The sequence below is a fragment of the Culex pipiens genome, chromosome 3 (assembly GCF_016801865.2).
Source record: "Culex pipiens pallens isolate TS chromosome 3, TS_CPP_V2, whole genome shotgun sequence".
NCBI classification, from domain to species: Eukaryota; Metazoa; Arthropoda; class Insecta; order Diptera; family Culicidae; genus Culex; species Culex pipiens.
In genome coordinates this window covers 133,823,785-133,967,963 of record NC_068939.1, presented here as the reverse complement: position 1 = coordinate 133,967,963, position 144,179 = coordinate 133,823,785, and the positions used below count along the sequence as shown (strand labels likewise).

The following is a 144,179-nucleotide window of genomic DNA, read 5'->3' as shown; positions in this document are numbered from 1 at the left end:
CAAAATGCTAATTAAAATACCAAAAATAAAACAAGAAAAACATAAAACAAGAGAAATAAAGTTTTTCGTAGAACTAAAGTTGCTCAAAATGCCCTCCTGAACACGGGAAAATTAAAAAAAATCCAAAAAATTGGCAATAGAGGGTTAAACAAGTATTCCGCAATGATTAAAAAAAAGTTTATCACCGATTATTAACTCTTAAACGGTCTGGAAAGATAAAACAAAATTTGGGGATAGATCTAAATTTTAGACTGAAATTTGTAAGAAACACAGTCACTGTAAAAGTCACCCCGGTTAAAAAATGAACAATTTTCAACGAAACTATTTTCGCAGCACTATGGTCATAAACTATTTTTTAAATCGTACATGGAATTTGAACGTGCACACAGACAAATAAGACATATTTGAATCAACAAAACGTTTTGTTGATTTGAAAATCATGATTTTTGTTGAATCAACGCTAAACGTCAAAGCAGCTTTTTTCAAAACAACAAAAGTTTTTGTGGAATGGAGAAAATCAAAATTTGTTGATTAAAACCTCGTGATTCTACAAAACATTTGTCTCCTTGTGGTCTTGCGACAAGTCTTACCGTTCGAATAATATTCGAGGCATGAACTGCAATCCTCTCACTGGTTACCCCGGTTTACGGTATGTTCGACGTAATATATATATCTAGATAATCGTACTGAAATCTGGACAGGATTGTTTGTATGGGACTAATCTCCTAGAAAGATGAAAGTGGTTTGGTTTTTTTTTTTAGATATTTTATGATTCTTATGTAAAATTGTCCGGGGAACACGATAGTGATCAAATAAATAAATATAAAACTATAAAAAATTAAGACGAGATTTGTCTAATCACGCCTTCCGTCGGATGGGGAAGTAAATGTTGGCCCCGGTCTAACCTAGAGGTCAGCTCAGTCCAGGTGTAGCAGTCGTCTCCCTGAGTCCTGTCTCGGTAGAGTCACTTTCCAAAGGTCGTCAGTTCGAATCCCGGGGTGGATGGAAGCTTAGGTGTTAAAAAGAGTCTCTGGACACCTAGTTTCGAGTGGGAATCTCGCAATCGAGAACGCCAAGGCAATGCTGCATAGAGCGAATAATTTAGATTTTAGAAAACTATGAAATGAGTCAAAATCCCGTTTTATAACGTTTGGTTTATAAGTTTGGTCCAAACCTGTGAAGGTCTAGTCCAAAATTGTACTGAGCTTACTTGGAATGACCCATATCCATTTTCGCACATCGCTTTTTGGCGATGCGAGAAAAACGCGTTTTGATGTTTTTGAATAAACAAAAAAAAGCCAACAATATAAACAACAACAAACACTTTTTGTTTGGCTGATCGTCCTGAGCATTGTCCAGAAATTCGATTGAATTTGGATGCCGATGTGACGAGTTATAATTACAAATGTTTACGGCAGTCGGACTTGTACTTGTGGCAAACGCGTTCTGACCTGAAATCCCTGTAGACAGTTGAGCAGTTCTCTAGGATTTCGGTCATTCGATTTTTTTTTTATTTTTTAATCCGACTGAAACTTTTTTGGTGCCTTCGGTATGCCCAAAGAAGCCATTTTGCATCATTAGTTTGTCCATATAATTTTCCATACAAATTTGACAGCTGTCCATACAAAAATGATGTTTGAAAATTCAAAAATCTGTATCTTTTGAAGGAATTTTTTGATCGATTTGGTGTCTTCGGCAAAGTTGTAGGTATGGATATGCACTACACTGAAAAAAAATGATACACGGTAAAAAAATTTCTTGGTTTAAATTTTTTGAAAATATTGTTTTCGAAAAGATCGAAAAATTTCACAAATGTTTCATATATTAACATTGAAAATCGGACCATTAGTTGCTGAGATATCGACATTAGAAAATGGTGGGTTATTTGGGTGAGACTTAGAAAACATCAATTTTCCTGTTTTAAACCTTTGCAACCTTTGATCGTATCAACAAAGTCCGAAGAAGCAAAATATAGAGAATTTTCTCAGCATTTCAAAAATATTTTTTCCAAAAGTGTGCAAACATGTGCACTAATTTAAAAAAATGAAAAACTGCGACTATTTTCAAAAAAGTCACCTAAATATGGATTTAACTTGAAAACGGTGCACTTTATCAAAATTTCAGTAAAGTACTTTTTGATTGCAAATTTGATTTTACATCGAAAAATGAAGTTGAAAAATTTTTGCAACCAATATTTCGATTTTTTGAAAAAATCAGTATTGATTGTAAAATTCATAACTCGCTCAAAGATTTTTTACACAACCTGGAAATTTCTGAAAAGTTGGCATTTTATGTCCTCTAAAACAGCGATTCTCAACGGGGGTACCGGGCCTACTTGATTTACATGGTAGGGGGTACCGGCCTAGAAGAAGGTTGAGAATCGCTGCTCTAAAACATATCAAAAAATAAAAAAAAAAATAAAAAAAGTGTTTTTTGCAAATGCAAAAGTTTTGGTGATAAAAAGTTAAATAAAAAAATCACTTAATTTTTTTTCCGTGTATCATTTTTTTTCAGTGTAGTCCATATCCATACCTACAACTTTGCCCAAGACACCAAATCGATCAAAAAATTCCTTCAAAAGATACAGATTTTTGAATTTTCAAACATCATTTTTGTATGGCCAGCTGTCAAATTTGTATGGAAAATTATATGGACAAACTAATGATGCAAAATGGCTTCTTTGGGCATACCGAAGGCACCAAAAAAGTTTCAGTCGGATTAAAAAATACAAAAATTAAAATTGAAGAAAAAAGACCGATTTCGTAGAGAATTACTCAGTTGTCGGCACTTGCAGCAATTTTCATCGTGTGTCAAGATAGCACAATTAGATTGGCAATGCACGGAGTTTTTTTTCGGTGATTATCGAATATCTCAGGATTGAAATAAAATTTTGGAGATCTATGAAAGTCAAAAGTTAACGTTTTTAGCTCAAAACTCACGTGCGACAAGATAGCACGGCAGCGACGATATGCTGACAATCATCTTAACCCTGAAATCAAATCAGATTATTCTAAAATAAAAAGAATTTTTTTAAATTTGTAAATTACTCATTCACAAAGCTGGTATGAGTAGGAACACAATTTTGAGGATGATTTAAAGACTTTAATTCAATACTAAAGATGGTCATCTGTCTAACGCAGAGCTGCATGCATATCTGGAGTTTTTTTTTTAAAAGGTCCAATAAACCAAATTTTCAGTTTTTGCTTTTTGGGTGTTTTTTGAAGGCGGTTTCAAAAACACCCAAAAAGCAAAATCTGGAAATTTGGTTTATTGGTCCTTTTAAAAAAAACTCCAGATATATCGAGAAATTAAAAGTGCAACATGGAGTTAAACTTTCTGTCAAGCTGCTGTGAAGGATTCCATGACAGCTGGGAAAGATTCACTCCATGTTACCGGCTCACATCTCTCTTTTTAATTTCTCGATATATTTCTTCATGATTTCCATCAATGCTGAAGCTCTGTTTATCACGTGCAGTAATTGAATGTTTCGAACCATGATAACAAACTGCGAAGACAAAAAACCTTTTTTATGGAAGTCATCTTCAGTGGATCCAACTTGAGTTGAACAGTTGCTACGTTTGAATAATTGAAGATGATATAAACAAACAGAATGAGTGTGAAGTTTTTAAATGACAATGCTTTTATTTCTCATTTGTCTGGAACAAGCTCCCGGGCCGATTGAAGTGAGAATATCCGTTTATGTCGAAGGAAGTTCTTCTTCTTGCGGAACTCGCTGTTCGTGCCGTGCAAATTATCGAGCCATCCAAATAGTCCAAAACACTGGTTGAACCTGAAAAAGACGAGCAAGTTTATGATTATCTCTTTGCTACGCCAACCCAAATCGGAGTTCGTACATTTGATGGTGATAGTCGTGCATCTCGGAGCTTCCCAACACCGGAAGATGATACCCGGAGTGGTCCACCAGGGTGTCCATCATGACGAACGCAAACCAGAGTGCGGTGGTGAACACGTGACACTTGAGCATCGCTGGTCCCAGATAAACCGGCCACAGATCGCTGATCACGAACTCAACCGGATGGGCGTACATGGCCGCCACGGCGATCGGGGCCGTCCACTCGTGGTGCTTCTTGTGGATGTGCTTGTACAGGAAGCCCGCGTGCAGCGTCCGATGGCTGTAGTAGAACGCAAACTCCCACGCAAAGATACAGATCACCATGTCTCGCAGGACGACGTCGACCGAGGGAAGGTCCCGAGGGTTCGGAAATTCGCCGAAAAGCCACTTCCAGCCGTTGTAGGAAAAGTACGCCGTCGGTAGCCCGTACACCAGCTGGTTGTACACGACGGTCTTGACTACGTGCTTCAGCTTGGACCACTCGAGGGGTTCATTCTTGCCCGGTTGGTTTTTGTATTTGCGCATAAAGCCGGGCTTGTTGGTGTAGTCCATTAGCACAAACAGTCCCCCCACGATCCAGAAGAAGGCATGTGTCCAAATGTACAGTCCCCAGACGTACAGGAAGCTGTTGTCGTCACCTGGAATGGGAGAAGTAATTGGCATTAGTACTCTAAACAAAATTTCGATTTCATTTAAGCTACACATCACTTCGGCCATTTTGTGTAGTTTCTTATCAACTTTTAAAAGTAGAAAAAAAGTAAACTTTTGAAGAGTATCGGCGCCACACAAAATATCACAAAAAAAAACATTTATGTCATCTGAGTTTCCAGTTTTTGGGATGTTTAGTTGTTTATTCAAAATGAAAATAATGAAATCGAACACTAACGAATGAGCGAGTGAGCCCGAAGCTGTGCTCGCACATTCATGAGCATGAGGACTTGACAGGTAGCTCGTGCTCGCTCATGCTTATCGCTCATGCTTATGCGCTCACGCTCAATGAGCGCTCATCTGCAAAGTAGGTAGAAATTTGTTGTATGGTTGAAGAACCTAGCACAGGAAAATAGGATTGCCAAATTTGAAGCTCATTTCAATTAGGGGAGTGTGGGGTAATTTGGACACCCTAAGGAAATCGCTCTGTCACGGGCTGTATGGATATTTTAAAGGAATGTGGATGACACCAGAGGATAATAGAGACCATATTTGACGGAAAAATATCATTCATTTCGATAAATTTTGATGAAAAACACATTTTTATCGTAAAAATTAAAAGGTGTCCAAATTACCCCCACATTTTTGTGTGGGGGTAATATGAACACCCCTATGGGGTAATTTGGACATGCCTTGTGGGGTAATTTGGACATGTCTTGTGGGGTAATATGAACACCTTTTGTGGGGTAATTTGGACACTCGTTGAAGAATAAGTTTATCATTTGATTTTTTGAGCATGTTTTTTATCCTTCAATCTGGTTTTGTAATTGCTTTATATTTTGAAGTGTTGTTTTGCTCACAATATTTCATCAAAGGTTTAAATAATGATTTTGTGATCGAACTATAATTCAATAGGAAGATAACAAATAGTTCAGTGTAGTATACATAATTTAATCATTAATACTGAAATGATTTAAACATTGATTCTGGATTAGGCACAAGTATAGTTTTTAGTGAATAAGGTATCGTTTATGTTTATATAAATCAATCTTTATATAGAATTTATAAGTCTGAAAATATATTTTTTTTTAATTTTACATTCTGTAGCCCAGGGGTGCCCAACCTTTTGGCCCTGCGGGCCATATCTGATTTTTCTGAAGCAGTGGCGGGCCGGAACTAATATTTGATAAAAGTTGAAAAAAGTAAAAAGTATATCTTGATTTTAAGAATAAAACACAAAGATAACTTTCAAAAATGTGTTTATCTGACATATTTTAATTTTTGTTTGTTTAAAATTGTATAGTTATTATTTTTGGCGATTATAATCAAATACCTCGATATAATTTAAAAAGAACATTCAAATTTTAATGGTCGTTGCATTTTTTAAGTTTAATTTCCTCAACACTCAAAATCAATGAGACATGATAAAATTTATTCAAACGAAACTTGGATTCGAATATCTTTTACAAAAAAAAACCTTGTTGTACATCTTTATTACAATATTTTGAAAATTTTCAATTCGTTACTCTTCGAAATTAAAATTTTATGGAAAAATGTATTTTTGCTCCCTAATTTCTTGACTCATTTTGAGACATTTCTCAATATTTGCAGCGATCAGTACGAATAATTTGCTTTTTTAGGCGTTTTTTCATAAAAAAAAAACTTTATTACAGAAAATTTGTCGTAGAAACATACATTAGGTTTTGCTTAGTTATTTAAAAAAATGAAAATAGAAAAAAAAATCGTTGTGATGTACACACAGTTAAAACTAAAATAAATTTAGTGTCATTTTGTACATTTTTTGGCAATCCAAGTTAAATTTCACAATTTTACGAAATGGATAATTTTGTTTTCTAGCATCATTTTTCAGTTTGAAAATATCAATATAGAAATTATAAGAATTAAATTTAAACATGAAAAATGTTGTTATAATATGGGTAATTCTCCGCCAACTCACACAGCAGTTGCCCCAACCCCTCTTCGATTTGCGTGAAACTTTGTCCTAAGGGGTAACTTTTGTCCCTGATCACGAATCCGAGGTCCGTTTTTTGATATCTCGTGACGGAGGGGCGGTACGACCCCTTCCATTTTTGATTATGTGAAAAAAGAGGTGTTTTTCAATAATTTGCAGCCTGAAACGGTGATGAGATAGAAATTGGTGTCAAAGTGACTTTTGTGTAAAATTAGACGCCCGATTTGATGGCGTACTCAGAATCCCGAATAAACGTATTTTTCATCTAAAAAAACACTAAAAAAGTTTTAAAAATTCTCCCATTTTCCGTTACTCGACTGTAAAAATTTTTGGAACATGTCATTTTATGGGAAATTTAATGTACTTTTCGAATCTACATTGTCCCAGAAGGGTCATTTTTTCATTTAGAACAAAATTTTTCATTTTAAAATTTCGTGTTTTTTCTAACTTTGCTGGATTATTTTTTAGAGTGTAACAATGTTCTACAAAGTTGTAGAGCAGACAATTACAAAAATTTTGATATATAGACATAAGGGGTTTGCTTATAAACATCATGAGTTATCGCGATTTTACGAAAAAAAGTTTTGAAAAAGTTGGTCGTCATCGATCATGGCCATTCATGGTCACCCGCGACAGACATGGACGACGAAACAAAGAGAAACGCAAATAGTAAATTTTTCAAAACTTTTTTTCGTAAAATCGCGATAACTCATGATGTTTATAAGCAAACCCCTTATGTCTATATATCAAAATTTTTGTAATTGTCTGCTCTACAACTTTGTAGAACATTGTTACACTCTAAAAAGTAACCCTGCAAAGTTAGAAAAAAACACGAAATTTTAAAATGAAAAATTTTGTTCTAAATGAAAAAATGACCCTTCTGGGACAATGTAGATTTGAAAAGTGCATTAAATTTCCCATAAAATGACATGTTCCAAAATTTTTTACAGTCAAGTAACGGAAAATGGGAGAATTTTTAAAACTTTTTTAGTGTTTTTTTCGATGAAAAATACGTTTATTCGGAATTCTGAGTACGCCATCAAATCGGGCGTCTAATTTTACATAAAAGTCTTTTTGACACCAAATTTCTATCTCATCACCGTTTCAGGCTGCAAATTATTGAAAAACACCTCTTTTTTCGCATGTTCAAAAATGGAAGGGGTCGTACCGCCCCTCCGTCACGAGATATCAAAAAACGGACCTCGGATTCGTGATCAGGGACAAAAGTTACCCCTTAGGACAAAGTTTCACGCAAATCGAAGAGGGGTCGGGGCAACTTTTCCCGATTTCGTGTGAGTTGGTAGAGAATTACCCATATGTTAAAATTTGATCTCAAGCTATTTTTTAGCTCGAACAATCATGTTTTTAATATTTCATGAACAGCCTTCAGGGCCGGTCATAGAACTATTTTGAAAAGCCGTCGCGGGTCGGATGAAACAACTTCACGGGCCGGATCCGGCCCGCGGGCCGGACGTTGGGCAGGCCTGCTGTAGCCCTTCAAATTTAAATATTATTGTAAACCAGCATAGAAATTAGAAATGTCAAAGAAATTAATTAAAAGCAATCAACATTAGAGTCTTGTTGAACGCCAAACGTACAGTAATCAGATTTTCATTAATTTGAATATTGGAATAAATTTATCTAAATTAAAAAAAAAAATAGGGGTTTCGTGAAAGTTCTCATTGCTCACATTCCTTTTTGATTGTTTTGATATATTAAATCCCTCTAAATTTATCTAAATCCCTTTAAAAACTCATCCAACCATGAAAGTTACTTTTTTTGTCTGACAGGTAGACTTTCAGGTATGTCCAAATTACCCCACAAGCCATGTCCAAATTACCCCCACAGCATGTTCTATCATTAATTGCAATTTTTTGATGATAAAAATGGATAAAATGCACAATTTTAATACGTACATATCTCAGGCATAGTCCAAGCAACCCCCTTAAACAAAAAATGTCCACTTTTTTGCCATATAACCCTTGCAAAACCTTATTTCCTAACCTTCAAATATTAGAATTTAAGGCCGTGCCAACCGGCCTTTGGAAACTTTTACATATTATACCAAAACTACTTAACCTATTCCATTTTTTTTGGTTTGTCCATACTCCTAGGCCATTACTAGTACTAGCCTTATCACTTAAATTGCCGTTTTCACTTTATATCCGAAGAAAATGTGATTTTTAAAGGGGTGTCCAAATTACCCCCACTGTCCATATTACCCCAAACTCCCCTACCTGAGATAATGTTATTACGAGTGGGCTTGTATTCATTAAATGTTGTCAGCTTAGCACATTTTTTCTGAGTTTGAGAATCAAAAAGACTGCTAGTAGTTTTTTAACTAAAACAAAACCTTCAATATTTTATAGTATTTATAGGTCTTGAATAAGCTGTAAAAGGAAGGCAATCAATATTTTTATATTTAAAAGATTTTGGTTGTACAAGAATATCAAAACATGACGTAATATATTACCAAAAAACATTTTTGTGTTGCTTGAAAATCATATGTACTTGGAAGTCTAAACTCCGACTCCAATACAGGCTTCAATACAAAATTTATAAAAATATCTTCATCCATCAGTATTAAGATTAGTCTACTCAAGCCACCATTTTTTACAAAATACAACCTCAAAAAAAATCTGGAAAAAGTCGGATAAAAATTACCTCTCATTTTGCTCAATGAGCAAAACATGAGCGCGAGCGCGAGCGATGAGTATTTTCGCTTATAAAATATATAAGCAAACATGAGCACGAGCAAACGTGAGCCTGCTCGCGTAGTGCTCCTCCTCACGAATGAGCGAATAATGCTCGCTCATGAGCGCATGAGCGCTCAAAATCGTAACACTGATTAGAAGAAACCATTTTGATGATAATGAAGCAAGCCACTGCGCTCTATCTTCTCGTCTCAACCTGGTAGAGTTATCCTCACGGGCTTCAATTGTAGGTGTAATGCAAACATTGTCCGGTCTGTCGTGAGCAGTATGTTCTGTTTGTTTACACTTCGTCTTTGACCCATTTAAATTAATGTGCGCGATTTCCTGCCAAACGTGACAAACGCTACGTTGTTGGATCCCCAAACCTGCAGTATTGTTGGCATACACTAAAATAAACCAATAAATTATGAATGTTCAATATTTATTTTGAGATCTGTTTCTGTTTGCTTTCGCACCAAAAGTGACAGATTGATTAAGTTTTAGTAGAGAGAAACACTCTTGATTTTTTTGTATTATTTGTAAATAAACAGCTTTGAAGTCACGCCCCATTACAAAAAACCTAAAGAAAAAAGTGTATTTTAGTCTCAATAAAAGCGAAAGTGATCTCATCATTTTTTCAAGAGTCATAATAATAAAATTGTACCCTTTTTATATATAAAAAACAACATCCAATAAATTACCAAATTGTTCAATTATATCCACAGCTTTTTCACTCTTCATGGGTGATGTCTCGTGGCGCAGGGGTAGCGGCTTCGGCTGCCGATCCCGATGATGCTATGAGACGCGGGTTCGATTCCCGCCTTATCCACTGAGCTTCTATCGGATGGTGAAGTAAAACGTCGGTCCCGGTTTCTCCTGTCTCGTCAGAGGCGCTGGAGCAGAAATCCCACGTTAGAGGAAGGCCATGCCCCGGGGGGCGTAGTGCCAATAGTTTCGTTTTTTTTTTTTCGGGTGATGTGCAATAAGACCGTTAAAATGGTCTCGTGTTTTTTGCCTGATTCACTGAATAAAAAACTATCTACAGCAGATAAAAAATGCAACGAAACTAACAAAGTACCTAATAATAGCTATTACGATGCAGTTTACTTTTTGTCATCGATAGTGACAACTGTCATTTTCTTTACAAAAGGTTTAACTCGTTTGATGGTGTTTCTTGAGGTAGGTTTCACAAATAGGGAAAAATGTTTTTGCAACATAGCATCTTTCGATTTGATTCAATCCTGATAGTGAAAAATTTCTGAGATAAATATTATTTTTTTAAGATTATGATAATCAGTAAATTGGATGGAAGAAAATCATAACCTGACAAACAAAGAAGCTTCTCTTTATGAATATCTGGACGTGCTTTTTGGTAAAAACATCATCAGCAATTAGCGCGTTTCACAAATTGATCAATTCGTAATGGGCATAGCTCCAATCAGTTTATTTGCGTTTTTGCCACTGTTCATACATAATTGCAAGCTAGAGATTCTAAAAATAGAAGAAAAAAATATTACCTAGAAGGTCAAAGGAAAGTGATTTCCTTAACCCGGCTTAACCCAAAGCTGGTAGCAGTTGAACAAATGCTCGCAATTATCTTGTCGATTTGCTTTGGAAATTTCAATGCTAGTTATTGTTCTGATAGGTGTAGGTATTTTGAATTCTGGAAGATTCTCTCTTTTTTTCGGCCAGTCATTGCGCAAAACATGCGCAGTAAACGCGCAGCTTTTCGGCTTTTGGCTACCGCAGGCCGCCGGGGGGTGTTTTTCTGAACAGAAGCACTTCTGTATCGCCCATCATCGCTGGTAAAAGCTCTAATTATCAACTGGCGTGAGGAAGATGTGAAACAGTTGAAAACATGTTTTGGAAACAACACGTATTTTTTTGTTGTTGAACGAATCGTCTGTCCTGTTGAAACACTTACAACATTTCAAACACTTTTTTCCACTGATTTTTTGTTTAACTCCTATTCTGCCGCTCCAATCTAGTCCGTCCCATATGTAAAAAGTGGATGCTGAGATAACGACGTGAGAAGGCCAAAAAATGTTGCACCATTTTTCACATTTCCAATCATTTTTTTTTGCTAAATTTTTATACAGTTATTTCAATATTAGTTCAACAAATATTTCTAACATGAATTTGTTTCATAAAACTTAAAATTTAGAGATAAATTTGTGTTATTTTCATACTAGAACTGACTTGTCTTTGTTATTCTATAAATAAAGGCAAGTCAGTCAATGATATCAAGGTAGGCTTGAACATTTTCACCAGAAGTTAAACTGTCATTTCAAGGTTTGTTTGGGTAATTTCCAAGTAATTTTCACAAATAGTATAAAATTAAGCTATTTTATGTTTATTTCAGATTCATTCATTTATAGTAAAGTTTATAACTATGAAAAAGTAATCATAAACGAGACTGAAATACTACAGAGGCAAGAGATATTTGAAAGCGTGTCTCAACGTCTGGACCGTTGAAATTTAGTGATCCACAATCTACGTTTACCGGAAGTAGAACCTCTTCCAGAACTAGGACCAGGGCAATTCATTCAAGATTGAACAGAACTTATTTTATGGAATTATTACTCATAATGGTATGTAGTTTGTTTACTCGTGGTTGTCCCTTGCATGAAAAAAAACACAAATGGTTTGCAATATTACGCATCAAAATTTATAAATATTCTTGCAAATATGAACTACTTATAATCATTACTCAAGTTCTGCGGGTTCATAGAAACTTAATCCTTGATATTTAAATGGTTCCACGTTCATTCAATCAATTCATGAGACATTTCTTTAGAAGGAACTGACTTGCCTTTATTTTGCATATGGGACAGCACGAAAGTGATTTTTATTTTGGAATTTTCAGAACAAACATCACTTTTTTATTAAATTGGCTCAAAGTACATGTAAAAACAATACTTTTGCTATGTTTATCTCAAAAATGCCCAAAATACATATGGGACGGACTAGATTAGAGCGGCAGTATTTTACTATTCGCTGTCCATTACAGTACTGAAATGTATGACAGTTCAAGCTTCCCCTGAGTTGAGCCTGCGCAGAAATTTTCATGGGCGGTAAAATTATTTTGAGCAACTTTCGTTCTGAGCAATTCTCTCCGAAATCAACCGATTTCGAACTTTTTTATTATTTGATATTTTTTGATTTGGTTCAAACTTTGTGTCATTGGTTCACCCATACAAATCACCACACAATTTTGGCAGCTGTCCATACAAAAATGGTACTTGAACAATCGAAAATCTGTAACTTTTCAAGAAATTTTTTGATTGATTGACACCAAATCTTCGGAAAAGTTGTAGGAAGACTATGAAAAAATGGGTACACGGAAAAATGGTGAAAAAAAACGTTTTTTTTATTTTTAGTTTTTTTTTTAAATTTAGGGAACAAGACATTCAGAAGTCCAAAATGTTGCCGTCGAGTTAACATTTTTAATGTAAAATCGAATTTGGAATCGAAATGTACTTTACATTTTTTTTGATTAGGCGCACCGTTTTCAAAAAATAGCCAATCAAAGTTAAAATTTGTCCAAAAATTCCGTTTTTTTTACTTTTTACAATAGTGTTTATGGTTTTTCATGCCTGAAAATATTTTTTCAAATAGTTTAGAAAATTTGCTATAAAATTGTCTAAGAACCATTGAAGATTAGACCACTGGTTGCTGAGATACAGCGGCTTAAATAAAAGAAACAGGAAAATTTAAGTTTCCTAAGTCTCTCCCAAACAACCCACAATGTTAAAATTTCATTTTATTCGTGATATTTCCCGACCTTATCGAAAACAATATTAAGATTTTTAAAATCAAGACTAACATTTCAAAAGGGCGTAATATTGAATGATTGGCCCTTTTGAAATGTTATTCTTAAAAAAAAAACAAAATATTGTTTTCGAAAGATCGGAAAATTTCACGTTTTATTTCATTCAGAAATAAATGGCTTAAAAGATGTCGGGTTTTGTTTCCTAAAAAATATAACAAAATTTAAAAAATTTCAAATATGGATTTTGAGAAATTGATTTTTTGTGAAAAAAAGTTAATTAAAAACTGCAGTAAGTTATGTACAACTATACTAAAGGAAACTATGTATGAAAACCCAGCCCAATTGATTAATCTTGAGGCTGATTCCAGTGACTGTAAAAATGCAGGGATCAAGTCTCCCTAAACGATTGATTGTAAAAATAGTATGACGATAAATTTAACATGAAATGCGTAAGGGTTTTGGAGTTGATTAGTTTATCAAACAATTCATATATGAGCAATTCCAGCCCAAAACAGGAATTTTTCAGGTACTTTTTTCTCGACCCTCTCCGATTTCAATGAAACTTTGTAGACATGTTATCCTACGCTTATATAAGCCATTTTTGTGTATATGGAGCCAGTTCCACACGATAATGACATTTGGTAAGGGCGTAAGTGTTTTAAATATTTTTGTAATTCGGAATTTAAATATTTCTGTATCTCGAAGCCGTTGCATCGTATCAAAAAGTGGTCAAAGACAAACTTGTAGGAAATTTGACGGGCTTTTCGATAAAAATACACTGAAAGAAAAAAACACCCAACTTTTATGAGATTTTTTGATTTTTAAGTTTAAAAGTCAAATTTGAGGGGGAGCCCACGATTTTTTTTCGTTCAAAATTTTTGTGAAGATAGCCTAAGATGTTACAAAAAGACTCACGAAAAATGCAGGATGGAGCAACTCACCTAAAAAAATACAAAAATCATTTACTGAAACTGTTTTTTTGAAAAGTGCTCTAAACGTCAAAATTTTCAAAAACCGAATACGGGAATCGATTCTCCAGACAATTTTACATAAAAGTCTCCATATTGACCATTGTCCTAAGTCCAATCCTTGTGAAGTTACAGCGGTTTTAAAAATAAAAATGTAGAAAAAATAGGTTTTTTGATGGTTTTTGGCAATTTCTATATGACAGACTTGATTTTTTAGTCTCGTAAATATTTTTACCGGAAAGCTCGTCCAATTTCCCATAAGTTTGTCTTTGACAACATTTAAATTGAATGTATGAGCTTGCAGATATAAGCTAATTACATTGCTCATAATTGAAAACATCATATTTTTTCAGTGTAGTATAGTAACCTGGATAGTAAATTAGCTTATATCTGTAAGCCCATACATCCAATTGAAATGTGGTCAAAGACAAACTTATGGGAAATTGGACGAGCTTTCCGGTAAAAATATTTACGAGACTGAAAAATCAAGTCTGTCATATAGAAATTGCCAAAAACCATCAAAAAACCTATTTTTTCTACATTTTTATTTTTAAAACCGCTGTAACTTCACAAGGATTGGACTTAGGACAATGGTCAATATGGAGACTTTTATGTAAAATTGTCTGGAGAATCGATTCCCGTATTCGGTTTTTGAAAATTTTGACGTTTAGAGCACTTTTCAAAAAAACAGTTTCAGTAAATGATTTTTGTATTTTTTTAGGTGAGTTGCTCCATCCTGCATTTTTCGTGAGTCTTTTTGTAACATCTTAGGCTATCTTCACAAAAATTTTGAACGAAAAAAAATCGTGGGCTCCCCCTCAAATTTGACTTTTAAACTTAAAAATCAAAAAATCTCATAAAAGTTGGGTGTTTTTTTCTTTCAGTGTATTTTTATCGAAAAGCCCGTCAAATTTCCTACAAGTTTGTTTTTGACCACTTTTTGGTACGATGCAACGGCTTCGAAATACAGAAATATTTAAATTCCGAATTACAAAAATATTTAAAACACTTACACCCTTCTCAAATGTCATTATCGAGTGGAACTGGCTCCATATACACAAAAATGGCTTATATAAGCGAAGGATAACATGTTTACAAAGTTTCATTGAAATCGGAGAGGGGCGGGTACAACCGATTCCCTATTTGGCATGGAATTGCTCATATAAAAATATTTTTTTGAATAATTTTTAAGTGTTTTCTATGCATATCAAAAAAAGAAAATAAGATCTCTTTTAAGTTTTTTGCAGCTCGTTTTAGAAAAATGTGTGTAACTCAATCTAAACATTTTTTAATTTTTTTCTTTGTTTTCTACAATGAGTTTTAGTTAATTTCGGACAACTTTCTAGAACAAAGCTAATTGTTTTACCCACACCCAGAACTGGGCATCGGCATACGAGAGGATAAGGAGCACGATTCGGTAGTAAAATGGTACTGTGTGCGGACGGAGAGGATAAATCCCAAAATTACCGAGAGTACTTTACTCATGGTTCATTTTCCAAAAAAGTTCATCTATCAAAAAAAAAAAGTACCGGTACCGAGACTCGAACCCAAGACCTTCGGCATATTGAACCATGCCTTTGCCGTATGGGCCACCGTGGTTCGTTGACAAAGTGGCGGTCATGTGTCCATATAAGCCACTCAATAGGATGAACTGTTCCAATGAACGAATGAACACGCGAGAGGACTATACTCTCGCAATATAGCACTTTCCTCACGTTTCTTTTCGTGAGGACTATCCCCTCGTTCTTTAACTTTGGGTGCACATGCTGATGAGATACAGGCTTGGGATCAAGTGTCCCCGGGGATCAAGTCTCCCCACTCTCCCCGAAGTTTGGCTTCGACAGCTTTTTAATTTGACTTGTTTTAATATTTACGTAAGCTTTTTTTCAATCCAGTTTTCTACCACACTGAAAAAATATACTATTTTCAGTTATGAGCAATGTAATTAAGGTCATAACGTCATGATTCGAATTCCCGGACGTTTCGAAACCCAGACACTTCATCTTGTTTTATCAATTATATGGATAAAAGAATGGCAAAACTGTTTTATTTTATGAATTTCAACATTAACTTCCATTTAAAGTTTGTTTGAACGCTGTAGTTAATTCCAAAACAATTTAATACGTTAAAAGTTTACCAAAAATGCGAAACATTTCACTTAAAATATTTCATAGGCATTCTAAGCACCGGGAAGGCAAAGTAGAAATTTATGGTTTCGATTTCCTTAAGTTCTAGCAAATTTTTATATAAACTATCGATTGTTTTATGTTAACAGCTTATTTGAGACCTAAAGAATGCCATTCACTAACATTTCAGTCCAAATTTGTGCGATTCATAAGTAAAATTGAGTGTCCGTAATTCGAAGCTAAAGTGTCCGGATTTCGAATCAGCTTTTATCAGTGTCCGGGATTCGAAGCACAACAAGTCATTATAATTTTGAAATTCCGATGAAAAATTGTTAGAAATAACATATTTTGCATGCATTTTCTTGAAACTGACTGTTTATACTACATCCTGATGATGTTTCTACATTTCCAACTTATTACATGATTTTTTGCCAGCTATAACAAAAATGATATGTTACTAAGTGTCCGGATTTCGAATTATGACGTTATCTGTAAGCCCAAACATCTAACTCTAATGCTGTTGTTGTGTTTTTTAAGGACCATAGATTAAAACATAACGTAAAAGTTTTGAAAAAAAAAATTTTTTTTCTTAATTTCTTTGATATTGTGCTAATTTTGATAGTAGCATAACTATTATTCATTTTCTAGATAGTTTTTTGCCACGCCATTTCAAGCAGATTGTCAAAGACGTAACAATATTGGCTTACAATCTACGTCTCTTTCGACCACATATATCCAAAGCATCACAAAAAATCTCTCAGAAATTGTGTTTTCCAAACATTTTAATCATTTGCCAAAAAAAAAAAAAAAAAAATAAATATTGTTCCTGTAAAAGTGTTCAGCATTTTTTTCTATAAAAATATTTGAAAATTAATCTCAATCCAACTATTTCAAAATGTTATGCTTTATTTTGGTTTGCAATGGTTTCAAGCGTTTTTACTTAATTTTTGTCTTTTAATTTATTTGTACGGCAATGATTGCCAAAATTGTACAAACTTTTAAATAACAAAAACTTTGAACTGTTTGCTAAACTTTTGAGTTTGCTCCTTCCAAGATGTAAACGCATCAAGATTTTTTAATTATGAAAAACCTTAAAATTATTGTAGGTTTTGAAATATATTTGTTAAATATTTTCCCTAATTCCAAATGTATTTCGAAAAGGTCAAGACAGAGATGAAATTTCGTGGCATCTGATTTTTAAACCTGTAACATTCAATTGCTCATATTCAAGCTAGTGTTTTTTCAACAGTGAGCAATTTCAAATTAAAGGCAGTTGGTTATTTTTGTGCTTAATTTTGGGTTTATCCAAGATGCGTTCTCCACTTTTTGTTACGATTCACTTGTTTTCTTCTCCAGATTTTTGCACCTTTGACCAAATTTTAAGGCCAATTAACACAAATCTCTTCACAGCGTCTTCCAATGTCTTCTCTAAGGTTTCACTTTATCACACCAATTAGTGTCCCACCCCATGGTCTTTTTCTTCACCACCTTGGAATCACGAATTTTCACACTTTCAATTTCCCGTCCCTTTGCTTCGCGCCCAAAATTACCGATGACATCCAGCAGGGAGTTCCACCAGACACTGACCACCGAGTGGTTGCCATAATCTTGCCACGTGACGCCGCCGCCGCCACCACCGCCAAAGCTTGTCAGGTTCAAATTCACGTCGTCGCGCATTTTCACACGTTTTTTTCCCCCGAGCTGCGACGACGACTTCGATTGCAACCGTTTGCAACAACGCACAAATGTCCAGAAGTGTTATCCAGAAGCTTAAGGTGCTAACACTACACCGCGGGATGAAGAAGACACATGCGCCCTGGCGTGCGGTTCGCCGTCAACTGGCAGATTCGGGGTGGATTCGAGAATACAACACAACTCAGTCTGTAATCCTAGCCCGCGCCCGTCAGAGACTACGCGCTGGCCGGCAATGAGGATGATGAGCCTCGAATACTTGGACGGCTTAGACGGAAGAGGCATTTCGGTAAATTATCGATTACTTATACAGCGCTGGATGCTGGGTTGAAGTCATCTTCCTCATCTGCGCCGATAGCACTCTCGAGATGGCAGCAGCAGTGTGCGAAGTTCACCATTGGGCAGGGATGGGAATGATCATAATTTAACCCCTTCCCGACCAGAGCAAAATCGAGATTTTTTACGTTTTTCTACACTACTCGTAAGTGGTTTAACCAATTAGATGAAATTCTAATGTTTATAAGTTAATATTCTATAAAAACTAATGCAGGTTGAAAGAAATGCATGGTTGCATTGAAAAATATGTGTTTTTTTTTTTAAAAAAACGATACTATCTGGTTTGTATCTTTATTTAAAAAAAATCTCCACATTAAAGCTGTCCTAGAGCTACAAAAAGCTCATGAAAAGATGATTTCTATAAAAAGTTATATAACAAATACTTTTACGAAAATAAAAAAGGTGCAAAAAAGTTTGCACACCTTTCGAAAAATTTACATAAATAATGTTATTTGTTGACAAATCACCATATATCCAGTCTCCCAACTCCACATAGGCATCCTTGACTGATGAAAAAAATAATTTGGATTGAATATAAAGTTTACTAACTACTTAGTATAAAAGTTTATATAACTCTGGAAATTCTATATAAAACTTATCTAAACTTAATTTTGCAAACTTTTAATTTAAATAAATGTCAATATATTACCAAAGAATTGCTAAATAAACATTTTGGAGTGGGTATAACACCGTTTTGGGGGTATTTGTATCGATAGAATAGATTTTTCGTTGGAATTTTGTACCAACCCGGAATTACGTCGTCGGAAAATCCGCCGGCATCTGAACCGGTCCACAAGTCAATCTATGTGGCATCAGAAAGGGCATAAAATTTCCGATCTTTTGATACCCATACATCCAGGTTTTCTATAAAACCTACGTTTTTAAATACCTAAGCAAAAACGTTGTTATGGTTGCTTGAGCAAAAATGTATGGAATTTCGTAATTTTTGTTCTCGTGGATCAAACTTACTTTTTGCCCAGGTATTTAAAAACGTAGGTTTTAAAGAAAACCTAGATGATTGGGCATCAAAAGATCGGAAATTTTATGCCCTTTCCGATGCCACATAGGTTGACTTGTGAATCGTGGACCGGTTCGGATGCCGGCGGATTTTCCGACGAAGTAATTCCGGGTTGGTACGAAATTCCAACGAAAAATCTATTCTATCGATACAAATACCCCCAAAACGGTGTTATACCCACTTCAAAATGATTATTTAGCAATTCTATGGTAATATATTGACATTTAGTTGAATTAAATGTTTGCAAATTAAGTTTAGATAAGTTTTATATAGAATTTCCAGAGTTATATAAACTTTTATACTAAGTAGTTATTAAACTTTATATTCAATCCAAATTATTTTTTTAATCAGTCAAGGATGCCTATTTGGAGTTGGGAGACTGGATATATGGTGATTTGTCAACAAATAACATTATTTATGTAAATTTTTCGAAAGGTGTGCAAACTTTTTTGCACCTTTTTTTTATTTTCTTAAAAGTATTTGTTATATAACTTTTTATAGAAATCATCTTTTCATGAGCTTTTTCCTGTCAAACGTTAAATTTTTTACATGTTTTATCACAAAATGTGCATAGTGCCCAAGGGGTGTAAATACTTTTTTTTACATACTGTATGAGTTTGACATTGCGGTTAAGTAGGGTTTCCATACTGATGGGCTACATATTTTAGGGTGTATTTTTGCATAAAATTTCATAAAATAATGCAATATTTATTTTAAATCCAGTTTCTTCATACGCAGCTGGATAACTACTTTTTTAATGTGGATACTTCAACAAAAAAGGTAGATAGAGAAAACATTCAAAAACTATTTTGTTTGATTTATTCCAATCTTGGATTTGATAAAACAATATTATCAGTCAGGCAACTATGCCAAAAAAGTACCCGTAGACTACTAAGCCCCGTTTTAGCGTTACATGGATTTTCAACAAGCTGTAACTTGGTGAAAATTACATGAAATATCAACTTCATATATACCATTGGATTCGAAAATTAATCAACTTTAATATAAAAATATTTAATATGGTCGTTTAGGGGGGCGGGGCCCCAGGGGGAGGGGCCAAAGGAAAAAAAAACAGCGTTACATGGAATTCAAGGGCCCAGAGCACATCGTAAAATAACCCAAAATACCAACTTATATAGGTTTTTGGAAAGGGGAGAACCTCTACTTTAAGGGAAAAATATTTAAAACATGTTAAAAATATTTAAACAATTTTTAAAAAATAGTTATCGTAACTATTTTTACAATAGCAGTATTTATTTGAACTATAAAGCCAAATTATGAAGAAATATGGTCATGCGACATATCAAAATTCATGAAATTATTCCAGGAATCGATATATGAGCAATTCAACCTGATTCGGTTGAACCGGTAAAATTACCGGTACCGGTTGAACCGGTTCCGGGGTTGTATCACTAACCATGTCATGCGACGTGTCAAAACTCTTCAAATTAGCTCAACAATCTTTTCGTGATAAATTTGAACCGATTCATTTGAACCGGTTCTATAACCGGTACCGGTTTGAACCGATTCAGTGTTTTTACTGCAAATCATGCCATGCGACGTGTCAAAATTCTTCAAATCATCTCAACAAACTATTCGTGATAAATTTGAACCGATTCAGTTGAACCGGTTCAAATAACCGGTACCGGTTTGCACCAATTCAGTGTTTTTACTGCAAATCATGCCATGCGACGTGTCAAAACTCTTCAAATTAGCTCAACAATCTTTTCGTGATAAATTTGAACCGATTCATTTGAACCGGTTCAATAACCGGTACCGGTTTGAACCGATTCAGTGTTTTTACTGCAAATCATGCCATGCGACGTGTCAAAATTCTTCAAATCATCTCAACAAACTATTCGTGATAAATTTGAACCGATTCAGTTGAACCGGTTCCGGTACCGGTACCGGTTTGAACCAATTCAGTGTTTTTTACTGCAAATCATGCCATGCGACGTGTCAAAATTCTTCAAATAATCTCAACAAACTATTCGTAATAAATTTGAACCGATTCAGTTGCACCGGTTCAATAACCGGTACCGGTTTGAACCGATTCAGTGTTTTTACTGCAAATCATGCCATGCGACGTGTCAAAATTCTTCAAATAATCTCAACAAACTATTCGTGATAAATTTGAACCGATTCAGTTGAACCGGTTCAAATAACCGGAACCGGTTTGAACCGATTCAGTGTTTTTACTGCAAATCATGCCATGCGACGTGTCAATATTCTTCAAATAATCTCAACAAACTATTCGTGATAAATTTGAACCGATTCAGCTGAACCGGATCAAATAACCGGTACCGTTTGCACCGATTCCTTGTTTTTACAGCAAACCATGTAGTGCGACGTGTTGTACATTTTCAAATAATCTCAACAATATATTGGTAATGAAATTGAACCAATATGGTTGAACCAGATAAATTCATAAATTCATAAATTCATAAATTCATAAATTCATAAATTCATAAATTCATAAATTCATAAATTCATAAATTCATAAATTCATAAATTCATAAATTCATAAATTCATAAATTCATAAATTCATAAATTCATAAATTCATAAATTCATAAATTCATAAATTGATAAATTCATTATAAATTACTTATGATAAATTGATAAATTGATAAATTGATAAATTGATCAATTGATAAATTGATAAATTGATAAATTGATAAATTGATAACTTGATAAATTGATAAATTGATAAATTGATAAATTGATAAATTGATAAATTGATAAATTGATAAATTGATAAATTGATAAATTGATAAATTGATAAATTGATAAATTGATAAATTGATAAATTGATAAATTGATAAATTGATAAATTGATAAATTGATAAATTGATAAATTGATAAATTGATAAATTGATAAATTGATAAATTGATAAATTGATAAATTGATAAATTGATAAATTGATAAATTGATAAATTGATAAATTGATAAATTGATAAATTGATAAATTGATAAATTGATAAATTGATAAATTGATAAATTGATAAATTGATAAATTGATAAATTGATAAATTGATAAATTGATAAATTGATAAATTGATAAATTGATAAATTGATTGGGTCTCGTGGCGCAGGGGTAGCGGCTTCGGCTGCCGATCCCGATGATGCTATGAGACGCGGGTTCGATTCCCGCCTTATCCACTGAGCTTCTATCGGATGGTGAAGTAAAACGTCGGTCCCGGTTTCTCCTGTCTCGTCAGAGGCGCTGGAGCAGAAATCCCACGTTAGAGGAAGGCCATGCCCCGGGGGGCGTAGTGCCAAGTTTCGTTTCGTTCGTTCGTTTCGTCGATAAATTGATAAAGTGATAAATTGATAAATTGATAAATTGATAAATTGATAAATTGATAAATTGATAAATTGATAAATTGATAAATTGATAAATTGATAAATTGATAAATTGATAAATTGATAAATTGATAAATTGATAAATTGATAAATTGATAAATTGATAAATTGATAAATTGATAAATTGATACATTGATATTGATAAATTGATAAATGGATAAATTGATAAATTGATAAATTGAATTATGCCAATTATTACCATTTTATCAATTTATCAATTTATCAATTTATCAATTTATCAATTTATCAATTTATCAATTTATCAATTTATCAATTTATCAATTTATCAATTTATCAATTTATCAATTTATCAATTTATCAATTTATCAATTTATCAATTTATCAATTTATCAATTTATCAATTTATCAATTTATCAATTTATCAATTTATCAATTTATCAATTTATCAATTTATCAATTTATCAATTTATCAATTTAACAATTTATCAATTTATCAATTTATCAATTTATCAATTTATCAATTTATCAATTTATCAATTTATCAATTTATCAATTTATCAATTTATCAATTTATCAATTTATCAATTTATCAATTTATCAATTTATCAATTTATCAATTTATCAATTTATCAATTTTCAATTTATCAATTTATCAATTTATCAATTTATCAATTTATCAATTTATCAATTTATCAATTTATCAATTTATCAATTTATCAATTTATCATAAGTAATTTATAATGAATTTATCAATTTATCAATTTATCAATTTATCAATTTATCAATTTATCAATTTATCAATTTATGAATTTATCAATTTATCAATTTATCAATTTATCAATTTATCAATTTTCAATTTATCAATTTATCAATTTATCAATTCATCAATTTATCAATTTATCAATTTATCAATTTATCAATTTATCAATTTATCAATTTATCAATTTATCAATTTATCAATTTATCAATTTATCAATTTATCAATTTATCAATTTATCAATTTATCAATTTATCAATTTATCAATTTATCAATTGATCAATTTATCAATTTATCATAAGTAATTTATAATGAATTTATCAATTTATGAATTTATGAATTTTTGAGATTATGAATTTATGAATTTATGAATTAATGAATTTATGAATTTATCAATTTATGAATTAATGAATTTATCAATTTATGAATTTATCAATTTATCAATTTATCAATTTTCAATTTATCAATTTATCAATTTATCAATTCATCAATTTATCAATTTATCAATTTATCAATTTATCAATTTATCAATTTATCAATTTATCAATTTATCAATTTATCAATTTATCAATTTATCAATTTAACAATTTATCAATTTATCAATTTATCAATTTATCAATTTATCAATTTATCAATTTATCAATTTATCAATTTATCAATTTATCAATTTATCAATTTATCAATTTATGAATTTATCAATTTATCAATTTATCAATTTATCAATTTATCAATTTTCAATTTATCAATTTATCAATTTATCAATTCATCAATTTATCAATTTATCAATTTATCAATTTATCAATTTATCAATTTATCAATTTATCAATTTATCAATTTATCAATTTATCAATTTATCAATTTATCAATTTATCAATTTATCAATTTATCAATTTATCAATTTATCAATTTATCAATTTATCAATTGATCAATTTATCAATTTATCATAAGTAATTTATAATGAATTTATCAATTTATGAATTTATGAATTTTTGAGATTATGAATTTATGAATTTATGAATTAATGAATTTATGAATTTATCAATTTATGAATTAATGAATTTATCAATTTATGAATTTATGAATTTTTGAGATTATGAATTTATGAATTTATGAATTAATGAATTTATGAATTTATGAATTTATGAATTTATGAATTTATGAATTTATGAATTTATGAATTTATGAATTTATGAATTTATGAATTAATGATTTTATGAATTAATGAATTTATGAATTTATGAATTTATGAATTTATGAATTTATGAATTTATGAATTTATGAATTTATGAATTTATGAATTTATGAATTTATGAATTTATGAATTTATGAATTTATGAATTTATGAATTTATGAATTTATGAATTTATGAATTTATGAATTTATGAATTTATGAATTTATGAATTTATGAATTTATGAATTTATGAATTTATGAATTTATGAATTTATGAATTTATGAATTTATGAATTTATGAATTTATGAATTTATGAATTTATGAATTTATGAATTTATGAATTTATGAATTTATGAATTTATGATTTAATGAATTAATGAATTTATGAATTTATGAATTTATGAATTTATCAATTTATGAATTTATGAATTTATGAATTTATCAATTTATGAATTTATGAATTTATGAATTTATGAATTTATGAATTTATGAATTTATGAATTTATGAATTTATGAATTTATGAATTTATGAATTTATGAATTTATGAATTTATGAATTTTTGAATTTATGAATTTATGAATTTATGAATTTATCAATTTATCAATTTATCAATTTATGAATTTATGAATTTATGAATTTATTAATTTATGAATTTATGAATTTATGAATTTATGAATTTATGAATTTATGAATTTATGAATTTATGAATTTATGAATTTATGAATTTATGAATTTATGAATTTATGAATTTATGAATTTATGAATTTATGAATTTATGAATTTATGAATTTATGAATTTATGAATTTATGAATTTATGAATTTATGAATTTATGAATTTATGAATTTATGAATTTATGAATTTATGAATTTATGAATTTATGAATTTATGAATTTATGAATTTATGAATTTATGAATTTATGAATTTATGAATTTATGAATTTATGATTTAATGAATTAATGAATTTATGAATTTATGAATTTATGAATTTATGAATTTATGAATTTATGAATTTATGAATTTATCAATTTATGAATTTATGAATTTATGAATTTATGAATTTATGAATTTATGAATTTATGAATTTATGAATTTATGAATTTATGAATTTATGAATTTATGAATTTATGAATTTTTGAATTTATGAATTTATGAATTTATGAATTTATCAATTTATCAATTTATCAATTTATGAATTTATGAATTTATGAATTTATTAATTTATGAATTTATGAATTTATGAATTTATGAATTTATGAATTTATGAATTTATGAATTTATGAATTTATGAATTTATGAATTTATGAATTTATGAATTTATGAATTTATGAATTTATGAATTTATGAATTTATGAATTAATGATTTTATGAATTAATGAATTTATGAATTTATGAATTTATGAATTTATGAATTTATGAATTTATGAATTTATGAATTTATGAATTTATGAATTTATGAATTTATGAATTTATGAATTTATGAATTTATGAATTTATGAATTTATGAATTTATGAATTTATGAATTTATGAATTTATGAATTTATGAATTTATGAATTTATGAATTTATGAATTTATGAATTTATGAATTTATGAATTTATGAATTTATGAATTTATGAATTTATGAATTTATGAATTTATGAATTTATGAATTTATGAATTTATGAATTTATGATTTAATGAATTAATGAATTTATGAATTTATGAATTTATGAATTTATGAATTTATGAATTTATGAATTTATGAATTTATCAATTTATGAATTTATGAATTTATGAATTTATGAATTTATGAATTTATGAATTTATGAATTTATGAATTTATGAATTTATGAATTTATGAATTTATGAATTTATGAATTTTTGAATTTATGAATTTATGAATTTATGAATTTATCAATTTATCAATTTATCAATTTATGAATTTATGAATTTATGAATTTATTAATTTATGAATTTATGAATTTATGAATTTATGAATTTATGAATTTATGAATTTATGAATTTATGAATTTATGAATTTATGAATTTATGAATTTATGAATTTATGAATTTATGAATTTATGAATTTATGAATTTATGAATTTATGAATTTATGAATTTATGAATTTATGAATTTATGAATTTATGATTTAATGAATTAATGAATTTATGAATTTATGAATTTATGAATTTATGAATTTATGAATTTATGAATTTATGAATTTATCAATTTATGAATTTATGAATTTATGAATTTATGAATTTATGAATTTATGAATTTATGAATTTATGAATTTATGAATTTATGAATTTATGAATTTATGAATTTATGAATTTATGAATTTATGAATTTATGAATTTATGAATTTATGAATTTATGAATTTATGAATTTATGAATTTATGAATTTATGAATTTATGAATTTATGAATTTATGAATTTATGAATTTATGAATTTATGAATTTATGAATTTATGAATTTATGAATTTATGAATTTATGAATTTATGAATTTATGAATTTATGAATTTATGAATTTATGAATTTATGAATTTTTGAATTTATGAATTTATGAATTTATGAATTTATCAATTTATCAATTTATCAATTTATGAATTTATGAATTTATGAATTTATTAATTTATGAATTTATGAATTTATGAATTTATGAATTTATGAATTTATGAATTTATGAATTTATGAATTTATGAATTTATGAATTTATGAATTTATGAATTTATGAATTTATGAATTTATGAATTTATGAATTTATGAATTTATCAATTTATGAATTTATGAATTTATGAATTTATGAATTTATGAATTTATGAATTTATGAATTTATGAATTTATGAATTTATGAATTTATGAATTTATGAATTTATCAATTTATGAATTTATGAATTTATGAATTTATGAATTTATGAATTTATGAATTTATGAATTTATGAATTTATGAATTTATGAATTTATGAATTTATGAATTTATGAATTTATGAATTTATGAATTTATGAATTTATGAATTTATGAATTTATGAATTTTTGAATTTATGAATTTATGAATTTATGAATTTATCAATTTATCAATTTATCAATTTATGAATTTATGAATTTATGAATTTATTAATTTATGAATTTATGAATTTATGAATTTATGAATTTATGAATTTATGAATTTTTGAATTTATGAATTTATGAATTTATGAATTTATCAATTTATCAATTTATGAATTTATGAATTTATGAATTTATGAATTTATTAATTTATGAATTTATGAATTTATGAATTTATGAATTTATGAATTTATGAATTTATGAATTTATGAATTTATGAATTTATGAATTTATGAATTTATGAATTTATGAATTTATGAATTTATGAATTTATGAATTTATGAATTTATCAATTTATGAATTTATGAATTTATGAATTTATGAATTTATGAATTTATGAATTTATGAATTTATGAATTTATGAATTTATGAATTTATCAATTTATGAATTTATGAATTTATGAATTTATGAATTTATGAATTTATGAATTTATGAATTTATGAATTTATGAATTTATGAATTTATGAATTTATGAATTTATGAATTTATGAATTTATGAATTTATGAATTTATGAATTTATGAATTTATGAATTTATGAATTTATGAATTTATGAATTTATGAATTTATGAATTTATGAATTTATGAATTTATGAATTTATGAATTTATGAATTTATGAATTTATGAATTTATGAATTTATGAATTTATGAATTTATGAATTTATGAATTTATGAATTTATGAATTTATGAATTTATGAATTTATGAATTTATGAATTTATGAATTTATGAATTTATGAATTTATGAATTTATGAATTTATGAATTTATGAATTTATGAATTTATGAATTTATGAATTTATCTGGTTCAACCATATTGGTTCAATTTCATTACCAATATATTGTTGAGATTATTTGAAAATGTCCAACACGTCGCACTACATGGTTTGCTGTAAAAACAAGGAATCGGTGCAAACGGTACCGGTTCAGCTGAATCGGTTCAAATTTATCACGAATAGTTTGTTGAGATTATTTGAAGAATTTTGACACGTCGCATGGCATGATTTGCAGTAAAAACACTGAATCGGTTCAAACCAGTACCGGTTATTGGACCAGTTCAACTGAATCGGTTCAAATTTATAACGAATAGTTTGTTGAGATTATTTGAAGAATTTTGACACGTCGCATGGCATGATTTGCAGTAAAAACACTGAATCGGTTCAAACCGGTACCGGTTATTGAACCAGTTCAACTGAATCGGTTCAAATTTATAACGAATAGTTTGTTGAGATTATTTGAAGAATTTTGACACGTCGCATGGCATGATTTGCAGTAAAAACACTGAATTGGTTCAAACCGGTTCCGGTTATTTGAACCGGTTCAACTGAATCGGTTCAAATTTATCACGAATAGTTTGTTGAGATTATTTGAAGAATTTTGACACGTCGCATGGCATGATTTGCAGTAAAAACACTGAATCGGTTCAAACCGGTACCGGTTATTGAACCGGTGCAACTGAATCGGTTCAAATTTATTACGAATAGTTTGTTGAGATTATTTGAAGAATTTTGACACGTCGCATGGCATGATTTGCAGTAAAAACACTGAATTGGTGCAAACCGGTACCGGTTATTTGAACCGGTTCAACTGAATCGGTTCAAATTTATCACGAATAGTTTGTTGAGATGATTTGAAGAATTTTGACACGTCGCATGGCATGATTTGCAGTAAAAACACTGAATCGGTTCAAACCGGTACCGGTTATAGAACCGGTTCAAATGAATCGGTTCAAATTTATCACGAAAAGATTGTTGAGCTAATTTGAAGAGTTTTGACACGTCGCATGACATGGTTAGTGATACAACCCCGGAACCGGTTCAACCGGTACCGGTAATTTTACCGGTTCAACCGAATCAGGTTGAATTGCTCATATATCGATTCCTGGAATAATTTCATGAATTTTGATATGTCGCATGACCATATTTCTTCATAATTTGGCTTTATAGTTCAAATAAATACTGCTATTGTAAAAATAGTTACGATAACTATTTTTTAAAAATTGTTTAAATATTTTTAACATGTTTTAAATATTTTTCCCTTAAAGTAGAGGTTCTCCCCTTTCCAAAAACCTATATAAGTTGGTATTTTGGGTTATTTTACGATGTGCTCTGGGCCCTTGAATTCCATGTAACGCTGTTTTTTTTCCTTTGGCCCCTCCCCCTGGGGCCCCGCCCCCCTAAACGACCATATTAAATATTTTTATATTAAAGTTGATTAATTTTCGAATCCAATGGTATATATGAAGTTGATATTTCATGTAATTTTCACCAAGTTACAGCTTGTTGAAAATCCATGTAACGCTAAAACGGGGCTTAGTAACTTGACTGTTATTAATGTAATTGTCAGTTGCAAAAAAATCCTGTTATAACTCACTTTTAAAACAATATTAAAAAAAATCTTAAGTTGCTTCAATAGTTGTTTATGCAACAAGTTGCAAAAAGGAGATTTTGTCATCACGAGTCGTACATTTATCCAAAGAGGTTTAACGAGTTGGTTAAATACGACGAGTGCTGATATAAACAAGTTTTGCAACAAAAAAAAAAAAAAAAACGCCTTTCGAATGGAATTTTATGCCAAACATCCATGTGCTAAGTGAATTCACCGATCAAAACAAAAACAAAAAATATTAAAAAATGTTACTTTTCGATACTAGTGTCGAAAACTTCAACTTTTTAGCAAAATCTAATAATCTTATATGTTCTTATTGACAAAAGTGCAAACTATTGATCAGCAGTGTTTTACAGACGAATTGCTTTCGAATAGTCAATCGAAAATAAGGGAAACAGTATCTAACTCCATCGTGCCTCTAATGTTGACATATCAGCACATTGTCGTCCAATTATAGCTTATAAAAAGCATTTACAACTAACTTTACTGCACTTGTACCGAAAAGTAAAACCTCTCTAAAAAAATCAGTTTTTGAGTTAAGCGGTATACGCACTTCGGAAGGACCCGGTCAAGAAAAAAATCAAATGGGCAGCAGCGGTAGCGAAAGCAAGCCAAAGAGGGTAAAGAAAAGCCCCAAGAAATCGCTCCCTCTCCTTTGTTCTGCTGTTCGTAAAGCTGTTTCTTGACCCCTTTCCTTCCGATCTGCATACCAGCCTTCAACCAAGACACGGACGCCAAAATAAATGTACGAATCGTGCTGAAAAAAGTAATATTTTGCAACTTGTTGCATCAATTGCTCTTGATAAAAAAACAATGTTTAATTTAAAAACTTAAGTTGCATTCTTTTTCATCTCAAAATAGCATAGCATACCATTGATGTCTACCCGGAGATGCTTCTTCGTTATTGACCAGGACCCCCAAAAATTGCTCCGTGGACCACAGTTGAAAAGTAGGGACCAATCATCACCCCTTCGCAATTTTCAAAGGTCCCTATCATGCTGATCAATACCGACGCCGGCCACGACCAGTGGTAAGACATGGGGAAGTGGATGGGAATGTTAGCCGATACTTGAGCAGGGTGGCCACTCAAGTCGGGAAATCGGGAAAGTCGGGAAAAAGTCGGGAATTCGCCAAAATCCGCCAAAAATCGGGAAAAAGTCAGGAATTTATTATTTTTTGTCTAAAAGTCGGGAAAAGTCGGGAATTCTAAGCATACTTGTTTGAAAATTATTTTTTAACTCTTGAATAATTTTGTAATATTTTGTGTAATTTTCAAATTGAATTCGTTCAATTCTGCTTTAGTAACTAACTTTAAATTTAAGGTTCTTTTCACTATTTCATTATATTTGAGTATGGAAAAGCTGTTTAAGACCTTCAAAATCTTAAATAATATTGGAGTCTTTGACACAGATCTTCATAATATTTTTCATGAACCATATGATCTCTATTAATTTTTGTTTATCAAACAAGAGGTTAAGTTAATGAAAAACTAATAAAAAATAGAGCCTAATAGCCAGCATAGAGTTATGATTCTATTTAATTTTGTCACAAAGATTTAATATTTGATAACAGATTCCAACTTGAGTTTGGCAATGGGTTTTTTTTGGTAAATATTTTGAATTCTTTAACTAAATTCATTAAGTAATTATAAATATTTTTTTTCAGGTGTTGCCTTTAAACTTTTTTTTGAGTCTATGGGTAAATTACCTATTATACATAAAGCTTGATTTTCAGTTTTCGGAAAACTTTAATATCGAATAAAATCCAAAATTGAAAAACATTTTTTACGTTTTGAAAACATAAAGAAAATTTTGAAATTTCAAAAAAAAAATCCAAAAAGTTTAGAGTTATTGCAAAACTGTTGAAATTTTTTGTCTATTAAAACATTTTGCTCAAAATAAGTGGTAAAACATTAAAATTGAAAAAAAAAAAACAGTTAAATACTGACCACTAGATAAATGAACATTGATTAAAAAAAACAATATCAAAAATTACAAAATTAAAAAGGGAACTTGGCAATTTTTTTTTTATAAAATCCTTGACATTTTTCTAAATCCTTTGAATGAATAATAAGAGCAATTATGTTTTAATCATTCTTCGATTTAAAATGATGATGAAGATTAAAAAAAAAAACAGGAACGAAATTTTAAGTTCAGTTACCTTTGATTTTTTGTCATTTCCAGATGAAACGAAGTATCAAAAACTATACTTTTACCAATTTAAAAAATAACATGGAAGTTATAAGTATTGTTGAACTTTCGATAATTTTTTCAAAGACTAATTGTTTGTGTTTCTACTCTGAATCATAATAATTAAATTCCATCTTTGAAGTTTTTTTTTTGTTTGTTGTTTAGTTTCTGTATTTACAAAAATGCCTATATTTGGATTATTTTTAAATTCATTTATTTTTTTTTCGGTGGTTAATATTGACTTTTCTTATAAAAAGTTTTTTGTTTGAAATCATACTTTAGATAAGAAATGCGTATTTTTTTAGCATTCTGGAAAAGTCTGGAAAAAAGTCGGGAAAAAGTCGGGAATTAGAAAATGGGATTTGAGTGGTCACCCTGAGTGGGGGTAATATCTAGAGTTTTTTTTTTTAAAGTCCTATAAGCTAATGCATTTCATATATATTCATGTATAAGACCATATATAATTATATAATGAATGTCTCAGACCTTCAAACAGATTCTCATGGGAAAGCTCTGAATTCCCAAAGCTATTAAAAATCATGCTCTCCCAACCCTGCAATTTCGCGAAATTTGCGCGCACACACGCGCTTCCTGAACCTGTTTACCAATCTCACCGGCGATGATGTTCAAATAAAATGTGCTAACCAAACACCACGACGACGAGGAGGCTGGCATGTTCACCCCCGGGTGGAGATTGGGAAAATTTTGCCCAAATCTGCCATTGATAGTAATATTTGGCGAAATTATTACAACCAAGTCGAGGCGGATGTTTGATGGTGGGAGGTGTGCAAAAAATAAAAGAGGTGTGTGCAGTATTTTTTTCTCACGATTTTTGGTGCCATACAGTACACATTTCGCCATATTTGACAATAGTTTTTAACGGGGCATTGTTGGTTAGTTGACAAAAGTTATTGGTCCATTGCAGTTTGGTTTACGTATTGAAAGCTTTTTTTGTTAGTAGGTTGTTAAAGTTTACACATGATTCAAATTTAATGTAGTTGAATTTATGTTTTGAGATTTTTGACGCCATGAAAATTAGCGAGAGGCGGTGGTACTTTCAATCAACATCATCTGAACTTCTTAGTCTGTAATGTATTTCAAGGTGGACGTGTTCTACCTTAAAATTTGTGATTCTAAACTTTTTTTCAACAAGCTGTGTTAGAACAAGTACCACAGGGCAAAAGGCTTCAATTGTCCAATTAGCTTTTGCCTATGTTGTTGATTTGGCGAAACGTAGAAAAAAATAAACAGCGTGAAGATAACCCACAGAGGTTGAATAATTACATATGATGAATTCATGCCACCTGTTAAGGGTTGAAATCATTAATCATTCCTAGTGTGGACGAGTCTGCTGGTGAGTTGTAACATGCGTTTGCACGGAGGGTTGCTTGTCCAGATCTAACGGTACTTGATACTACATAAATTACATACATGTTCGTATTGTTCGTGAGGGGTGCTGATAGATCAGGACAAGCGAAACTCCACACTTGATCTTACCACTTTGATCTTCCCCACCTTGGCTGGACAACTCAGAGGCTTGATGTGCAAACAATCCGAAAAAATCATGAGTTCGAATCCCGGATAAGGATGAGTTCGAATCCCGGATCAACATTCATGAAACTAAGTGCAAAGAATTGTTTTGCTTAGAATATTTATTTACAGAAGTAAGTTCTTTTTTTAACAGTTAATTTTACGAAGTCAACCAAACCATTACTAAAGACAAAAATGCTCACACCTTTTCCAGCTTGTTGAAATTTCCCTGAATTGAAGAGTTTGAGTTTGTTGTTCTGCTCATTATTCAAGTAATTATCTTGAAAGCATCTTTCCAGAACCGGTTCTGGTGTCACCAGAGTGTTCTTTCTTCGAAATAGACGACACCCCAACTAATAATGGCTGATTATCGATGTGCTAAAAGCGCAGTGAATGACGCTGAATGAGGCGGAAATCAATTTCATTTCATTATTTAATTTTAAACAGTTCCATACTGCTGGGTTGGAAGCTCACTTTATCAGGTCTAGTAAAACAATTTAAATGGGCCAATGTCGAAGTGTTTTTTTTCGAATTCTGTCAATTTTACCGATTTTTTAACTGCTGAACAGTTCGGTAAACTGAAAACTACGAATTTGGTAAAATCATACCGAAATTCGGTAATGAAGTTTATTATTGTTCATTGTACTGCCCACCATTGAAAAAACGGCTAATATCCAGTTTTGTCAAAAACGAGTTATTAGCACCAGGTGGTAGAAGATGTTCCAACGCATATTCTGAAACTTGAATTTCACTAAAATATTGTTTAGATTAGGCTGCCGATGCGAAAAACCAAACGGCTAATATGCCACTTTTATGGGAAATTGCCTTGACGGAGATTTAGTGATAAACATTAAAATGCGTTTTTCTCGGAACACTTGATTTGGCATAATAGCCGAATTTTCAATTATGGGCAGCGTATTACCGATTTTCGGTAAAATTTTGTTCATTTTGACAGATGGTTTACCGATTTAAGCTGTGATTTACCGACGTGAAACTTAGAGCCTTTTAAGTCATTTCAAAGGTATTTAGCATAGAATTCTTAAGATTTAACTTATCCAAAACGAATTCCCTCAGAACAAGCTACAAGTTTATTTAACTATAGACGGGGTTTCTAGATCTTTGACACTTTCCTGGAACTGTAATGGCCAACAACATAGCACAATCAATACACTAATTTTTCGAGTCATCAATGAGGCAATTCTTCAAGCAATAATACTCAACAGGGTTGTAAAAATGAGGCATTGATTGTAATTTCAAATATTTTTTTTTGCAACAAAAAATTACTTTTCTAAAACTTTAATTTTAACGTGCATAATTTTAGTCATCAAATTCGCCTAACAAATTGATTCAATCATGCAACCAAAAGAGCCGTGACGTGCAAGTCTAAAATCCCACAGGCCGCCTGATAAATTACCGAAATTTAGAAACCAGAAAATAGCATTCATCATTTTCCTTAACGATCGAAAATGTTTATTCCGTCGCCGATTCTGCAGATTGTCAGTGCGTCACAAACGCAGATAAACACGCTCTTCTCCCTTCCTCGCCTGCTAGTGTTTATACGCGACAAGTGGGCACTGTATGATAATGATGTAAATATTGGCTGCAGAAACGTCATCCGCGAAATGAATCTCGTCAGCTTACGGACGCGTCTCAGAATGTAACCAATGCTGAAAGTTTGCAACTCGAGAGTGTTGATATTGGTCTTTTTTTCGCGCTGGAATCGCACTTTATTAAGTGTAAATAAACAGGATAGTTCTACTGATGGAATTGTTGGCATTCTGGAGAAATGTGACACTTGTAATTGTCATCAGGGCAATGACGTCATAAAATATTTGTAAATTGTGATTATCTTTTGAAGTTTTGAAGCATCAATGACTAAGAATTTGATTTATTGAAAATATTTTTGTGTATTCTTTGAGTATATCTTTTTTGTGACGCCATTAGTACTTAATAAAAAAACTTAGCTGAATAACTAATATTTAAATGACGTCATGGAGAATTGTTGAATATTGAAATAACTACAGCATACTTACCTATATTGTTGGGTTCTTTGTAGGAACGGCCTAGGAATATTTCTCTAAAAATTTGTCTAAGGCTGGAAAGTCGTACAATTTAAATAAAAAAGGTCTGCTCTGAAGCAAATTGAATAAAATGTTGCACAGTGTTAGGTTGTTTAGGTTGAAGCATAGCTTGCTAACTTATTCACCAAAAAAGAAAAAAAACATGTGATGGCATTTGCAGTGCCGCAAAATAGCGTGACGACAAATACGTTTGGCCACTTCAACACGAAAAATTCGCTAGTAAATTTATTCAAACACCTTGCTCAGCTGTTTGCGGATTATTGTCTGGACAAGTAAAAAATCTAATACAAAAAAGATAATAATAAATAATACAAAAAATCACAGATGCAATATCAAGAGACCCGAGCAGGGGTAAATAACACGGGAATACCAAATTTTGGTATTACTTGAGCAAATAACAGCGACCAAAATGTGCCCTTGGTTGCCCAGTAATAGATGGTAAAATACCATGAAATCATACCAAAATCTTGTATGTGGAAGGGCACAACAATACCAAACCATGTTATTCCAAGGGTAAAATAATACCTCAACATAAAACCATTTCCATACCAAGTTGAGGTCTTCTGGATTTTTGAACATTGCTTGAATACCAAAACTTGGTATTGCCATGGTTTTAATTTTAGGTATTCCCGCGCCTTTGGAAAATCATATTTTGGTATTCCTGTGGTCTTCCACATACATGATTTTGGTATGATTTGATGGTATTTTACCATCTAATACTGGGCAACCAAGATCACATTTTGGTCGCTGATATTTGCACAAGTAATACCAAAATTTGGTATTTTCATACCATTTTTAGTGCAGCAGTTGCAGTTAGTGGAAAAACCGAAATGATCCATATGCAACAGCCAAATCTACTCACCTGATGATTCCATGTTGTTCTTAGTGATATTCTTCACCACACCGAATGCATTTGTCATTGATGAACGGCCTGTGCATGAAGTTCTTGAAGATTCTGAAAAATAACAAGATTGAAAAATAAGTGTAATTAAAATAAAACTGGATTGAAATTCACCAAAATTCAATAATCTATCGATTGACTCGTTTTTCAAAGTATTTGGTTTTTTTTCGAGTCATTTTAGCGCAAAATTTATTATCTTGTCCAAATTGGTAAATAATAATCCCATAGTTTCAGAGAAAATTGATGAAACCTTTCAATACCAAAATAATACCAAAATGTGCCATCCTGACTTAGAAAATTTTCCACAATTACAAGTCATTTCTGTAGGGGGTATATCAAAAATGTTTAAAATCAAGTTCGAAATTTCCGGTTTTCAATGAAAGCATTCGCTTTGAGACATCATTTTAGTGCAAAATTAATTATTTTGTCAAAATTGGTCAAAATTTTCCCATAGTTTCAGAGGAATTTGATAAAATACTTTAATACCAAAATAATACCAAAATGTGCCATCCTGACTTAGAAAATTTTCCACAATTTCAAGTAATTTCTGTAGGGGGTATATCAAAAATGTTTAAAATCAAGTTCGAAATTTCCGGTTTTCAATGAAAGCATTCGCTTTGAGACATCATTTTAGTGCAAAATTAATTATTTTGTCAAAATTGGTCAAAATTTTCCCATAGTTTCAGAGGAATTTGATAAAATACTTTAATACCAAAATAATACCAAAATGTGCCATTCTGACTTAGATTTTTTTTTCACAATTTCAAGTCATTTCTTTAGGGGGTATATCAAAAATGTTTAAAATCAAGTTTGAAATTTCCGGTTTTCAATGAAAGCATTCGCTTTGAGACATCATTTTAGTGCAAAATTAATTATTTTGTCAAAATTGGTCAAAATTTTCCCATAGTTTCAGAGGAATTTGATAAAATACTTTAATACCAAAATAATACCAAAATGTGCCATCCTGACTTAGAATTTTTTTCACAATTTCAAGTCATTTCTTTAGGGGGTATATCAAAAATGTTTAAAATCAAGTTTGAAATTTCCGGTTTTCAATTAAAGCATTTGCTTTGAGACATAATTTTAGCGCAAAATTAATTATTTTGTCAAAATTGGTCAAAATTTTCCCATAGTTTCAGAGAAATTTGATAAAACACTTTAATACCAAAATAATACCAAAATGTGCCATTCTGACTTAGAAAATTTTCCACAATTTCAAGTCATTTCAGTAGGGGGTATATCAAAAATGTTTAAAATCAAGTTCGAAATTTCCGGTTTTCAATGAAAGCATTCGCTTTGAGACATCATTTTAGTGCAAAATTAATTATTTTGTCAAAATTGGTCAAAATTTTCCCATAGTTTCAGAGGAATTTGATAAAATACTTTAATACCAAAATAATACCAAAATGTGCCATCCTGACTTAGAATTTTTTTCACAATTTCAAGTCATTTCTTTAGGGGGTATATCAAAAATGTTTAAAATCAAGTTTGAAATTTCCGGTTTTCAATTAAAGCATTTGCTTTGAGACATAATTTTAGCGCAAAATTAATTATTTTGTCAAAATTGGTCAAAATTTTCCCATAGTTTCAGAGGAATTTGATAAAACACTGTAATACCAAAAGAATACCAATATGTGAGGTTCGACCATTGACAAATTCTGCAATTTTGCAATATCAAAACAATACCTTTAATTGGTATGATAGCACATTTTGCTCTTGCATAATCCTTAAGACAAATTTTAAAGGGTCCAGGAATACCAAAATTTGGTATTGATACCGGAGAAAGGTATTATTACGCATTTCCCTTGTTATTTACCCATGCTCGGGGAGTAGACATGCTCAAGCTTGAAAATGAAAATAATATTACTTCATACTAAAAAAACTCATTCGTTTGTTCTTTTCAGTTCGGTTGAGCAAATCGACGTCGTCGTGCTATCTTGTCGCACCCGCCATTTTGACGTTCCAAGAAAAACGCGTTTTAATGTTTGACCTTGAATATTCAAAAACGAGAGCACGCAATGTAAAAAATAACAAACACGTTTTGTTTGGCTCACCATTCTGTGCATTGTCCCAAAGTTTGGTTGAGGTTGGTTACTGGAGTCCCGAGTTATAATTACAAATGTTTACGGTAGTCTAGCTTGTACGTGCGACAAACGCATCCTGACTTTCCTGGCCTGAAATCCCTTTGGCCTTTTGTCGCACTTACATCAATTTTCATGGAGTGACAAGATAGCACGACAAGATTGAAACTACTTTCATATGTAAAGTGACAAAAATGCACGGAGTTTTTTCGGATTTTGTTGAATATCTCAGGATTGAAATCGAATTTTGGGGATCTGTGACGGTCAAAAGGTGAGGCATTGTGAGCTGCGCAAAATGGCGTTCTTAACTCAATTTGGCCCAAAATGCACGTACGACAAGTTAGCACGATGGCGACGAAATGGCAATATACGAGCTATGCTTTGGATTCAAACTGATGTTGCCTACCTCCAGGAGTATTACGTGAGATTAAGGCCACCGCTCAAGTCTTTGTGGAGTCAATATTAGTTGGAAACAAAAAATATTGGAGAGATCATTTGCCCAAGAAAAAAAATATTTGAATCGAAATGTTTGTTTTTTTTTATGGTGCAAACAAAATTTGTCATCTTTTTCAGGTTGTTCAGAAGATTTGCTATTATTGGAATAGTTTGCTAGAATCGCTAGAATCATGGCCTAGTTTTGCCATGAGCAAATATTTTACTTCTGTTGACTAAATAACGAATCAATGGTACATAGGAGGTTTGCCCAAATCGTTTGGATGTGCTCCAAATTGCTAATGGTTTTTGTCTTCTTAGCAATTCTCTACAAAATCGTTTTTTTTATTTTCATTTTTGTATTTTTGATATACAGTGTAAACTAACAGGATATCGTTTCAATAAAATTACAATTGCAATTACAATTTTTCAACCCATCTGAAATTTTTTTGCTGCCTTCGGTTTGTCCAAAAAAGCCATTTTGCATCATTAGTTTGTCCATATCATTTTCCATACAAATTTTGCAGCTGTCCATACAAAAATTATATATGAAAATTTATTTTATTCTTTTAAAGAAATTTTTGATCGATTTGATGTCTTCGGCATAGTTGTAGTTATGGATAAGAACTACACTGAAAAAAAAGATGCATGGTAAAAAGTTGGTGATTTTTAATTTCACTTTTTTTCACTAAAACTTAATTTGCAAAAAAACACTATTTTATTTTTTTTATATGTCTAAGGGGATATCAAATGCTAACTTTTCAGGAATTTCCTGGCCGAGTCATAATTTTTTTTAATAAATACTGATTTTTTCAAATAATCGAAATGTTGGTCGCAAAAATTTTTCAACTTCATTTTTCGATGTGAAATCAAATTTGCAATCAAAAAGTACTTCAGTAAAATTTGGTGAAGTGCACCGATTTCAACTCAAAGCCATTTTTAGGTAACTTTTATGAAAAAAGTCGCAGATTTTTATTTTTTAAAAAAGTGTCCATGTTTGCCTAATTTTGAAGGATTTTTTTTGAAAGGCTGAGAAAATTCTCTACATTTTGCTTTTTTAACTTTGTTGATACGTCCTTCAGTTGCTGAGATATTGCCATGGCTTAAAAAGCAGGAAAATTGATGTTTTCTAAGTCTCACCCAAACAACCCATCATTTTTTAACGTCGATATCACAGCAACTAATGGTCCGATTTACATTTTTTAAAATATGAATCATTAGTGAAATTTTCCGATCTTTTCAAAAACAATATTTTCAAAAATTTTAAATCAAGACTTACATCTTAAAAGGGCGTAACATTGAATGATGCTAAAACAACCATGCGGGTCGATAAAAGCTAAAAGACACATGTCGCCACTTATGAACAAATATCGGAAACCTATGATTTTTTGAAAAAATGTGTTTTACCTTCAAAATAAACATTTTTATAAAACTTATGAAGGATTCAGATAAAAAAAATATTGCCAACATTTTGGTGTATAAATTTCTAATATGTTTGATTATTCTATGAGAAAACTATTAATTTCGAAAAAGATAGTAATTTGAATTATTGTGCAGGAAAGTTACCAACTATCTTGTGGTAAAAAAACAAACAAACGCCCAATAATTTATGTTCATGATGACCTGGTGATCTACCTGATCAACGGGGGTCTATATGGGTGTATTAACCATCGGTATAGCTTCAGGTAGCTGCAGTGAACCACGATGGATACCCTTCACCATGTTGGATTGTTATGGGTCCTCCAGGAACTCCCGGGATTTATGACCTGACTTCCAGGAGATCCTGGATGATCGGTATAGCTTCAGTTAGCTGCAGTGAACCACGATGGATACCCTTCACCATGTTGGATTGTTATGGGTCCTCCAGGAACTCCCGGGATTTATGACCTGACTTCCAGGAGATCCTGGATGATCTATAACAATCCAACGAACTCCAGAGCATCCATCTTAGTTCAGTGAAGCTACCTGAAGCTATACCGATTATTAATTCACCCATATAGACCCCCTTTGATCAGGTAGATCATCAGGTCATCACTTTCGGGAGTTTTTGGATGACTCATAACAATCCAACGTACACCAGAGTATCCATCGAGGTTCAGTAGAGGGAGTTCCTGGAGGACCCATATCAATCCAACATGGTGAAGGGTATCCATCGTGGTTCACTGAAGCTACCTGAAGCTATACCGATGGTTAATACACCCATATAGACCCCCGTTCATCAGGTAGATCATCAGGTCATCATTTCCGAGAGTTCTTGGATGACTCATAACAATCTAACGTACCCCAGAGTATCCATCGTGGTTCAGTGAAGCTACCTGAAGCTATACCGATGGTTAATACACCCATATAGACCCCCGTTCATCAGGTAGATCATCAGGTCATCATTTCCGAGAGTTCTTGGATGACTCATAACAATCTAACGTACCCCAGAGTAACCATCGTGGTTCAGTGAAGCTACCTGAAGCTATACCGATGGTTAAAACACCCATATAGACCCCCTTTGATCAGGTAGATCATCAGGTCATCACTTTCGGGAGTTTTTGGATGACTCATAACAATCCAACGTACACCAGAGTATCCATCGAGGTTCAGTAGAGGGAGTTCCTGGAGGACCCATATCAATCCAACATGGTGAAGGGTATCCATCGTGGTTCACTGAAGCTACCTGAAGCTATACCGATGGTTAATACACCCATATAGACCCCCGTTCATCAGGTAGATCATCAGGTCATCATTTCCGAGAGTTCTTGGATGACTCATAACAATCTAACGTACCCCAGAGTATCCATCGTGGTTCAGTGAAGCTACCTGAAGCTATACCGATGGTTAATACACCCATATAGACCCCCGTTCATCAGGTAGATCATCAGGTCATCATTTCCGAGAGTTCTTGGATGACTCATAACAATCTAACGTACCCCAGAGTAACCATCGTGGTTCAGTGAAGCTACCTGAAGCTATACCGATGGTTAAAACACCCATATAGACCCCCTTTGATCAGGTAGATCATCAGGTCATCACTTTCGGGAGTTTTTGGATGACTCATAACAATCCAACGTACACCAGAGTATCCATCGAGGTTCAGTAGAGGGAGTTCCTGGAGGACCCATATCAATCCAACATGGTGAAGGGTATCCATCGTGGTTCACTGAAGCTACCTGAAGCTATACCGATGGTTAATACACCCATATAGACCCTCGTTCATCAGGTAGATCATCAGGTCATCACTTTCAGGAGTTCTTGGATACCCAGATTTGTGGATGGTCCCTTACCCGTGTTTTGTGGATGACTCCTCATATAAATATTTCATTTATGTGTAAATACTGTGCATTAAAAAAGAAAACCCCATTTTACGCCAAAACCCCGCAATAACGCTCCCCCGATTTGCGCTCAAACCCCGAAATAGCGCTCCCCCGAATTGCGCCCCCCAAAAAGAGCGCACATGGGGTGCGATGCTCAAATGTTGCATGCATTCTTTTGCAGTGCTTTCAATTCCTATGATTTTTTTGCCGGTAAGGCCGTTGCAAATATTTTTTGAAGTTTAGTCTTCCTCTAATAGTAAATTCAGCATTAGTTCAAGGTACAAAAAATTACACAACATATTAATCATTGGTATTGTATGTATTTTCGGCTGAATTAACGATTTTGCTATTTTTATTTTATTTTAAAAAATAATTCTCTTACATATCTCCAAAACAAAGCACATTCTAGACAAGATTTTTGATTTCACGTTCAGGTTGAATCATGTGAAAGAAATGACATCACAGAATAATTTCAATTTATACAATGTACTTTATAAATTTGTTCCTTTTTGCCTTTAAAAACAATCGAATCTTTTCAAGTTGATTTGAAGTTACCATCAGCACTTTGCAACAGAAATATGTTTTGCTACACTTAAACCAATAAATCTTTAAGTGCTAGAATAGACTTCATACTGAGAACTAAAAGCAGGGAGAAAAAAACATTTCAAATTAAACTAAAAACTTAGTTTTGTTGTTAATTTGTTTGTGAAACCCTGAACTTTATAGGTTCAATTTTTATAAGTGATACTTTGATTCAATCCAATTTTGAAATATGTAATTAGAAGTTCTAGGGAATTAAAAAAAAAGTTGAATATAAATAGCAGAGCAACACTTTGAAAAGAACTTGATAACATTTTAACGCTTTAAACGAAAATGTTGAGAACACTGGGGTTATGTTATAAAAAATTTGTGAAATTTAACTTTTACTTTTATAATTATCAGATAAAATATCACAAAAATATTTTTTAGCTGTGCACAGGATGAGCGCCAAATCTTTTCAAGTTTTCGCTTGGATGTCTCCTGGTTACGATATTAGGAAACAAATTTTCAAAATTCATGATACTTCGTGTTTGTTTGCGATAGGTCCAAGCGCCGTCTGTAATCAGAGCCGTTTTTCGTTCGGATTCCGATCAATTTACGATTAAAATTAAAAAAAATGTTCAAAATTATTCACTTCGGCCATAAAATGCGATCCATAAAAAAACAAATTATTCAGCTTGTCTACATTTTTTAAAATAAACCGTGTAGTTTGTTTTTTTCGGAAGAAAGTAAAACAGCTATTAACTAAAAGTGTATTACCAACCGCTCCAGCGCGGAACGGACGCTTTTTTATTATACCATTGATAAAATTACCTTAATTCCTAGACTAGTCTTTTAAGTTACGCTTCTACACCGTGCGCCAACCAGTCTCGCAAACCGAGATTCAAGCTGACACCTTAAAATTGGTCAACAGGGCCAGCAGCAGGAAGTGGTTGTTACTTGGTTGAGCCAAAAATAGTTTGTTTCTCCCTCGAGGAAATGCTGGTGGCCAACTTAATTCCGACGAATTTTGGATCGAATCAATTTTGACTCTGGATGATACGATGAAAGCCAAATGGATGATGTTCGTCAAATGTTGTAGTCTACTCGTCATCTGGAACCAGCTCGCGGGCTGATTTAAGCGAGAATATCCTCTTGTTGCGTTTGTACTGCTTCTTCTTCCGGAACTCGTCGTTCGTTCCGTGGAGAGTGTCCCACCAGCCGAACAGTCCGTAGCACTGGTTGAACCTGTTGAAGAGTTGAGAAAGATTGGTTAGTCGGTTTTGATTTAATTTAGATTTTGGTGGGTAAAAGAGCTAATCTAAAAGCCTTGTGTCTGCTCTACTTCCTCTGGCATCAAGTCCATTAATATCTTTAATTATCCAATGACGCCGGTTCTAATTTTAAGCCAAAACTTTTGATTGACGTCAATGTAAACTGAAGGATTCCAAAAAATGGTACTTCAACACTCAATGTACCTAGATCCAGAACAAGAATATTTTATTTGAACCTAGTGGAAAATTCATGAAACCTTAGTATAATGAGTGTTAGGTAAGGTGCTAAAGCCTTTTAATTAATTTTTTGGCTCGTTGGCGTTGGCCGATAAAAAAGTTTTCATTTCGACGCTGTCGTTCGATCTTGTCGTTTGTCGCTTTTTGACGATCCGAGGAAAACACATTTTAATGATTGACCATAAATGAACAAAAACGAGAGCACGCAATGTAAACGATAACAAACACATTTTGTTTGGTTGACCATTCTGTGAATTGCCCCGAAGTTTGTTGAATTTGGTTGCCGGACTCCCGAGTTATAATTGAAAATGTTTACGGTAGTCGAGCTCGTACTTGTGTCAAACGCGTTCTGACCTGAAATCCCTTTGGCCAATTGTCGCACTTACATCAATTTTCAGGCAGTGTCAAGTTAGCACTAGACGACATTGTTCGGTTTTCATTGAATATCTCAGGATTGAAATCAAATTTTGGGGATCTGTGAATCAAAAGGTAAGGCATTTTAAGCTGCACACACCCAACTGGCAGTCGCATGATTGTGATGCATGGCGGCATGAAAGTATATCAGAATCTGCATGAAATCTGTCCTCATGCATTTTTTGCGATATAGGAGTATGACATTTTTGCCCGTTACCGACAATTATCGACATTATCGACGGCTTTTTGGTTGTATTTCACAAAAAAAAAACACTTAGCAGAACGAGGATTGAACCACCATCTTCTTGGTTATTGATCCGACACGCTACCACCGCGCCATGGACGCTTGATTAAAAGTGAGTGAAAGAGCACCAACATATGCTTCTCTTTGGAGTGTTGCTCGGGGACGGGCCAGCTTTATATGTGTTGGTGAGAACTGCAGATCGCTGAAATTTTTACACGCGGGCAAAAATGATCTACGGGCTTGCTGCAAAAAATGTTCTAAAATATGACATTTTCTGCAGCAAATCCAATGTAGCAGATTTTGAGATATATTTTTCCTTTGGGTGCAGAATTACGTTCTGAACTTAATTTGGCCCAAAATGCACGTACGACAAGTTAGCAAGACGGCGACGATTTTTTTTGAGTTCCTCTACGAACTTGTCGATCGCGTGCCTTTGTTTAAACCATTTAAACGTGCCGTTATCTTAGATCATGCCAATAAAACTTCAATAATCATCTTGAGAAATCTTAACTAGCTGCCGAAAGCGGATTTGGCGCAGAGTCATATTTTAGAAACGTATGACTCGCGTTTGATTTATGTGTTGAAATGTGCAATCAATGAATGATATCTTATTATATGTCCAATTATGTCATTTTGAATCACATTGTCAGTGAGGGTGACCATGCGCCAAAATCGATAGGAACTGGTCAACGCATTTTTCCCTCAAAATTGTATTAATTTTGTCAAAATTGCTAGTTTTAGTAGATTTTAATTAGAGGAAGCGGGAAACAACTAATCAAAATTCAGCTGAGCCTTACTAATGAACAAAAGTTTGGGAGCCAAAAGTATGTGCATTACTATGCAACCTTGCAACTGAAATTTCCTCCTCGATAATGTAATACTAATTGTGATTTTTGTAAATAATCAAAAAGACAAATAATTAATTGATCTACATGGCAAATAATATAAATCGGAAACATGTCAGACTACTTTTTTCGTATTTTTTCCGCTCTGTTGGTTCCAAAAGGCCAAATACCCCGAATGTTGCGAATTCGTATCCGATCGAGTCATGTCCGTATCTGGTAAAAATGAGCAACAGTTCTCTTTCCTAAGACATCCGAGCTAAGTTATTTCGGTAGCATTTGAAAGCAGACGTGCTGAACCGGAACCAGTTAATGGTCGATTTTTGAAATTTTGTTTTTTTTTTGTTGTCGGGGATTTGAAATGCTTCTTCAACTAATGGTTCAAGCTTTGCTTTGGGTTGAGGTTGCAAGGTGAAATATATAAATTGAGTTAAAATCCAAATGGTTGCACTTTTCGGGCCCGAACTGATTCAAAAGATGTAACTGTTTGATCAAATAGACTTGAACAAAAAAAAAAAAAAATTGGCGACAATGATTTACATACATTTTTTACGTCTTTCTTAAACTACACCCAGAATTGGGCATCGGCATGCGAGAGGATAACGAGCATGTTTCGAAAGTACATTATTCGTGGTTTCATTTTCTAAAAAGTCCACCCTTAAAAAAAGTGTCGATACCGAGACTCAAACCCAAGACCATCAAGCATAAAAAATAGTTTCGTTGAAAATAATAAGTGACTTTGATTGTCACTGTAATTCTTACAAATTTCAGCCTAAAAGTGTGCATATTCAATTCATTACGTCAAATTGACCATTGTTAGGGTTACTTTGAGTGCTTCATTCAGTAAATTCGCTATGGAATTCTTATTCTGCTAAATTTAATAACTTTTTATAATTTTTTTAGATTTTAGAAAAGTACATTTATAAAAATCTAAATTTGATGAAAATTCATTAGAAATGGTTTATTTTATTAAAATATAAAAAAAAATAAGTCACCCAAATCAATATTGTATAGTAGGAATGAAAATAATTCCAAATTTATAATTGAATTTGTTCTACTGAAAATATAAATGCACTTATGCAAAAATGGATTTTGCAAGAATATTCCATAATAATTCCTATTTTAACAGTAATTGTTATTGAAATGGCATGAATTTTGTTATTACCGTCTGTTCGGGATACACTATTTGAAAAAAATGTTTTTTTCCAGTAGAGTTTAAAAAAATAGTTGCGTTGAAAATTCTTATTTTGAATTCCGGGTGACTTTGATAGTCATAGTCTTTCGTGTTAAAATCAGTTTAAAGGCGTTCAAATTTTATTTTTATGTCAAATGTACATACCAAAATGTCAAATGTCAAATGAAGTGGCAGTGCGTGGCCGAATGGTTACGCTGTCCGCTTTGTGAGCGGGTGATTCTGGGTTCGATTCCCATCAGCTGCAACCTTCCATCGGATGAGGAAGTAAAATGTCGGTCCCGGCCTTGGCCGTTAAGTCATTCCAGGTGTAGGAGTTGTCTCCATGCCATAAGTACAAACAACACAACAAACCAAACCTACTCCGGTGGAATCGCTGGCGGCGGTTGGACTCGCAATCCAAAGGTCGTCAGTTCAAACACTGGGGTGGAAGTTTCCTTGGAGTAGAAAGAGGTTTGGGTGCTCTCCCCATTCAAGCCTTCGGACTCCTAGGTTCGAGCAGAAACTTGCAATAGAGACCACAAAAGACCCGGGGGTCGTTAATGTGGATGGTTTGATTTTTTTGTCAAAGGGACTTTTCTGCCCATAATTGAAAATTCGGCTATTATGCCAAATCAAGTATTCCGAGAAAAACGCGTTTTAGTGTTTGACACAAAATCTCCGTCAAGGTAATTTCCCATAAGAGTGGCATATTAGCCGTTTGGTTTTTCGCATCGGCAGCCAAGTCTAGACACTATTTCAGTAAAATTCAAGTTCCAGGAGATGCGTTGGAACGTCCTCTACCACCTGGTGCTAATATCTCGTTTTTGCCAAAAGTGGATATTAGCCGTTTTTTCAATGGTGGGCAGTTTTGTGTAAAATTAGACGCCCGATTGATTTGATGGCGTACTCAAAATTCCGAAAAAACGTATTTTTCAGCAAAAAAAGTTTAAAAGTTGTTTTAAAATCGCTGCCATTTCCCGTTACTCAACTGTCAAAAATCGTGAGACATGTCATTTTATGGGAAATGTACTTTTCGTATCTGAAATAATTCAGAAGGGTCATTTTTTCATTTATATCAAAAATTTTCTTTTTAAAATTACATGTTTTTTCTGACTTTGCAGAGTTACAGTTTGGAGTGTAACAATGTTCTACAAAGTTGGAGAGCAGATAAAAACAAAAATTTTGATATAAAGACATAAGGGGTTTGCATGTATTCTTTACGAGTTATCAGAATTTTACAAAATAGTCTTTTAAAAATGTTATGATTTTGATCATTTTTGACCAGTTTTTCGAATTTTTAACCCCTAAAACTCAATCGTGTGCTTTAGAAAGTATTTTTTTTCGGAAAGCTCAGCTAATTTTGCATAAGAATGACCCCTTGGACGATTGTTGTGACTTGTGCATTGCGAGAAACAGATTTTGTTAAACAAAATATTTTTGTGATGAATGAGTGTATCCGATTTGTTTTTTTTTATTTTCGAAAAATTCCCACATACAAGCAGTGCACAAGCCACAACAATCGTCCAAGAGGTCATTCTGGTGCAAAATTAGCTGAGCTTTCCGAAAAAAATACTTTCTAAAGCACACGATTGAGTTTCAGGGGTTAAAAATTCGAAAAACTGGTCAAAATTATAACTTTTTCAAAAAACTTTTTTGGAAAATTCTGATAACTCGTGGAGAATACATGCAAACTCTTTATGTCTTTACAACAAAATTTTTGTTTTTATCTGCTCTACAATTTTGTAGAACATTGTTACACTCTAAAGTGTAACTCTGCAAAGTTAGAAAAAACACGTAATTTTAAAATGAAAAATTTTGTTCTTACTAAAAAATGACCCTTCTGGATTATTTCAGATTCGAAAACTACATTAAATTTCCCATAAAATGACATGTCTCACGGTTTTTGACAGTTGAGTAACGGGAAATGGCAGCGATTTTAAAACAACTTTTTAACAACTTTTTACGTTTTTTCGGAATTTTGAGTACGCCATCAAATCAGGTTACGCAAAAGTCCCTTTGACACCAAATTTCTATCTCTTCACGGTTGCGAGCTACAAATCACTGAAAAACGTGTCTTAGAAAAAAACCAGAAAAATGAAAGGGGTCGTACCGTCCCACCGTCACGAGATATCGAAAAATGGATTCTGGAACAATGGACCAAAATTACCCCTTAGAGCAAAGTTTCACGCAAATCGAAGAGGGGTCGGGGCAACTGCTGTGTGAGTTGGCGGAGAATGACCCATATAAAAGTATAAAACTCATAAGAACTTTTTAAAACTAGTTTTGTTTATTAAATTATCGATTCATATTACATTAACTGTTAAAAGTTTTCACATTTTATACGAAATTTGTTTAATTGAAAATGCCTATAAATTAGAAGATTTTTTTTATTATATTCCAAAAACACATAACATTTGTTATTTACAAACTTATTTTACCTTCTCCTAGTGGAAAATTGTCCAAAGAACCCGAATATTTATTCCGTTTTCTGATCCAAAATCTTGTTCATTGAGATATGACACTTTGAGAGTGTTTAAATAATGTTATTCATCATCAATTTTTTAATTTAGAGTAACCTAATTACCTTTTTAAAATCTTCAAACTGTAATGAAAACTTCTTCTAGAAATGCTTTGAACACTTCTTCACCACGATCAGTATGATTTCAAACCATTCCGTACGTATTTAATTTGTACTCTTAAATTTGCGAAAAAATCTCAAACCTATCAAAATCACCCCGTTTATCAACGTCACCCCGTTTTTGAGCAATAGAGGAGTATGGAAAAAAAAATCTCCGAGGTATGATTAAAATTAGTATTTTTTTTAATTTTTTAATCAGGGGTAACATAGCAAAGAGAAGCAAAATAGAATTTGTTTTATGCTTTGGATTCCCGGACGCTTTGAAATCTGGACACCTGATCCTGGACACCTGAGCGGTATTTTTAACCGGATTTTGTCAATTGCGGTCGATTTCTGTCAAAAATTGATCGCGGTGGATACTTTTCTACCACAGTTCTTTGCGTGATCAATGAGGTGGGTGTAAATTTTTGACAGTTCGAATTATTTCAATAAAATTTACCACGATCTACTGAAATCGGTTTAACAATACGGCTATGTTTCATCAATTATTTTGAAAAATCTTAAAGAATGGTCAAAACTGAGCTATTGAATGAAAATTCACATTATCTTTCGTTTCGAAATCAGGTGAGTTATTTCCAAAAAATATCACAAATTATAATAAAATGAGTGTGCTTAAAAGGTGAAATATTTCACAGAAACATTTCATATGTATCCTTAGCGACGGGAAAGCAAAGCAGAAATCTATGGTGCCTTGTACACCCAGAACTGGGCATCGGCATACGAGAGGATAAGGAGCACGATTCGGTAGTAAAATGGTACTGTGTGCGGACGGAGAGGATAAATCCCAAAATTACCGAGAGTACTTTACTCATGGTTCATTTTCCAAAAAAGTTCATCTATCAAAAAAAAAAAGTACCGGTACCGAGACTCGAACCCAAGACCTTCGGCATATTGAACCATGCCTTTGCCGTATGGGCCACCGTGGTTCGTTGACAAAGTGGCGGTCATGTGTCCATATAAGCCACTCAATAGGATGAACTGTTCCAATGAACGAATGAACACGCGAGAGGACTATACTCTCGCAATATAGCACTTTCCTCACGTTTCTTTTCGTGAGGACTATCCCCTCGTTCTTTAACTTTGGGTGTAATAAAACATCTCACGAGCAAATATCTTTGCAAAACTCACTTGAGGTGATGATAGTCGTGCTGTTCGGAGCTACCGAGCACCGGCAGATGGTAACCGGAGTGGTCGACCACCGTGTCCATCATGACAAACAGCATCCAGATGGCGATGGTCACCGGATGGCTGGTACAGAGCGCTGGTCCCACGTACACCGGCAGCAGATCGCTGACGACGAACTCGAAGGGATGGGCGTACATGGCGGCCCAGGCCACCGGGGAAGGCCACTCGTGGTGCTTCTTGTGGATGTGCTTGTACCAGAAGCCGGCGTGCAGCAATCGGTGGCTGTAGTAGAAGGTGATCTCCCAGGCCACGATACAGACGACCATGTCCCGCAGAATGATGTCGATCGAGGGCAGGACACGTATATCGGGCAAAGCGGTCACCATCAGCTTGCGGCTCAAGTAGGTCAGGTACGAGGTTGGCAGTCCGTACACCACCTGGTTGGTGAGCACGGTTATGACCAGGTGCTTCAGCTTGGAAATCTCCAGCGGTTCGTTCGTTCCGGGCTGGTTCTTGTATTTGCGCATAAATTTGGGCTTTCCGGTGACGTCCATGAACACGAACAGTCCTCCGATGATCCAGAACAGCCCGTACGTCCATACTGTGAGGCACCAGATGTAGATGGTATCCGGTTCGTCACCTGAAACGAGAGGAGGCGACTTGAAACCTTTGTTCACGACTCTTTCCTAACTGAGGGCTAATATTTGCGCAACAAACAATTTGTTGAGATGATTATAAATTCTGGTGAGACCGCTAACTGGCACTTTCGGAACAAACTAACCACCAAATAATCAATCAACTGAATGAAAGCAAAATCGAGACAGAATTTCAATACGAGCCAAGGCCACCAGCTGCGACGTAGAATCCTACACCAGAATTTTTTAATATTTTCAAGGCACGTTGTAGCCGCGATGCCACCGCAGGAAGATGCGTGCTTCTTTGTGACCACCAGTGCTGAACGCCGCGGTACCGTAACAGCGCAAATTTGGAACCGGCTCCCCAAGTTTGCTGTTGGCAGTAGAAATCGTCCGTGAAAGTCAATATTGGTGGTGCGGTACCGACGACGGGTAAAGTACGTTGACGTGAAGTCCGAAAACCCATGGTTGATCATTTGTTTTACGAAGCGTCACCGATTTCTGGTGTGAATGAGCTTAAATTGTCAAATTCGTCGTGGGTGCAAGTTATTAGCGTGTTATGGCTAATTTTGATGGTACAGCCGCTTGTTTTCTCCGCCAGGGTTAAGTTTAAGGACAGGATTTTTCAAAACATAATTTTGTAATAGGTCATGCACGAATAAACGCTTCTAAATTATGGTAAGCTTCCAGAAAATAACCAGTTGAAAGTCGTGAACTCAACGCTCACAATTTGCATTGAGAGAAGTTACTCTCAAGCACAAGAGGAAATGTTCTTGAATGATTAGCCTGTTTCACGGATGTATGAAAAAGGCAAAAGTGTTCCATTTCGATTGCATAAACCGGAAGTTTCAAACATTATAGTTCCAGAAGCAAGCCTGAAAATTTCAACTCATTTGGTTAAGGTTTAGTTGCTCATGTTTTTATCTAAAGTTAGTATGGAACATTGGACCATTCAATTAACTATAGAGAATTGTGAATTTGTACATCTTCTTAGAGCAAATTTCCCAAAAACCCTGTAAAATTTTCCTATTTTTAAGTTTATTATAGGTTTTGATCCGGGGAACAACTTTGTAGAACATTGCAAAGTGCTAGGAATAGTTTCCAAAAAGATATTGGATGTTTTTTTGGAGTATACTTTTATCGGCAGAATTTCAAAACATGCTCAAAAAATTATTCTGTATCTTTTCGGGACCAATTCCTAGCGTTTTGCGGTAGTCTAGAAAGTTGTTCCTCGGATCAAAACATACAAACTTTGCAGAAAAACCAATTTAAAGTGCACGTGTTTCTGGGGACCTTAAACTTCATGCTTCCCCTCGAGTTGATCCTGCGTAAAAAAATGTTACTAATATTTTTCTTCATTCGCGTTTTTTGATCAAATCTAAAATGATTTTTTTGCAATTCCGTCGTGAAACTACTTTCTTTTCCTGTCATTCTTGAACGACGAAATAGCCTACTTCTCTATACCAAAAATAACAGAATCGAATAGCAACACTTTTCAAAATAAATGCTGAAAAGTTCTACTTTTCAGCACTGAAATGGGTGCTGAATCGAATAGTAACACTTTTCAAAATTTTTTGATTTAAACGATTTATTGACAAAATACATGAAAATTCGACTTTAAATTTCACTCAATGGGTGTTTTTCGGAATTGCAAAAAATGTTGTACGGAATTCGTTGCAAAACTTGATTTTTTCAGCACTCTTCGTATTTATCCAACTCGATGAACCTCGCTGGATAAATGTACGACTCGTGCTGAAAAAATCCTCTTTTTGCACCTTGTTGCATAAACTACTATTTTATATTCATTATGCCTTATGCTTCTCCTACTCGCTGGAATGTCGAATCATCACGGTGTTGGTCATGTTACAAGCCCTTCTTTCCACAAACTACGTCAAATAAAACCAGCTCAAGTGAATCCAAAAGTGAAGGTTGGGGTCAGTCTTAGTCCGTGCGGTACGGTCAAAACCGTCAAAAGAAGTTATATCTCTTTGCCAGCACAAAATAGCAACGGCAAAGGTTTTTTTTGAAAAAAAAAAATGGGTAATTCTCTACCAACTCACACGAAATCGGGAAAAGTTGCCCCGACCCCTCTTCGATTTGCGTGAAACTTTGTCCTAAGGGGTAACTTTTGTCCCTGATCACGAATCCGAGGTCCGTTTTTTGATATCTCGTGACGGAGGGGCGGTACGACCCCTTCCATTTTTGAACATGCGAAAAAAGAGGTGTTTTTCAATAATTTGCAGCCTGAAACGGTGATGAGATAGAAATTTGGTGTCAAAGGGACTTTTATGTAAAATTAGACGCCCGATTTGATGGCGTACTCAGAATTCCGAAAAAACGTATTTTTCATCGAAAAAAACACTAAAAAAGTTTTATAAATTCTCCCATTTTCCGTTACTCGACTGTAAAAAATTTTGGAACATGTAATTTTATGGGAAATTTAATGTACTTTTCGAATCTACATTGTCCCAGAAGGGTCATTTTTTCATTTAGAACAAAATTTTTCATTTTAAAATTTCGTGTTTTTTCTAACTTTGCAGGGTTATTTTTTAGAGTGTAACAATGTTCTACAAAGTTGTAGAACAGACAATTACTAAAATTTTGATATATAGACATAAGGGGTTTGCTTATAAACATCACAAGTTATCGCGATTTTACGAAAAAAAGTTTTGAAAAAGTTACTTTTTGCGTTTCTCTTTGTTTCGTCGTCCGTGTCTGTCGCGGGTGACCATGAACGGCCATGATCGATGACGACCAACTTTTTTGAAACTTTTTTTCGTAAAATCGTGATAACTTGTGATGTTTATAAGCAAACCCCTTATGTATATATATCAAAATTTTTGTAATTGTCTGCTCTACAACTTTGTAGAACACTGTTACACTCTAAAAAATAACCCTGCAAAGTTAGAAAAAACACGAAATTTTAAAATGAAAAATTTTGTTCTAAATGAAAAAATGACCCTTCTGGGACAATGTAGATTCGAAAAGTACATTAAATTTCCCATAAAATGACATGTTCCAAAATTTTTTACAGTCGAGTAACGGAAAATGGGAGAATTTTTAACACTTTTTTAGTGTTTTTTTCGATGAAAAATACGTTTTTTCGGAATTCTGAGTACGCCATCAAATCGGGCGTCTAATTTTACATAAAAGTCCCTTTGACACCAAATTTCTATCTCATCACCGTTTCAGGCTGCAAATTATTGAAAAACACCTCTTTTTTCGCATGTGCAAAAATGGAAGGGGTCGTACCGCCCCTCCGTCACGAGATATCAAAAAATGGACCTCGGATTCGTGATCAGGGACAAAAGTTACCCCTTAGGACAAAGTTTCACGCAAATCGAAGAGGGGTCGGGGCAACTGCTGTGTGAGTTGGCGGAGAATTACCCAAATAATAATCCGTTTTGTAGACAGTCAATTTAAATTGGCAATGAACCGCATTTGTGTTTCAAAAGTCCTAGTTAAAACTTTTTTGTTTAGTTAAGTACTTTAAATTATATAATGCCATTCAAAGCCATAAAAATAAGTGAATAAATTTGATTTTTTTAACCTTTATCTTTAGTTATCCGGACTTTATTGCTAGGCAATTATCTACGAAATTGACCGTTCCGATTTCGTTTTATTTGGCTCAAACTTTGTAGGCCTACTACCGAAGAAGCCATTTTGGGTCATTGGTTGACCCATACAAGGTTCCATACAAATTTGGCTACTTAAATATTCTACTTAAATATTCTAAAATCTGTAACTTTTTAAGGAATTTTCTGTTCGATTTGGTGTCTTCGACAAAGTTGTAGGTATTGATGAAGACTTTTCAGGAAAAAATAGGTACATCGAAAATAAGTTTTGGCGATTTTTAAATTTTCAATTTTCCACAACACCAAAAATCTCAAAATACGTATGTTTTAATTTTTGACGGGACAAAAAAAAAACGCAACTTTTGAGCCAAAAAAGAAAAAAATGTCGCTGAGTTATGATTTTTTGAAAACATATTTTTTTTGAAATATAAGTTTTTTTTCAAATCTGTATTTTTTTAAATTTAAAATCAAATTTGCAATCGAGTGTTGGACCGTGATCAAGACTTAGTCAATTGAAGTTTAATTTAACGGGACAAATCTCGTGTGTCTATTTTTAATTGTCCATAACAGAAAATATTTTTTGCGAAATGTTCAGAAAAATTTTGCAATAAAATTTCAATCGAACATTGGCTGATACACAGCGACTGAAAAAAAGAAACAAGAAGATTTGAGTTTTTTAAAGTCTCATCCATCAGCATCCCACATTTTCTAATGTCAATATCTCAGCAGCTATGGTTGAATTGTCAATGTTTAAACACTAAAAATTTGTGAAATTTACGGTCTTTACGAAATAGTAGTTTATGCAACAAGTTGCAAAAAGAGGATTTTTTCAGCACGAGTCGTACATTTATCCAACGAGGTTCACCGAGTTGGATAAATACGAAGAGTGCTGAAAAAATCAAGTTTTGCAACGAGTTCCATACAACATTTTTTGCAATTCCGAAAAAGCACCCATTGCGTGAAATTTTAAGTCAAATTTTCATGTATTTTGTCAATAAATCGTTTGAATCAAAAAAATGTTGAAAAGTGTTACTTTTCGAAACAAGTGCTGAAAAGTTCAACTTTTCAGCACCCATATCAATGCTGAAAAGTAGAACTTTTCAGCATTTATTTTGAAAAGTGTCGCTATTTGATTCTGTTATTTTTGGTACAGAAAAGTAGGCTATTTCGTCGTTCAAGAATGACAGGAAAAGTAAGTAGTTTCACGACGGAATTGCAAAAAATATATTATGAAATCTTTGGAACAAAGACTAACAGTACAAAAGGGCCAAACATTCAATATTAGCCCCATTTCAAATGTTAGACTAATATTTTAATGTCTGTATGGACAGCTTCCAAAATTGTATGGAGCCTTGAATGGGTGAACCAATGGCACGAATTGGCTTCTTTGGTCAAATGAAAGGCATCTCTAAAGTTTGAACCAAATTTAAGAATATAAATACAATCCATTTCCGTTTTTGGCGGAGTATTGCTCAGATGTTGTTCTTTCGAAAAAAAATCCATATAAATGTGCAATGCCCTAACAATCTTTAAAAAAATATTATAGTTTATTGATATCTTCTAACAACGCTAACATCAAACTACTTTGAGTTTTTTTTTACTTTCAGCTTATTGTTTCATTTTGCCAGTCAACTTTGCTGGCACAGAATATAACTTATTTATCCGTTGTGGATTCAGTGGCCTTAGTCGGCAAAAACTTTGAAAGTCACATTTAAAGTAGAATCACCAGTGCCAAAAAGTCACGGCAAACCCCTAACAAAATATGTCATGTTTCGGTTTCGTAGGTTAATTAGAATCTTCAGATTATCAATATCTACAGATCTTTGTCTGTAAAATTAATGATTATTAGATTAATGTGCTACCATTTAGTATGTTCAAGCATGCTTTTTAAGATTTCTTCAATGGTTTCTCGTAGGCTAAACAATTTAAATTGGGGCATTTCAAACTGTCATTAATACATATTTTAGTCCTAAATGGCTTAATTTCGCAAAATTAAAATAAGCTCATTTTAGCACAAATAGAACCAATCAATCTTTAAATAGCTGCAGGGAAGCTTTCAGCATGGTTATTGGTTAGTCTACCAGTTGCGATCTGCACCTCATCAATATTTCATGACCCCCCAGGGTTGGTGCAAACTTGGCTGGTGGTCGGCAAAAAAAATTGCGTGGCATTTGGTAGCATTTTTTTTAAATTCAGCACATGTGTGCTCCTCATCTGTTAACTAAATTTTAGAGACATAAAATGTCGTGGGAAATGATTGGTACCCTTGCGTGCATTTACAGGAATTAATGGATGTACCCAAACGATTGCGAAGGCATTTTGACGTAGAGATAATTTAGTGCTAAAAAATGACTGGAAAAAGCTTAAATTTGCCACAGAGTTTGCCTCATTAATAATCATTTGTAAAATAACATTTAAAAAAAATAATTATTTTGGGCAGCGGTAACCTTCGCGGTCATTTGCTTTTGTCAGAACGTTGCAATGAGTCTAAGTGTTTGAATGATATTTAAAGGGGATTAAAATTCACTTACCCCAATTAAAGTAAAAAAAGAAGATTGATTGATAAACAAAGCTGTCTGCACGTCATGTCTGTCGAATCCAATTGAAATGCACCGCTGTTTGCAAACATTTTCAGAATATAATCAGATTAATTCGGACTCTAACAGCAGTGGTGCAACACACAGAGATTGAATAATAAGCCAAAATCATAAGATGCACAAAAGTTTGTAAGCGTCATCTTTCCATGTGACATGAAACAAAGATAAGTGTTATTTTATCACACTTATAGAGGTGAGCTATTTTTTTGTATTTTTTTTTTGAATTAGAGTACCGTAAAGTGACATAGCATGATTGTGTTATTAAATTATTTTTAAATATTTTAGAAAAAAATCAAGGTTTAAGAAGTATAGAAAACAGTTCTGTTTTCTTATATACATTTAAATGAAAATCTTGATTATCGTATTTCATATGCCAAATAATATCCTATAACGTTGTTTTCAGTTTTTTAAGAGGTTTTTCCAAAAAAAAAAGTCATAAATGTGAAATTTGTTGCGTTACTATTTGCTCTTAAAAATGTGTCATTTACATATTATTTTTATCAGAAACATCAAGCAGTTTAAAGCAGAGTTGTAGGAAAACCTCCAAGAAGCTATTTTTACCGATATTAAATTATTCATGAATCGACACGTGGGCTCGTTTAGAAGCACGGAAAGTAAATTACATCATCGAAAATGACCCTTCGCGAAGCTGCTTACTACTATATCTGATATGAACAATTTGCACGTAGTCAACAAGGTTTAATTTATATTTCGTCATAACTTTTCAAAATTTGTTAGAAAATACTTCTCAATGAGCTTTGAGCACTTTTCGATCATATTAAGTATGATTTCATGCCATTTCGATCGTGTTTATTTATGAAATAAAAATACCATAATAAGCATTCAAGAATGTCAAACAAATACGTTTAAACAATTCAACAATCATTGCAAAAAAAAAGATTGCACAAAAACAACCGGTTTCGACCAGACAACAAGTGCCCTCTTCGCGGGGTCGACTAACGGCTCGCGATCGGAGCCGGAAGTCGTCCAAACACTCTCGAGCAGTACTTAACCTGAGAGCTTTTTTTTATTTCTCCGTCCTCGAAAGAGTCAATGCGTTTGACCAAACTAATCGATGGGGATTTTTGGGTTTATGTATTGTTGCTTGCAGTTTTACCTCTTTTTAAAATAAAAAAAAGAAGAAGAAACTCGAAGATTCTAATTAAGTGTAGATTTGATCAAAGAGCAACAATTCTTCGAACAACATTTTTTGTTGCATTTTCGATTTGGCTGAAATTTTGGGGAAGCGTTATGACCAATTAAATTTGTACAAGGATTTTTTTTATATATATTTTTCAGGGGACAAAACAATTTTTTTGAGCAAAAGTTTTGCAGCTAAGAACATATTTTACTCGATGTTTTTTTAACTTCAGTTTTTTATAGAAAAATCAAATATGCAATCAAAAAGTATTCAACAGTTTTTTTAAAATTGGGTGCTGTTTAGGCCGTTGCAAATATCTTTCAAAATTTCCTCCCCTCCCCTCCCCTTCAAAGTCTGCCTGAATAATCAGGGGGCAAAAAAAATTGTCTCTTAGGCAATTTTATCGGATTTTTTATCAGCAATATTTTTTTTTTAGAAATGGGACACTATTTGGAAAAAAACTAGAATTTTCCATTAAACTTCATAATATACATTATGCCTATATCTTGAGAACAGTGAACTTTTCCAAAAAATCTGTATTTTTTATGCTTTGGGAATAAATGTATTATTTCCTCACTTTTGATTATGAATTTCTTCAAATCTAATTCCTACATTATAATTTTGTACTATTCATAACAAAAATTTTCAGCATCATTTATTTGATTACAAAAAAATAAAACCGGAAAACATAATTTATAATTCGTAAAATAATAATAAATAAAGAAAACTCAAATAGTTGACTAGGGAGCGTTCTTTTAAAACGTAACGCAATAGTGTTACGCTCTTTATATATTTTTTAATTTGTATGAAAATTAGTTATGTAATAAAAGAATGCTCCCCTGCAAGAAAACAGAAAAAAACTAACAAAGAGTATTTTACTATATTTACTTAAAATTTGTTATTTTTTTAAAGAATATTTATAAAATTTATATTTTAAAAAATCTGAGCAACGTTGCCATTTATACACATTTTTTTTAAATTTCAGAAATACAATTTTGCCAGAAAAAAATATAATGAAAAATTGAGGCAAATTTATCGTTTTTAAAAATATGCCCGGCAGCGATCATGCCTTAACGTTAGTGTTAATCAATAAGTGAAAGTGCATTAGGATGACAAAAAAATGCAATCAAACCAGGGGTTGATGGTTTCGAAGGGTTTCTCCATCTTCTTGTATTAAAAAAATCAAGTCAATGCATCTTTTTGCAACCCTCTTTTTTAAGATGCAAAGCAGCTTTCAATTGTTGTTTAATAATAATAATAATAACGAAAAATAGTAATGATAACACTTCTTTTTGAAATTGTTTATTTCTTTTTGACAAAACTTTTGGGCACCCCTTTCGTTTTGTTAAAAATGATCTTTTTTGAACACAGTAAAAAAAACATGGTTATATTACATCTGAGAAGGGATACATCTTTTACATCAGAAATCTTAATTAAATTTTCAAAAAGTTTTATCTGCATAGGAAACCCATAACTTATAGGTTGTTTTGGAAATTAAATCTGGAAATATGTGTAATTTTACATCTACAAATATGTAATTTTACCACTTTTCTGGCAATGTCACTTTTTGTCAGTCTAACTTGTAAAAGTTGGTAAATTAGTTTTGCGCTGTTTGTTTGTCATTTGGTAATATTCAACTTCTAAAATAACACATGTGTATGTATACCGAATTTACAATGTTTTTTACCGTGAAATGATTGCTCGTGCTGAATCTACTAATTGATTCTTTACTTTATTCCTGTCATCATAGTTCCGAGGGTACATTTTATTATGCTGACCAAGTTGATGAACGTCAAATATAAATCAGCTTTATCAATTAAAAATATTTAAATTTGTTTACTTTAAAATCCAATCAATCATGTCGGAACTTTTCAAAAAAATGCTGACCACAACTACAACCACAAATCTGAAATGAATTGTGAAGAAACACACAAATAACAAGCAATCAATTTCTGTCTGTAATGCGTTTATTTTTAGCCCAAACTTGCGTGGAAGATGGTGTTAGATAATGCCGGCTGGCACAAGCAAGCCACGCTGGCAACCGGCATGGAACGCCTAGTTTTTTATGTCACGGCCAAAGTTCGGAACGCAACAAAGTGACCGGAACAGCAATAAACGCACATATCGTCTGGTGTTTGCGCTTAGATGACACACATAGTATTTCTTTTTACGTTTTGGGTATTTGACCTTGAACGAACAATAACTAATTTTCGACAGGTAAACAATAACATATACAATGTGTGTTTTTACCAAAATTTGGCTGCCGGAATTTCAAGTATGCATCTGGGTGCTGAAAAGACAGAATGCGTAACGTGATTTCCGAATAATCCCCACTGCTCCTCACTAATACATCTGCACTACAGCTGTAAACATAAACAAAGTAGAAGGCTTTGTTCAAGCTCAAGCGTGACATATTTTTTGCTGCTGAAATGACTCGTTTTGAAACATTTTGGATCTAATGATATTATTTTTTTTGCTGAAAAATTAAGTTCATCGTGCTTTTTTTGTTCGTAAACTAAACGATGGGCGGCCAAAAGAGGTCTTTTTTGTTTTCCACGTAACGAAAAATTGCGTGAAGTGGGGGAATTTTGTGAATCAGAAAAGCAACCGGATGGAAGTTACGAGATTATGTGTCTTTGAAGCGCAGTGATAATACATCAGGAGTAAGATTATTCAATGTTATTTGGCAGGTGCCATTCACTTTCACAGTTACTGATAATTCGTCGTAAACAATTCGTAAACATAGGTTTTGAGTGAGACATAGCGCTTATGGAAATGTTAGCGCCGAATTATGGCAATCTTGATTTCATCTCTTTTCTTAAGGCTGACTCAAAAACTCGACGCCCTCGATTTTTTTATTCCTGACAAAATAAATTATAGATCGATTACAATACTTGCCACTTCTTGGCATCATTTTTCAAACAGTAAATTGGTTCCGCTTTGACAGTTCTAAATTGAGGCCGCTTTGCGGACAACTATTCTGCACCCAGGTATGCATCAATAAAAAAAATGTAAACAGTAGGATGGCGCTTACGCACGTATGGCAATCTAGTTCAAACTCAAATAATTTTGCATCTCAGACAAAGGATCATTTAACATTATTTATCGCGTTTCAATGTTTGAACCTGAATAAAAAATAAAATAGAGCACGCAATGTAAACAATAACAAACACGCTTTGTTTGGTTGACCATTCTGTGCATTGTTCCGAAGTTTGGCTGAATTTGGTTGCCCGGGTTATAATTTCAAATGATTACGGTAATCGGGCATATACGTGTGTCAAACGCGTTCTGAACATAAATCCCTTTGGCCAGTTGTCGCACTTACAGCACTTTTCAGGGTGTGTCAAGATTGTACGATCAGATTGAAACTTCATTCATATGAAGAGTGACAAAAATGCACGGAGTTTTTTCGGTTTTCATTGAATATCTCAGGATTGAAATCTGATTTTGGGGATCTGTGAAGGTCAAAAGGTGAGGCATTGAAAACTGCACGAAATGGCGTTCTCAGCCCAACTTAACCCAAAATGTACGTGCGCCAAGATAGCAAGACATTGACGATATGACTTGAGACAAAAAAGTTTTATAAACCTTTTTTATATCTTATGTATGAATCATATTTTTGAGTTTAGTTGAACTCAATTTGGTCCAATATTGACGTTCGTTAAGCAAGCACAACCACGATGATATGTATAACAAAAAATGTTGTTTTTTGAGTCACGCACACCCGTTTTTAAAAGGTGTGATTTTAATACGATTTCTCAGGACCCATTCAGGCCCGCAGGAAGTTATTCATAGCGACATTAAATTAATTATAAATTGACTCATGGGCTCTCGTTTAGGATCGTGGCTATGTTTGACCTTTGGTGCCGTGTTTGGTTGGCGATTTTTATAAGCCTCTATTTTAGACGTGACCTTAGCAATATCATCTGAAATGATCTTGGGTTGAAAAATGAACCCTTCGCGAAGCTGGTGATGCCCACTGTTAATAGTTGGCACGTGGATTTAATAAAACTTGCCATGATCGTTCTTGGTCCTTGGAAAGGTGACGGCTGCGTGTGAATTTACATTTTTTGATAGTTTATGTTCGCTAAACGGGAGTAACCTACTGGAATTACGTTTGTGGAGGGGGTTAGCAGGTAGAAGTAGGTTGATAGTTGATTCTTGAAGATATTTGTCCCAAAAAAACTACTACCAATTCGAAGGGGAAAACGGACAGATAGCTTTCCGTGGCCAACAGAAATGTGTTGTTTTTTGCCTTCCTCACTGAGGTAAGGCTATAATCCTGCTCTAAAAATGAACTTTGTATAAAAACGTCGTAGACCCACCTTCATGTATACATATCGACTCAGAATCGAAAACTGAACAAATGTCTGTGTGTATGTGTGTGTGTATGTGTGTGTGTATGTGTGTGTGTATGTATGTATGTGACCAACAAACTAGCTCATGTTTCTCGGCACTGGCTGAACCGATTTGACCCGAACTTGTTGCATTCGACTTGGTTTAGGGTCCCATAGATCGAGTTTTATACAGATTGAAGTTTTGATAAGTAGTTCAAAAGTTATGAATAAAAATGTGTTTTCATATATATTCGGATCTCACTTAAATGTATGTAAACTATGTCCGGGTCCATCATCCGACCCATCGTTGGTTAGGTTATCAAAAGACCTTTCCAACGAGTCCAAAACATTGAAGATCTGGCAACCCTGTCTCGAAATATGGCCACTTAAGTGATATTGATGTACTTTTTGGAAGCCGGATCTCACTTAAATGTATGTAAACTATGTCCGGATCCACCTTCCGACCCATCGTTAGTTAGGTTATCAAATGACCTTTCCATCGAGTCCAAAATATAGAAGATCTGGCAACCCTGTCTCGAAATATGGCCACTTAAGTGATATTGATGTACTTTTTGGAAGCCGGATCTCACTTAAATGTATATAAACTATGTCCGGATCCACCATCCGACCCATCGTTGGTAAGGTTATCAAAAGACCTTTCCAACGGGTTCAAAACATTGAAGATCTGGCAACCCTGTCTCGAAATATGGCCACTTAAGTGATATTGATGTACTTTTTGGAAGCCGAATCTCACTTAAATGTATGTAAACTATGTCCGGATCCACCATCCGACCCATCGTTGGTTAGGTTATCAAATGACCTTTCCATCGAGTCCAAAACATAGAAGATCTGGCAACCCTGTCTCGAGATATGACCACTTAAGTGATATTGATATACTTTTTTGAAGCCGGATCTCACTTAAATGTATGTAAACTATGTCCGGATCCACCTTCCGACCCATCGTTAGTTAGGTTATCAAATGACCTTTCCATCGAGTCCAAAACATTGAAGATCTGGCAACCCTGTCTCGAGATATGGCCACTTAAGTGATATTGATGTACTTTTTGGAAGCCGGATCTCACTTAAATGTATGTAAACTATGTCCGGATCCACCATCCGACCCATCGTTGGTTAGGTTATCAAAAGACCTTTCCATCGAGTTCAAAACATAGAAGATCTGGCAACCCTGTCTCGAGATATGACCACTTAAGTGATATTGATGTACTTTTTGGAAGCTGGATCTCACTTAAATGTATGTAAACTATGTCCGGATCCACCTTCCGACCCATCGTTAGTTAGGTTATCAATTGACCTTTCCATCGAGTCCAAAATATAGAAGATCTGGCAACCCTGTCTCGAAATATGGCCACTTAAGTGATATTGATGTACTTTTTGGAAGCCGGATCTCACTTAAATGTATGTAAACTATGTCCGGATTCACCATCCGACCCATCGTTGGTAAGGTTATCAAAATACCTTTCCATCGAGTCCAAAACATTGAAGATCTGGCAACCCTGTCTCGAGATATGACCACTTAAGTGATATTGATGTACTTTTTGGAAGCCGGATCTCACTTAAATGTATGTAAACTATGTCCGGATCCACCTTCCGACCCATCGTTAGTTAGGTTATCAAATGACTTTTCCATCGAGTCCAAAATATAGATGATCTGGCAACCCTGTCTCGAAATATGGCCACTTAAGTGATATTGTGTATTGATTTTTGGAAGCCGGATCTCACTTAAATGTATGTAAACTATGTCCGGATCCCCCATCCGACCCATCGTTGTGGTTATCAAAAGACCTTTCCATCGAGTTCAAAACATAGAAGATCTGGCAACCCTGTCTCGAGATATGGCCATTTAAGTGATATTTATGTTCGTTTTTAATCCAGATCTAAAAAATAGATGAAATTCGTGTACAGCCATTGATGGTAATGAGTGAGGAAGGCTCCAACCACATAGGTGGATTAAGTTAGTTTTTTTTATAGAAATACATATCTGTTATGTTCAGTAGAATATCACGATTTATGGACTAACGATTTTTATCAATACATCCTTTAAAATTTTGAACACAACCAAATTCGAAGATAATTGCTATTTATTAGAGTTGAAATCAAGAAAAAAAAAACGTAGATCTACAAATCGATGCCTCTGTGCTCTCTTGTTGTAAGCTTGCTGGTTTTCCGATCTAGTTAGCATAAGAGAGCACAGAGGCATCGAAATAGCTAACGCGCAAAAAGAATGTACAAAGGTTGTAATTCAAGCGCAAAAAACCAAAATTAACCTTGTCTATCGTTGAGGCGAAGAGTTTGGCGCTGATTTTGGCCATCGATTCGGTCCGACCGCGACCGATTCTCGGGGCATGCCGAAAGTACTCGATCGTGCAAAGACCATTCCATTCCGTACACCAGATGAGAGGGTTAGTGTAAAGTGGGGAAGTACTGACTGGGGGTCACTTCAGCTTAAGACTCAACCGCCAGTACCCGCCGACCGCGCCGTGGGTAATTACTGCCGTGATTTCACAGTTTTGAAGTTTCCTCGCGATGGAAAAAAAATTGGCGCTGATGGGGTTGTAATGGGACGAGGCGCGCGCTGCGTTGAGACGGTTGGAAACTGGTAAAAAATCTGGTGGTCTTTTTTTGCTGGATAATTACAATAAGATGCTGCAAATTATCTTGATGATGAAGCGGAAAGAAAACTTAAGGGTGAATCAAGTGCCAGCAGAACGAATTCTGGAGATGAGCACTTGTAACATCCCAAAAACTGTTGGGCGGGTAATGTTTTTCTACAAACAATATTAGTGCAAAAGTGGGTACTTGTAAGTTTTTACTGGTGCGGCTTAATAGTGAGTTGTTTGTCCAGAATTATGTATTTAAATGAAATATTTGCGAACGGTTTTGCAAAAAATAGTATTGTGTACCATACTATTTTTTTCTAGATTGATTTTAAGTTGATTTTTGTTTGGGAATGCCACGATAGCTTGGGATTGGATAGACCAAAATGCAGACAGGGTCGATCATTACATCACTACACCACCGACCCCGAGATACAACAAATTGAATGGTAATAGAACCCGAAAAGGTAGAGGATCCTGAAATTTTCCACTTTATAATACATTTGAAAAAAAAGAAAGGAATATTTATTGATTTTTTGTTGGAATTATCGTAGAACGTTGGTAAGCTATTTGATCTTCAGTTTTCATAAGGGTTTCGCCATAAATATGTTAACTTTTGCTAAAATATTGTGTTTTGAAATTTTTTATGAAGTGTCATTTTTTGTAACCCTATCTCCAATTTTCTCCTACCTTGGCTCCAGTTTTTGTCTACTTGAAAATCAAGGAATCCAAATCAAAGTTTGGGAAGGGAAACCTGTGATTTCTCAACCATTTCAGTATTACTGTGGAAGAATTTTGTTCGATGTTCTAAACCAACTATTATTCTTCGTCATCCATGGGAAAAAAGTCTTGAAAAACTCAAAATTATTTGAAAATATCAAATTTCTAAAAACATTCTTGATTCATTTCAAACAACCATGCGGGGCAATATGCACCGCAAAATTGGGGCAAAATGCACTACAACATGGGGCAAAATGCGCAGGGTAAAAGCAGTTTTCACTAGTCACCACTAGATGACACCGCTGTTTTTACAAAGGAGCTTCACTGCGGTGCATTTTGCCCCGACTAACAAGAAAAACTATGACTATCAAAGTCACCCCGGAATTAAAACTAAGAATTTTTAACGTAACTATTTTTCTAAACATTATTGAAAAAACTTTTTTTCCGAAATAGTGCATGGACTTTGTGTAGTCTACCCCAGTACATGTTTTAAAAATAATACTCATGAGAAAAACCTTACCTGTTGGAAAATATTCTAAAAACAAATTGAAATCCTATCAAAGTCACCCCGGTTTACGGTACCTCAACACTTACAATATCAATAAATGCTTTTTATATTGTCCAAAAATCATAATTGAAAACACAACAGTTTAATGTTTTGCAAATAACTTAAGCTGGTTTTATACTATGAAGCTCATATTTTTCCAGCATGGTTTAGAAATGTTAAGCTTCCGATTTCTATGATTTTTTTCACGGACAATTCTTCCAAATACCGAGAAAAGCAGGGGGTGCATTTTGCCCCGGGGGTACATAATACCCCCTCTCCCCCTATTTCATTGAATAGTAAACAATCTGACAACACGACGTCGTCGCATTTTTACGTTCCGAGAAATACGCGTTTTACTTCAATTGACCTTGAATAATTAAAAAATTAGAGCATGCAATGTAAACAATAACAAACAAGATTTATTTGCCTGACCATTCCATGCATTTTCCCAATTTTGTTTGAATTTTGTTGACGGAGTTCCGAGTTTAAATTGAAAGTGTCTACTGTAGTCGGGCATGTACGTGTGTCAAACGTGTTTTGACCTGAAATCCCTTTGCCCAGTTGTCGCACTTACAAACATTGTCAGGGTGTTATTCATTTGAAAATCAAGCAAAATATTGTAAATGGGCCAATGTCAAAGGGTAAACAAAGAGTTCCGGCCAGTTCATGTTTCATTAGGGGCGGTCAGGATACACGGAAAAAATCAATTCTTGAAATCATGAATTAAATTCACGAATGCGAAAACCACGAAGGAATATATTCACTTTTATAGTGCAAATGCACCATACTCATGAATAAATTCCTTCGTGGTTCTCACATTCGTGAACCGAATTCACGATTACGAGAATTAATTTTTTTTCTGTGTAGTCTACACTGTAGACTTTTGTTTACACTTCGACATTGGCCCATGTCTAATTATTAGGCTTAGTGATTTTTCACGCTCGATAATATCAAATTTCACGGGGACCTCAATTTCAAAACACCAAATTTCACGCAAATTTCGCGGAACGTGAACAATGTTAAAATAACTCTAAAAATCTTAGGTTTAAATCACAGAAACTACTCATTAAGTTTCATTATCTAGTTCATTATACATTATTCTTCACTAAACTAAAAAAATCTTCAATAAATTTGAACGTGGCTCAAAAAAATCTTCCTATTTTCAAAAAAGTATTCAACTAGTTTATGGCTCTTTATATATTTATATATATTTTGAAACAAGATGTAGGGCATGCGTAACTATTCTCATTTATTGAACTGCTTTTTTTAATATTCGACAAATAAAGCTAAAAAGTTTTAGCTGATTTGCTTCCGTTTTATCAGTTTACATTTTTTTGAATTTCATAGCAAGATTTTACAATCTTGTCCAGCCAAAATGAATAAAATAGTTTGAATTTTCTGCGACATTTAACCCATTCAAAATATTTTTTAAGGTTTTCATCTCTTTTCAAAAAGTTAATTTAAAATCAATAGGCAAAAATACTATAATTTGTAACGAAATCGGAATTTGGAATCAGAATGAGAACAGAAAACAAAAAAGGTGGAATTTTTAAACTTTCACGGGAATCATCCACCCAAATAATCAAATAACGTTAAAATTAAATAGGATTCTGAAAAAAATCTGAAATGTTTTTCAAATGTGTTTTAAAGATAAAAAATACTCATCATTTTATTTTGACTAAAACAAAGCTTAAATCTTTTAATTTCTTTTGAAATTATTTTTCTTCTATTCATAACTTGTTTTTATTAGGTCCTTTTAGGTGCTGTGGATTTTGAAATTATACTTTTCAAATAAAATAGTAGTAACATTTATACAACAGCGAATTAAAATAATATTAAATTTAGTTAGTTTCTAAAAAACTTAAAAATTCGAAATAATTCCTCAAATGGTTCAAGGTAAGCTTATCAATTGAAATTACATAAATAACCTCTGTGGTAGAAATATTTATCACGATCTCATTAAAAAAAAAATATTTCTGAAAATTGACAATTTCAAGAATTTTACACCGTCCGCGAAATCGTCAAAATTCAATAACCCTATATTTATAATTGAACAAGGGTATCCACTTGCTTAATTCTACTCTAGTTCTTATGATTATTTTCATTCCTATTTGAGTTTGATTAAATATTTTGAGAAAAATCGTTGCAGTTTCACACAAACATAAAATTTCACGGAATTTCGCGGAAAAAGCCAAATTTCGCGGATTTCACGCTGTCCGCGAAATCGTGAAATTTCACTAACCCTACTAATTATCAAGGGAAAAGTGTTTAGGACCACCCTAACGTATTTCGAAAATTGTCCGACTGTATATTTTTCTATGTGATTTTTCCCGTTGAATCTGAATCTGCCCTCAGAGTTGAGCCAAAGTGCCAACATATCGATTTTTGGTCACATTTTGGATCATATGATAATTTTAAATAGAATCCCATAAAAAGACTAAAATTCTAAACTTAACCCTTTACTGCCCAAATTTCTATTTCCTATTTTTGTTTGTGTTCAGAAGGCCATTTGGAGCAACTTTTGTTCTACGAAAAACTTTGCTTCTCTTTTTTTAGTATTTTAGTTTGCATTTATCATGTTTTTGTTTTTGGTAGTATTTGGCCTACTCTACTTTTCTATAATTTTAAGAGTTCTTCTTTTCAAAGCTTTTCAAAGCCGAAAAATTGATTTAAAAATGGATTTTTGTCGTTTTTTTTTAATCGAAGCCCTTCTAGAGGCGGGGTTTGGTTGTTTAAGGTTAATTCTCAAAATACGTATTTTACATATTTTTAATTGTCATCATCGAACTAAAATCGCAAAGTAATTTTTAGATGCAGCATTAATTTTGTAATCGATAATACATAATATAAATATAATATATTTCTTGAAGGAAAATCACTCCAGAAACAATATTTCCTCAGTGTCATCTAGTCAGCCCTCATTTTTTTCAAATAGCGATGTCTCGGAAACCATTGGTTTAGTTTCAAATGTTGAAAAATGAAGCTTTTGTAAAATTTGGTGCTCTTTTTTTAAGAAAATATTTTTTTTAATTTTTAGAATCAAAGTTAATTATTTTTGAGGGCTAAAATCACTTTTTTGAACATTTTCAAATGTCGGGTTAGATTCGCTGAATTCGAAATCAAATACCGCCATCAGTTTTTTTTTTGCATTTTTGTATGACCCAATCTCAACCCCCCAACTCCGCAGACAACATGTCATCCCTGATGACGATAGGTTAAGAATAACTCTTTTGGGTTGAGACACTGAATTTTGGATGACAGCAAATAAATTAATTTCCGTTAATATTTTGAACAGTGCACATACTTTTTTTTTTTGTTATGGAACTTTTATAGAAATCATCAATTTATGACTTTTTGTAGCAAATCGATCAGTATAAACTATTGAAAAGAACGTAATACTAAGTCATCGATACATTATTCAATTTTTTAAAGGGTTACATACACACTTTTGTACATACTGGTTTGAAAATTTTAATTAGGTCTTACAGTATGAACATCTGAAAAAATAAAAAACTGATAAAATATGTTTTTCTGAAATACCTATTTGTCAAGCTTAGAATCACATTTTTTATCCTTTATGAAACAGAATTCCTGCTGCACTTTGAATTGTTAATCAAATATTTTTTTGCGAATCAGTAGTAAATACTGCTCAATCTCATGTTTACAAACTACTTGATGGAAATTTCGCTTCCGGGCATGACTATGCAGAAAGGTGGTCTACGTGAGAATCCGAAGGATTGCTTTCCTCAAAGCACATCGCCGGAATCCTTGCAGAAAGTTTAGAGCGCTTGCATCTTAAAAGTGCCTTCTCATCGTCGTCCAATTCCTTTGCGAGCTACCCCCCAGAGTCAAACCCGTTTTCGGCGGCGCCGTGACCGCCCGTGATCGTGATCTACGGCCTCGCCGGTCCTTGGCACAGCTAAAAACTATGATAATCAAAACAAACAAATGTGACATTATTTTGTTGCGGGCAAAAATAGAAGGATTGGATTCCCAAAATAGATTTTCTTAACGCTGAGAAGGGTTTCCGTGTGTGTCATGGAGCAAAACTGTTATCGGATTACCAGCTATCTGACGCCCTTTTCTGGTTTGTTGGAAATATTTAAATATTTAAAACAGTTTCCGGGCCTTATGACGATGATGATTTGTTCAAAACTCTTAAATAGCACTGCTGACCAGCAAAATAATAAACAACACAATTTTTCGAGATTTATGTTAAGGGACCATCCATAAACCACGTGGACACTTTAGGGGGGGGGGGGTATGGCGATTGTCCACGATCCATACAAAAAAGTTTTTTTTTGTATGGACAATTGTCCACGAGGGGGGGGGGGGGGGGTAACAGATTCCCAAAAAAGTGTCCACGTGGTTTATGGATGGTCCCTAAAACAGTTGCTCGTAGAGGAAGTAAGGTAATTTATACAGTTTTTGATAAGAACACCCTAAAATAAAACTTTGAAACTAGTGTTTAACTACTGTATTTAGATTGGCTTGTCTCGTGTACAAGATAAGAGATGAAAACATGAGAAATGATCGCTAATAAGTTTTTTTTTTGCATGAGATTAAATGCATTGTAATAAAACCATGGATTTTTTATATTTTTTCGCTATTGAGTAATGTTTGTGTTATCTGATGATCTGATCTAAGGATAAGGAATCAGGTACATTTGCCTTTTATTTTTTTTTAATTTTTTTTTCTCTGGGAAATGACGATTGGGACTAGGCGGCACACCAGTGACGATTTATTTCACCTTATCTGAGATTTTAGAGCACAACAAAAAACGAATTAGTTGTGTTCATATCTATTTTGGAATAATTTATGTAATCCAGATTCGACGGCAAATTTATGCAGGATTAGCGAAACGCGCCAAACTTTCGCCAAGGACTCACACGATGGCTTTGGATAAGCGAAATCTTGTCTTCCTTGATAAAGAATAAAGAATTTCACGCAAAAGTACAAAGAAGATTCACCTGGCATTCGGCACAACGAGCATCCGATCCAAATTTGCATCGCATTGGTCCTATGTTTTTCAAATTGATGAATCACTGCTGTTGTTTCAAAAAGTGGCGAAATAATATTGCTCGTGACTCCACTTTATAAGCAAAAATAAAATGTTGCCAGCTGAATATTTTTTTCCGAAGAGTTTCCAAAATTTTACTGCTTTTTAATTGGTATTGATTGGGATTAACTTTCAAGGAACCAGATTTCTTTCAAATGCATTCTGCTGTCACGGTCCACAAGTCATCTTTGTGATTTTTGCCGAATCGTAAAAATTTATGAGGGGTCAGGACCAAATTTAGTGTGTTTGCATTTGAGCAAATTCACGTGACCTACACACAAATTGATACCAAATGAATGAGCCATTCACCTCCTCCCCCCTCCCCCCCAGAACAGAGTTGAACGCTAGAGTTATTGGGACGATTCGACAAATTGACACTGCCACTGCTGCTAAGGACTCTCATCGTGCGCGGAATTCGCGGTTCGCGGATTTTGGCCCACTGCTCTCACGAATGGTCGCAAGGACGGCGAGATTTCCGTATTTTAATAACACCACTTTCAGCAGTGGTGTTATAAACTGATGATGAATTTGGATGCGCTAGAAAATTTGACCACAAATTTATTTTAATTTGATGCACTGACCGAAGCTAGCTTTGGAATCGGTTATACTTTGGGGAAACCCTGTCTCTAATCATTATTCATAAATTCAATTTCGTTGTGCTTTCTTATTCTATGACTGCTGATTCTTTGAGCAAAAATTAGAAAAAGAGGTATTTTTAAACAAAGGAGATTTTTATTTTCAGCTTGGTTAATAGCGTGGCTCACGGATATATAAAAAAGGCAAAAGTGTTTAATTTCGAACGCCTCGACCAGAATTTTATAGCAATATGGCCCCAGAACAGCCTGAAATTTTGAGCGCATTTGGTTAACGTTTAGTACATCCATCATTGACCTGAAGTTAGTATGGAACTTCTAAACATTACATATGGGAAATTATCACTTTTTACCTCTTCTTAGAGAAAGTTTCCCAAAATCCAATCAAATTTTCCTATTCTCAGGGGTCTTATAGGTTTTGATCCGGGGAACAACTTTGTAGAACATCGCAAAGAGCTAGGAGTTAATCCCGGAAAAATGCAGGCAAATTTTTAGAGCACGGTCATTTTAAATTATTGTTAATCTCACCACTGCAATTTTGAATTACACTCAAACCTCGATGGTTTAACACCAACTGTTGTCGAACGAACGGGGTCACTTTTTTAGTTTGACACCCCTTTTACACGGAGTTCACACAAACTATCAAACGTTTGTTTTGATAGTGTGCGTGAGCGCCGTGTAAAAAGTGACAGTTCGTCACTTTTTAGTTTGACTTTGACCAACCAACGGGGTACAAACTAAAAAAGTGTCAAACGAAAAAGTGACCAACCACCGGCGGTTGAGTGTAAGGGGTTACATACATGTAGAAAATCAAAAAAAAAAATATTGCAGAATATTTGTTAAAGCCACTCAAAAGATGATTTTTAATCACTCCTAAAAGTTTCATGAAGATATTTCATGATGAAACTGAGAAACAGACGATTTAAGCTCAAAATTTTGCCATGCACAAAGCAGCCCGCAAACAAACTTTGTTGGCGATTTTCTCTATACCCCGAGTTTAGCGGGTGAAAACCGGCTCCGTGGCTTAATGGTTACGGCTTCTGCCTCACAAGCAGAAGGTTCAGGGATCAAATCTCGGTCGGTACCTTTGAAATTTGGAATCTTGAATTTGAACTTTGAATATGAACAAAAACGAAAATAAATCAGGTGGGATTCGAACTCACACCTTTGGATTGGTGGTCTGGGACGCTAAGCAGTCGGCCATCAGAAGATTTACTCTCAAGCATTGAATTGATCCGTAGTGTTGAAACATGTTATCTTTATCCTCTCATATTAAATACGCGCTGATCCCTGATTTGCCTGAGGGGATTGGAAGTCTAAATATAGATCGAGTTTCCTTCAGATGCTTGCTTCTATGTTTAGGCGGGGCCGAACAATGCCCAGCGACCTCGGAATTGGACCGCAAGGAGCTCTGTCATTCTGAAACGGGTCGTTGGAAGCAGCGCGAGGGCTATCGCCACCTAATACCCGGGACTGAGATAAGTTGTATCAGCATTCGGCATATACAAAGCCTGATACAAACTATACTTTCCCATAATTTCGCTACCGGTTAGCGGGTATTGGATTGGACCACACACACACACACACACACACCCCGAGTTTAGCGGGTGCCACGATATCACGAGATGGAATAGACCAAATTGGCTGAAATTTGTGGTGAAGACTCTGAAGATGTATCCCGTGTGCATGACTAAGCTCAATTTTTAAAATTTGGTGTTTAAAAAACTACAAAAATCAAAAACTAACGCTTTTTTCTATAAAAGATACAAACACATTTTTATCTTTTTTTGAAATAAACTTTTTGAAAATCGGGCTACGTCATGCACACGGAATTCGTTTAACAAGTCTGGAGTTTTCTTTGAAAAGGTCCAATAAACCAAATTTCAAGTTTTTGCTTTTTGGGTGTTTTTAAAACCGCATTGAGTCAGGGGTATTAAAAAACACCCAAAAAGCAAAAACTGAAAATTTGGTTTATTGGACCTTTTCAAAAAAAACTCCAGAAGTCTTCTCCAAAGTTTTGAGCCGATTTGGTCAAGACAGTGTTGAGAAATCGTGGCACCCGTTTTTGTGAAACTGCTAACTTTTAATTGCTATATCTCGGCAATGATGCAATCAAATATCTTCAAATTGTTGCGGTTATCCACGCTCCATGCAAAAAAGGTTTTTTTTGTATGGACAGTTGTCCACGTGGTTTGTGGATGATCCTTATTTGAGTCGAAGGTTATAACACACTTTTTTCAAATACTCAAAATGTTCACAAAACTACGTACTTCCGAAAATATACTCAAATTTTTTTTTTTTTTACAATATGGGTATCAAGTGATTGGGATTTTATATACATTCGAAAGTTATAATCAACACATTTTTTTTAAATACTTCAAAGAGAAAATACTAAACATTTCAGTTTTTACAATATGGGTATCAAATGATCGGGATTTTCCATTAGGAGGCAGTATTTGTAAATATTGCTCGGTTTGTTCTAGAGGTCGTATCGAGGTGCTCCGATTTGGATGAAACTTTCAGCGTTTGTTTGTCTATGCATGAGATGAACTCATGCCAAATATGAGCCCTCTACGACAAAGGGAAGCGGGGTAAAACGGGCTTTGAAGTTTGAGGTCGAAAAAACATTAAAAATCTTAAAATTGCTCGCATTTCCGTAAAACTTCTTCAATTCCAACTCTCTTAGATGCATTCGAAAGGTCTTTTGAAGCACTTCAAAATGTGCCATAGACATCCAGGATTGGTTTGATTTTTTCTCATAGCTTTTGCAAATAACTGTTAAAAATTGATTTTTTTTAAAACCTTAATATCTTTTTCCAACAGCCTCCAACACTTATACTCCCGTAGGTCAAAAGATAGGTAATTTCATGGACTATAAGCGTACGGAAATAACTTTTTGGCCAATCGCAGTTTTTCTCATAGTATTTCGATTTTTCTAAAACAAACATTTTACAACGTTAGTTTTTGCCCTGTAGGCCGTCATAGCGGAACTTTTTGGTCTCAATTTTGTCATATTCGGAATCATCGGAAAAAATTTCACGTTAGTTGTAAATTTGATTTCAAAAATAATTAAATAAAACATTTTCGAAAAAAGAAATTGATCTTATTTACTCTGAGGTCAATACGTCAAATGCCGTATTAAGTAGGCGAATATCTGTTTTACCCATAATCCGACAAAATGTTAAAAAATATTGTAATTCATTTTAAATGGCATTTTTTCCATTCAAATTAACAACTCCAATACTTCTAACTAACGTGAAATTTTCCGAGGATTCCGAATATGACAAAATTGAGATCAAAAAGTGTCGCTATGACGGCCTACAAGGCAAAAACTAACGTTGTAAAATGTTTGTTATAGAAAAATCGAAAAACTATGAGAAAAACTGCGATTGGCCAAAAAGTTATTTCCGTACGCTTATAGTCCATGAAATTACCTATCTTTTGACCTATGGGAGTATGGGTGTTGGAGGCTGTTGGAAAAAGATATTAAGGTTTTGAAAAAATCAATTTTTAACAGTTATTTGCAAAAGCTATGAGAAAAAATCAAACCAATCCTGGATGTCTACAGTACATTTTGAAGTGCTTCAAAAGACCTTTCGAATGCATCTAAGAGAGTTGGAATTGAAGAAGTTTTACGGAAATGCGAGCAATTTTAAGATTTTTAATGTTTTTTCGACCTCAAACTTCAAAGCCCGTTTTACCCCACTTCCCTTTGTCGTAGAGGGCACATATTTGGCATGAGTTCATCTCATGTATAGACAAACAAACGCTGAAAGTTTCATCCAAATCAGAGCACCTCGATACGACCTGTTACACATTGGTGAAAAACTCGCTCTTAATGTCGATGGTAATATTTTTTTTTGGGAAATACTCAAAATTTTTACACATTGCGTACTTTTGAAAAAATACTCAAAATTGCAGTTTTAATTACATAGGTGTCATATGATAACTGAAATTTTAAGTTTTTTTTTTCAAATAAATGGTTGTAAAATTTAGAGTGTTTTAAAAAATTTCTGTTCTTACTTTAATGTAAAATCTTATTTTTTTGTTTTTTTTTCAAAAATACTTAGTTTTGCATTTTTTTAAAGTATTTATTATTTGAGCATTCCTAATTTTCAAACGATTATGCTGTGTTGAATAAGCTAATATGTTGTTGAACAAATTTTCATTTCTTTAAAAAAAATAAAACATGTTTGGTTTGGTAATCATCATATTGCGTAAAATTTTAAAACACTGTGTAAAATTTATTTCGCACCCAGCTGAATTACTCTTTTTTTGTGCTGTGTATGGAAAAACTAATACTGAATTAGAAAAAAAAACAAAATAAAAAGTTGCAGTTTTCTCCAACAACTATCGTTAACATAACACAGTTACATCATATAAGAACCGGAATTATTGCATGTGAAATCAGAGATAAGACAGCATGAACACAAGCTCATTAGTAGGTAAGTTCTCATAAGATAAGATTAGACTTTTTATTGTGTTAATGGTTTGAACTCGAAATAAACAATTTGCCCTCAAACGTTTAATTTTCCGTGGGGATTTTAAATAAATTGAGAAAATTATAATACTGCATTATGTTTCATAAAATTTTGCAATTTTTATTTTATGTCCAGTTGGGTCAAATAACAAAATCGGTTTTCTATCACAGAAATTCTCCAGTTTTTATTGGGGTCCTAAACCACTCTTCAAAGTTTGGGAACGATTTGTTAAGTCCCAAGTTGTGCAAAACGATTAATTTTTTGTGGTTAAGCTTTTTTTTTGATTTTGATAGGGGAACAGCATCTAATTCCAGCGTGCCTCTAATGTTGGCAGGTCAGAACTTTGACATTCAATTAAAGCTAATTAAAAGCATTTTCAACTGAACTCGAGTGATAAATAGCTCAATAAGAAGTGAGCAAGCAAGTTTCTATCAAATGTTTGACAAAATTAGTTGTTTAAATAGTGAAAATCAGCAAATTGGATGGAGTTAGGAGCGAGTGCTTAACCTGCCAAACATACGAGAATTTCCCCTATTATGAAAATCTACGTTTCATCCTCGAAATTGATCTATAACTTGATATTCGAGCAAAAACTACGTTTAAGACTTATTTTGAACACGCTGTATCTATTTTTAGGAGCAAATTAGCACCATTCTCATATTTTAGGTAGTTGTTTAAATTGGTTTTGACGAGTACATTCAAAATCAATTGAATTCAATAAACTGCCCTGTAAGAAAAGCTCCTAAAATACGACTTCACTGTCACCTTTTAGTTCAGGTAAGCTTGGTTCCCACATACTGAAACCAAGCCCTTTTGGCGGATGAAAACAAACAAACAATGGCCCGGCTACCGAACTCTAATCACACGCGAACGTGACACCGGAATGTAGCGTGACTAAATTTGATGTTTGATTCCTAGCGAGTAAAAAAATAAGAATTTATAGCACTATCGGTCATAAAAGGTGTGACTTGAAGTTTTTTTTTGTAAAGGGCCATGTTTTATTGTTGTTTAACCCCAATCACTAAGAATAAATGCCAACTTCGCAAGTTGAGACAAAGCGTTGAAGCACATCTATTGCACATCCATGCATCAAATCGTGGAATCGAAAAAGTGATAAAAGTTGGCAAAACCCATATATCCTCGAAACAAAAGTAGTGCAATCATACACTTAAGATTGATTTCAAAATTTATTGAGCGTAATCCAGCTTGACTTATCATCAATCAAACTTAATAATTTCAAATTAAAACGAATTATCGAAACGCATCCTGTGAAGCAGAAATCCAAATAGCACTAGCAAGAGAAGTTACTATCGTTTGCAATTTTTGGCCGTTTTTCTAACGATGGCATTATTCTTTTTTTTTTTTGTGCTGTGTTGGGTTGTGGAATCTATATTATCCTCAATTTTTCGTCAGCACAAAGATTCGTAGCTGATTACGAAGAATTTTTTTGTTTGTGTCTGAGCAATTCTCTACGAAATCGGTCTTTTTTTTAATCCGGCTGAAACTGTTTTGGTGCTTTCGGTAAACCCAAAGAAGCCATTTCGCATCATTAGTTTGTCCATATAAATTTCCATACAAATTTGGCAGCTGTCCATACAAAAATTATATATAAAAATTCAAAAATCAGTACCTTTTGAAGGACTTTTTTGATCGAGTTGGTGTCTTCGGGAAAGTTGTAGGTATGGAAACGGTGAATTTTTTTTTGGTGATTTTTAATTTCACTTTTTGTCACTAAAACTGTTTTGCAAAAAACACTATTTTATTTTTTTTTGCATTTGTTTTAGGGGACATCAAATGCCAACTTTTCAAAATTTCCAGAATCAGTACTGATTTTTTTCAAAAAATCGAATATTGATCGCAAAAATTTTTCAACTTTATTTTTCGATGTAAAAATTGAAAAGTACTGCAGTGAAATCTTGATAAAGTACAACGAGTCATTTTAGGAAACTTTTTTGACAAGAGTCTCAGCTATTCTTTTTTTAATTAGCGCCCATGTTTGCCCACTTTTGAAAAAAATATTTTTGAAAGGCTGAGATTTTTTTTTTTTTTTTTTTTTGAATTAAATATACTTTATTGAATCTTTCTTATAATAATTACATTTGGTTTACATAATAAGTGGTCAGCTGTGGCTCTTCAGCTTTAGTTTGCTTTTCGTGATTTAAACACTGTTCATTTTTATAACTTTAAAAGTATATGATTTATCATTTTTGTAACACTAGGTACAATGAGGAAAAAAAAATGTTAAGAAAACATAACCTAACCTAAAACTAACTTAATCTTACCATAAACTAAACCAATCCTTGAATCAAGGGGTATTCAGATATAGCACATTTTTCCCTGAATTTCAAACATTTTTCTTGAATCTTCTGATCCAACATTTTTACTTCTGCTAATTCATGAACCTCACTTGATCTTGTCCAGCCAGGAACATTCAAAACCATTTTGAGTACCTTGTTTTGGACACGCTGGAGCTTCAATTTATGAGTTCTAGCGCAACACTCCCAAACAGGTACTGCATACTCAATAACGGGGTAAATTATTTGTTTGTAAACTGCTAACTTATTTTTCAAAGATAGCTTTGATTTTCTGTTAATTAAAGGATACAAACACCTGATGAGAATGCTGCACTTGTTCAATATTTTATCTACATGCTGCCGAAACAAAAGTTTCGAGTCAAGTATGAGACCTAAATAGACAACTTCCTTTGACCAGGGTATCGAAACATCATTCATTTTAATCAAAACATCATCCTTTGGGACAAATCTGGCCGATTTGGAAAGTGGAAAAATGATGGTTTGAGTTTTGGCTGCATTTATGCGAATTTTCCAGTCGCCAAAGTATTCGGAAAGAACGTCAAGACCCTTCTGAAGACGGCCAACTAAATATCTGGTTATTTTACCCTTATAAATAACAGCAGTGTCATCAGCAAAAAGTGACAACACACCATTACCAGGAAGAGTAGGCAAATCAGATGTAAAAATATTGTACAGAAGTGGGCCAAGAATACTTCCTTGGGGAACCCCAGCATCAATGTTGAATAATCCAGATGCAATCCCATTCAGAAAAACCTTGAACGATCTCTCCGAAAGATAGTGCTGGATAATTTTGATAAGATACATTGGAAAACCGTATAAATACAGTTTATGTATCAAACCATCATGCCAAACATTGTCAAAAGCCTTCTCAACATCCAACAAAGCCATAGCAGTTGATTTAGACTCAAGCTTGTTCTGCTTGATGATTTTGGTTACTCTCGTAAGCTGATGAGCAGTATTATGTCCCTTTCGGAAGCCAAACTGCTCGTTCAAAATTATATTATTATCGTTGGTGAAATCCAAAAGCCTTGAATAGATGACCTTCTCAAAGAGTTTGGACAGACTACTCAAAAGACTAATGGGGCGATAACTTGTTGGCGATGTTGGATCTTTTTGAGGCTTCAAAATTGGTATGACTTTGCCCAGCTTCCAATTGGTGGGGAAGTAAGCAAGTTGCAAACATTTATTGAAAATATTGGCTAGATGTTGAAAGAACTGATCACTCTGTTTTTTCAACACTAGATTAAAAATGTTATCAAAGCCAGGAGCTTTCATATTTTTCATTTGTTTAACTGCAACTTTGACTTCCTCACCAGAAACATGGGAATCTGCTGGAAATTCAAAGGTAGAGTCATTGATTGTTGAAATACTATTGGCAACTGATGTTTCTTTACGGCTGGTCATGGAAGCGCCAAGATTATGTGAACTAACAAAATGAAGCCCAAGTGCATTTGCCTTTTCCTCGGATGTAATCAAAGGAGAATCCTCAACAATAAGAGGAGGAATAGGCTTTGGTTTGCTTTTAAGAACTTTTGAAAGTTTCCAAAATGGTTTTGAATAATTCCCAAGCTGGCTTACATGTTTTGAAAATTCTTGATTTCTGATATTGTCAAGTCGGTCTTATATGATTTTGTTCAAATTGTTCACTGAAATCTTTTTGTCATAGTCCCCAGTCCGTTGATATTGTCTCCTATAAACATTCCTAAGTCTAATCAAGTGTTTAGTATCTACGTCAATATCAGTTACCTTAAAATTAACAGGAACCTCTCGAACGTTGGCAGCCTCTGCTTGGTTGATAGCCTGCTGGATCACCTCCAGCGAACGATCAATATCGGCAGAAGTTTCCGGGTGTTGATCATAGTCGATGTTGCTGTCGACCACTTGCTGAAACTGCTGCCAGTCAACGTTGTGGTAATCTTTCCGGGTTGGTTGCCGCTGCGGAGTAACGGAAGCTCCAACCTCCACAACCACCGGATAGTGATCAGAACTCAACTCTTCAAACACCTCAGGATGAGCCACGTTCTCAGCCATATTGGTAATGAAGAAGTCGATGATTGAGTGATTCCCAGACCGAGCCACCCTCGTTGGACGATCCGGACTCACAACGTTGTAGTATCCGTTTTGCAGATCGTTGTGCAGAATCACTCCGTTCCGATTCCTCCTGCTGTTGCCCCAAACTTCATGCTTCGCGTTGAGGTCACCAGCGATGATGTACTTTGCGCTCCGCCGTGTCAGCCTCTGGATATCGCTCTTCAGTTTTGCTGCTGAACCATCTCTGGCATTCACCTGACGTGGACAGTATGCAGCAATGAAGAGTACTGGGCCAACCGAAGTGGGAATTTCCACTCCAACGGCCTCGATGATGTCCAGCTTAACCCGTATAGGCCTGGGTGAAATTGGAATCACTAAAATGACCATAACTCAGCGAAAACTCAACCAATTTGCATACTTCTTTATTAGTTGGACTCGTTAGAATGTCTATTTTCCGAAAATGACCCGCAGAACCCGGAAATGTTCCGGTGGCCGGAGATATTCCGGTGGGTCACTGGGTCAAATGGGGTCAAAAATGGCAATTTTTGGGACCCGTATAGATTTTCAAACAGAAATCTTGGAAAAAATACATTTTTTCTTGTTATGATCATTGTTCTACCCACAGACAATGCTAACCATCAATTTTGAACCACCGGAATTGTTCCGGATTGGACGGGTAGGTTCCATACCGCGGGGGAACCGGTCAGGGGGCGGCCAATAATACAAATATTTTTATCATGGCAATATGGGTGTCAAAGTTCACCATTTTCAAAATCTAGCTCATCTAGGATCCCCAAAACCATTTTTGGACCGATCTGGCCACTTTGGGACCGGTTCCCGGTACTCCGGCGAATCCCGGAATACGGCAAATTGCGGAATTATTTCAGAACAATTTTGGACCCAGCAATATGGGTGTCAAAGTTCACCATTTTCAAAATCTAGCTCATCTAGGATCCCCAAAACCATTTTTGGACCGATCTGGCCACTTTGGGACCGGTTCCCGGTACTCCGGCGAAACCCGGAATACGGCAAATTGCGGAATTATTTCAGAACAATTTTCGACCCAGCAATGTGGGTGTCAATGTTCACAATTTTCTAAATACAGCTCATCTAAGATCACCAAAACCATTTTTGGACCGATCTGGCCACTTTGGGACCGGTTCCCGGTACTCCGGCGAAACCCGGAATACGGCAAATTGCGGAATTCTTTCAGATCAATTTTTGACCCAGCAATATGGGTGTCAAAGTTCACCATTTTCAAAATCTAGCTCATCTAGGATCTCCAAAACCATTTTTGGACCGATCTGGCCACTTTGGGACCGGTTCCCGGTACTCCGGCGAAACCCGGAATACGGCAAATTGCGGAATTATTTCAGAACAACCCAGCAATATGGGTGTCAAAGTTCACCATTTTCAAAATCTAGCTCATCTAGGATCCCCAAAACCATTTTTGGACCGATCTGGCCACTTTGTGACCGGTTCCCGGTACTCCGGGTGTCAAAGTTCACCATTTTCAGAATCTAGCTCATCTAGGATCTCCAAAACCATTTTTGGACCGATCTGGCCACTTTGGGACCGGTTCCCGGTACTCCGGCGAATCCCGGAATACGGCAAATTGCGGAATTATTTCAGAACAATTTTGGACCCAGCAATATGGGTGTCAAAGTACACCATTTTCAGAATCTAGCTCATCTAGGATCTCCAAAACCATTTTTGGAACGATCTGGCCACTTTGGGACCGGTTCCCGGTACTCCGGCGAATCCCGGAATACGGCAAATTGCGGAATTATTTCAGAACAATTTTCGACCCAGCAATGTGGGTGTCAATGTTCACCATTTTCAAAATCTAGCTCATCTAGGATCCCCAAAACCATTTTTGGACCGATCTGGCCACTTTGGGACCGGTTCCCGGTACTCCGGCGAAACCCGGAATACGGCAAATTGCGGAATTATTTCAGAACAATTTTCGACCCAGCAATGTGGGTGTCAATGTTCACAATTTTCTAAATACAGCTCATCTAAGATCACCAAAACCATTTTTGGACCGATCTGGCCACTTTGGGACCGGTTCCCGGTACTCCGGCGAAACCCGGAATACGGCAAATTGCGGAATTCTTTCAGATCAATTTTTGACCCAGCAATATGGGTGTCAAAGTTCACCATTTTCAAAATCTAGCTCATCTAGGATCTCCAAAACCATTTTTGGACCGATCTGGCCACTTTGGGACCGGTTCCCGGTACTCCGGCGAAACCCGGAATACGGCAAATTGCGGAATTATTTCAGAACAACCCAGCAATATGGGTGTCAAAGTTCACCATTTTCAAAATCTAGCTCATCTAGGATCCCCAAAACCATTTTTGGACCGATCTGGCCACTTTGTGACCGGTTCCCGGTACTCCGGCGATTCCCGGAATACGGCAAATTGCGGAATTATTTCAGAACAATTTTGGACCCAGCAATGTGGGTGTCAATGTTCACCATTTTCAAAATGAACCTGTCAGTTCAATTGTTCAAAATTTGTGTTGAACTGACTTCATTGTTTGTTTACTTTTTTTATATTTATTTCATAAGGTTTTACGCCGTGCCTTTATTTGACAGCTCGCGTGCAATGTTTACATGTTCTTCGTTGTCGGTTTCGATGTAAAATGTGGAAAACTTTGTCTAAAAATGACAACGCTATCCTCGTACAAGCCATGTAGTTGCACGAGCAGGAAACCTAGCTTATTTGGCGCGAACCTCCAAACCCAACCCAAAGCAAAATATAAACCTCTTATATGGTGCGAAAATTCTGTTGCGTTGATTGCATCGAACAAAATTGGGTGAGTTGTCGTTAGCGTGTACATTGTGTGGCGCATCAGCTTTTGACAGGTTGCGCTCGTCGCTTCCCAACCCTGCGGACCAGTATCAGTGTTACCAGAATTAAATCGAAAAAAAAATCTGACAAAACTATCTGGGAAAATCTGGCATGCCACTTTCTCATAATTATTGAGCAAAATTGTGTTCAAAAATTGTGCAATTTTACATTTTATTCATTATCGATTACAATATGGATTTTTTAGCAAAGCCTTTATCTTTATCTGGCAACCTGGCAACTGTTCCATTGACGTCTCTTTGGTAAACGCGTGGCAAGACAGAGAGCAAGAGAAAATTTCTCCTTCTTTCCGTTTTATGCTTTAGTTCGTTCTCGCTTGCTCTCGACTTGTTCCTTGGTGATGAGGTTTCATTCTAGATTGAGTTCTTGATTGCGTCTGATCAAAGCATTTTTTTTGACCGAGTGATGGATACAGAAAGTGAGAGTGAACTTGATGATTACAATGAATCTTCTGATGCAGCGACAGTTTCCGATCTACCAAGTGAAGATGATGAATCAAATCAATCTGCAAGGTAATTTTTTGACTAAAAAGTTCATTCTAACGAGTCCAACTAATAAAGAAGTATGCAAATTGGTTGAGTTTTCGCTGAGTTATGGTCATTTTAGTGATTCCAATTTCACCCAGGCCTATACGGGTTAAAGTGTGGCAGCCGGCGTGGCTTGAGATCACGATGAACAGCGACAAGCACACCTCCTCCTCCAGAGGTGGTCCTGTCGAGCTGCGTCGCGATCTTGTAGTTTTGCAGATAAACTTTTTCACCGGGCTTCAGATGAGTTTCCGTGATGGCAGCTACGTCGATCTCCTTCTCGCGAAGAAAATCCACCAGCTCTAAATTCTTCCTCCTAATGGAGCAAGCGTTCCAATTCAGCAGCTTGAGGGACCTACGATCCATACTGGATGACGAACGAGGTCAGCACTTCAATCTGCTGGGTCTTGGTTTTGCATCCACGCAGTGCAGCGGACATCTGTTTGAAAATATTGAGGAGTTCGGTTGAGGTGTAAAGATCATTACCGTTTTCCTCAACTGCTGGTTCTTGGGTTGGTCTTGGCTCCTGGCTGAAGCCCGGTGGTGGCGGTCTCGGCTCCTGGCTGGAACCCGGCCGTGGATGATTCACCTCAGCTCTCTTCCTGGGATCCAACGGCAACGGTGCCAAGTTCGGGACCTGGCGTCGCGGTTGAAGAGGTGGAAAATTTTGCTCCACCAGGGCTGGAGGAGTTCTACGACGCTGAGGCTGATTCTTCGTCGATGCTTGCTGCCGAATTTTCACAAACTCAGCTCTCTTGGGGCACTTTCGGTCGGTTGACGAGTGCTCACCGTTGCAGTTGAGGCACTTCACCAGCGAATCTTGGATGCACTGGGATGTGATGTGCGCATCGGTACCACATTTGGCGCAACGACGCTTCAGGTGGCAGTTCTTACCTCCGTGCCCGAAACCCAGGCAGTTGAAGCATTGTGTGACGTCACGATGCACTGGTCGGTATCGCTCCCACGACACGATAATGTTGAAAACCGCTCGAATTGCCTTCAGCTCAGGAAGCGTCGTCGATCCCTTAGCCAAATGCAGCAGGTAGAGCTGGTCACGGTACTTGATGTCTTTGTTGCGTCGGCTCATTTTGTGCACGGCCAACACATCCAGTTTCAAAACTTTTAGCTCGGCAGCTAATTCCTCCACTGGCATGTCGTACAGACCTCTGACGACGATTTTGTACGGCTTATCCATGGCGACATCATGGGTAAAGTACTCCGCCTCGTTTTCGGTCAAGTAATCCTTGACCAGTTGATAGTGCTGCCTGGATTGCACCAGCACCTTAAATCCGTCCTGACACAGACGAATGTTGCCTTGGACTTTCCCAGACTTGATGAGTTCAACAAGCCCCGCACGAAAGTCGATCGTTGCTGCTGATTGCCTAACATAAAAAGGAGGCAGTTTCTCCTTTCGCTGTTTCACTTCATTCTCCTTTGCTTCCGCTACCTGGTCCTCGTCAGGCAGTCCAGCGAACTTGTTGTTCTTCAAAAGCTGCTCCTCGTGCGATGAAGAGTTCTCCTCCTCCTCATCCATCGGTACAGTACCGTCGCTCTTTTTCGTCTTTTTGCTGTTCGATGTCACTTCCAAAAGCACCTTCCTTTTGGAAATCCCCGGTTTTTGGCCATCAGTTGAGGCCTCAACCTTCCTTTTGGAAATTCCCACTTTTTTGCCTGCTTGAGCCGCAGGTAGGGCAATATTGCCGGCGTTTTGCGCCGGGACGCGACGAGTCATGTTGATTCAGACAACCTTCACCAACGAATGCTCGGATAACAATGAAAGGCTGAGATAATTCTCTATATTTAGCTTTTTTAAACTTTGTTGACATGATTTAATATTTAAAAACAGGAAAATTGATGTTTTCTATGTCTCACCCAAACAACCCACTATTTTCTAATGTCGGTATCTCAGCAACTATTGGTCCGATTTTCAACATTTCAAAACGGCCAAACATTCAATAATACGTCCAAAATGGCTTCTTTAGGCATACCGAAGGCACCGTAACAGTTTCAGCAGGATTAAAAAATACAAAAAAAAAAAACGAATGTCTGAAAACTCAGAGAATTGCTCATCTGATAAAATGTTGCAGCGATCACCAAAAGAAAATCTTTTGACGTTAATCAAGCGAAAATGGTTCTCCTCTCTCGCGCACGAAAAAAGAAATCTATAAAAATCATCATATTGATTATTCGGCGAAACATCTATTCCACTAAAAGCAAGTTTAATGTCACACGTCAAAAACTGATCTGTCACTTTTTATAGATGGGCAACGTGTGTAAACAAAGCAGATACATAGTTTTAAATAGTGCTGACAAGGAAATTCACATAAAATCTTCAACAGATTGACGTTCTTGAAGAAGTTCGGGAGCGATTTTCTTTTGCGTGAATTGCCTTCTCTCTCTTTCGCGGGTGAGAAAAAATTCGCAAGCGAAAAAGATTTGTTTGCGATTATTTCATCTCTGTGTCGGAGTAATTCAATTAAAATCAAATTTTTGAAGTGACACCGACGTTATAATTCTTTATCTGATAGAAGATATTTATTTTGAAAAAAAAAAAAAAAACTAATGTAATGCCCGTTTTCAATAACATTTTAAGTATATCCAAGCCCATCCCAGGACGATCTTACCATGATGCTGTAATAGAAAAACCTTTTCCCATACACTTGTATTCTAATGATGGCAAATAATTAGAATGATGATGATGCCTTTTTAGTCAATGTTCTTCTGTTGCATGTTTGCATAGTTTATATATCGAGATTTGTACAAACCGGCACTTTAGGATCGTATAGTTCTTTGTATTTTATTTTTTAAGAACAAGTTTAATTTGAACAGTTCTTCGTCGATCATGAGCACAACAGAGTTTTCCTTTTATTCACTAAATCACATTTTAATCATAATTTTAAGGCAATAATCAATAAAAAAAACTCTCAATTACCAACAATATCGAGAAAGGCGTTCCACTTGGCGTCGAGGAAGGAACTTTGGTTGGAGCCCAGGTTCACCGGAACTCCGGCGGTCACGTTCGCGAACGGATCCTGCATGGTCCTTCACAACGGTCCCAACGGTCACTGAAATCTAACACTAGAGAGGCAATAGCTTGCACTTGTCAGCCCCAAACACAGGAAATTTTCTGGTGCGACGTTCTTCACCGTCGAAAGTCCGAGCGCAACTGAAGCGTCCGGCGATCGATCGTGCCAACCTAGGTAAAATAGAATCTGCGTCGTCGCCGCGCACCGGCTTCCACACACACACACCGGACTGACCGCCACCGAAAGCCACCGCCGCAGCCGAGAGATGTGTTGATTGATGGTGCGGCGTCGTCGTCGTCGGTGATTCTCAGGCTCAATCTCAGCGAACGGAACAGCAGACGAAGTTCCTCGATGCGCGCTGGCACGAGGGTAAATTTGGCGCGAGAGTTGGCTAGGATTCTAGAAGAGTTGAGTTGAGAAGGATGTGCTCTCTTGTTGTTTTTGTTTACAGCAAATGAATTTTGATATGATAGTTCCTGCAAAACAAATAATTCTTGACGGATTCTTCAATGTATTGGACTCATTGGAAAGGTCTTTCGATTACAGATCCAACGATTGGTTGGATGATGGATCCGGATATAGTTTACATACATTTAAGTGAGATCCAGCATCAAAAAAGTACATAAATATCACTTAAGTGGTCATAATTTGAGACAGGGTTGCCAGATCTTCAATGTATTGGACTCATTGGAAAGGTCTTTTGATGACCTATCCAACGATGGGTTGGATAATGGATCCATTTTTCAAAGTTTTTGTCCCTCGGCTCTGGTCGGGGTCGAGGAGGGGAGGGGGGCAAAAAATATAAATATTGAAATAACAAGTCATAGTTTACAGCATTTGCATAGAAAAAGTGTTTTAAAATGCATTTTACACTAGTTCAGTTGTTTTGCGATCATTAATTTTCAAAAATGAAAGATTTGACAAAAACAAATGTTTTAGCGAAAAAAAAAAAAAAAACATAAACATCGGGAATGCATTTCCGGATTCTTTAGTCAATTTTCCACTAGGAGAAGGTTAAACAAGTTTGTAAATACTAAATAATATAATATATAAATCAATAACTTTATAAACAAAACTAGTATTAACAAATTTCAGGCAAAATTCCGACTTTTTAACAATTTTACGTAAAATTTATATGTATTTTGTTAAAAAGCTTATAAAATTAGTTAACTAAGTATAAATATTGATTTTATTCTTTAAAAAATTATCAGCTTCTTTAGTGATGATACATTTAATGTACAAATAAAGTTTGAACATTTAAAATATGATTTTATCAAGAAAAAACTATGACTATCAAAGTTACCTCGGAATTCAAACTAAGAATTTTTATCGTAACTATTTTTCTTAACACTATTGAAAAAACTAATAAGGTGCATGGACTTAGCGTGGTCTACGAAAGTACATGTTTTAAAAATAATTATCTTGAGAAAAACCTTACCTGTTGTAAAATAAATTGAAATCCTATCAACCCTGGCTTACGGTACAGTGAAACCTCTTTTTACGCGGTGCTTTACGTTTTTCTGATTTGTCGATTTCTCTGGAACGACGCAACATTTTTGCAATCTTTTAAAAGCAATTTGTAGGTTTTGTCCAGATCTACAAAACGCTTTTTGAAGCTTGCAAAACTATTGTATGGTTTTGGAGAAATCAAATTGAGCGTAACGCTACCGCGTGAAAAGAGGTTTCTCTGTACAATAAATTTCCCATAAAATATCATGTCCTAACAAATTTTGACAACAACAAATTCGTCTTGTTCCGACCTACAAATTGCTTAAAAAAGATTGCAAAAACATTGTGTCATTTTAGAGAAATCAAAAAAAAATACAAACCGTAACGTCATCAAGTCGGGCGTCCCATTCTACATAAAATCCCCTTTGAAACTGAATTTCCAAACCATCACAATTTCTGGTTGCAAATTATTGGAAAACACGCCTTTTTAAATTTTTTAAAAATGGAAGGAGCCATACCGTCCCTCCGTCACGAGCTAAATAAACTGGAGCTCGGATTTGAGATCAGGGACAAAAGTTACCCCTTAGGACACAGTTTCACGCAAATCGAAGAGGGGTCGGGGCAACTGCTGTGTGAGTTAACGGATAATGGCCCTTATAGAGAATAGGACTTGATGGGTTCCTTCCCTATGACCAAAGAAGCCATTTTGTGTCACTGATTCATACAATTTTGGCAGCTGTCCAATTGAAAAAATGGTACGTAAATATTCTAAAATCTGTAACGACTTGGTGTCTTTGGCAAAGTAGAAGGTTTCGATGAGAACTATTCAGAAAAAAAGGTACACGGAAAAAAATGCCGACTTTTTTTTCACTTGATATATTTTTCATTTGATATATTTTAGAGGACAAAAATTGCAACTTTTGAGCCATACAGAAGTATGGCCAAACATTTTTTTCCACCAAGTTACGATTTTTTTGACAAAACTAGTTCTTGGAAAAAAGAAATTTTAGTCAACAACATTTTAAAATTCAGTTTTTAATGTAAAATCAAATTTGCAATCAAAAATTACCTTACAGATATATCGATTAAAAGCACCGTTTTCAAGATAAAGCTACTTAAAGTTTAATCTTAACTGTAAAACTAACGGTTTCCGATTTTTTTCATAATATTGTCCATGATTCCTAATAATATTTTCTCAGAAAATTTTAAGTCAAATTTCCTAAGAAACAGTCCAGTTGTTTTGCAACCATCAATTTTCAAAATATCTGAAAGTCCCCGAGCAGGGGTAAATAACACAGGAATACCAAATATTGGTATTACCTGGGCAAAGAACAGGGACCAAAATGTGTCATTGATTGCCCAGTAATACATGGTACAATACCATGAAATCATACCAAAATCTTGTATGAGGAAGACCACAACAATACCGAAACATGTTATTCCAAGGGTAAAATAATACCACAAAATAAAACCATTTTAATACCAAGCTGAGATATTCTGAATTTTTGGAACATTACTTGAATATCAAACTTTGATATTTCTATGGTTTTAATTGGGTATTTTCATGCCATTTTTTGTTGTTGCAGTTTATCAGGGTTCATCGATTGTCCACGCTCCATAGAAAAAAGATTTGTTTTGTATGGGAATTGTCCACGAGGGGGGTAGGGGAAGGGGTCTCAGATTTCAAAAATGCGTCCACGTGGTTTGTAGATGGTTCCAATGCAATTTGTTTTGTTGACTGGCCAATTTTTTACTGTTATAAATTCTCTGCCAAGAAATTTACCAAAAAAATTATCCTCTACGGATCCTAATCTGGATTCGGTCAAATATCGACGTGAGTCGCAAACGGTCAACATCAAACTCAACAATCGACCATCGATTCACACCAAATGGCTCTTGCTCGACGGACCTCTCCGGCTCCGTGCGGTGCTACTTTTTGGTCTTGACCTCCTGGAACTGCGATTGTTAGTGTGTCAGAGGGGAGCGCGCAGAATTGGTAGAAGGAAGAGGCAGCAGCAGTGTTTGGATGAGCAAAAACAAACGTGCTCAATTGTGGAGAGCCTTGCGAAGAATTATCCAAATTGCTCAATTATGAGTAGGGGGTTCGAACTCAAGTGGGGGATCTGTGTAGGAAATTCCACGGAGTGTGAGTTTTTTTTGTTGTTGTTGAGGAGCATAGGAGGAAGCCATTGATTTGCGAGAATTTCCCCTTCCAAACTAAAATTGATGCTAGCTTTTATAGAATGTGTTTGTTGGTTGGAACAACTCAACTTTTCAAATTAGAAACAGATTTTTAATACATATACGATAGAATTGGGGAAAGGTTAGTTGCTTCCCCCTACAAGATTCGCTTCGAAAGCCGATTCTTGATAGAATAAGCATTTGAAAAAGTCTCAAGCGGTGAAGCAGATTGAGAAAAGTCCAGAATATGAATCATGAAGGATCAAAGTCTACAAAATATTATTTTATGGCAGCGTTTGTTTCTTAGTTTTGATCTCAGCGATGGAAACAAAATTTAAAAAAGCAATAAAAATACTTATACAAGGATTTCCACATCACAAAAGTATTTTGAGTATGTGGCTAACAGAGAATGCACATTTTTTCAGCGTATTTGAGAAATCATAATTTTGATTTTGAAGAGTTGCAAAAGTACACACAAGTTCATCTAAATCAAGAAAAAAAAGGAATCGGTACAAACCGTGGAAAAGGTTTTAAAAATCTAGAAATTATAATTTAGTAATTAAACTAATACTATACGTAAAACACAGCGCGTTGTGTGTGTATCGAATCACATTAGGTTTTCTAAATGTTATCATCATATTTACTTCGCTAAACATAGATCTGTCAATATGCTTCGTTCTACAACAGATACTAGGGTCAACATAATAAACAGCATTCAAGCGTTTAGTAAATGCCACTAAAGCCAAAACAATATGACTAAGCATTTTCATCTATGTTTTGCGATGTCCGGTTTTTAGAGGAGACAAAAATCGGAAAAAGTTAAAAAAATTAACGAAGCAAAACCGAACTAGTGTAATTGGATAACAACTTAGTCGGAGTAAGTTTGGCGAACTGATCAATGAAAACGTTCTATTTTTAGGAGTCGTAAAAAGCTGTAACACAACATGGCTGTTTATTTTCGGAACTGAGCCGAGCCTATTTTATTACCTCTATGGTAGTTTTTCATATCAGCTTACCCTGGGTGGCAATGCAATAAAAATCTATTCAAAAGCAACATATATGCTGGACATGTTTCTACTAGCTTCTGTGTTACGATTAATAGACACACAGTTTAGTCCTATCGAGCAAATTTATTCAAATCGCATCTTTGCTGGACTTATCAAAAGTCCCAGTTCGTCCCAGCGGCAAGCTTTTATTGCCATTTGTGTGTGGCTTAGAACTACCGGTGCGTGTGCGACTTTGTGTGTGTTCTGTAGGAAATATACGTGGAATGCAAGATCTTCGCATATTTTTTTTGCACCAAGGATTAAAACATTTTTTTCGCAGGCCGGCAGATTGCGAATTTGTACTATCAACAAACCTTAACCTTGTCGAAGATCGTGCGGTTGGCACTGCTATCCGGTAGGGTGAGCCGACATGTGGTGGACGAACTAACGAGTGTTTTCAGGGGGGACAATACTGTACAGCGAACCCTAGAAGTTATGGTCATTTGGCAGACGTGAATGCAATAGACATACCTTTAAAATCTCTCAACACAAGCAGGCTATGAGGTGAGCCAACGATAGATACTCACCACAGGTGGCCGGCAGTGGTGATGGTTAATTTGGTTTTTATGACAACACACTTTTCCTTGTCGTAGAACAAGCATTGACGCAGAAAACTGTGACCGGAATGGACAACTCTATTCGGTGGATCTAATAACTGCAATAGCTGCGTCGATATAAGCATGTTTCTGCTGTCTTCTGTTTAGGTTGATTTGGTTACAGATTGCTATAATTTCAGAAAAAGATTTTAATCGAATGGTTTGGCTGCCTCGTCCGAGGATAGCCTGCAATCCTGCTTAAAATTTTGCAAAGTAATAGGATTTGGACGATCCACATTAATCGTGGATTATCGTCTTATGATGCGCTACGATTGCTTATGATCTTATGATGCGCTACGATCTGGAATGAAAAATAACGTTTACACCCAAAACTGGCAGCGCTAGTCCGAGAGAACGATGGTCTCGAGTCGAGAGAATAGTGGTACCATTCACGGACGCAGAGAACACAGCTCGAGATAGGCGATAGAACTATTCTCTCGAGGTTCATTTGCAAAAAAAGTTCATCCGTCAAACAAAAAACCAAAAGTGTCGACAACGGGAATCGAACCAGAGACCTTTGACAAATCAATCCAATGACTTAGCTGCCTCAGCCACCACAGCTTGGTAACCAAGGAGAAGTCAGAAGTCGATGTATGACACTTGTTGGAGATTTATTAATTCAACTAACGAATGAACTCATTTGTTATGATGGTGTGAGTTGGTACCATTATTCTATCGATTTTGGCACTGAGCCCTCAATAAATTTTGAGAGAACGATTATCTCGACTCTGAATTTTGGGTGTAGTAACGTGAGTGCTTTTTAAAATATAATTATTCCGACTTTGGAGCCTCGTTTATTTGAAGTACTTATTTTCAAAGATATAATCATTTCTGATGAAATATAGAAAAAATGTGCAAATTTTGTGAAAGGAAATTATCCGTTTTGCTTTCCAGTTAAAACCGGTAAATGAACCAAAATATATCAAACACGAGCGACATCAATTAACATTTTTTTTGCGATTCTCCTCAAATACCACCTTTGAAGGAAGCAAACGCTCTAATATCTGAAAGGTGACCTTAAATTTTTACCCAATTGGCTGAGTTGCTCCAGTCGAAGGCGTGTTATGGCCATTATTTAATCATAAAACACTTCAAATCTCTATTCTGCACGAGCGCTTCTTGAAAGGATGTGGTATTTTTTGCACAACTGCAGAAATTTTGTGGTAGGTCACAAACTTTGTGGAAATGGTTATTTACTGCCATCAGGTACTGCATTTGACGGTTCTCTATGACTCTATGAAAAGTGACTGCTTCTAAACCTGATAGAGCTGCGTTCACCAGCCGTATCGCTACATAACAATCAACGCATCGTGGGTCAACGATGCTCGGCAATTTGTCGTGGGAAGTCGCTTTTAGTGATTTGAAGGTTTTTAAGTTGCGAAAGGTGAGCGATTTTTTCTGCGCGAGTGTTCAAAAATTTCAAAAACCCTCCACGATCTGGTATATTTTTTTCTTCAAAAGTATCCTTACAACTTTGCCCAAGACTTGGTGTCATTCACCATGGTTCATTCAAAAAAAATCATTCAAAAAACGTCGATCCAATGCGCACCTTGGGGACAGAATTGACAACCCTAATTCCTTCCGAAATTTGTTCCTTGGACCATCCCCTACACACCTGTCTTTATTCCGAGTGAATCCATGTTGTCCCTAGACCTGTAGGAACGATTTTGTTTGGATGAAACACCCTAATAACTATACACACTGAAATTTAAGTAAATGATTCAGTCATTTAGATTTTAACTGAATTCTTAGTTAACTGACATTTGTCACTTTGACAGATAGTTTACTGAAACTTCAAATAAACGGAAATTTCAGCAAAAGAAACGGCAAATTATTTTGCTGAAAATTCAGTAATTTTTTGTGTCAGTTTGACAGATCAATTGCTGAAGATGCAGCAATCGTTGCTGGTATTTCAGTTATCTAAATTTGATTTTGCTTGCCATCAAAAATGTTTACAGTATTTATTTAATCGATTTTTAAATCTTTAAAAAACTGGTGGTTAGCATCGAGGCATTTGTTATTCACAATTTTCTTACCTTTGTTTTTAAATATCACAATACAAAATAAAAAAACACAACACATATTTTCAAAGAGGCAGCATCCAAACAGTGAGTCAAAAGTGACACTTCAGTTTGACAGATATGCAGTTACTGATTTTTCAGCAATGTTTTTGTTCATTGCCAAATTTCAGCAAAATGATGATTACTGAATCGCATTCAGTTATTTGTTTTACTGAAATGGCAATCCAAAATTTAATGTGTATTAATGTATAAAAAATTTGTGATACTTTTTGCTTAAACCCTCTTCTGCCCAATTCTTTTTCCCTATTTTTTTTCTGTGTTTTTTTTTCTTAAATTATTTTTATTAGGTCCTTTTAGGTGCTGTGACCAGGTTGGGGCCGAGGATCAGTAAAACAATATATAATAACAAAAAAAAAAACTCCTCAAATTCCATACTTGGAGATCATGTAACTGACGAGGGTTACTTGGTCCAAGCGGGTCTTGCAGGTCTTGATCCTGCCGATGTACTCGGAGAAAATCCCCCACAGCTCAGCCGAACTGTAGAGTACCTCCCCGGCTTCCTTCTCCGTGGCTCCACCGTCTCGGGGGCCACCTTGGCTGCTTCCTGCGGGACGAGGGCGATCCTTGGATTTTCCGTCTGGAACTGCGCCCGGCAGTGGAGGGAACTCCGCCGGCGTATACGCCGGAACTGCTGGACTCTGCTTCTCCGCCTTCATTGCCGGCGGTTTCGGTTTCGACGCCTGCTGGCGCCTCCGGATGAAGTCCGCACGCTTAGGGCAGCTGCGGTCCGTGGCTTCGTGGGCTCCAGAGCAGTTGGCACACCGCTTCGGCTCGGCTTCTTGGACTTTGCACACGTCCGACTTGTGGGGACCCCCACAGTTGTTGCACCTGCCTTTCAGGTGACAGTTCCTGGTTCCATGACCCAGCTGCAAGCAGTTCCTGCACTGGGTCACGTTCGGCCGCTTGTTCCGGTAGGCCTCCCACCGGATGATAGTGCTTGCCACAACTTTCATTGCAGAGAGCTTCTTCAGATTGGTGTATCCCTTGGGGAAGACCACAATGTACGGAATTTCGTCCACGGTGGACTTTTCCTTTCGCTTGATGACATGCACCTCCAGCGCGTCCAGCTTGAGATCCCTCTTCAGAAGGTACTTGACCTCGTCCGGTTTCAGTTCATCAGGAAAACCACGAAGAACTACCCGATGATTTCGTTCGCTCCGCCGATCGTGGGTGTAGAATTCCACTTTCTTCTTCTTGAGTAGCTCTTGCAACTTGTCAAAATCTTTGACAGAGAAGCAGGTCACCTTGGTTCCAAATCGGGTTAGTTTGCAAATCGGTTTAAAACCTAATTTACAACTTTCCACTATCGCCACGAGCTTGTAAAAATCCGTGGTGTTTTTCACCACCAAAGGTGGTTGCTTTTGTTCACCTGCCGACTGGCCGGGTGGTGGAACCGCCGGGGCGTCCCCTCCTGCTGGGCTGGCATTGTTGTTGTTTTTGTTATCCGCTAGCGGGCTGAACTTGTTGTTGTTGAGCAGGGTCTTCTCAACTTTTTCTCCTTCGATGCCGATTCCAGTGACCTCGCTGGACTTCTTCCGCTTCCGATTCCCGCGGACGGGACAAAAATCTTCCTCCTCGAAGGATTCCTCCACCTCCAACTGTCAAAAACTTCCAAGCACGCGAGATGACAACACGAGCAAAACACGTCTTAACTTGTCGCTGGCTGGCGACTGAGATCCCTTTTTTTTCTGTGTTTATGAACGAAAAATTTTACTCCTTTTGATTTATGTTTTTCTTATTTTATTTTTAGTATTTAAATTTCCTTTTTCTTGTTTAGTTTTTGTTTGTTTTTGGAAGTATTTTGCCTATTCTACCACCTTATATAATAAAATTTAGCCTATCTAATTTTTTCAAGTTTTTACATTCCCTTTTTTGCTTGTTTTTCACATTTTCTGCTATAGAATAACAAAATCATCATTTAAATTGTAAAAAAATACGTTGAGACATAGTCTGGAACACTACAAAAATAACTGCATACTTTTTTTTACTGAAAATATAAAAAATGTCAGTAATAACCACAGCTAAAGTTGACCCCAAAAAATGACATTTTTAAAAACTTTAGCAAAGTCAAATAAAACAAGAATGAATTTATGAAATTTTAAGAGTTCTTCTTTCCAATGCTTTTTAAAGATTAAAAATTGGTTGAATAATGGATTTTTGGCGATTTTTTAGATCAAAGCCCGTCTAAAGGCGGGGTTAGGTTGTAGAGGGTTAAAATTTTGAAGGTTGGGTTTAAAATTCGATGTTAAATTTTTAAGTCTTCTAGAACAAATTTAAGTTTAAAATAATTAAAATAAAATTTCTATTTTTTGTGATAACATTTCAGATTTGTGCTCATACATTTTTTCCAAAAAGTCCTAATCACTAATAATTTTGACAATGATATCAAATCGTTAAAAAATCCTTCTCAAGGTACAGATTTTCGATTAGGCTTCATCCATAAAGTACGTCCTTCTAAAATCAGCCAAAAGTTACCCCCCCCCCACCCTTCCCCTCTTTGTCACGCTTTTCCTATACTTATAACATGCAATGTCACACTTGCTCAGAACCCCCTCCCCCCTAGAGCGTGACATACTTTATGGATGACGCCTTATTCACATGCCCATTTTGTATGACCAGCCCGCAAAGTTGTTTGGAGTCTTTTTACGGAAAAATTAATGATGCAAAATGGCATTAAAATGAAATGCACAGGCAAAGTTTCATCCAAATAAAAAAATACGGAATTGAAAATCTCGAAAAATTTGCAAAATTTGAGAAAATTTAATGCTTAGCCACACATCAAATTCCCAAATGCGGAAAGCTTCAAGCAAACTCCAAAACATCCCAAGTTTGCGGTCAAAGTTTTGTGCAGTCTTCTGCTGAAAAATGACCTCGGACAGTTGAGAGTCTCAAACAAGAGCTCGTCGAATGGCGGCGTTATTTGTTTATTTGGGTAATTTACTGCCCATTCCACGCGTGGTCGCCGTTGCTGGAGTAATTACCCGAGAGCTTGGAGTTGGGGCGGGAGGAAGGGGGGCATTATAATCGACATTAAGTACTTTGTTCGACGTGTGAAGATTTGCTGCTACTGCTTCTGTTTTTTTTGCCATAGGTCAGTAAATAATTTGTGGTTTCACGTTTTGATTTCGGTACGGTGCCGGTATTATGGAAGACGAACTACCGGAAACGGCCGGCTCAAGAGTCATGGGGCTTGTCAGTTCAGAATCTGGAAGTTCAAGGTGTAGTGTGGTTTATGATTTCATTTGATTTAAACCGGTTGAACTGGAACAAAGATGGTATAAATTGATGTAGATCACTGGTGATTTGGTTTGAGCAATTAAAAGTATGTTTCACAATTCATGATATTTGTTTGAAACCAATAAATTGCATAGTAATCACACCAAGCATTAGTAAACACGATCACGCCGATATGATGTATTATGGCATAGTAAGACATTGATGTTTATTGAGAGATTAATAAGATACATCGAGTTCATCTACCAAGCTTAATCTGTCGTTATGTGATGTTACCTCATTAAACAACGATGAGAATCAGTTACACCATGATCACGTGCAGTACTCTCGTAATTTCCTTACGCAAGGGGTCATCGAGTGCATCAATAGAGTAACCAGAGCCAAACTTGTTGCAAATAACCGCTGATAATCACCCCTCTGTGACTACCTGAAGTTGTTCAAGATTTATCAGATGCTCATTAGAACGGCAGACACACACATTATTATAGTAGCGATGAGGTGCTAATGCCTCAACTAGAATTTCAAAATACCTACTGCAAACAAAAATCACCATCTGCCAGTCTTAGATCACTTATCGTTTTTGAGGTTTGTAAAAATGCCTCCCTTCAACAGTGACGTCAATCATCGGTGTCTTTTTACAGAGTTCTGCGAAACTGCTGGAATCACCAAATTGTTTCTACTTAACGACGTCGTGGTTGGGAGCCTCCCCGCGCGTTTGCGTCAAAAACTTCTTTCGTAAAACTTCTTTTTTTGAGGAAACTCCAAAGGGTTGTTGACTACCGGACTTGATGATCTACCAAATTATCGATAGTTGATTCAATTATGGTGCTTTTGGGGTTGGATGGACGTCATACAATTATAAGAACATCGTGAACGTTTGCACGTACTTGAAGAAATAACCAAAAATGCTTCAGCCAAGTTATTTGCCATAGATTTAGGTTAAAACTATACGCACCGCAAGGCTTCCACCGACACAATGACTCTTGAAAATTTGTAAACATCGCCACGTGCCAATCTCCTCTGTGTCAAGGTCGAGAGGTTGTCGATTTCAGTTGACACACACCACTTTGACAAACCTCTTCGGCTAGACAGCAAGACGTCGCCATCGTGCTATGTTGTCGCATATGAATTTAACGTGTCAACTCAGTGCAATGTTGACACACTTCCTACATTTTTGCAACATTTGCATGCGTGAGACACACAATAATCTCACATTATGTGTTTAATTTACATAATTTACATTACTAAAAGTCACACAAAAAATCGACCTTCCCAAAACTTTCAAAAAACTTCCATACGTCAAGAAAGCACACGACGTGGCGACAAAGTGGCACTTTGCCCGGTCCGAACAGATAATGGCATACAAACACTTCCCAAGCGAAACAGTTTGTTTTGTTTCCACGGAAAGCCATCCAGCGAAGAAAAAAACATGTGGCCCGCGCCCAGGTGTGACAGCACTAGGTCAAAGTACGACGTCACCGTCGACGTTGCGCCGCCCTAAATTGACCCAATCAATCAAATTAAAATTTCCTGATACTATTTCGAGCTGCCATCTCAAATTTCCGGAACACTAGCGAACTTGTCAAGTTCAATCGAACAGCTTCCTATTTCACCATTAAATGTCATTTCTTTTAACATAATGCTGCGTTTTAAGACCAAGGGCAGGGCATCGGTCGATTATGACTTTTAGTATTACTGGTTCAAATTTAGCCTCCCCGAATGGAAACTGGGGAAGGTCATATAAATTTCGAACCTGAAAAAGAACTAACCTAACCAAAAAGTTATCGTTTCATAAGTTTCATGTTGTGTAGTTTAGTTTGAGAATGCCATTTATTCAAGACTTTTGGATTTTATAAACGATAATAATATATTTTGAAACGAACAATTTGGCTTCCGTAAGGAAAACAGCACTCCTGAAAATGATAATATTCCCGATTTTGAATTATTAAAGCGAAAAAATTGTAAATTTATGGTTTCACTGAGGGAACTTTGGATTTGGCTAAAAAAATCTTAAACCACGGTGACATTGAAAGGATTTCCATTTATTGTTCACATATTATTCAAATGGTAAGACTTTTATCATTTATTATATTTTTAAACATGTACTAGACACGTGGGCATTTTTTTGAAATTTCAACCCCCTGCCTTCGTGGACAATTGTCCATACAAAAAAAACTGTTTTTATGGAGGACAAAAAAGATTTTTTATGGGGTATGGGGTACAATCGCCATACCCCTCCCCCTCCCCTAAAGTGTCCACGTGGGATATGAATGGTCCCCAATTGTTTTTTAGCCTGAGTGACTTTGATAGTCTATGCTTTTATTACTAAGTTCAGCCTCAAAGTTAGCAAACTCAATTATTTACGTCAAATTGTTCAGTTTCGAACAGGTTCGATTTTTAAGAATCCTAAAAAAATATCTGATTTTTTTTTAAATGAGAACTAGAAATGTTTCTAAGTGGCCACCTAGAACCTGTTACGATTGTTCCGAATCTGAAAACAGAGCTCAGAAATAAATAACGATGATGAGTTCATTGTTATCCGAGCATTCGTTGGTGAAGGTTGTCTGAATCAACATGACTCGTCGCGTCCCGGCGCAAAACGCCGGCAATATTGCCCTACCTGCGGCTCAAGCAGGCAAAAAAGTGGGAATTTCCAAAAGGAAGGTTGAGGCTTCAACTGATGGCCAAAAACCGGGGATTTCCAAGAGGAAGGTGCTTTTGGAAGTGACATCGAACAGCAAAAAGACGAAAAAGAGCGACGGTACTGTACCGATGGATGAGGAGGAGGAGAACTCTTCATCGCACGAGGAGCAGCTTTTGAAGAACAATAAGTTTGCTGGACTGCCAGACGAGGACCAGGTAGCGGAAGCAAAGGAGAATGAAGTGAAACAGCGAAAGGAGAAACTGCCTCCTTTTTATGTGAGGCAATCAGCAGCAACGATCGACTTTCGAGCGGGGCTGGTTGAACTCATCAAGTCTGGGAAATTCCAAGGCAACATTCGTCTGTGTCAGGACGGATTTAAGGTGCTGGTGCAATCCAGGCAGCACTATCAACTGGTCAAGGATTACTTGACCGAAAACGAGGCGGAGTACTTTACCCATGATGTCGTCATGGATAAGCCATACAAAATCGTCGTCAGAGGTCTGTACGACATGCCAGTGGAGGAATTAGCTGCCGAGCTAAAAGTTTTGAAACTGGATGTGTTGGCCGTGCACAAAATGAGCCGACGCAACAAAGACATCAAGTACCGTGACCAGCTCTACCTGCTGCATTTGGCTAAGGGATCGACGACGCTTCCTGAGCTGAAGGCAATTCGAGCGGTTTTCAACATTATCGTGTCGTGGGAGCGATACCGACCAGTGCATCGTGACGTCACACAATGCTTCAACTGCCTGGGCTTCGGGCACGGAGGTAAGAACTGCCACCTGAAGCGTCGTTGCGCCAAATGTGGTACCGATGCGCACATCACATCCCAGTGCATCCAAGATTCGCTGGTGAAGTGCCTCAACTGCAACGGTGAGCACTCGTCAACCGACCGAAAGTGCCCCAAGAGAGCTGAGTTCGTGAAAATTCGGCAGCAAGCATCGACGAAGAATCAGCCTCAGCGTCGTAGAACTCCTCCAGCCCTGGTGGAGCAAAATTTTCCACCTCTTCAACCGCGACGCCAGGTCCCGAACTTGGCACCGTTACCGTTGGATCCCAGGAAGAGAGCTGAGATGAATCATCCACGGCCGGGTTCCAGCCAGGAGCCGAGACCGCCACCACCGGGCTTCAGCCAGGAACCAAGACCAACCCAAGATCCAGCAGTTGAGGAAAATGGTAATGATCTTTACACCTCAACCGAACTCCTCAATATTTTCAAACAGATGTCCGCTGCACTGCGTGGATGCAAAACCAAGACCCAGCAGATTGAAGTGCTGACCTCGTTCGTCATCCAGTATGGATCGTAGGTCCCTCAAGCTGCTGAATTGGAACGCTTGCTCCATTAGGAGGAAGAACTTAGAGCTGGTGGATTTTCTTCGCGAGAAGGAGATCGACGTAGCTGCCATCACGGAAACTCATCTGAAGCCCGGTGAAAAAGTTTATCTGCAAAACTACAAGATTGCGACGCAGCTCGACAGAACCACGTCTGGAGGAGGAGGTGTGCTTGTCGCTGTTCATCGTGATCTCAAGCCACGCCGGCTGCCACACTTTAAGCTGGACATCATCGAGGCCGTTGGGGTGGAAATTCCCACTTCGGTTGGCCCAGTACTCTTCATTGCTGCATACTGCCCACGTCAGGTGAATGCCAGAGATGGTTCAGCAGCAAAACTGAAGGGCGATATCCAGAAGCTGACACGGCGGAGCGCAAAGTACATCATCGCTGGTGACCTCAACGCGAAGCATGAAGTTTGGGGCAACAGCAGGAGGAATCGGAACGGAGTGATTCTGCACAACGATCTGCAAAACGGATACTACAACGTTGTGAGTCCGGATCGTCCAACGAGGGTGGCTCGGTCTGGGAATCACTCAATCATCGATTTCTTCATTACCAATATGGCTGAGAACGTGGCTCATCCTGAGGTGTTTGAAGAGTTGAGTTCTGATCACTATCCGGTGGTTGTGGAGGTTGGAGCTTCCGTTACTCCGCAGCGGCAACCAACCCGGAAAGATTACCACAACGTTGACTGGCAGCAGTTTCAGCAAGTGGTAGACAGCAACATCGACTATGATCAACACCCGGAAACTTCTGCTGATATTGATCGTTCGCTGGAGGTGATCCAGCAGGCTATCAACCAAGCAGAGGCTGCCAACGTTCGGGAGGTTCCTGTTAACTTTAAGGTAACTGATATTGACGTAGATACTAAACACTTGATTAGACTTAGGAATGTTTATAGGAGACAATATCAACGGACTGGGGACTATGACAAAAAGATTTCAGTTAACAATTTGAACAAAATCATACAAGACCGACTTGACAATATTAGAAATCAAGAATTTTCAAAACATGTAAGCCAGCTTGGGAATTATTCAAAACCATTTTGGAAACTTTCAAAAGTTCTTAAAAACAAACCAAAGCCTATTCCTCCTCTTATTGTTGAGGATTCTCCTTTGATTACATCCGAGGAAAAGGCAAATGCACTTGGGCTTCATTTTGTTAGTTCACATAATCTTGGCGCTTCTATGACCAGCCGTAAAGAAACATCAGTTGCCAATAGTATTTCAACAATCAATGACTCTACCTTTGAATTTCCTGCAGATTCCCATGTTTCTGGTGAGGAAGTCAAAGTTGCAGTTAAACAAATGAAAAATATGAAAGCTCCTGGCTTTGATAACATTTTTAATCTAGTGTTGAAAAAACAGAGTGATCAGTTCTTTCAACACCTAGCCAATATTTTCAATAAATGTTTGCAACTTGGTTACTTCCCTGCTAATTGGAAGCTGGGCAAAGTCATACCAATTTTGAAGCCTCAAAAAGATCCAACATCGCCAACAAGTTATCGTCCCATTAGTCTTTTGAGTAGTCTGTCCAAACTCTTTGAGAAGGTCATCTATTCAAGGCTTTTGGATTTTACCAACGATAATAATATAATTTTGAATGAGCAGTTTGGCTTCCGAAAGGGGCATAATACTGCTCATCAGCTTACGAGAGTAACTAAAATCATCAAGCAGAACAAGCTTGAGTCTAAATCAACTGCTATGGCTTTGTTGGATGTTGAGAAGGCTTTTGACAATGTTTGGCATGATGGTTTGATACATAAACTGTATTTATACGGTTTTCCAATGTATCTTATCAAAATTATCCAGCACTATCTTTCGGAGAGATCGTTCAAGGTTTTTCTGAATGGGATTGCTTCTGGATTATTCAACATTGATGCTGGGGTTCCCCAAGGAAGTATTCTTGGCCCACTTCTGTACAATATTTTTACATCTGATTTGCCTACTCTTCCTGGTAATGGTGTGTTGTCACTTTTTGCTGATGACACTGCCGTTATTTATAAGGGTAAAATAACCAGATATTTAGTAGGCCGTCTTCAGAAGGGTCTTGACGTTCTTTCCGAATACTTTGGCGACTGGAAAATTCGCATAAATGCAGCCAAAACTCAAACCATCATTTTTCCACTTTCCAAATCGGCCCGATTTGTCCCAAAGGATGATGTTTTGATTAAAATGAATGATGTTTCAATACCCTGGTCAAAGGAAGTTGTATATTTAGGTCTCATACTTGACTCGAAACTATTGTTTCGACAGCATGTAGATAAAATATTGAACAAGTGCAGCATTCTCATCAGGTGTTTGTATCCTTTAATTAACAGAAAATCAAAGCTATCTTTGAAAAATAAGCTAGCAGTATACAAACAAATAATTTACCCCGTTATTGAGTATGCAGTACCTGTTTGGGAGTGTTGCGCTAGAACTCATAAATTGAAGCTCCAGCGTGTCCAAAACAAGGTACTCAAAATGGTTTTGAATGTTCCTGGCTGGACTAGATCAAGTGAGGTTCATGAATTAGCAGAAGTAAAAATGTTGGATCAGAAGATTCAAGAAAAATGTTTGAAATTCAGGGAAAAATGTGCTATATCTGAATACCCCTTGATTCAAGGATTGGTTTAGTTTATGGTAAGATTAAGTTAGTTTTAGGTTAGGTTATGTTTTCTTAAATTTTTTTTTTCTTCATTGTACCTAGTGTTACAAAAATGATAAATCATATACTTTTAAAGTTATGAATATGAACAGTGTTTGAATCATGAAAAGCAAACTAAAGCTGAAGAGCCACAGCTGACCACTTATTATGTAAACCAAATGTAATTATTATAAGAAAGATTCAATAAAGTATATTTAATTCAAAAAAAAAAAAAAAAACGATGATGAGTATTCATCAGGAAATGGTGATGGTGACAAATTTTGTGTCGAAAAAATGTGACATATTACATCAAGAATTGATAAATATTCATCAGTTTTTGATGAATGTTCAACAGGTTCACATTTTTAAACATTTTTTATGTAATAATACTCAAAAAAGGAGATAATAATCAACCTACCAAATTTTCAACCTTCCAATATTCAATTTTTTTCTGTGGCCACAATAATAATTCAGAAATCTAGAAAATTTCTTAGTTAAAAAACATTAAAAAATTAATTAAAATTTCAAGTGTCCACCGGTTCCCTGATTCGGAACATCCTGAGCATGGGTAAATAACAAGGGAAATGCGTAATAATACCTTTCTCTGGTATCAATACCAAATTTTGGTATTCCTGGACCCTTTAAAATTTGTCTTAAGGATTATGCAAGAGCAAAATGTGCTATCATACCAATTAAGGTATTGTTTTGATATTGCAAAATTGCATTGCAAAATTGCAAATGGTCGAACACCACATATTGGTATTCTTTTGGTATTACAGTGTTTTATCAAATTCCTCTGAAACTATGGGAAAATTTTGACCAATTTTGACAAAATAATTAATTTTGCGCTAAAATGATGTCTCAAAGCGAATGCTTTCATTGAAAACCGGAAATTTCAAACTTGATTTTAAACATTTTTGATATACCCCCTAAAGAAATGACTTGAAATTGTGGAACATTTTCTAAGTCAGGATGGCACATTTTGGTATTATATTGGTATTAAAGAGTTTTATCAAATTCCTCTGAAACTATGGGAATTTTTTTTATACATTTTGATGAGATAATTAATTTTGCGCTAAAATTACTTGAAACCGAAAAATATTAAAGCTGATTTTCTTTTTTTTATATACCCACTAAGATTTTTTTTTAAAACGTTGAAATTTCTCTAAGTTGAGATATCCATTTGAATATAACCTTTGAAAAACGAGTTAATCGACAGTTTATAGAATTTTGGTGAATTTGAATCCAGTGTCATTTTAATAACACTTATTTTTCAATCTTGTTATTTTTTAGAATCTTCAAGAACTTCAAGCACAGGCCGTTCATCAATGACAAATGCATTCGATGTGGTGAAGAATATCACTAAGAACAACATGGAATCATCAGGTGAGTAGATTTGGCTGTTGCATATGGACCATTTCTTTTAAGTTTTTTCACTAACTGCAACTGTTGCACTAAAAATGGTATGAAAATACCAAATTTAGGTATTACTTGGGCAAATAACAGAGACCAAAATGTGCTCTTGGTTGCCCAGTAATAGATTATAAAATACCATGAAATCATACCAAAATTATGTTTTTGGAAGACCACAGGAATACCAAAATCTTATTTTCCAAGGGCGCGGTAATACCTAAAAATTAAACCATGGCAATACCAAGTTTCCCGCATAAAGATTTCTGATGAACTTACAGTAAATTTTAACGTTACAAAACGATAAAATATATTGTCATTTTGACAGTGTTTTAACAGTAGACAGCATCGTTTTTTAAGATAATTTGCGTCGTATTTTGGGATTTTACCATAAAAAAGGGGGGTTGTTATGCACCGGTACCATAAAAATTTCGAAATTTTTTCATACTTTTTTTGACCAAATACGACGCATTTTAATGTTAATCTAATGTTGCATTTTTCATCCAAAAACTCGTCCTGACTATAGAAAACATCATACATTAATAATAAAAACAGCAAGCATTACAATGCATTGCACAGTCAATTTACAGTTCTTCATGGTTTTTTATCTAGTAAATGATGCGGTAAAAACTATATGCGGACAATAAAACTAATAAGCATTACAATGAATTACACAGTAAAATTATAATTCTTTATGGTTTATTCCGCACTAAATGCTTGTTATTCATAGTATGTTATTTATATCCAACATTGAACCACTTTGTTTATTTGTTCATGAATTGTTAACGCCTTCTTCAGCTTTTTGCAAATCGCCAAAAGGAATCCCACCACGACGTTTTCTTTCGCTTTCGATTCCGTTTGAAACCCTCGATCGAGACCGGTTCCTGTTCCCCCTCGGGTGGGTGATGCCGTGGTGTGTTCAGTCTGTCCGCCGATACCTTTTGTCGACTGGAGACTCCGGATTGATTTGCTGGTATTGTTAGTGTTAATAAATGAGAAGACAATTAAGTTAAGAAAAATCTTAATTTAAATAATCAAAATCTGGGGGATGAGGGGAGAGAATGCGTAACGTGATTTTCGAATGAGCACAAGCGTGACTTTTTCTTTGCATTTGAATAATTTGTTTTGAAATCTTCTGTGCGCATTTTTTTCCAAGTTTTCGGAAGACAAATAACTGCGTCAGAAGTGGGTGAAGTCGGTTTGGAACAAAATGTAAGCAAGAGCTCTAGGAAGTTCAGTGCCAGTTTTGAGACAAAGTACAAGTCATAATAAATAACGTTTTGTACTAGAAAAAGCGAATCGTGCCCACAATTCGGCGGAATCAATTGTTGGAGACGACCTCCGGAAGAGCGCTGAAAAGGGAATTAGCCAGTAGGAAGTGGGTTCATTGGAGAAAGAATGGCTCTACGACGACTTTACTGGTAATGGTTATGGTGATTCCGAGAATAATTACAAAAGGTTCGCTATATCAAAAGAAAAAGAAAATCAACAAACCATATTTGGTTTTTACAATAATTTCCCTAATGAATGATTACAATACTTGCTGCTTCTGGCGAACAGTAAAATGGTTCCGCTTTGCAGTTCAAAACGGTTCCGCTTTTGAACCGCTCTATTCACCCCCCAGATCAAAATTCTCAAATTCTATTCTGAGATTCTTAAATGCTTTTATTCTAGATATTTAGACAAAAACTTTGGTTATTAAATTTAAAATTTATTTAAGCCCTTTATTTTAAATTTCTCAAATTATCAAATCTAATGCAGACTGTATTTGAATTTTTGAACCCACAGTTTCTAATTTAATTTTTTATACCTTCGTTTTTTTAATTTTATATTTTCAGGATATGGGAGTTTTGAAATTGTAGAATTTAAATTTGTTTTAAATGTTAATCAAATAGCTCCGCACCGTTGCAAATGCCTCCTGTAAAAGAAAAAAAAAATACACACAAAATAAACTTAAGAAAGTTACCCAAGCAGACCATTGTTTTTTTTTTGCAAGCAGTTGACTTAGTCAAACTTTTCGACACCCTCAGCAAACGTCAAATCAGTACAAACTGGTGCCGAATCTCTTCCAGAAAAGATCCGGCAATATTGTTTTATGGTTTGACGTTTGCAGGAAGAATCTTGAAAATTTAAACAAATCACTTAGTGCATCAGACCATGACAAACATCTGCTGCTGCTGCAGGAGGGATTCCGCCATCTCCAAATTTCACGAAACGCCTGATATTTACATCCCGGAGCTCTTCCGATTCGTTGACGATTGAGGATCCTGTAAAATAGAAAAAAAGGTATTTCCTAAGAGGGCTATAAAAATGGGGCTGGATACACTTCAAACGACGACGACGGAACGTGTGAGCGGTATAAACAATCGGACGCGACCGGCAACTTCTTTCAAACCGTTTCGGAAGAAATTCCAAAACATAACCACACACAAACACTACAAACGTCGGCGATGACGATGCACAAATCTCGGACGCGATTGCCAACTTCTTTGAAACCGGAACAAGTTCAAAAACACACGCACCCACACACGACCGACGACGGCATCTGGCAACTTTTATCCAAACCGGTCCGGAAGGACGACGACAACAGAATCTGGCACAAATCCCGGACGCATCTGGTAACTTCTTCCAAACCGGTCCGGAAGAAGTACCAAAACACACGTACCTACTTCAAACGACGACGACGATGGCGACGGAATCTGCCCCAAATTGCGGGCGCATTAATGTTCTTCACCGGTCCAAATACTCACCAAAAGTTGCTGACACTAATCCTCTTCTCCCTCCCGGATCAGTCACCCGGCAGATTTAACGCCGGGAGTTTGGTTTTTCACAAGCACACGCGATTTCATTTCGATTAAAACTTTTGAAACTGCGACCAACACAAACAGGATCGAACACGCATCGCGAGTGAAAAAATTTGACAGCTTGCTCAACCTGCTCAACCATGGTGCGTTCGTTTGGGAGCGTCGTACGGTTCAGGCGACGACGCAGGTGTCATGGTGTGTTCGTTTTGGGATCCTTATTATTTTATGCCTTTTCTATTTTTGAGTAAAAATGTTAAAATGTTAAAATGTTAAAATGTTTAAATGTTTAAATGTTTAAATGTTTAAATGTTTAAATGTTTAAATGTTTAAATGTTTAAATGTTTAAATGTTTAAATGTTTAAATGTTTAAATGTTTAAATGTTTAAATGTTTAAATGTTTAAATGTTTAAATGTTTAAATGTTTAAATGTTTAAATGTTTCAATGTTTAAATGTTTAAATGTTTAAATGTTTAAATGTTTAAATGTTTAAATGTTTCAATGTTTAAATGTTTAAATGTTTAAATGTTTAAATGCTTAAATGTTTAAATATTTAAATGTTCAAATGTTTAAATGTTTAAATGTTTAAATGTTTAAATGCTTAAATGTTTAAATATTTAAATGTTCCAATGTTTAAATGTTTAAATGTTTAAATGTTTAAAAGTTTAAATGTTTAAATGTTTAAATGTTTAAATGCTTAAATGTTTAAATGTTTAAATGTTTAAATGTTTAAATGTTTAAATGTTTAAATGTTTAAATGTTTAAATGTTTAAATGTTTAAATGTTTAAATGTTTAAATGTTTAAATGTTTAAATGTTTAAATGTTTAAATGTTTAAATGTTTAAATGTTTAAATGTTTAAATGTTTAAATGTTTAAATGTTTAAATGTTTAAATGCTTAAATGTTTAAATATTTAAATGTTTAAATGTTTAAATGTTTAAATGTTTAAATGCTTAAATGTTTAAATATTTAAATGTTCAAATGTTTAAATGTTTAAATGTTTAAATGTTTAAATGTTTAAATGTTTAAATGTTTAAATGTTTAAATGTTTAAATGTTTAAATGCTTAAATGTTTAAATGTTTAAATGTTTAAATGTTTAAATGTTTAAATGTTTAAATGTTTAAATGTTTAAATGTTTAAATGTTTAAATGTTTAAATGTTTAAAAGTTTAAATGTTTAAATGTTTAAATGTTTAAATGTTTAAATGTTTAAATGTTTAAATGTTTAAATGTTTAAATGTTTAAATGTTTAAATGCTTAAATGTTTAAATATTTAAATGTTTAAATGTTTAAATATTTAAATGTTCAAATGTTTAAATATTTAAATGTTTAAATGTTTAAATGTTTAAATGTTTAAATATTTAAATGTTCAAATGTTTAAACATTTAAATGTTTAAATGTTTAAATGTTTAAATGTTTAAATGTTTAAATGTTTAAATGTTTAAATGTTTAAATGTTTAAATGTTTAAATGTTTAAATGTTTAAATGCTTAAATGTTTAAATATTTAAATGTTTAAATGTTTAAATATTCAAATGTTTAAATGTTTAAAAGTTTAAATGTTTAAATGTTTAAATGTTTAAATGTTTAAATGTTTAAATGTTTAAATGTTTAAATGTTTAAATGTTTAAATGTTTAAATGTTTAAATGTTTAAATGTTTAAATGTTTAAATGTTTAAATGTTTAAATGTTTAAATGTTTAAATGTTTAAATGTTTAAATGTTTAAATGTTTAAATGTTTAAATGTTTAAATGTTTCAATGTTTAAATGTTTAAATGTTTAAATGTTTAAATGCTTAAATGTTTAAATATTTAAATGTTCAAATGTTTAAATGTTTAAATATTTAAATGTTTAAATGTTTAAATGCTTAAATGTTTAAATATTTAAATATTTAAATGTTTAAATGCTTAAATGTTTAAATGTTTAAATGTTTAAATGTTTAAATGTTTAAATGTTTAAATGTTTAAATGTTTAAATGTTTAAATGTTTAAATGTTTAAATGTTTAAATGTTTAAATGTTTCAATGTTTAAATGTTTAAATGTTTAAATGTTTAAATGTTTAAATGTTTAAATGTTTAAATGTTTAAATGTTTAAATGTTTAAAAGTTTAAATGTTTAAATGTTTAAATGTTTAAATGTTTAAATGTTTAAATGTTTAAATGTTTAAATGTTTAAATGTTTAAATGCTTAAATGTTTAAATATTTAAATGTTTAAATGTTTAAATGTTTAAATATTCAAATGTTTAAATGTTTAAATATTTAAATGTTCAAATGTTTAAATGTTTAAATGTTTAAATGTTTAAATGTTTAAATGTTTAAATGTTTAAATGCTTAAATGTTTAAATATTTAAATGTTTAAATGTTTAAATGTTTAAATATTTAAATGTTTAAATGTTTAAATGTTTAAATGTTTAAAAGTTTAAATGTTTAAATGTTTAAATGTTTAAATGTTTAAATGTTTAAATGTTTAAATGTTTAAATGTTTAAATGTTTAAATGTTTAAATGTTTAAATGTTTAAATGTTTAAATGCTTAAATGTTTAAATATTTAAATGTTCAAATGTTTAAATATTTAAATGTTTAAATGTTTAAATGTTTAAATGTTTAAATGTTTAAATGTTTAAATGTTTAAATGTTTAAATGTTTAAATGTTTAAATGCTTAAATGTTTAAATATTTAAATGTTTAAATGTTTAAATGTTTAAAAGTTTAAATGTTTAAATGTTTAAATGTTTAAATGTTTAAATGTTTAAATGTTTAAATGTTTAAATGTTTAAATGTTTAAATGTTTAAATGTTTAAATGTTTAAATGTTTAAATGTTTAAATGTTTAAAAGTTTAAATGTTTAAATGTTTAAATGTTTAAATGTTTAAATGTTTAAATGTTTAAATGTTTAAATGTTTAAATGTTTAAATGTTTAAATGTTTAAATGCTTAAATGTTTAAATATTTAAATGTTTAAATGTTTAAATATTTAAATGTTCAAATGTTTAAATATTTAAATGTTTAAATGTTTAAATGTTTAAATGTTTAAATATTTAAATGTTCAAATGTTTAAATATTTAAATGTTTAAATGTTTAAATGTTTAAATGTTTAAATGTTTAAATGTTTAAATGTTTAAATGTTTAAATGTTTAAATGTTTAAATGTTTAAATGTTTAAATGTTTAAATGTTTAAATGCTTAAATGTTTAAATATTTAAATGTTTAAATGTTTAAATATTCAAATGTTTAAATGTTTAAATATTTAAATGTTCAAATGTTTAAATATTTAAATGTTTAAATGTTTAAATGTTTAAATGTTTAAATGTTTAAATGTTTAAATATTCAAATGTTTAAATGTTTAAATATTTAAATGTTTAAATGTTTAAATGTTTAAATGCTTAAATGTTTAAATATTTAAATGTTTAAATGTTTAAATGTTTAAATATTCAAATGTTTAAATGTTTAAATATTTAAATGTTCAAATGTTTAAATATTTAAATGTTTAAATGTTTAAAAGTTTAAATGTTTAAATGTTTAAATGTTTAAATGTTTAAATGTTTAAATGTTTAAATGTTTAAATGTTTAAATGTTTAAATGTTTAAATGTTTAAATGTTTAAATGTTTAAATGTTTAAATGTTTAAATGTTTAAATGTTTAAATGCTTAAATGTTTAAATATTTAAATGTTCAAATGTTTAAATATTTAAATGTTTAAATGTTTAAATGTTTAAATGTTTAAATGTTTAAATGTTTAAATGTTTAAATGTTTAAATGTTTAAATGTTTAAATGTTTAAATGTTTAAATGTTTAAATGTTTAAATATTCAAATGTTTAAATGTTTAAATATTTAAATGTTCAAATGTTTAAATATTTAAATGTTTAAATGTTTAAATGTTTAAATGTTTAAATGTTTAAATGTTTAAATGTTTAAATGTTTAAATGTTTAAATGTTTAAATGTTTAAATGTTTAAATGTTTAAATGTTTAAATGTTTAAATGTTTAAATGTTTAAATGTTTAAATGTTTAAATGTTTAAATGCTTAAATGTTTAAATATTTAAATGTTTAAATGTTTAAATGTTTAAATATTTAAATGTTTAAATGTTTAAATATTTAAATGTTCAAATGTTTAAATGTTTAAATGTTTAAATGTTTAAATGTTTAAATGTTTAAATGTTTAAATGTTTAAATGTTTAAATGTTTAAATATTTAAATGGTTAAATGTTTAAATGTTTAAATGTTTAAAATTTAATATTTTAATATTTTAATATTTTAATATTTTAATATTTTAATATTTTAATATTTTAATATTTTAATATTTTAATATTTTAATATTTTAATATTTTTAAATTTTAATATTTTAATATTTTAATATTTTAATATTTTAATATTTTAGTATTTTAATATTTTAATATTTTAATATTTTAATATTTTAATATATTAATATTTTAATATATTAATATATTAATATTTTCATATTTTAATATTTTAAAATTTTATATTTTAAAATTTTAATATTTTAATTTTTGATATTTTAATATTTTAATATTTTAATGCTTTGATATTTTAATATATTGATATATTAAATGTTATATTAATATATTAATATATTAATATATTAATATATTAATATATTAATATATTAATATATTAATATATTAATATATTAATATATTAATATATTAATATATTAATATATTAATATATTAATATATCAATATATTAATAAATTATTATTATTTTTTTGTGTGGGAACAGTTTAATAACTAATGTTTTAATGCTAAAGTTTTTAAAATAATTTGATTTGATTTGATTTGAGCTTTTCACGAAATCGTTTGTGAAGTTTTGTATTTAAAATATAACTCGTTTTAAATACTTTTATTGCATGATTCAAATTATTTAAAAAAAATCATTAAAAAAAGTTCACACTACGCAACTATAACATTACAATGAACGTAATGTAACAAAGAATTGGAAAAAATGCATTATGAGATTTCCAATACAAAAAGCATAATATTTGCTGTATTCATGAATTTTACGATAGTTTTATTGTTTCCATTTATAACATTTCCAATAACAAAACCTTCCAATTAGCTGTAACCATGAATTGTATAGTAGCTTCATCGCCATTCCAGTAAAGTTCGAAAAAGTCAACAATAAACTGACCATAAATATTATAATATGTATTGTAATTGGATGGTTTTAACAATGCAAATCATCATACATTTTTATGCGGGTTTGGTATCCAAGCAATGTTCAAAAATCCAGAAGACCTCAATTTGGTTTTGAAATGGTTTTATTTTGAGGTATTATTTTACCCTTGGAATAACATGGTATGGTATTGTTGTGTCCTTCCACATACTAGACTTTGGTATGATTTCATGGTATTTTACCATCTATTACTGGGCAACCAAGGGCACATTTTGGTCGCTGTTATTTGCTCAAGTAATACCAAAATTTGGTATTCCCGTGTTATTTAACCCTGCTCGGGATTAGGAGCAGGATAACAATAGAAATATGGCGCATTGTGTTCGGCAAGCTTTTTTTTCGTCCTGCCAAAAACTAAAATGTTTTTTTTTTTGTCACGCTGTGTAATTGTTGCCACCAAAACCAATTCTGTACACTGTAAAATAATCATGGTATTATTACATCAGGGAATGAGTACATCTTTTATGTCTGAGAATGGTGTGATTATACTGGTAAATATGTGTAAATTTATCGTTTTAATGCAACTTTTTCAGCCTAAATTGAGGTAATATTATATCATATAAGATGTAATATTAAACCGCCCAATTTTACACCATTTTTTGCTACACAATTGTACTACTGAAATTAAAATCTGAAGGTATTTTTGATTTTTGTTTCAATAACACTTAAAGTTTGTAAGCAACAAAATATTTTTAGAACTGGACAGTTTTAGAGTGTATAAATAATCATATTAATCTACACAAAAAAATGAGAAATTACTCGACACGGAACATGTAAACTCAGTTGACGTAAACTTGAGATTCGACGAAAACGGTTGAATCACACTTTTTTTATAGGCCGTTGCAAATATTTTTTGAAGTTTATGTCCCTCGACTTTGACCAAAGTCGAGGGGGGCGGGGGGGCAAAAAAATAAAAAAAGAATAAACATTGAAATAACGAGCTATGATTTCAACATTATAATGAAAAAAGTGTTTTAAAATACACCTGTCCAGTTGTTTTGCCATCATTAGTTTGGCGTCATCCATAAAGTATGTCACGCTCTAGGGGGGGGGGGGGGTCTGAGCAAGTGTGACATTGCATGTTATAAGTATTGGAAAAGCGTGACAAAGGGGGGGAGGGGGGTAAATTTTGGCCGATTTTAGTGTGACGTACTTTATGGATGAAGCCTTTCCAAAATATCCAAATTTGACAATTTTTTTTGCGAAAAATAAATTTTTTGCTGTGCTGTACATTGGAATTTTATAAAAATTCAAAACATTTTCAACAAGATTGTTTTCAGTTGTTTAAACTTCATTTTTCATGAAAATTTTGAAGTTTTTTGGAAAAATATTTTTTTTTACCCCCTGATTTTTCAGCCTAATTTTGAAGCCCCCCCCCCCCCCTGCTTCTATTTTTTTTAAATATTTGCAGCGGCCTAATTATAATAAAAAAACGTTTGAAACTGCTTCATGAGGTGCTTTGAGCACTTCTCTACCAAGCTCAGTATGATTGTATACCATTTTGATTGTAGCTATTTGTTATTTTTCAATTTGCAAAAAAAATTCACCCCGGTTTATGATATTTGTTTTTCAAAGACACTAATATAACAGTACACAGCAAACAAAATAGTAAACCAGCTGCGTGTAAAAGGCCTGGGTGTTAAATAATTACATTGTTTTATGAAATTTAAAGTAATATTACACTCTGAAATATGTTGCCCATCAGTATGCGAAACCTACTTGTCTGAAATGTCAAACTGATATATGCCTTTATTTTTTTCATTCTTCATCGGTCTGATGGCCTAGCGGGCTAAGGTGTCTTTTTTTTAAAGAAAGGTGAAGTGCATGCCATTGCATGTGATTTTACCATCGGCTTTTTGCTGTGTACTGAAAGTAGTGTTCAGCATCCATTTGAATGCTGAATAGATTTATTTTTGGGTTGAAAAAAAAAAACGATTTTTATGCCAAACTGCCCTTAATTGTTTTTTTTTTATCAAGAAAATTATAATATAGAAAAAATCGAACGTGTACAATTCAACAAGTAGGGGCATGCATTGATATTTAAGATAGGTAGGATCTTCAATTTTCAGATGATATATTCAAGTTAAAATTTTAAGTATAGTGCAATGTTGAATTTCCAAATTATTTTCATTTTTGACTGTTTGTGTTGTTCTGACAATATTTAAGTCATAGTCGTAACTAGGGTTAGTGAAATTTCACGATTTCGCGGACAGCGTGAAATCCGCGAAATTTGGCTTTTTCCGCGAAATCCCGTGAAATTGTACGTTTGTGTGAAAATGTAACTATTTTTCTAAAAATAATTTATCAAACTTAAATAGGATTAAAAATAATGATATTAACTACTGTAGAATTAAACGAGTGAATACCCTGGTTTGATTACTAATATAGGAACATTGATTTTTAACGATTTTGTGGACGGCGTGAAATTCGTGAAATTTATCAATTTTCTCAATTACTTTTTTTTAATAACAACATAATAAATAGTAAATAAATAAATATTTAAGTAAATTTTATTAGTTTTCAATTGAAAAGCTTGTTAGTAACCTTATGAAGAAATGTTCATATTTTTGAGTTTTATAGATACTAACTGAATAATATTTTCATTTGCTGTAATACAAATTTTATCGCTATCTTATTTGAAAGGTATAGTTAAAAAATGAAAAGAATCATGCCTTGTTTCATTCAAAATAAAATGAAGAGTATGTTAAATTTTTGAAATCACCTTTTAAAAACATTTCATTTTTTCTGAGTCCAGTTTAAGTTTAACGATATTTGTTTATTTGGGTGGATAGTTCCCGTGAAACTTAAAAAATGAGTACTTTTTTGTTTTCTTTTCTCATTTAGAATAAAAATTGTAACCGTTGCTAGTCGATCTGGTGAGCGTGTGATTTATGCGCCACTCCCAGAGGGAGATCGCACGCCATGTTTGTTTGCCCGGTCGAGACCCTTTTAAAAGACGAGCCCATTTTGAACTGATCCTCATCGGAGGATTCAGGATCGAACCAGCTAGATCACCGAGAACTGCCACTAAACGAAACCGAGAATCCGTCACGCCAACCACAAGAAATTACCCAGACAACTTACTCCAGTGTGTTGCTTCCCATACCTAAAAGCTCATCATCGGCAGTGCCGCCACCTGCCACCAGGCAGCGCTTCGATCGTGGCAGTGCATTCGACGCCAAGCTCTGTCATTCAGAAACAGAACGAAAAAAGACGACGAAAAGTGACATAACTCCAAATCAAATCAACTAAAGAAACTCCACAAGTAGGTTTTAAATAACAGTTAAACGAACGTTTTATTCATCAGGAAAAGATCTAGGGTAGTTTTATTTGATAAACTCCAAAAACAAAGTCGAGTTCTCTTGTGTTCGTTTGGTTAGCATGCTTATATTTGTACAATAGTGTTGGTGGCCATCTTCAAGCTTTCTATCCTCTACCTACTTTGCGTGTGTGCGTTTGATCTTAATTCTGTCTGTTTCCCTAACCGTGCTCATGTGCTCTTCCCATCTTCCAGCAATCAGCTGATCAAATCGGCTACTGCTTCTTCAAATTGCGCGCGCGCGCGTTTAGATTTCAGGGGTCATCCACGTGTGGCGTAGAAACGCGTGGAATTAAAGTTCGCTCCTCAAACTTTGGACGCGTCCGTCAACGGCGGATTCGCGTCTGCCGCCTCGGCACTAGGCCGGCAAAAACGTGCTACGTCAGCTAGGGACGTGCTCTTCCCACAAGTGTAAATAGAACGGACTCACCGAATGATGATCTTGTTGCTGCTGTTGTTCTCTGCTGCTGGTGGCTGGTTGCTCAGCTCAGGGACGACACGTGGCCGTCAGCTGACGAACAGCTGACCGGAATGCGGGACTCGGCCTTACGGGGTAGCTCGGGCCGGTTCTGGACTTTTCCCGGTTCCGCGGCTGTCAGCGTTCGGCAACCGGACAGGAAGCTCCGGCCTTAGGGTTGACTCCGGCCGGGACTAACGATCTCCGCTGTCCTCGTGTGGTGGTTCAGGGACCCTCCCTTCTTCACCGGGCGATGTGGTGACGAATCGCCTCCTAGCGTGCGCTCACGCTCTTCGTCCTCGTGCTTCGCCTGGTGACGTGCGGCGACAACGAGAAGTGCGGTGCGCGGGGAACTTCGTCTCCGTTTTCCTCTGCTGCTTCTGCTGCTCGTGTGTTCGCGCTGCTGCTGGGCTGGTGCTGCTGCGGGATGGTTAGCGCTGTTGCTAACGGGCGAACTTCTGTTCGAAGAAACTACATGAGCACATGCACGGGTTGGTAATGAGCACAATTACCTTAGCTCAGTGCTGATTTCTAAGGTTTAGAACTAGTTAGTCGCTCGAATTTGAGTCAGCGGGGCGCTAGTTGCTCATGAGGGCGCTAACAGTGCATAACCGTGATGAAGGGCGGTAATAGTGAAACCTTATGTAAAGTTGTTTTAATCGTACTAACAAATTAAAAACTATATATTGAACTCCTTTGTTGAATCGAACAAAATAAGCAAATACTGCAAAGACTTTGATTGAAATCTTGAAGCACAAGAAAAACTGTTTTATACTTATGTCAATCAATCTGGCACCAGTATCTATGAAACAAACTATATTGTTTTGATCTCTTTATATTTCTCCATTAAATAAAAGGTATCGATCTAAACCAGTTTCTCTCAGCCAGCTGAACCATGCGGGCCATTTAAGCAGTTTGCCTAGCAATCGCAACAGCATGTATTACATATGACTTAAGTTGCACAACTTTTTTGAACTTTAATAAATATTCTTTTCACGACAAATTCATTGGGATTTTAACTATGACGATATCATTTTGCAATTTAAGAATAGTAAACCAAAAAAACACTTCGATAATCAATTCAAAAGATTTCTACACTATGTTTTTTTAATCAACATTTCTTTAATTCAGCATTTTTAATTTTAAAGATCTCCAAATTCGAAGCTATTTTAAATTTAGAAGTTTTATAAATATAATTGGAATTAACCTTTTATTTAGCTTTAAATACGTTGTAACTTTCTTCAATAATTGTTTAAAGTTTTGAGGATTAAAAAATCCAATATTCAATGTTTTGTGGTTGAAATATTTTTAAATTTAAGAAAATAATCATATCTAGTTCAATCATAAAATCATAAAAATAGTTGAATAGCTATTGATAAAAAGCGGATGATGAATAGTCTAGTTTATTTTTATTTGAAAGCAAAAAGTATAAGTATCATCAAATATTAAAAAAAAAAAACATTTGCTTCTAAAAGGTTGGATGAAAATACTTCTAGTTTTTTTTTTGTTTTTTTTAAATAAAAATAAAAGTTGAATTGAGTTCTTTTGTCAAGAATCGTACGGTGATCATAACCGCTATTATCCGAAAAAGGCTATCAGTTAAAAACAAAGTTGCTTCAATATTGTCTCAATGTATGTTTACTGTTTAAAATTAAACTTCAATGAAAAAAAAACTAATGCAAATTTAATTTAAAGTTTTTTGCTAATCCAGTGACGAGATGCCCTGGTAACATTTTTTAACATGCAAGTTTTTTCATAGTTCTGAAAACCCTCATCCCGGGCAGAAAGTTGCATCTTGGAAAAATCTACCAATGTTCGTAAAAACACGAACAAGTCAAGTTCACCCCAGGGTATGGTTAAGAGATAACCGAACATGGCCACGAACATAAATTGTTCGAGGCGTATCTGCGAAAAATCTTGTTGAGTTTATTTGACCAACAATGCCACATCAAGTTGAGTTTATAGTAGCAAACAACTGAAATCTTCCAAAAATCATATCAAGTTCATAAAGTAGATTTTGATCCCAAAAATAATTTTATTGGTTTTTAATGCACCCCGCCACAATTCAGACACCCCCCCCCCCCCCCCTTCTTCCTCTTCACAAATATGAGTAATATTGCAGGAATATACGCACCTACATCAAAACAAGATTTTTCAAAGTTGAAAAATTATTTTACTTTAAAAACTCATTAAAAAAATTGTGGAGAAAGCGTTGAATTGCCAAAATGTCACAATAATTTTCCAAATCACGAAAAATCCAAAGTCTCTATATTCCATTTTTTTAAATTAAAAATAAAAGTTTATGAAAATATTCCTAAAATTGCATAAGTCCAAAAATCCAAAGTAAAATTTCAAAAAGCCTGGTAATGTTTCTTATCAAAATAATTTTTCAAAATGTTGAAAAATATTCAACTGGCTGAGAGCAAAAATTTCGCAAAGTCCTGAAAATCTAATAAATTCTACCAAAAATCTTGTCGTGATACGGATCCCGTAAATTTTCTAAGTGCCGGAACGATTTTTGTAGGGGGTATATCAATAATTATTAAAAACCGACTTTCGAATTTCAAAATTTCAATGAAGACGTTTTGTTAGGGACATTATCTTAGGAACAAACTGAGGTTTTTGCAAAAATCGGACGAAAATTTCCTGTAGTTTCGACGAATTTTCCGAAATTTTGGTTCAAAGCAAAAATAAACATCAAAATATTTTATCATGATTCCGAATTCCCAAAAAAATTCTAAGTCCCAATTTTTTTTCGGTTTCCTCATCTCGAAAAATTTCTAAGTGTTGAAAATATTTTACTAGCCGAAAGCCAAAATTTTGCTAAGTCCAAAAAATTAAATAAATTCTACCAAAAATCTTGTCGTGATACGGATCCCGTAAATTTTCTAAGTGCCGGAACGATTTTTGTAGGGGGTATATCAATAATTATTAAAAACCAACTTTCGAATTTCAAAATTTCAATGAAGACGTTTTGTTAGGGACATTATTATAGGAACAAACTGATGTTTTTGTAAAAATCGGACAAAAATTTCCTGTAATTTCGACGATTTTCCCGAAATTTTGGTTCAAAGCAAAAATAAACATCAAAATAATTTATCATGTTTCCAAACTCCCAAAAATTTTCTAAGTCCCAAATTTTTTTTTCAGTTTCCAGTTCTTGAAAATTTTTTAAGTGTTGAAAATATTTTACTGGCCGAAAGCCAAAATTTTGTTAAGTCCAAAAAATCAAATAAATTCTACCAAAAATCTTGTCGTGATACGGATCCCGTAAATTTTCTAAGTGCCGGAACGATTTTTGTAGGGGGTATATCAATAATTATTAAAAACCAACTTTCGAATTTCAAAATTTCAATAAAGACGTTTTGTTAGGGACATTATTTTAGGAACAAACTGATGTTTTTGTAAAAATCGGACAAAAATTTCCTGTAATTTCGTCGATTTTTCCGAAATTTCGGTTCAAAGCAAAAATAAACATCAAAATAATTTATCATGTTTCCAAACTCCCGAAAATTTTCTAAGTCCCAAAAAAATGCTTTTTCTGTAAAAAGTAAAGAATTAAAAAATATACGCAAAAATTTCAAAGTCCAGCATAAATAAAATCAAACTTTAAAAGATCAGCTCATGAAAATTATTCTAAGTGTCGGAAATTGAAAATTATGTCAGTGACTGCTAATTTTTCTAAGTCCAGCATAAATTTGAAATAAAGTCAAAATAATCATTTCATGATGTTCGGGTAGAATTTTGGAAAAAATAAAATTTTCGAAATTTTTGCTAAGTCTAAAAAAACTACCACTAACAGCTCAATATCAACTGTAGATAATGCAGTATGATCATGGAATATACTTTCCATGATACGCAGTCGGTTTCAAAAGTCGTCATAACTCGAGGAGTTTACAGCAAGATGCGAATAAACAAGCCAAGATAGTTCGAAGTTATATCCACCAACTCACTTTCCGCCCGGGATACGACCTAAACAGGATGAATACGCGCAACTCACGAAAACTGTCATCTTAGGGTCCGGCTGCTTTTATGGCATACTTTAAACCTAAAATGTTACTAGGGAGGTAGGGGTGGGATTTTTTTTTTAACATACTAAGGCCGTTGCAAATATTTTTCAAAGTTCATGTCGCCCCCCTTCAAAGTTGGCCTGAATAATCAGGGGGCAAAAAAAATATTTTTTCGAAAAATTTCAAAATTTTAATGAAAATTAAAGTTAAATCAACTGAAAACCAGTTGAAATGCATTTTCCCGCGTTTATAATCATATTTAGCATGTTTGAACTCCTTTGAAAACATTTCTAGAGTTTTTTGTATTAGGTCCTACATATGAAAGACAATAGTCCTTTTCAAAAAAAACTCTAGATATAAAATTTTCATGAAATGCCAATGTACAGTCCCACAAAAAGTTTTTTTTTTCGAAAAAAAAATCCGTCATTACCTCGATATTTTCAAAACTAATGATTGGAAGGCAACTGTACGCCTGTAAAATGCATTTTAAAACACTTTTTTCATCCAAATGTTGAAACCGAAGCTTGTAATTTCAATTTTTATTTTTTTTTTTTGATTATCCAAGTAAATTTTGGGGTAAAGTTCAAATAAAGACTCAAATATCATAATTCCGTTCGTACCCGAGACAAAATTATCCATGTAATTACAATTTTACTTAATATGATTATAATTTATATCTCCTGCCTGATATATATGATTGATTCATAATGGTTGGCTCAAAAGTAAGGTTTTAAAATATTCTTTCATTCGCCAGAAAACATTTCTTTTAAGATCATACCGCAATTTTTGATGTATTGATATTTAGTTTTTTAAACCTTTTATTTATAAATATATTTATTTATTTTTATATCATATAATTTTTGAACAATTTCCTTCGACCTATGGAGCTCAAGTTTAACCCACAGGAATAATTTGAAGTTTATAGGAAAATCACGGGTGCCTAATAAAATCCAACTTGATGTGGGGAACTGTTGGACATTTATTCTATAAAATATAAAAAGTAATTCAAGCAGCTTTTCCCTAGAGAACTTGACATGAAAACTCTCTAATTTTCTATAAAAAAAAATCTAAACCAGCTCACGAGACGCACAGAAAACCTCGTTGGCCACTGATCTAAACTATATTTTCAGTGAAAAAATACATTAAATGAACTTTAATGGTTTTTGAACAAGTGTTCGAAACATTGAAAGTTTTTTTCAAGTTTTCAGTTAAATAATATCACTTAAACAGTTTTGTATTTTTTTTTTATAAGTGTATGTTGTTGTTTATATTATTTACGTGACTTTAACCTAGAGAGTTTATTCGTCACTTAAAATAAATAAGTGTATGAGTTTTCGGAAATTTAATGCAAATATTTAAAAGTTTAACAAATTATGTGGGTGTTTATCTTCTCTATATATATAAAAAAAATTCGACGGTTTTGTTCGAACGCAAATCAGTTCAATACGGAGCGTCGGATCGAGGTGCTCTTTGTTGCGTTGGATTCGTATAAGCCCAAGGAAGGTTTATACGCCAACTGATTGACACTTTGGCCACTCTGTAACCGATTCCGGAGCATCGGCAAATTGTATGGAGGAAGTTACGTAAAATCATATTTTGATCACAGGAGGCTGAATAAGCAAAAAATCAAAAAACGTCAACAAACGAAAAAAAGCAGAACGAAGTTTGTCGGGTAAGGCTTGTTCAGAAATAAAATTTTTGATATTTAATAGGCCAAATGTACTGTGACCAAATAATCAATCTTACACTCGATTTTTTCTTATATTGTTTTTTTAATTCAATAAACCGTTTTAAAAGAGTAATTCAGATTTTTTAAATGCTTGCATTTATCTAAATAACAGGAATCCCAGCAGGTAAAGTGCAAGCAACAATCTATTATTTTTAAAATTGCTGTATTTTTTTTCAAATAATTCGCCTTAAACAAAAACAAGGACTCTGAATAACATATATGAAAAATATTTAACCTCAAATAAAAAGTTACCGAAACTAAATATAACAGGATTTTAGCTTTCATTGAAAATATCTTAAAAACCTATTTGGGAGTACCCAATTATAAAATCTCATTGAAAATCAAAGATGCAATGTTGTTCTGCTTGGAATCGGTCAATATTCAATAAAAGCCTTTAAAACCGAAACCTTATTTGTTTCCGCAACCTGTTAATGTTTCTAGAAAAAAAATCCTCAGCATTTTTGTATTCTTTGAATTTAAATGTATGTTTGAAAACAAATTCAGTAAACAAAATTTTACAGATGAATATAAAAATTATGTATTAGGGTAATTCTCTACCAACTCACACGAAATCGGGAAAAGTTGCCCCGACCCCTCTTCAATTTGCGTGAAACTTTGTCCTATGGGGTAACTTTTGTCCCTGATCACGAATCCGAGGTCCGTTTTTCGATATCTCGTGACGGAGGGGCGGTACGACCCCTTCCATTTTTGAACATGCAAAAAAAGAGGTGTTTTTCAATAATTTGCAGCCTGAAACGGTGATGAGATAGAAATTTGGTGTCAAAGGAACTTTTATGTAAAATTAGACGCCCGATTTGATGGCGTACTCAGAATTCCGAAAAAACGTATTTTTCATCGAAATAAACACTAAAAAAGTTTTAAAAATCCTCCCATTTTCCGTTACTCGACTGTAAAAAATTTTGGAACATGTCATTTTATGGGAAATTTAATGTTCTTTTCGAATCTACATTGACCCAGAAGGGTCATTTTTTCATTTAGAACAAAAATTTTCATTTTAAAATTTCGTGTTTTTTCTAACTTTGCAGGATTATTTTTAAGAGTGTAACAATGTTCTACAAAGTTGTAGAGCAGACAATTACAAAAATTTTGATATAAAGACATAAGGGGTTTGCTTATAAACATCACGAGTTATCGCGATTTTACGAAAAAAAGTTTTGAAAAAGTTACTTTTTGCGTTTCTCTTTGTTTCGCCGTCCGTGTCTGTCGCGGGTGACCATGAACCGCCATGATCAACGACGACCAACTTTTTCAAAACTTTTTTTCGTAAAATCGTGATAACTCGTGATGTTTATAAGCAAACCCCTTATGTCTATATATCAAAATTTTTGTAATTGTCAGCTCTACAACATTGCAGAACATTGTTACACTCTAAAAAATAATCCTGCAAAGTTAGAAAAAACACGAAATTTTAAAATGAAAAATTTTGTTCTAAATGAAAAAATGACCCTTCTGGGGCAATGTAGATTTGAAAAGTACATTAGATTTCCCATAAAATGACATGTTCCAAAATTTTTTACAGTCGAGTAACGGAAAATGGGAGGATTTTTAAAACTTTTTTAGTGTTTATTTCGATGAAATATACGTTTTTTCAGAATTCTGAGTACGCCATCAAATCGGGCGTCTAATTTTACATAAAAGTCTCTTTGACACCAAATTTCTATCTTATCACCGTTTCAGGCTGCAAATTATTGAAAAACACCTCTTTTTTCGCATGTTCAAAAATGGAAGGGGTCATACTGCCCCTCCGTCACGAGATATCAAAAAACGGACCTCGGATTCGTGATCAGGGACAAAAGTTACCCCTTAGGACAAAGTTTCACGCAAATCGAAGAGGGGTCGGGGCAACTGCTGTGTGAGTTGGCGGAGAATTACCCACGTACAAAAAAAAAGTTGAACTGTTTTCGATCGCAAAAATTACAGATTTAATAAAATCGAGTAAGGTTTTAGGACCATCTAAACTTTCTTACAATTCACCTAAAACAACGATTCTCAACCTGGGTTACATGTAAGCCTAGGGATACGGACATTTGAAAATTATTACAAACAAAATACTTGAGAAAAAAACGGACCAATTTTTGGACACAAAATAACACAATTTTATTTTTCCAACCTCCAACCAATTCACACAATTAGTGAATAACGGACGAAGCTTTATTCTTAAGACTCTTTAATCAAAGTTTCAAATGTTCTCTATTTTCAATATTGTTTATCCGACCTTTCGTTGTTAAAATATAAGTTTTGCAAAAAAATGAAATTTACGAAATTGAAATTATGGACCTTATTTTTAAAGAATCGTAAACAATAATGTAGTGAAATTTTATGATATATCAAAAATAAAATTTATGCTCTTTTGATATCAGTTGTGGCCTATTCCTCAGCAATGAAAGAATGGATCATGCTCAAAAAAGAAAAAGTAGAACAAATTCTCTACTATTCAATTTTGTCAGGGTGAAAAAGGTTGAACTTTAACATTATTAAAAAACATCGTTTACAAGGTATATGTGTAACTTGAAAACGATGCTCTTTATCAAAATATCACAAGTACTTATAAATGGCAAATTAAATTCTGAAATCAAAAAAGGTTTTGAAAATGATTTTGAAAGAATTTGGGACTGTTAAAAAAATTTCTACTTTAAAAATACATAGCAATGCCAAATTGTATGTAAAGTTTGTAAAAATCACAGTTGCTACTCTGTATTGACCAGGACCTCCAGAAGATACATCCACGAGCCGTGGAAGATGAATGGGAGCTATCGTTCCTCTCTTCGCAACTTCTCAAAGGCCACTATAATGCTGATCAATACTGACGCCAGCCACGACTAGTGGTAGGGTCACGGGGATGGGAATGTTAGTCTGATACTTGAGTGATATTATTATTTGCAACATTAACTAATAAATTGTATTTTCACCAAAGTTTTATCTTGTAAACCATGATTAAATTTCAGATGTTCAAATGAAATATTAAACGCATTCTTACAAAATGTGTACACCATTAATCTGAAGTTTTGTTTAAGCAAAAAAACGGATTCGAAATAAAAATATTCACAAACATGTTTTCAATCAGCTCTAGAAAGAAGCCCTACCGGAATGGTTCAACAATATTTAACAATAATTAAATTTAAGTTCTATAAATGTCATCCCGGTTTATGGTAACAGAACATTGAAACAAAAATTTACAACAATTCAAATTTTAAATTTAAGAATGTAAATAAACCTTATCAGACGAAAAGACCTTATTAGACGAAAAAAAATCATGTATGAATACTAAGGGGTGCCAGCAGCTTGGGTAAAACGAAAAGAGGTAACTGGCCAAGAAAAGGTTGAGAACCACTGGGACCTAAAAAAAAATGTCCCGATTCGTTGAGTTATGCCGGAGAACCAGCGAGTTGAAGTTGTCTTTCCAACTTTGGTGGATTGAATGAATGAATAGTTCTCATACCCGCCGGCAGCACACATCACACAGACGCCCTTGTTCAACCATCACGGCATTACGGGTATGAGTTGTCGCTGAATTAATGAGCATACACAGAAAAAAAAATGATGGTAATATTCATCAGGAAATGGTGACAGATTTTGTGGCAAAATAAATGATAAATTTTACCCCAGAAAATGATGAATTTTCATCAGTTTTTGATGAATATTCATCAGGTTCACATTTTTACACATTTTTTATGTAATATTACACAAATAAAGAGGTAATATTCAACCTACCATATTTTCAACATTCCAAAATTCAACTTTTTTTTTCTGTGTACTACTATTTTTTTCGAAATTTCCGAGTTACAGCAAAAAAAAAAACTGAAAAAGAAACGTCAAACCGTTGTAACGTCACGGCAGAATGTTCATTTGCATTTTTTGAGTTGAATTAGCCATACAGAATCTTTACATAAAAACGGTTGTTCTAATTCGTAAAAAATCCCTTTTTAAATTTTCAGTGGGATTTTCTCTTTTTTATTTATATTTGATAATTTCAATTGATTTTATCAATGATTTTTAATGTGTAGAAAAAGGCCAAACTCAAGCAGTAATTTTCATGTGCTTTTCAAAAATCCAGTCTTACGTTGGAAACATCGCTTCAAGTTTCCATTTTGTGGGATGCATAGGATAAACATTGTTCAATCTACATGACATTTTAGTGCAGTAAAATCAATTATCTTGCCAAATATACAAAGTCACTGGAGAATTTCTTCTTTAATTATAATGCTTCGGCAAAAATACGCAAAAAAAACCTGTTTACTAAATATTGTTTCACAAATTTTATGTCAAATTTAGCAAAAGCGAAACATAGTATTTTACTTCATCCAAATTTTAAAAAAGTAAAGAAAGTTCTGAATATATTGCAAAACTATATTTTAAATGAGCGTTGACAACATTAGTAAGGTATTTTTCTAACATTGAACGAGAAGCTCCAGGAGGATGGCGGGTATCCAACCATCAACTCATAGTAACATAGCAGCCGTAGCCTCTTACTACGAAATATAGAGAACTTGAAAGCTATTTAGAAATAATTTTCCAGAAGGATACACAAAACCCAATAGCCATGCAATATAGAAAAAATTGGCAGAATTACCAGTTCATTGCAACTTAAATTGAGAGCATTTCAAAAGTTTTTTTTAAAAGGTCCTATAAGCTATTGTCTTTCATATGTTTATAGGACCTAATAAAAAAAAGTTGAGATTTAAACAAAGAAATCCAGAGTTTTTTTAAGAGGTCCTATTAACTTATGAAAGTCAATAGCTTACAGGACCTTTAATAAAACTCTAGAAATGATAAACGCAAATTTTAACGTCAATAATTAAAACATTTCTTAATAATTTTGGCTATTCAAAGCCACTCCAGCCGTAATGAAATTATTCATCTCAGCATTCAAAAATTTAACTGATAATGATTAATTCTTGACTCCTATATAAAACAATACCTGCTATTGTCCGCTAGCGATTGTTAAAACGAGCCGCAAACCGTAAGTGCGAGACACGCAGACAGAAATAATTCCAGAAGCTCTCCCGTCTCTACAGAGAGAAGAGATAAAAATACTTAGGCAAGCACATCACCACAATCCTGACAACCAACCAACAAAACAAACCATGTTGAACGGCAAACTAGTAAATCTAAGAAATTCAACGCGGCAGCGTTTCGCGGCGCAACTTGGCAACTTAGCAACTTAGCAACTTGGCAAATTTGCAAAGTGCTATTTTCGGACTCAGCGCCCTCCTGAGGGCGGTATAGTTTTTTACGAGGGCGCAGTACATTTTTTAAAAATATTTTTTTTTATATTAAATATTTTTTTATTTTTTTGAAAAAACTAGGTAGTCGGTGACTACCCTTGACTAACCTAGAAATCAGCCCTGATCTTCCCAAGGCGATTTTTTTTTTATTTTGCAAATTTTGGTACCTGAGTACCTAGGCGCCCTCTGAGGGTACCTAGGGCGTTTTTTTCAATGGAAATTTTTGACTTACCCCCCTAGCGCCTTCCTGGGGGCGGCATAGCACTGTCATTGAGGCGCAGCACAAATAAGCAACTTGGCAAATTTGCAAAGTGCTATTTTCGGACTCAGCGCCCTCCTGAGGGCGGTATAGTTTTTTACGAGGGCGCAGTACATTTTTTAAAAATATTTTTTTTTATATTAAATATTTTTTTAATTTTTTGAAAAAACTAGGTAGTCGGTGACTACCCTTGACTAACCTAGAAATCAGCCCTGATCTTCCCAAGGCGATTTTTTTTTATTTTGCAAATTTTGGTACCTGGGTACCTAGGCGCCCTCTGAGGGTACCTAGGGCGTTTTTTTCAATGGAAATTTTTGACTTACCCCCCCTAGCGCCTTCCTGGGGGCGGCATAGCACTGTCATTGAGGCGCAGCACAAATAAGCAACTTGGCAAATTTGCAAAGTGCTATTTTCGGACTCAGCGCCCTCCTGAGGGCGGTATAGTTTTTTACGAGGGCGCAGTACATTTTTTAAAAATATTTTTTTTATATTAAATATTTTTTTAATTTTTTGAAAAAACTAGGTAGTCGGTGACTACCCTTGACTAACCTAGAAATCAGCCCTGATCTTCCCAAGGCGATTTTTTTTTATTTTGCAAATTTTGGTACCTGGGTACCTAGGCGCCCTCTGAGGGTACCTAGGGCGTTTTTTTCAATGGAAATTTTTGACTTACCCCCCTAGCGCCTTCCTGGGGGCGGCATAGCACTGTCATTGAGGCGCAGCACAAATAAGCAACTTGGCAAATTTGCAAAGTGCTATTTTCGGACTCAGCGCCCTCCTGAGGGCGGTATAGTTTTTTACGAGGGCGCAGTACATTTTTTAAAAATATTTTTTTTATATTAAATATTTTTTTAATTTTTTGAAAAAACTAGGTAGTCGGTGACTACCCTTGACTAACCTAGAAATCAGCCCTGATCTTCCCAAGGCGATTTTTTTTTATTTTGCAAATTTTGGTACCTGGGTACCTAGGCGCCCTCTGAGGGTACCTAGGGCGTTTTTTTCAATGGAAATTTTTGACTTACCCCCCTAGCGCCTTCCTGGGGGCGGCATAGCACTGTCATTGAGGCGCAGCACAAATAAGCAACTTGGCAAATTTGCAAAGTGCTATTTTCGGACTCAGCGCCCTCCTGAGGGCGGTATAGTTTTTTACGAGGGCGCAGTACATTTTTAAAATTTTTTTTTTTATATTAAATATTTTTTTAATTTTTTGAAAAAACTAGGTAGTCGGTGACTACCCTTGACTAACCTAGAAATCAGCCCTGATCTTCCCAAGGCGATTTTTTTTTATTTTGCAAATTTTGGTACCTGGGTACCTAGGCGCCCTCTGAGGGTACCTAGGGCGTTTTTTTCAATGGAAATTTTTGACTTACCCCCCTAGCGCCTTCCTGGGGGCGGCATAGCACTGTCATTGAGGCGCAGCACAAATAAGCAACTTGGCAAATTTGCAAAGTGCTATTTTCGGACTCAGCGCCCTCCTGAGGGCGGTATAGTTTTTTACGAGGGCGCAGTACATTTTTTAAAAATATTTTTTTTTATATTAAATATTTTTTTATTTTTTTGAAAAAACTAGGTAGTCGGTGACTACCCTTGACTAACCTAGAAATCAGCCCTGATCTTCCCAAGGCGATTTTTTTTTTATTTTGCAAATTTTGGTACCTGAGTACCTAGGCGCCCTCTGAGGGTACCTAGGGCGTTTTTTTCAATGGAAATTTTTGACTTACCCCCCTAGCGCCTTCCTGGGGGCGGCATAGCACTGTCATTGAGGCGCAGCACAAATAAGCAACTTGGCAAATTTGCAAAGTGCTATTTTCGGACTCAGCGCCCTCCTGAGGGCGGTATAGTTTTTTACGAGGGCGCAGTACATTTTTTAAAAATATTTTTTTTTATATTAAATATTTTTTTATTTTTTTGAAAAAACTAGGTAGTCGGTGACTACCCTTGACTAACCTAGAAATCAGCCCTGATCTTCCCAAGGCGATTTTTTTTTTATTTTGCAAATTTTGGTACCTGAGTACCTAGGCGCCCTCTGAGGGTACCTAGGGCGTTTTTTTCAATGGAAATTTTTGACTTACCCCCCTAGCGCCTTCCTGGGGGCGGCATAGCACTGTCATTGAGGCGCAGCACAAATAAGCAACTTGGCAAATTTGCAAAGTGCTATTTTCGGACTCAGCGCCCTCCTGAGGGCGGTATAGTTTTTTACGAGGGCGCAGTACATTTTTTAAAAATATTTTTTTTTATATTAAATATTTTTTTATTTTTTTGAAAAAACTAGGTAGTCGGTGACTACCCTTGACTAACCTAGAAATCAGCCCTGATCTTCCCAAGGCGATTTTTTTTTTATTTTGCAAATTTTGGTACCTGAGTACCTAGGCGCCCTCTGAGGGTACCTAGGGCGTTTTTTTCAATGGAAATTTTTGACTTACCCCCCTAGCGCCTTCCTGGGGGCGGCATAGCACTGTCATTGAGGCGCAGCACAAATAAGCAACTTGGCAAATTTGCAAAGTGCTATTTTCGGACTCAGCGCCCTCCTGAGGGCGGTATAGTTTTTTACGAGGGCGCAGTACATTTTTTAAAAATATTTTTTTTTATATTAAATATTTTTTTATTTTTTTGAAAAAACTAGGTAGTCGGTGACTACCCTTGACTAACCTAGAAATCAGCCCTGATCTTCCCAAGGCGATTTTTTTTTTATTTTGCAAATTTTGGTACCTGAGTACCTAGGCGCCCTCTGAGGGTACCTAGGGCGTTTTTTTCAATGGAAATTTTTGACTTACCCCCCTAGCGCCTTCCTGGGGGCGGCATAGCACTGTCATTGAGGCGCAGCACAAATAAGCAACTTGGCAAATTTGCAAAGTGCTATTTTCGGACTCAGCGCCCTCCTGAGGGCGGTATAGTTTTTTACGAGGGCGCAGTACATTTTTTAAAAATATTTTTTTTTATATTAAATATTTTTTTATTTTTTTGAAAAAACTAGGTAGTCGGTGACTACCCTTGACTAACCTAGAAATCAGCCCTGATCTTCCCAAGGCGATTTTTTTTTTATTTTGCAAATTTTGGTACCTGAGTACCTAGGCGCCCTCTGAGGGTACCTAGGGCGTTTTTTTCAATGGAAATTTTTGACTTACCCCCCTAGCGCCTTCCTGGGGGCGGCATAGCACTGTCATTGAGGCGCAGCACAAATAAGCAACTTGGCAAATTTGCAAAGTGCTATTTTCGGACTCAGCGCCCTCCTGAGGGCGGTATAGTTTTTTACGAGGGCGCAGTACATTTTTTAAAAATATTTTTTTTTATATTAAATATTTTTTTAATTTTTTGAAAAAACTAGGTAGTCGGTGACTACCCTTGACTAACCTAGAAATCAGCCCTGATCTTCCCAAGGCGATTTTTTTTTATTTTGCAAATTTTGGTACCTGGGTACCTAGGCGCCCTCTGAGGGTACCTAGGGCGTTTTTTTCAATGGAAATTTTTGACTTACCCCCCTAGCGCCTTCCTGGGGGCGGCATAGCACTGTCATTGAGGCGCAGCACAAATAAGCAACTTGGCAAATTTGCAAAGTGCTATTTTCGGACTCAGCGCCCTCCTGAGGGCGGTATAGTTTTTTACGAGGGCGCAGTACATTTTTTAAAAATATTTTTTTTTATATTAAATATTTTTTTATTTTTTTGAAAAAACTAGGTAGTCGGTGACTACCCTTGACTAACCTAGAAATCAGCCCTGATCTTCCCAAGGCGATTTTTTTTTTATTTTGCAAATTTTGGTACCTGGGTACCTAGGCGCCCTCTGAGGGTACCTAGGGCGTTTTTTTCAATGGAAATTTTTGACTTACCCCCCTAGCGCCTTCCTGGGGGCGGCATAGCACTGTCATTGAGGCGCAGCACAAATAAGCAACTTGGCAAATTTGCAAAGTGCTATTTTCGGACTCAGCGCCCTCCTGAGGGCGGTATAGTTTTTTACGAGGGCGCAGTACATTTTTTAAAAATATTTTTTTTTATATTAAATATTTTTTTATTTTTTTGAAAAAACTAGGTAGTCGGTGACTACCCTTGACTAACCTAGAAATCAGCCCTGATCTTCCCAAGGCGATTTTTTTTTTATTTTGCAAATTTTGGTACCTGAGTACCTAGGCGCCCTCTGAGGGTACCTAGGGCGTTTTTTTCAATGGAAATTTTTGACTTACCCCCCTAGCGCCTTCCTGGGGGCGGCATAGCACTGTCATTGAGGCGCAGCACAAATAAGCAACTTGGCAAATTTGCAAAGTGCTATTTTCGGACTCAGCGCCCTCCTGAGGGCGGTATAGTTTTTTACGAGGGCGCAGTACATTTTTTAAAAATATTTTTTTTTATATTAAATATTTTTTTATTTTTTTGAAAAAACTAGGTAGTCGGTGACTACCCTTGACTAACCTAGAAATCAGCCCTGATCTTCCCAAGGCGATTTTTTTTTTATTTTGCAAATTTTGGTACCTGAGTACCTAGGCGCCCTCTGAGGGTACCTAGGGCGTTTTTTTCAATGGAAATTTTTGACTTACCCCCCTAGCGCCTTCCTGGGGGCGGCATAGCACTGTCATTGAGGCGCAGCACAAATAAGCAACTTGGCAAATTTGCAAAGTGCTATTTTCGGACTCAGCGCCCTCCTGAGGGCGGTATAGTTTTTTACGAGGGCGCAGTACATTTTTTAAAAATATTTTTTTTTATATTAAATATTTTTTTATTTTTTTGAAAAAACTAGGTAGTCGGTGACTACCCTTGACTAACCTAGAAATCAGCCCTGATCTTCCCAAGGCGATTTTTTTTTTATTTTGCAAATTTTGGTACCTGAGTACCTAGGCGCCCTCTGAGGGTACCTAGGGCGTTTTTTTCAATGGAAATTTTTGACTTACCCCCCTAGCGCCTTCCTGGGGGCGGCATAGCACTGTCATTGAGGCGCAGCACAAATAAGCAACTTGGCAAATTTGCAAAGTGCTATTTTCGGACTCAGCGCCCTCCTGAGGGCGGTATAGTTTTTTACGAGGGCGCAGTACATTTTTTAAAAATATTTTTTTTTATATTAAATATTTTTTTAATTTTTTGAAAAAACTAGGTAGTCGGTGACTACCCTTGACTAACCTAGAAATCAGCCCTGATCTTCCCAAGGCGATTTTTTTTTATTTTGCAAATTTTGGTACCTGGGTACCTAGGCGCCCTCTGAGGGTACCTAGGGCGTTTTTTTCAATGGAAATTTTTGACTTACCCCCCCTAGCGCCTTCCTGGGGGCGGCATAGCACTGTCATTGAGGCGCAGCACAAATAAGCAACTTGGCAAATTTGCAAAGTGCTATTTTCGGACTCAGCGCCCTCCTGAGGGCGGTATAGTTTTTTACGAGGGCGCAGTACATTTTTTAAAAATATTTTTTTTTATATTAAATATTTTTTTAATTTTTTGAAAAAACTAGGTAGTCGGTGACTACCCTTGACTAACCTAGAAATCAGCCCTGATCTTCCCAAGGCGATTTTTTTTTATTTTGCAAATTTTGGTACCTGGGTACCTAGGCGCCCTCTGAGGGTACCTAGGGCGTTTTTTTCAATGGAAATTTTTGACTTACCCCCCTAGCGCCTTCCTGGGGGCGGCATAGCACTGTCATTGAGGCGCAGCACAAATAAGCAACTTGGCAAATTTGCAAAGTGCTATTTTCGGACTCAGCGCCCTCCTGAGGGCGGTATAGTTTTTTACGAGGGCGCAGTACATTTTTTAAAAATATTTTTTTTTATATTAAATATTTTTTTATTTTTTTGAAAAAACTAGGTAGTCGGTGACTACCCTTGACTAACCTAGAAATCAGCCCTGATCTTCCCAAGGCGATTTTTTTTTTATTTTGCAAATTTTGGTACCTGGGTACCTAGGCGCCCTCTGAGGGTACCTAGGGCGTTTTTTTCAATGGAAATTTTTGACTTACCCCCCTAGCGCCTTCCTGGGGGCGGCATAGCACTGTCATTGAGGCGCAGCACAAATAAGCAACTTGGCAAATTTGCAAAGTGCTATTTTCGGACTCAGCGCCCTCCTGAGGGCGGTATAGTTTTTTACGAGGGCGCAGTACATTTTTTAAAAATATTTTTTTTTATATTAAATATTTTTTTATTTTTTTGAAAAAACTAGGTAGTCGGTGACTACCCTTGACTAACCTAGAAATCAGCCCTGATCTTCCCAAGGCGATTTTTTTTTTATTTTGCAAATTTTGGTACCTGAGTACCTAGGCGCCCTCTGAGGGTACCTAGGGCGTTTTTTTCAATGGAAATTTTTGACTTACCCCCCTAGCGCCTTCCTGGGGGCGGCATAGCACTGTCATTGAGGCGCAGCACAAATAAGCAACTTGGCAAATTTGCAAAGTGCTATTTTCGGACTCAGCGCCCTCCTGAGGGCGGTATAGTTTTTTACGAGGGCGCAGTACATTTTTTAAAAATATTTTTTTTTATATTAAATATTTTTTTATTTTTTTGAAAAAACTAGGTAGTCGGTGACTACCCTTGACTAACCTAGAAATCAGCCCTGATCTTCCCAAGGCGATTTTTTTTTTATTTTGCAAATTTTGGTACCTGAGTACCTAGGCGCCCTCTGAGGGTACCTAGGGCGTTTTTTTCAATGGAAATTTTTGACTTACCCCCCTAGCGCCTTCCTGGGGGCGGCATAGCACTGTCATTGAGGCGCAGCACAAATAAGCAACTTGGCAAATTTGCAAAGTGCTATTTTCGGACTCAGCGCCCTCCTGAGGGCGGTATAGTTTTTTACGAGGGCGCAGTACATTTTTTAAAAATATTTTTTTTTATATTAAATATTTTTTTATTTTTTTGAAAAAACTAGGTAGTCGGTGACTACCCTTGACTAACCTAGAAATCAGCCCTGATCTTCCCAAGGCGATTTTTTTTTTATTTTGCAAATTTTGGTACCTGAGTACCTAGGCGCCCTCTGAGGGTACCTAGGGCGTTTTTTTCAATGGAAATTTTTGACTTACCCCCCTAGCGCCTTCCTGGGGGCGGCATAGCACTGTCATTGAGGCGCAGCACAAATAAGCAACTTGGCAAATTTGCAAAGTGCTATTTTCGGACTCAGCGCCCTCCTGAGGGCGGTATAGTTTTTTACGAGGGCGCAGTACATTTTTTAAAAATATTTTTTTTTATATTAAATATTTTTTTATTTTTTTGAAAAAACTAGGTAGTCGGTGACTACCCTTGACTAACCTAGAAATCAGCCCTGATCTTCCCAAGGCGATTTTTTTTTTATTTTGCAAATTTTGGTACCTGAGTACCTAGGCGCCCTCTGAGGGTACCTAGGGCGTTTTTTTCAATGGAAATTTTTGACTTACCCCCCTAGCGCCTTCCTGGGGGCGGCATAGCACTGTCATTGAGGCGCAGCACAAATAAGCAACTTGGCAAATTTGCAAAGTGCTATTTTCGGACTCAGCGCCCTCCTGAGGGCGGTATAGTTTTTTACGAGGGCGCAGTACATTTTTTAAAAATATTTTTTTTTATATTAAATATTTTTTTAATTTTTTGAAAAAACTAGGTAGTCGGTGACTACCCTTGACTAACCTAGAAATCAGCCCTGATCTTCCCAAGGCGATTTTTTTATTTTGCAAATTTTGGTACCTGGGTACCTAGGCGCCCTCTGAGGGTACCTAGGGCGTTTTTTTCAATGGAAATTTTTGACTTACCCCCCTAGCGCCTTCCTGGGGGCGGCATAGCACTGTCATTGAGGCGCAGCACAAATAAGCAACTTGGCAAATTTGCAAAGTGCTATTTTCGGACTCAGCGCCCTCCTGAGGGCGGTATAGTTTTTTACGAGGGCGCAGTACATTTTTTAAAAATATTTTTTTTTATATTAAATATTTTTTTATTTTTTTGAAAAAACTAGGTAGTCGGTGACTACCCTTGACTAACCTAGAAATCAGCCCTGATCTTCCCAAGGCGATTTTTTTTTTATTTTGCAAATTTTGGTACCTGGGTACCTAGGCGCCCTCTGAGGGTACCTAGGGCGTTTTTTTCAATGGAAATTTTTGACTTACCCCCCTAGCGCCTTCCTGGGGGCGGCATAGCACTGTCATTGAGGCGCAGCACAAATAAGCAACTTGGCAAATTTGCAAAGTGCTATTTTCGGACTCAGCGCCCTCCTGAGGGCGGTATAGTTTTTTACGAGGGCGCAGTACATTTTTTAAAAATATTTTTTTTTATATTAAATATTTTTTTATTTTTTTGAAAAAACTAGGTAGTCGGTGACTACCCTTGACTAACCTAGAAATCAGCCCTGATCTTCCCAAGGCGATTTTTTTTTTATTTTGCAAATTTTGGTACCTGAGTACCTAGGCGCCCTCTGAGGGTACCTAGGGCGTTTTTTTCAATGGAAATTTTTGACTTACCCCCCTAGCGCCTTCCTGGGGGCGGCATAGCACTGTCATTGAGGCGCAGCACAAATAAGCAACTTGGCAAATTTGCAAAGTGCTATTTTCGGACTCAGCGCCCTCCTGAGGGCGGTATAGTTTTTTACGAGGGCGCAGTACATTTTTTAAAAATATTTTTTTTTATATTAAATATTTTTTTAATTTTTTGAAAAAACTAGGTAGTCGGTGACTACCCTTGACTAACCTAGAAATCAGCCCTGATCTTCCCAAGGCGATTTTTTTTTATTTTGCAAATTTTGGTACCTGGGTACCTAGGCGCCCTCTGAGGGTACCTAGGGCGTTTTTTTCAATGGAAATTTTTGACTTACCCCCCTAGCGCCTTCCTGGGGGCGGCATAGCACTGTCATTGAGGCGCAGCACAAATAAGCAACTTGGCAAATTTGCAAAGTGCTATTTTCGGACTCAGCGCCCTCCTGAGGGCGGTATAGTTTTTTACGAGGGCGCAGTACATTTTTTAAAAATATTTTTTTTATATTAAATATTTTTTTAATTTTTTGAAAAAACTAGGTAGTCGGTGACTACCCTTGACTAACCTAGAAATCAGCCCTGATCTTCCCAAGGCGATTTTTTTTTATTTTGCAAATTTTGGTACCTGGGTACCTAGGCGCCCTCTGAGGGTACCTAGGGCGTTTTTTTCAATGGAAATTTTTGACTTACCCCCCTAGCGCCTTCCTGGGGGCGGCATAGCACTGTCATTGAGGCGCAGCACAAATAAGCAACTTGGCAAATTTGCAAAGTGCTATTTTCGGACTCAGCGCCCTCCTGAGGGCGGTATAGTTTTTTACGAGGGCGCAGTACATTTTTTAAAAATATTTTTTTTATATTAAATATTTTTTTAATTTTTTGAAAAAACTAGGTAGTCGGTGACTACCCTTGACTAACCTAGAAATCAGCCCTGATCTTCCCAAGGCGATTTTTTTTTATTTTGCAAATTTTGGTACCTGGGTACCTAGGCGCCCTCTGAGGGTACCTAGGGCGTTTTTTTCAATGGAAATTTTTGACTTACCCCCCCTAGCGCCTTCCTGGGGGCGGCATAGCACTGTCATTGAGGCGCAGCACAAATAAGCAACTTGGCAAATTTGCAAAGTGCTATTTTCGGACTCAGCGCCCTCCTGAGGGCGGTATAGTTTTTTACGAGGGCGCAGTACATTTTTTAAAAATATTTTTTTTATATTAAATATTTTTTTAATTTTTTGAAAAAACTAGGTAGTCGGTGACTACCCTTGACTAACCTAGAAATCAGCCCTGATCTTCCCAAGGCGATTTTTTTTTATTTTGCAAATTTTGGTACCTGGGTACCTAGGCGCCCTCTGAGGGTACCTAGGGCGTTTTTTTCAATGGAAATTTTTGACTTACCCCCCCTAGCGCCTTCCTGGGGGCGGCATAGCACTGTCATTGAGGCGCAGCACAAATAAGCAACTTGGCAAATTTGCAAAGTGCTATTTTCGGACTCAGCGCCCTCCTGAGGGCGGTATAGTTTTTTACGAGGGCGCAGTACATTTTTTAAAAATATTTTTTTTTATATTAAATATTTTTTTAATTTTTTGAAAAAACTAGGTAGTCGGTGACTACCCTTGACTAACCTAGAAATCAGCCCTGATCTTCCCAAGGCGATTTTTTTTTATTTTGCAAATTTTGGTACCTGGGTACCTAGGCGCCCTCTGAGGGTACCTAGGGCGTTTTTTTCAATGGAAATTTTTGACTTACCCCCCCTAGCGCCTTCCTGGGGGCGGCATAGCACTGTCATTGAGGCGCAGCACAAATAAGCAACTTGGCAAATTTGCAAAGTGCTATTTTCGGACTCAGCGCCCTCCTGAGGGCGGTATAGTTTTTTACGAGGGCGCAGTACATTTTTTAAAAATATTTTTTTTTATATTAAATATTTTTTTATTTTTTTGAAAAAACTAGGTAGTCGGTGACTACCCTTGACTAACCTAGAAATCAGCCCTGATCTTCCCAAGGCGATTTTTTTTTTATTTTGCAAATTTTGGTACCTGGGTACCTAGGCGCCCTCTGAGGGTACCTAGGGCGTTTTTTTCAATGGAAATTTTTGACTTACCCCCCTAGCGCCTTCCTGGGGGCGGCATAGCACTGTCATTGAGGCGCAGCACAAATAAGCAACTTGGCAAATTTGCAAAGTGCTATTTTCGGACTCAGCGCCCTCCTGAGGGCGGTATAGTTTTTTACGAGGGCGCAGTACATTTTTTAAAAATATTTTTTTTTATATTAAATATTTTTTTATTTTTTTGAAAAAACTAGGTAGTCGGTGACTACCCTTGACTAACCTAGAAATCAGCCCTGATCTTCCCAAGGCGATTTTTTTTTTATTTTGCAAATTTTGGTACCTGAGTACCTAGGCGCCCTCTGAGGGTACCTAGGGCGTTTTTTTCAATGGAAATTTTTGACTTACCCCCCTAGCGCCTTCCTGGGGGCGGCATAGCACTGTCATTGAGGCGCAGCACAAATAAGCAACTTGGCAAATTTGCAAAGTGCTATTTTCGGACTCAGCGCCCTCCTGAGGGCGGTATAGTTTTTTACGAGGGCGCAGTACATTTTTTAAAAATATTTTTTTTTATATTAAATATTTTTTTATTTTTTTGAAAAAACTAGGTAGTCGGTGACTACCCTTGACTAACCTAGAAATCAGCCCTGATCTTCCCAAGGCGATTTTTTTTTTATTTTGCAAATTTTGGTACCTGAGTACCTAGGCGCCCTCTGAGGGTACCTAGGGCGTTTTTTTCAATGGAAATTTTTGACTTACCCCCCTAGCGCCTTCCTGGGGGCGGCATAGCACTGTCATTGAGGCGCAGCACAAATAAGCAACTTGGCAAATTTGCAAAGTGCTATTTTCGGACTCAGCGCCCTCCTGAGGGCGGTATAGTTTTTTACGAGGGCGCAGTACATTTTTTAAAAATATTTTTTTTTATATTAAATATTTTTTTAATTTTTTGAAAAAACTAGGTAGTCGGTGACTACCCTTGACTAACCTAGAAATCAGCCCTGATCTTCCCAAGGCGATTTTTTTTTATTTTGCAAATTTTGGTACCTGGGTACCTAGGCGCCCTCTGAGGGTACCTAGGGCGTTTTTTTCAATGGAAATTTTTGACTTACCCCCCCTAGCGCCTTCCTGGGGGCGGCATAGCACTGTCATTGAGGCGCAGCACAAATAAGCAACTTGGCAAATTTGCAAAGTGCTATTTTCGGACTCAGCGCCCTCCTGAGGGCGGTATAGTTTTTTACGAGGGCGCAGTACATTTTTTAAAAATATTTTTTTTTATATTAAATATTTTTTTATTTTTTTGAAAAAACTAGGTAGTCGGTGACTACCCTTGACTAACCTAGAAATCAGCCCTGATCTTCCCAAGGCGATTTTTTTTTTATTTTGCAAATTTTGGTACCTGGGTACCTAGGCGCCCTCTGAGGGTACCTAGGGCGTTTTTTTCAATGGAAATTTTTGACTTACCCCCCTAGCGCCTTCCTGGGGGCGGCATAGCACTGTCATTGAGGCGCAGCACAAATAAGCAACTTGGCAAATTTGCAAAGTGCTATTTTCGGACTCAGCGCCCTCCTGAGGGCGGTATAGTTTTTTACGAGGGCGCAGTACATTTTTTAAAAATATTTTTTTTTATATTAAATATTTTTTTATTTTTTTGAAAAAACTAGGTAGTCGGTGACTACCCTTGACTAACCTAGAAATCAGCCCTGATCTTCCCAAGGCGATTTTTTTTTTATTTTGCAAATTTTGGTACCTGAGTACCTAGGCGCCCTCTGAGGGTACCTAGGGCGTTTTTTTCAATGGAAATTTTTGACTTACCCCCCTAGCGCCTTCCTGGGGGCGGCATAGCACTGTCATTGAGGCGCAGCACAAATAAGCAACTTGGCAAATTTGCAAAGTGCTATTTTCGGACTCAGCGCCCTCCTGAGGGCGGTATAGTTTTTTACGAGGGCGCAGTACATTTTTTAAAAATATTTTTTTTTATATTAAATATTTTTTTATTTTTTTGAAAAAACTAGGTAGTCGGTGACTACCCTTGACTAACCTAGAAATCAGCCCTGATCTTCCCAAGGCGATTTTTTTTTTATTTTGCAAATTTTGGTACCTGAGTACCTAGGCGCCCTCTGAGGGTACCTAGGGCGTTTTTTTCAATGGAAATTTTTGACTTACCCCCCTAGCGCCTTCCTGGGGGCGGCATAGCACTGTCATTGAGGCGCAGCACAAATAAGCAACTTGGCAAATTTGCAAAGTGCTATTTTCGGACTCAGCGCCCTCCTGAGGGCGGTATAGTTTTTTACGAGGGCGCAGTACATTTTTTAAAAATATTTTTTTTTATATTAAATATTTTTTTATTTTTTTGAAAAAACTAGGTAGTCGGTGACTACCCTTGACTAACCTAGAAATCAGCCCTGATCTTCCCAAGGCGATTTTTTTTTTATTTTGCAAATTTTGGTACCTGAGTACCTAGGCGCCCTCTGAGGGTACCTAGGGCGTTTTTTTCAATGGAAATTTTTGACTTACCCCCCTAGCGCCTTCCTGGGGGCGGCATAGCACTGTCTTTGAGGCGCAGCACAAATAAGCAACTTGGCAAATTTGCAAAGTGCTATTTTCGGACTCAGCGCCCTCCTGAGGGCGGTATAGTTTTTTACGAGGGCGCAGTACATTTTTTAAAAATATTTTTTTTTATATTAAATATTTTTTTATTTTTTTGAAAAAACTAGGTAGTCGGTGACTACCCTTGACTAACCTAGAAATCAGCCCTGATCTTCCCAAGGCGATTTTTTTTTTATTTTGCAAATTTTGGTACCTGAGTACCTAGGCGCCCTCTGAGGGTACCTAGGGCGTTTTTTTCAATGGAAATTTTTGACTTACCCCCCTAGCGCCTTCCTGGGGGCGGCATAGCACTGTCTTTGAGGCGCAGCACAAATAAGCAACTTGGCAAATTTGCAAAGTGCTATTTTCGGACTCAGCGCCCTCCTGAGGGCGGTATAGTTTTTTACGAGGGCGCAGTACATTTTTTAAAAATATTTTTTTTTATATTAAATATTTTTTTATTTTTTTGAAAAAACTAGGTAGTCGGTGACTACCCTTGACTAACCTAGAAATCAGCCCTGCCTTAGCTCCTGGTTCGCACACAATTCAAAAACTATTAGCACTAGCGCACACACAAAATTACTAAACGGGAAACTACGAAAAACGGAAATTTAATTAGAAGACCAAATAAGGAACACGTCACTATACTAAATTACATTTTGTACAAAAAGCCAAAGACTCGCGGTACAAAACGCGCACTTCCACTCTCGTTGATAGCTGGGGACAAAGTGAACGAGCCCTGGAGTCCTCAGAATAGGGAAGGTCGCAACGGACGCTCAAGCGGTTTGACCGGAATTACGTCACTCCTTGAGATGCTCTCTGGGTAACTGCGTGTGACAGAAGTAGCGAACTCCCCATCCCTTTTTAGCCACTGTGTTCTCGGGTCTAGCTGTGGTGTTCTCTCACTGAGGTAGTTCAAGATCGGCTCATCTCTCTCAAGAGTCTCTCTCCGTGTCTTAACGCAATCGGTCCAAAACAGGTTGAGTTACCGTGGTGAATACTACAGAGATGTTTACCGAAGAGTGCAAGCGGAGTTTGACTACACGGATTTTATTGCAAAATGTAAATAAATAACATTTAACATTGAAACAAATAAATAAATAATTTTGCCAAACAGGCCAACTGTTACATCACTCCATGCTTAAATTACGAAAATTCAGTGTTAACTGAATTTTCGTAAGGGGAAATCTGAGCATGAGCATGAGCATGAGAGATCACCCATGGTTGCCCCTCCGTTGCTGAACAGAACCGTAATATCCTTTCAGCACTACTGATTATATGCTTCGACGATCTAGTGGTGTTTCCCTTATCAACAGCATGTATGAATGCGCTGAAAAGATAAAACACCATGATTGCTAAAGCTAGATCAGTTGCGAATAGGTAACAGTCATTGGCCACCAACGGCGCCCGCCATGTCAGTTTGTAGATCTCGATTTTAAGGGACGGGAATGTTAGTTAGCGCAGGTTGCTACTAGGGCAGCTGATTTACTCTGTGCTTAGGGTTCGTTCAAAAATTACGTCCATAAATAGGGGGAGGGGGGGGGTCTGGGGTTTGTGACAGCCCATGTTAAAGGTATAGGAAAAGTGCGTGACAGGGGGGAGGGGGGGGGTCTGAAATCCCGAAAATCTCTGGACGTAATATTTGAACAAACCCTTACACCCCACGAGCGCCAGGAACCTGAA

General features: G+C 34.8%; 2 protein-coding genes across 2 annotated transcripts; both read right to left on the bottom strand.

Annotated features, from left to right (window-relative positions):
- Window positions 1–3,617: 3,617 nt before the first annotated feature.
- LOC120422494 (fatty acid hydroxylase domain-containing protein 2-like) lies at window positions 3,618–17,984 on the bottom strand. Its single transcript, XM_039585950.2, has 3 exons — window positions 17,583–17,984; window positions 3,855–4,491; window positions 3,618–3,790 (listed from the first exon to the last, which is right to left on the bottom strand). Exons 1-3 carry the CDS (start codon window positions 17,707–17,709, stop codon window positions 3,649–3,651), a joined length of 906 nt encoding a protein of 301 aa, XP_039441884.1. The 5' UTR covers window positions 17,710–17,984; the 3' UTR covers window positions 3,618–3,648.
- A 25,636-nt stretch (window positions 17,985–43,620) lies between these two features.
- On the bottom strand, window positions 43,621–88,161 carry LOC120422486 (fatty acid hydroxylase domain-containing protein 2-like). The gene is made up of 4 exons (XM_039585942.2): window positions 87,950–88,161; window positions 87,781–87,915; window positions 50,806–51,442; window positions 43,621–44,102 (listed from the first exon to the last, which is right to left on the bottom strand). Exons 2-4 carry the CDS (start codon window positions 87,884–87,886, stop codon window positions 43,958–43,960), a joined length of 888 nt encoding a protein of 295 aa, XP_039441876.1. The 5' UTR covers window positions 87,887–87,915; window positions 87,950–88,161; the 3' UTR covers window positions 43,621–43,957.
- Window positions 88,162–144,179: the final 56,018 nt, after the last annotated feature.

Coding starts and splice junctions, on each gene's coding strand:
- LOC120422494 (XM_039585950.2), bottom strand. CDS start 17,709: ATGCGCGACGACGTGAATTTGAACCTGACAAGCTTTGGCGGTGGTGGC. Junction 4,492..17,582: donor CTCCCTGCTGGATGTCATCG/GTAATTTTGGGC, acceptor CTCCCATTCCAG/GTGACGACAACAGCTTCCTG. Junction 3,791..3,854: donor CACGACTATCACCATCAAAT/GTACGAACTCCG, acceptor CGTCTTTTTCAG/GTTCAACCAGTGTTTTGGAC.
- LOC120422486 (XM_039585942.2), bottom strand. CDS start 87,886: ATGCAGGATCCGTTCGCGAACGTGACCGCCGGAGTTCCGGTGAACCTG. Junction 51,443..87,780: donor CGCCTTTCTCGATATTGTTG/GTAATTGAGAGT, acceptor CTCTCGTTTCAG/GTGACGAACCGGATACCATC. Junction 44,103..50,805: donor CACGACTATCATCACCTCAA/GTGAGTTTTGCA, acceptor ACTCTTCAACAG/GTTCAACCAGTGCTACGGAC.